Source organism: Poromitra crassiceps, assembly GCF_964638095.1.
Source record: "Poromitra crassiceps genome assembly, chromosome: 1".
NCBI lineage: Eukaryota > Metazoa > Chordata > Actinopteri > Beryciformes > Melamphaidae > Poromitra > Poromitra crassiceps.
Genome location: NC_139623.1, coordinates 18863868 through 19008046, shown reverse-complemented (window position 1 = coordinate 19008046; position 144179 = coordinate 18863868). Strand labels below are relative to the sequence as shown.

The 144179-nt window shown below is 44.8% G+C and overlaps 1 protein-coding gene across 1 annotated transcript; it reads left to right on the top strand.

Moving 5' to 3' along the window:
- Positions 1-26300: 26300 nt before the first annotated feature.
- arl10 (ADP-ribosylation factor-like 10) lies at positions 26301-120119 on the top strand (the record flags this gene model as incomplete). The annotated part of the gene is made up of 4 exons (XM_083635924.1): positions 26301-26438; positions 59342-59516; positions 109785-109960; positions 119913-120119. 4 exons carry the CDS (start codon positions 26301-26303, stop codon positions 120117-120119), a joined length of 696 nt encoding a protein of 231 aa, XP_083492050.1.
- Between the last annotated feature and the right edge of the window lie 24060 nt (positions 120120-144179).

Sequence of the window (144179 nt, the reverse complement as noted above, 5' to 3'; positions counted from 1 at the left end):
GTTCACAGCACAAGAATTTCACACGTGATACTAGGCTACTACGGAGTGACAATAAAAATCTTGAATCTTGAATCTTGAATCTTGAGATCATGTGCAACATAAATCAGCATTGTTTTTCGGTGAAGTTCTCCTGTGAGGTGGGATGCGTCTTGTTGCTGATTGGCCACAGCCAGGACTGCCTGCATCACTGGTGGCGGCGATCATGTTCCTTTATGTTTTGCCTCTCTTCTAGCCTACCTAAATGCCTTCAACTCAAGTTCTTTGTTCTTGCGGTTTTTATTTTTGTTACCTATTTCTCAGTCTGTGTGCTGTCACAAACATAAGCAAGATGCATGGACTGTTGCAAGATGGTTGCAATCGGCGTAGAAACTGCGTTTAAGGCCTAGCGCTAGGCCGCCTAGCGCAGTTAGTGGGTGTGGACCAGCGCACTCGCTATCTTGGTATCGGCGCTACACGCAGCCTCAACCATTATAACCACGCCTTTTAACACATTCACTGCCAGCCGTTTTTCAATACTGTAGTTAGCTTCTGCCAGAGGGTTTTTTTGAGGATTCTGGCTCATCTTTCAAGAGCCGAGGATTCGTTTCTGTTAGGATTTTGTGAACACACAATATCTCAAAAGAACTAATAGAATGTGTGCTTTCTCTGTCTAAAAGAGTTAGTTTGTAGAGTTAGTAGTTATGTAAGCATTAGCAGTTGAATACAGCATGGTTTCAGCGTCTGAAAATGTATTCAGAGATAAACGGCTTTTTGTGAAATTCGATAGAACAGTCACTTTAACCATTCATTTTTGGCATCAGTAAGACGTCAGACATCTAAACAATAGTTTTGAACAGTAATTTCCTCCATAACAGCAGGAAACACCCCTCTCCTTCAAACTCCTCCCTCCGTGTGTGTTCTTCTTGGCTGCAGCGGGCGTGTCACAAGCTCGTTTCTGTTGCTGCTGTAACCTCGCGTCACCAGGCTCACTGCTTTGCTGCTGCTGTGCCTGTCTGCTGGCGGCACAGCAGCTTCATCAAAGCTCTCAGAACCCCGTGGCGGGGTTCTGAGAGCTTTGATGAAGCTTTTGCGATTCTGGTCTTATTTATGCTGCGTGTTTCAAAGTGTGTTCCACCCGTAATCTATTATGCAAATTTGCAAAACCCCACCGCCAGCTCCCAAGCGCGAAAGCGTTTTCGCCAATCCATTTTCATGAGAATGGCTTCCTCACACTGCTTTTTGCTTGCCTTCCTCTAGAATGGAGAGCACTGTCGCCACTTAGTGGGTCAGTGGAATGGGTTGTACACGTTCGGTAGCTCCAATATTTTTATAGGAGACGTGGGGGGCATTGATCCACGTAGCACCGTCAAAAAAAAAAAAATTTTTTTTGACGTCTCAACTCGTCGTTGGCAGTGAACCGTTGGATTTTTTTTGACGAGTCAACTCGCCATTGGCAGTGAACGTGTTAAGCGTAAAATTATGCATAGTCCGCTCATTGGAGAATTGCAGTAAAGAGTCACACGCTTGCCTTTTAAGCTCCAATTCCTGGACAAATCCGGTAAAACCAGACAAAGCCAAGCGCTCTGCCCCCCCCCTCCCTTCATCCAGTCTGTCTGTCTCCATATATAGGCTATTATTCCATATTATTATGCTTCTCAAACCAATCTAACTGCAGTTTAAATACTGCAAGCATGTAAATACCCTACACTATAGCAAGATCAAAGTGAAAAGAATGTTCTAAATGCATCAGCTAGAAAAATATAGCCTATTAGATTGGTGAAAGTTTGTCCAGAAAGATATCATTTTCTCTCGCCTGCTGCAGGAAGGATGATGCACATAAATATACCCTACATCAGGGGTGCCCACACTTTTTCAGCTTGGGAGCTACTTTTAAAATGACCAAGTCAAAGTGATCTACCAAACATATTTATTTATATATATATACACTGAGTATACAGTGGAAAAACAGTGGAAAAACAGTGGAAACAGTGGAAAAACAGTGGAAAAACAGTGGAAACTGTGGGAAAACAGTGGAAAAACAGTGAAACAGTGGGAAAACAGTAAAAAAAAAAAAAAAAAAAAAAAATTGCCCTCAATGCCATGCGATCGACCACACTACCTTCGCGATCGACCGGTCGATCGCGATCGACGTATTGGGCACCCCTGCCCTACATTATGTAAAGTCATTGCATAAATGTGTTTTTATTGTAAAACTAAATGTGAAGTAGGGCCAAGTTATTGGAGCGGACATCACAGTATAGCAGATGACAGTAGAAGCGCGTTCCGCTGTCACTTATCTAAATCACGTTAAATCGACAAGAGATATATATAGGCCCAGGAGGACATATATGTTTCACATAGGGTGGTGTTTTCATTTCGATGTTTTATTTGGTCCAATATTGAAATGTTCTACAATTGCAGGTTGTGTTACCATTACACATTATTTAGATCCTCCCTTAATATAGGTTTTCGGCTCATTTGGTTGCTATTTAGTAGCGAAATGGAGTACCACAATGCATGCTGGGACATGCCAGGCAGTGAACTTACAACTTATTTTTCCTATGAGAAGTGTGTTGTGTCTGTCTGAGCGAGGGAGTCAGAGAGAGAGAGTCGTATTGTGCCTGTCAGACTGAGGAGAGAGGGAGAGAGTGACACAGAGAAGGGTGACAGAGGGGAGCCAGAGGGGAGCGCTCCACGCAACCAGCGCACTGAATAGGCCTGGTTTTCAAAAGCGCGAAGTGCTAAATTTACGCCAGGTGGGAAGATATCATTAGGCCGATATTTAACGCCGAAACGCCCATTCTCGCCCATTCAGGGAGTGCGCCACGCCCATTCGGCCTAAAGCGCATTTACCAGCCTAAAGCCATGTTGATATCTTCCCGAGGCAGGCGCAAGGCACGTTTTTTAGCGCCGAAGGCCCGTTTTTAGTGCCGAAGGCCTGTGGGAGAATAGGGGCCATAGCCTCCATGTCTGCTTTAAAGGGGCAGTGCTGCACCCCCAAATCAAAAACACAGCCTATTTTTCCTCTGATATATCCATAGGGTAGCTAGTTCGTAGTGTGAGATACCGAGTTTTCGAGACATCTCACAACAAAACGGAGATAACTCACACCAAAACAATCTAGAGGTAAGTTAACCTTGCAAGGGCAGCTGGATTCGTGTGAAATTATGAGATAGCCTAATAAAACCATCAGCATCAGGTTAGATATGCACAGGTAAGAGGAAAAATATATTTGATTTGGGGGGTGAATTATCCTGTTAAAAGTGTCTTGTTTTTCCTCCATGCAACCTTTTCAGAAAGATCCTCTCGATATGGCTGTCTGTTAAACCAGGCTCAGCATCTGTTTCAGAGCAACTCATAACTCAAGGTCTAATTTTGCAAAATAGAAACGTGCCGTTCATCTGTGTCAATTTAGGATGCGTTCGTTCGGAAACAGCACTCCCAGCGCCCAGAGCGCACTCTGCCCTGGCACAAACTGGACCGTTCGTAAATTGGGAGCGCTGTTGGAATACAGCGTTCGGTTATTAATTTCAGAGCCCTACACTCTCTGAGTGGCATAGCGCACTCTCGGCACTCCGTATATGGAGCGTCAGAGCGCCAAGCGATGGCGATGCGAGTGGATGCCCCCCTGGTGGCCTGGATTGTGGACTACCTGTCGGGCAGACCACAGTATGTGCGCCTGCAGAACTGTGTGTCAGACAGAGTGGTCAGCAATACGGGAGCACCACAGGGGACGGTCTTCTCTCCCTTCTTCTTCACCATCTACACCACGGACTTCACCTACCAGACAGAGTCTTGCCACCTTCAGAAGTTCTCTGACGACTCTGCGATAGTGGGATGTATCAAAGATGGCGATGACGATGAGTATCGGGATGTGGTGGCCAACTTTGTCACATGGTGTGAGCAGAACCACCTGCAGCTCAACGTGTCAAAGACAAAGGAGCTGGTGGTGGACCTGAGGAGGGTCAAGGCTCTGGTGACCCGTTTCAATCCACGGGGTCAATGTTGACATAGTGGAGGATTACAAGTACCTTGGAGTGTACATTGACAATAAACTAGACTGGGCTGGAACTCTGATGCACTCTACAAGAAGGGGCAAAGCCGTCTCTATTTTCTGAGACGGCTGAGGTCCTTCAACGTCTGCCGGACCATGCTGAGGATGTTCTATGAGTCGGTAGTGGCTAGTGCCTTCCTCTATGCTATTGTGTGCTGGGGCAGCAGGCTGAAGGCAGCGGATGCCAACAGACTTAACAAATTGATCCGTAAGGCCAGGGACATTGTGGGGCTGGACCTGGGCTCTCTGACTGCGGTGTCAGAGAAGAGAACGTTAGCCAGGCTACGCTCCATCATGAGCAATGACTCGCACCCACTCCACGGCGTGCTAGTCAAACACAGGAGTACATTCAGTGAGAGACTGATTCCACCGAGATGCAACACGGAGAGGCACAGGAAATCATTCCTGCCTGTGGCCATTGGTCTATTTAATGCCTCTCTTAAAAGAGCACCTCGGAGACGCTCAGTCTCCCTGAGACTGAGCCAGCCGATAGGCTAACTGGAAAAGTGCCTGGCTGAGCCACGTGTGTAACGTATAGGGCAAGCCGAATAATATAAGTTCAGTGTGCAATAAAGATAGGCTAACTGGAAAAAGTGCCTGGCTGAGCCACGTTTAACGTAGGGGGCAAGCCGAATAATAATATAAGTTCAGTGTGCAATAAAGACAATTGGCACGTAAGGTATACTTACTCTACGGATTCGCTTACTTAGACGTACTCCACTATTTTGCTCCTACCGCATTTAATACTGTTTACTATTTATACTGTTTATACTGTTTATTCCATGCTATGTTGTGTTCTTTCTTCTTATTCTGCTTATTTTACTATCGCATTACTGTATTTTATTTTATGCTATGTGTGTTATGTGAACGGGCAACTGTAACTTGTCCCAATTTCCCCCCGGGGATCATTAAAGTCTTTCTGATTCTGATTCTGATCTGAAGAGATGATGAACTGCTAAAATGGTTAAAAAACAAAACAAAAACACACACACACACACACACACACACAGGGGAAGAGAAGAGAATGGAGGAGAGGAGGGGGTCCACGCGTTAGTACGACACCCCATAGGTCAGACTACACATAACTCCGACCACCCGCTAATCCGACCATTGATGTCTACGGCGAGTTTTATCATTGTGGTCTCATAATGTCGACCCTCCATTAATCCGACCATTTTAACGCCATTATTCCGACTGTCGGATTTCATACCCAGTAGTTCGACCTCGCGTAAATCCGCCTATATACAGCACTTCCAACAGAAGCAGTCTATGCATTTCTCTGTGCGCTCTGACTCGGTTAGGGTAAGGGTTAGGGTTAGGGTTAGCAACTTTGGTCGGTGCTTTTTGGCTGGTGTGAAACCGAACCAAACAAGTTGGAATTTCTGGAAAACAAAACAAACTATAATTTTTGTGTCTGGTCTTACGAGGCACCGAAATAACCGTATGAACTGTGAAAACGCCGTAATTGTGCGTGGCGTGCACGACCCGCTGCGCATTTGCTTCGGAACGAGAGAGAGATGGAGGGGGTGTGTGTGTGTGTGTGTGTGTGTGTGTGTGTGTGTGTGTCTCTCTCTCTCTCTCTCTCTCTCTCTCTCTGGAGTCCTGCAACTGTCTAGTTTACTGCGGTCAGATTTTTGGGAGGTCGGATTTATGAGATTAAAATAATAGGGCGGATCTTTGGGTAGTCTAACTCATGAGTGGTCGAACTATTGAGAGGTCGGACGGAAGACTATGACCCGGAGAGGAGCTGAGAGCAGATAGGAGTGAGCTGTTTGTATGCGTAGCAGTTAGCTAACTGCTAGCCAGTAGCATGTGTTTCTAAAACTAGAAACATTAATTTCATTAATTCATACAGAAAGAGCAGGCTCTGCCTCTTTGAACAGCCGCACTCTCATTTTCGTGCAGATGGCATCAGATTGGATTTCCGAACGCACCCTTAATAAACCTACCTACCTACCTACCTACGCTAGGCTAACAGTGGGGGGGAACAGTCTGAGTTGGTCTGATGCAGGTGTTATGCCGAGTTTTGCACCCCCTTTGCCAAATGCATCTCCACCTCACGGGAGCATATTGTAGCCTAATGATTTATACGGAAACATAACTGTTTAAAAATTATATAATTGTCTGGGTAGACGTGACCTCCAGGCCAGGGGGTCTGTCCTGGTTCATGGAGACCAACTAATAAAATCCACGTCAAGGTGACTTCCATGCTAAAGATTGAATATCCCAAAAGAAAGAAGAGAGCCTCGACAATATGGAAAAAAAGTTTGATTCTACCTTCATCCGTTCTTTAATATCGACACCTGTGTGGCTTGATATAATTTTTCCGAAAACAAAACCTCTTTTAATCTGTGTCCTCTAGACCTCCAACTCAAAATTCATTTTATGAGTTACTGGAAGAGAGCTCAGCCGATTTATGTAAATCCGAGGTGATTCTAATAGATCTAAATACAAACACACTAAAAAAAGATGCGCCCATTTTTAAATCACTCAGAGATTACTGCAAACTCCATGGCCTAAATCAGTTAATCTCTCAATTTACAAGAGTCTCTGCTCTTCCACGCAAACCATCATTGATCTGATCCTCACATCAGACCAGAGCAAGATCTTTAGAAGCGGGGTGATAGAGTGTGGGCTAAGTCAGTGATTCCCAACCAGGGGTACGTGTACCCCTAGGGGTACTTGAGCAGCTTGCAGGGGGTACTTGGAATGATTGGGGAATACAATTTACTTCCAAAATGATAAATATATATATATTCCAAGTCATTTCATAAGCCCATTGTTAAAATGTGATGTGTGTGCCGCAACTAGTTCTGCTGGCAAGTGTCAACTGCTACACTGTTCTGCTACTGATAATGGCAAAAAAACAACTAAAAAGCCCAAACATCGGCAGTTCAGTGAAACATATATTTTGTATAGATTTACTTGTATGTAATCATCAACACGCATGAGTGAGGGGTACTATTGTCATGGAAAAACAGCTCAAGGGGTACATAAGACAAAAAAGGTTGGGAATCACTGGGCCAAGTGACCACCACATCATTTTCTGCACTCACAAAATTCACAGATCTGTAATAAACTGTCACAACAAAATCAGTTTCAGATCTCTGAAAAACTATTCCAGCGAAGTTTTAACAACAGCTCTGGGCAAATTGGATTGGTCCAATGTACTAAACTGCACGTCAACAGAGAAAGCTTGGTCATGTTTTAAAACCACCTTCCTGTCGGTTATAGATAGGCTTGCACCCTCAAAGGTGACCAGGGTAAAAGCTAGAACTGGGTCACCGCCGAGATTTTAAAAGCCATTAAAGTGAGAAATGACAGTTTCTCTAAATACAGAAAAACAAAAAATGAACAGCTCTTAGAGAACTGTAAAAAACTAAGAAATGGAGTAATCAATTTGATTAAAACGGCCAAACTGAACTATTTTAATGAAAATTTTTCAGAAAATAAAAACAACCCCCGAAAGCTGTGGAAGTCTTTAAAAACACTGGGTCATAATAATAGACTCAAGACTAAAGCCACAAATCTAAACCTGAAAATAAATAACACGATCATATCGGACAAACTGAGTGTGGCTAATTGTTTAAACAATTTATTTACTACCATTGCTACCACTCTGGTAAATAAACTGCCGATCCACTCCAGGCCTTTTACAAGAAAATGGGTGTGCGGGCAAATGATTTTAAATTGACTGAGGTAAAAACTGAAGAGGTTATGAAAAAGCTCAGTATGCTGCAGCCAAAAAAAGCCACAGGTCATGACAACATTCCCACGAGATTCCTTAGAGACTCTGCCTCCATCATAGCTCCCATTATAGCCCACATTACCAACCTCTCTATTAACCAGGGTCACATCCCACAAGAACTCAAACTTGCAAGGGTAACCCAACTATATAAAAAAGGAAGCAAGTTGGATCCGGGAAACTACCGCCCAGTCTCTATTTTGTGTTCCATTTCAAAGGTAATTGAGAGAATTTAGAAAATCTCACTCCACTGACACCTGTTTACTGTACCTGACTGACTACATCAAACGTGAGATAGACAAGGGGAAATACTGCGGGATGGTTATGTTAGACCTACAGAAAGCATTTGACATGGTAAACCACTCCATCCTGCTTGACAAACTGAGAGCGATAGGCTTTGATAGCACGTCAGTAAACTGGGTCAAGTCCTACCTGGAGGGAAGAGAACAGGTGGTAGACATCAACGGCACCCTGTCCTCGTCCCTTCCAGTGACGCGTGGGGTCCCCCAGGGAAGCATTTTGGGGCCTCAGTTATTTTTGATTTATATTGATGATATGAAATCAGCATGTGAATGTAATCTGTTCCTGTTTGCGACGACTCGGCACTCCTGGTCTCTGACAAGAACAAGTCAAGGGTTGAGAGTGTCCTGAGTAGTGAATTAGAAAATGTCTGTTCTTGGCTCAGTGATAATAAATTGTCTCTGCATCTCGGAAAAACAGAGGCCATACTCTTTGGGTCAAACGCCAACCTAAACAAATCCCCAGGTTTTAAAATCAGAGTGGGTGATAGCATTATTGCAGATAAAGAGGAGGTCACCTATTTGGGCTGTATTTTAAATAACAAACTTTCCAACAAAAAGATGGCACTAAAAGTGATTACTAAGGTTAATCAAAAAATCAAATTTTTATTTAGGATTTCTTCTTTTATTAATAAAAACGCTTTGAGGACCCTAGCTGGAGCCCTCATCCAGTGCCACTTTGACTACGCTTGCACTTCTTGGTACAGTAACATAACCAAACCAATCAAGACAAAGCTCCAGACCTCCTGCACAACCTTCACTCTAGGACTCATTTAACACCAGCACACTTCATCAGTCTGGGATGGCTCAGGGTGGAGGAAAGAGTACACCAGCTTAAAATGCTTCTGGTTTTTAAGGTGTTCAAGGAAACGGTCCCCAAGTATCTCGTAAATTATTTTAATAAGGTAAGTGATGTCCACAAATACAGGACAAGAGGGAGCCCCACGGACCTGGTCCCTCCAAAATTTAGGACATGCTTGGGGAAAAACTTGTTTTTTTACTCTGCTACGGTGATCACTGGCGCCGGAACAAGGGGGACATGGGGACATTTTGTCGCCCTTAAAATTTGGTCCCCCTAAAAATTTTTTTTTTTTTTTTTTTTTTTTTTTTTTTTTTAATCTGAGGGGGCAACTGCCCCTGACGCTTAGAGCCCACTTTACACTGTTTACACAGCCTGTGATGCTTGTTAAAGCTGTGATCGCTGTGGGATTACCTGAGACGGACAGACCCAGGGATCAAGTTACAGAGAGCCCACTTTACACTGTTTACACAGCCTGTGACACTTGTTAAAGCCGTGATCATTGTGGGATTATTACACCTGAGAGACAGACAGACCTGGACTCTGTACTGCACTCACTGTCATTGGCTGCTGCTATAATCGTATACGGTTATTGTTATTTTATTTTTGTGTTGAGATGACAAGTTTTGCACTGTGTTTCGAAGTGATAATAATAATAATAATAAGTTCAGTGTTTCTGCCTGTGTTGCTGTCTGTTGTAGTGTAATTATAAAATGACCTAAAGGGAGAGAGCAGGTCACCAAGTGAGTGAGAAAAGGAAAAATACTGAATAATTACATCACTACAGTATAATCCTAATGTTAATTTAAAATGAGATATTCATCTAAATATGGCTAAAAATCATCCAAACGTCCATAAAAACGTCAATTTTTCGTCGCCGCCCTTATGGGCGCCGAAAGAAAACATAAACAAACAAACAAAAAAATGTATTAAAAAAAAAAAAAAAAAAAAAAAAAATTGTCCCCCTTATTGCAAACTCATTCCGGCGCCACTGACGGTGATGTGGAATGCCCTACCAACATCACTGAAACTATTGAACTCCCCTCTCGGTTTTAAAACCGCCCTAAAATCATGGCTCAGCAGCAAATTAAATTGGTCTTAAGTTTTGGCTTTTATTTGTTTTATTATGAGTTGTTTTTAAATGTTTTTACAGTTTTAAGTTATTTTAATATTTGTTGGTTTTATGAGTTTTTAGGTGAGGTACATTTTGCACTTTATTTAGGATGTCCTGTCTTTGTGCCTAGGTCTAGGTGAGGTATATTTGCACTTTATTTAGGATGTCCTGTCTTTGTGCCCGACCATGTATGTTTTCTCGTGCCGTTTTATGTTTTATGTAAATGGACCACAATGGAAACAAGCCTATGGCTTTATTGTGTTTTTATCCATTTGACCAGCACTTTAGACATTGTTGTACTATGATGCTTCTTTACTTGTTGTTGTCAATAAAGTATTCAATCAATCAATCAAACCTGAATGTAGGTCATTTTCACCAAAAACAGCAGTCTCTGACCAGAAAGCGGAGGAAATGGCATTTTTGTAAATTAAGTCATCTTCATGGCTCCTGACCCTAATAAATGCCTTTGATGGCGGATACTGCGGTGTTACATTCAACTATGAACCCCATAATGATTTTGTTTTCCCTTGCGGTCAAACTTGCCCGTGGGCACAGCTTTTACCGTAACACCGGTGTGAGAAAGAGATTTACCCCGCTATGAGAGAGGGGAGCCCGGGTCGCGCATTCGTCTTGCGCGGGGGGACGACTGGTTGTCTGTGTAGCCTACTGTATGTCAGGAGCAATCTACCGGCTGAAATTTACACGGCCTCAAGAGTTTAGGAACTGGATTACTATTTCCTGAGGACAAGTGACTTGTAGACGTGTTGCGTTCAGGGCCGGCCCTAGCCATCTGGGGGCCATAAGCAGGATATAGATCAGGGGCCCCCTCCCAGGGGTGGGGGTTTGGGGGCATCCGTGCTGGAAGTACTTTTAAGTAGGGGGTGCTGTAAGGAGGGGACTCTTGGTGCTGCCCGCCAGGGCAGCGCCGAAGAAAATTTGACGTTTTTGGACTTTTAGCCATATTTAGAAGAATATTTAAAACAAACAAACATGACAATGACGCTCGTTTGTAGCCCTATCAGTGTCAAGCAAGCGTGTAGAACCCAGCAGCCATAGGGGTTGCCAGGTCAGTTAAACCAGGGGTTCCCAACCTTTTTTGTGCCAAGGACCGGTAGATACATGCAGGACCGGTTGTCAATTTTAATGGTTTTAGTTACATATATATTTACTCACCAGGTGGCGACAAAAGGTAAATAACAGCCTTTTGTGTTGTAGCTTGGTTCGCATATAGGGCGGGCCAAGAAAATAATGTGAGAGATGGTTGATAGCTCAGGCTGTGAACAACCAATTTCAAAAATTTAAACAGATTCGAAAACCTTAGGGGCGTGAGATTTAATATATCTTCATATTCCCCACGGGAAAGCCTTCCTTTAAGCTGTGTCACAATACTTTTAGCTTTCTAAATGTTAACGTGGTTAATATGGCTAATGTCAGTTCACTTTTCATTTCATATAGCCTAAGCCTAACCTTACAGGGTTTTTGCTATAGATAGCCTAGACTAGGCCTTAGATAGATAGTTAGCCTCCCTCTCAAAGCCCATGGGAGAAAGTGACATGGCATATCGTATCTTGCTATTGTTTAACATGTTTTTCTTCTCCTTTCCCCCTAGACCAGACCCCTATATGCACCCCAAACACCACCCAAGATGATGCCCCACTAGAAGACATTTTATGCCAGATTTATTTATATGTCCATATTTTATAAATTGGTTCACTTTTTCAGTATCCCCCTCCATTACATGTGATGCATTATTTATTTCTACATGTTTGAATAACTATTTAGAGGACAAAATAAATTATTACTACCACTGTTGTCATGCTCTGTCTAGTGAAGTCTCAGGGCTTAACAGTTTGTGTTGCCCAACTTCAGGTTATAATCATCAGATCAACTATTCATAAGGACATCAGGGAAGCATAGAGGGATCTGGACTCCTAGGACAGGATTGACAATTCTGTGAAAACAGTCTATAAAAACACTCTTATCTGCAAGACTCAAATAGAAAGAGAAAACTGTCCATACATATTCTGGAGCCAAAGCTTTTTCCAATGCACGTTTGCATTCATATGCAGTGAAGATCTAGTAACTATGACAGTATATTCAGATCTATATAAACTGTAAAACCTGCTTGACATACTTTTCCCACAGGCCTGCTATTGGAGACAGTAAATATGAATGTGTTTTCTGTTAAATGATCTCTTTGCACCATAACATTGTTGTGCCGTGTAAAAAGAAAGAAAAAAGATTTTCTTAAACAAAATATTTATTATATAACAAACTGTACATGTACGAAATAATCTATACATGGATAAAAAAACATTCATGAAAACAGAACAAAACCTGAATGTGCAAAACCAAGGTAAACAAGCAGACATTCATGTCGCTATGATGATTCAGCAGAATAATAACAAAAAGAACAATCGAACAATAATACTAACATAAATATATATATTATTTTACTTTTCAATTAGTCTTTCTAAGAGAGCAAAGAAGCGGCCGGCTCTCTCCTTCGGAGTCTCATGTCATCCATAGGCAGCTCCAGCATCTCGTCCTTCTTTGCTTTCTTTGGTGGCCCTGGCTCACACGCTCCTGTCTCTCCTTCCTCCTCCTCCTCTTCCTCCACTGCTGTACCTGGCCCTTTCTTTTTGGCCCAAGAAACAAACAAACAAAAGGCAGCAGATATCAGAGTTGTCAACAAAACAAAAGTTTGTATCCCATCTAGTGGCTATTTCAGTTATGTGCTTTGTATAGGTAAGTAATTAAAACTGAAAAATGTGTCAAACTCAAGGCCCGGGGGCCAAATCCAGCCCTTGTGTGTAGAAGCATCTACTGCAATTGCAAGTATCACTGCAATAAGCGATACCAATACAATACTCACATTTTAATTGCCCCTGGTCTGTTCTTTAATCTTGTTCTCTGCCATAATCCTTACTCTGGAGAGAGGAGAGAGGACTATTACTGTTAAGAACACAAAAGCTGACAGACTATTGATTATGATGTAATGTGCTATGAGAATGCAGCAATGCAGTATGAACATTTTGAATATAAGTGATAGTTCTATAATTCTTAGTATAAATATAAGATGTAGCCTATAAGATAATGGTACAGCAGCAGTACAGCCCTATACATTCAGCAGATTATTATTTACACAAGTTATTTATTTGTTTTATAAAACTTGCTTTCTTGTCTTTAAGTATTGTATCTATACAGTAGATAGTGCAGGTCTCCATGCACTGCGCATTCCACAACAAAAGAACATCGCCAGCTCAGATTGTTCATTTGTTTTGTTTTGTTTTCTCCAGATAGTCCCGTATTCTGCTTTAACACGCTTTCTCTAAATTGGCCCAGTTGGCGTTGTGGGCGCTGGTAGATGCGTTCCATAACACACAGTCAGAATGTAGGCTATTCTGTTGCACACTGAATGTATTCTGTTACACACTGTTAATGCGTTAATTGTAGCAATATAAGTTCATATCAGCTTGTAGCGTACGAATCGGGAGCTGTAACAGCGATCAAAGTGGCTGGATCAGGTGAGCTGGCGCTGCCCAATTACGCACAGGGGGGAGACCACGGCTTCAATGCGCAGATGAAATATCATCAAAGTTGCCAATTGATTTGTACTGCCGCCACCCACGGCTCAACGGGCGTTTCTGCACTCCTCCAGTTTGCCCATGACATTATTCAGGTGTTTGTTGTTTTTCTTCCTTGGGAAGAACCGTGGTGGGTCCCATAATAACGCATCGCAGTAGCACTCTTCTTCATGCTGTCGTAAATAATAACGCACAAAACACCCCTTGGAGAAGTGTGGGAACGCCGTTCCCCTGCGTTACATTAGCTACACCTATGCCCGCCTCCACACACACACACCCTGGAAAACTTTACACGAATTTGAATCACCAACATCGGCAAAGGCAGCATGACCGTGGTATGAAATTAAATGGGGCTTTACAGTCGCAGTGAGCAGACCCGGCGGCGCTGGATAGCCAGCTAGGGCTGTGTTACATGGACCAAGCAACCCGGGAGACAAGCCTCTTTGACGGCCGTCAGCAGCGGTTACTCCCGCTGCACGGAGAGTGACATGGCAGTCTAGTGGAATGCTCACGAGCCAAGCCCTGCAGCTCTTTACAACAGAAACACGTCACATTTTTTCACAATACTGACAAATATGAGATCTACAATAATCTAAGCGTCGGTTAATCACCTCTAAAGTTGACAGAAGTGCATTTCAATCATGAGAGACTAGAAGGAAAGTACGATAAACTTTAATGATAAAACAACACTTAGATTTGGCGAATGACTCCATGGAATGATGACGCTCCTCTGAGACAAGAGGAGGACGTCAGTGATTTATAGGATAGAGAACCCCCATAGGGAGTTCTACTGGAGTCATGACATTGGTGGTGTTCAGGGGAGGAGGAGGGGCGAAGCAGCAGCAACACAGGAACAGCAGCTATATGGGTGAACAAACAGGGTGAGTTACAACTTGCAAGAGTCTTAAATAGAACTTCATTTAGGCGATTGGCAACAGCCGAAGAGAGGGAAAGCGTGGGAGTCATTGATTGGACACGGATAAAGAGGGCGTGCATATTTATGAATGGCTGATGTAACCTGAGGGCGTTGCTGCAGGGGAGAGAGAGATGAATGGAAAGGAACCATGGATTAGTGAATGGGATGGATAAACAATCATTGACTAGTGAAGTAGTCTTCATTATTGAAAACAGTCTAAGACATTATTTAGTAAGGAATTTGCAAACGAGAATTGTAAGATCTTACCTGTTGCCTGTACGAAAATGGCGGCCAAAAAGGAGTTAGGTCAATCAGCGCTCGATTGCTCTTCCTCCTTCCTCCTCTTCCTCCTTGAGGACCCGGATGGCGCACACACATGTTGAAATTTTTGAACACAAGATTCTGAAAATTTTGAATTGAATTTTGAAATAGGAATGTGGAAACTGAATAATTTCAAAGCAAATAAATTCAGTTTAAAATTATGCTATTCAGTTTCAGTTTTTCAATTCACATTAAAAAATAAAAATTTCAAAATAAGAAACAGCAATTCAATTTCAAAATGAAAAAATTTGAATTCAAATAGAGCAATTCAATTTCAAAATGAAAAATTTCTAATTCAAATAGAGCAATTCAATTTCAAAATTAAAAATTTCGAATTCAAAAAGAGCAATTCAAATTCAAAATTCAAAATTTCGAATTCAAGTTGAGCAATTCGAATTCAATTTGAGGTGGCACATAAATCAGCCCATAGGCAGGCCAGGAGCAGGAGCGCTATTTCTTTGCAGCACCCGGGGACCTTCATTGGACCATCATTGGACCAACTTCAGATGTTGTCGTCACTGGTCGGATGACGATCTTCTGCATGTTTTTAGTGGGGGGTTATGTACGGAGGAACCCCCTGGGGGGTACGGGGAGAACATGCAAACTCCACACAGAAAGGCCCTTTCGACGAGATAGCCCACCTGGGCAGTAGGCACTGAAGATATGGGGGGGTCACAACTCCAGCGCCCACAGCGTCCCAGGTGAGAATCGAACCCAGGACCTTCGAGCTGTGAGGCGACAGCGCTTACCACTGCACCACCGTACCCCATCACATGCTAGCTGGTCCAAAATGCAGCTGCCCGTCTCCTAACCGGCAGCAAGAAGCGAGGCCACATCACGCCAATCCTGGCCTCACTCCACTCCTGCACCACCATACCCCATCTAGAGCCTTAAGGTCAGCTGACCAGCTGCTCCTGGTGGTGGCTAGAACCAGGCTTAAGACCCGAGGGGATAGAGCCTTTGCCATAGCATCCCCCAGGCTCTGGAACAGCCTCCCCCTCCGTATTAGATCAGCCCAGAGCCTCAAGGCGTTTAAATCCCTGCTCAAAACGCACCTTTTCCTCCCTGGCCTTCGACCTGAATTGAGCCTGCCTCTTGGCAACCTACCTCGTTACTTTGTTTTTATTACTTGTATTTGCTGCATTGTACTGCACCTTGCTCTGTAGCATTGTATTTTGTACTTTTCGTTTTCTTCCTTATGTAACCAGGGCACTAAGGCCCAGACATAAAGTGCATACCAGACAACGCCACTCTGGGAGTTTCACCCAGAGAATACCACATCAAACGTTTCAGAGAATACCCAACATCAGGTTTGATAAAAGAAAAAGGGAGCAGAGACGTGTGTTTCCAGTTCAAATTAAAAGTATTTTTATTTTGATTCAGGGCAATTTATTGACTTCAAATGATTGACCTGCAGGATAAGACTTGAAAGGTTAAAATATATTTCTTTATTATAACAATGGTTAAAAATTAATACAAAAATGTCTAGAAAAAGGTTAAAAGGCCATCAAATAGACCCTGTTACCAGGTACAGCAGGAGGGTGCCAGTGGAGTCCACAGGAGGAGGGATTGAGTGAGGGGAAGGGAGGGGGTCAGAGGGTTTCACCACCACCAGTAAACTGAGAGGCACACCAAACTGCTTGCTTTCACACTGCAAGGCAGAAGCACATGTCACACTGCAAGGCAGAAGCACACAAAATTAATCAGGAACCACACAAAGCATGCACTAACTATGGAACCCCAGGAACGAGGCCTGCATCCTGTGACCCAAACCACCTGCAGAACTATGGCCCTCCCAACTGTGCTGTAACTGGCAAGCAGGAATCTTTAAAATACTAAAGCCCTTGGGAATCACTAAAATCAGATTACAAAATGAAATAAACAAAATAACCAAATCAACAAAACGAAGGGACAAAAACAGCAGTGTACCGGAGCTCCTCCTCTTGTTAAAGGGCCCTGCTGTAGTCACTCCTTGTAGTCACTCCCCTATGTGGGGAGTCACAGGGAATAAACAAAACGTCGGCCCAAGTGTGATCAGCGGGATACTATTGCAGCTCTGTGTGCTGCTATACGAGGGCGGGCGGGAGAGCAGACTGTCCCACGCCAAAAATGCCTTGTTGGCGTGGATCTCCCTCACATGAGACAAGTACATGGCAAGCCTGACTAACAGCCATGCACTGCTCACTTTTAAAGGTCTGTCAATCTAGCAGAGGAGGGGGTACCCCACCTGTTCTAGATGCGAGATGATTAGGGGGCGTGGCACTACATGGGACAGCTCAACCTACCACACATATTTTAGTGTTTTATCTGTAAAGCACTTTGGTCGGCTTTGTCGTTGTAAATGTGCTCTATAAATAAAGTTGACTTGACTTGACTTGACATGACAGTGAAAACAATTATTGCCGTCCGATGACGTCAATGGCGGGGAAGCGTCGGGCTCTATCTTCCCAAAAGCGCTAATTTAGCGTTTGCGCTCGTTTAACGCCGTGCGCAATGCAAATTGGGGCGGACACAAGCGCATGCCTGTGATAATTGTACTGGGCATTGGCTGTCACAAGCCAAAGCAGGCGTTTCAGCACTAAAATGTGGTGATAGATGGCAGGCATTATGCTATCGTCAGCAGTGTGCAATTACTTTGCGCTAAGAGCTTTGAAAAGGACCTCTTACGTGCAAATACCTCTCTGCGCTGGGTTGTGCACCATAATCTCCGTGCAGCGCAGCGCAGTGCAAGTAATATCCCTTTTGGATATGTCATTACACACAGCCTTGCCATGCCAGGACATCAAATTATGCTGCTAAAATTGGGTATTAGCAGATAATTCAGTGAGGCAATCAACTATAACTCACTGAGAAACTTTTATCACATCGCAAAGAGGGAAATTAATCAGTAGCGGCTGGTGCATTTTTGTCCAGGGAGGGCTATACCAAATATAGGCCTGGACAATGGGGTTGAAATCAATATGATAATCATAAGGATTCTTCTCAATATCAGTATCATATGTTTCACGTATGCAAAATCAGTGTTCATCTAATTGAACTGAATGGTGATGTCAAACAAACCATACATTTTCAAATAATATTCCTGCCATTACTCATTTGATCAGTTTTTAAGTAACATTTGCTTGTCATCATCAATTTAGACAGCAGAAATGTCACTATTAAAATAACTTCATATCATCACGATGATTCCACTGAAAGACAACAAACAATAATAGGCTATTGAATTATCATACACTCCAGCCCTAAATCAAGCAAGTAGTAACGGACGTTACTAGTACCTTCTGAATCATATGGCCAGCAGATTAGTAGGCATATCAATCACGAAGCAGATTACAGAAATAGACACAGTAACCTGGTCAGCAGCCCTCTGATCTCTACATCAAACTTCCCTCATTAGCTTTAGCATCCATATTTACTTGAAAAGCACATGGCATAAACACTTTGGAAGAAGGACTTCCCACAGCATGTGAATGAGTTACATTACATTGCCTATGAGGAAAGCACGTTTGTGCATGCAAATATAGAGTCCATCAAGAATGCATTGCGGTCGCTCTACCTGACCCCACCTCCACCTGGTCGCTAGATACGAGCGCCCGGGGCCCTCCCGAATCCCTTTGTCTTGAGAGTGAAGAGCGCATGTGCAACTTACACAGATCCTGCTGCAGCACTGGTGGAAGCCGGAAGTCCCCGGATGGCGTCCGTGGCAGAAAATAGTTGACCCAAAACAGTACACATGTAGATCATTATGAATCTACATATTTATTGCAGATTATATACTCACTATCTAATATTCACCTCACTCATAAAAATATATATATATACCGTATGTACCGTATATGGTGTGCGCAGGCGTCGACCAGGACGGTCGCTTGTTGTAGTAGCTCGCTCGTTTTTCGTGCTCTTTGTACTTATATTATTATGATCGCTCTTTTTCTGACACTTAACGTGTGTATATATTGTGTAAATAGTGTATCCGCTGGTAACCATGTGGTTCAGTGGAATTTTTATCGTATTTCTGACCGGTTTACTCCTCTTGGAATGTATCTCATGGGCGCATCAGCTGGCGCCAACACATGGGGCCATTGTGTACAGCAGGGAACAGCTGTTGGAACTCCGCTCGCCGGCTGGCGAGGCGAACAATTTCGTGAGTGCAGCATAATGTGTTTCATGGAATCCTGGCTAAATAAAGATATCCCGGACCACAACGCATCAATTGATGGCTTCCAGACGATCCGAGCGGACCGGGACAGCACCTTGTGCGGTAAGAGGAAAGGAGGTGGCCTTGCCATTCTGGTAAACAATAGATGGTGTAATCTGGCTCATATCAGCATTAAGGAACGCTCGTGCTCCCCGGATACGGAGCTTTTAGCTGTGGGGCTATGGCCATATTATTTACCAAGGGAGTTCTCGCATGTGATTGTAGTGGCGATTTACATCCCACCTTCCGCTAATCCGATATCAACGTGTGACATTATCCACAACGCCATTGCTGGGCTCCAGACTAAGCATCCGAGTGCATTAGTACTGATATCGGGGGATTTTAATCACGTGACTATGACGAAGACACTGCCCAACTTTAAACAGTACGTGAGCTGTAGCACTAGGGGCGACAGAACAATATATTTGATGTACGCGAACGTGAAGGACGCCTACTCCTCGTCACCCCTCCCCCCGCTTGGCCGCTCTGATCACAATCTGGTCTACCTCAAATCCAGCTATACCCCGATGGTAAAAAAAACTGCCTGTGACCTCCAGGACAGTGAGGGTATGGTCAGATGAAGGAACTGAGGCTCTTAGAGCCTGTTTTGAGGTGACAGACTGGCAGGCACTCTGTGACCCACATGGCGAGGATATTGATGGGATCACAGAGTGCATTACTGACTACATTAACTTCTGTGTGGATTGCAACATACCCACAAAGGAAATAAAATGTTACCCTAACAACAAACCGTGGGTAACTAAAGACATAAAGGCCATCCTGAACGCCAGGAAAAGAGCATTTAGGTCGGGGGATACAGAGAGGATCAGAGCCATCCAGGGGGAGCTGAAAGTGAGCATCAGAGTGGCAAAGGAGGGCTACAGGTCGAAGCTAGAGGCGAAGCTCAGGAGAATAATATGAGAGAGGTGTGGAGGGGTGTAAAAGCGATCACGAGCTTCAATTGTGCTGGTGGCGGGGGGTTGAGGGGGGGGGTTGATCGGGCAAATGAATTGAATCTGTTCTTCAATAGATTTGATGCAGCTGGCCCGGGGGCCCCCTCCCCCGACTCTCCTGACTGCAGCATACAAACAGCAGCCCCCACCACATGGCTGTCCCCCCCCCACCTCCCTCTGGCTCTGGCTGATGGCCCTCCAGGCTTACCACCTTCCCCTCCCCCTCATCCCCCAGGCTATACCCCGTCACCCAGAGACGAGGCTACACCCCCCCCCAAAGGGCTTCAGAGCTGATGATGCCACCCCCCCACCCACCCACGCTGACCATCACAGCGGACCAGGTGAGGAATCAGCTTATGAGGCTACACACTAGGAAAGCAGCTGGCCCGGATGGCGTCAGCCCTATGGTGCTCAAAGCCTGTGCCCCCCAGCTGTGTGATGTGCTACAGCTGATCTTCAACAAGAGCCTGAGTCTCCAAAGGGTCCCCGTGATGTGGAAAATGTCCTGTATCGTCCCTGTACCTAAAAAGCCAAGACCCAGTGGCTCCAACGACTACAGGCCGGTAGCTTTGACGTCCCACATCATGAAGACCCTGGAGAAACTCGTCCTGGAGCAGCTCAGGCCTATGGTCAAACCATCCCTTGACCCCCTCCAGTTCGCCTACCAGCCCCGACTGGGAGTGGAGGACGCTGTCATCTACCTGACCAACCGCGCCTACGCCCACCTTGACAACCCGGCCAGCACTGTGAGAGTCATGTTCTTCGACTTCTCCAGTGCTTTCAACACCATCAGGCCGGCTCTACTGGGTGAGAAGCTGACGGCGATGCGGGTGGATGCCCCCCTGGTGGCCTGGATTGTGGACTACCTGTCTGGCAGACCACAGTATGTGCGCCTGCAGAACTGTGTGTCAGACAGAGTGGTCAGCAATACGGGAGCACCACAGGGGACGGTCTTCTCTCCCTTCTTCTTCACCATCTACACCACGGACTTCACCTACCAGACAGAGTCTTGCCACCTTCAGAAGTTCTCTGACGACTCTGCGATATTGGGATGTATCAAAGATGGCGACGACGATGAGTATCGGGATGTGGTGGCCAACTTTGTCACATGGTGTGAGCAGAACCACCTGCAGCTCAACGTGTCAAAGACAAAGGAGCTGGTGGTGGACCTGAGGAGGGTCAAGGCTCCGGTGACCCCTGTTTCAATCCACGGGGTCAGTGTCAACATAGTGGAGGATTACAAGTACCTTGGTGTGTACATTGACAATAAACTAGACTGGGCTAAGAACTCTGATGCACTCTACAAGAAGGGGCAAAGCCGTCTCTACTTTCTGAGATGGCTGAGGTCCTTCAACGTCTGCCGGACCATGCTGAGGATGTTCTATGAGTCGGTGGTGGCTAGTGCCTTCCTGTATGCTATTGTGTGCTGGGGCAGCAGGCTGAAGGCAGCGGATGCCAACAGACTCAACAAACTGATCCGTAAGGCCAGGGACATTGTAGGGCTGGATCTGGGCTCTCTGACTGCAGTGTCAGAGAAGAGAACGTTGTCCAGGCTACGCTCCATCATGAGCAATGAGTCGCACCCACTCCACGGCGTGCTAGTCAAACACAGGAGTACGTTCAGTGAGAGACTGATTCCACCTAGATGCAATACGGAGAGGCACAGGAAATCATTCCTGCCTGTGGCCATTGGTCTATTTAATGCCTCTCTTAAAAGAGCACCTCGGAGACGCTCAGTCTCCCTGAGACTGAGCCAGCCGATAGGTTCACTGTGCCTGGCTGAGCCACGTGTAACGTATAGGGCAAGCCGACTTAATATAAGTCCAGGGTGCAATAATGATAATTGGCACGGAATGTATACTTACTCTACGTATTTTGCTTACTAGACATATTCTACTTATTTTTGCTTCTATCGCATTTACTACTGTTATTCTATGCTATGTTGTGTTCCTATTCTGCTTATTTTGCTTAATATCGCATTTACTACTGTTTATTTTATGCTATGTGTGTTCTGTGAGCGAGCTACAGTAACTTGTCCCAATTTCCCCCCGGGGATCATTAACTCATTCAGTGCCAGCCACTTTTGGAGAACGGATGCTCCCAGTGCCAGAGTTTTCAGAGCGTTTTCAGTGATTTCTCGAGGCCCACAGAATATTGTGTGATATTACTATGTAAACACCGAACACGCACAAGAACGAGCTGGCTCTATTGTATCATCAGCAAAAAAAAGTTTATTGATACCATTTTCCGTTCTTTAGTTATGAGCCGGAGAAGATAGGTTGTTTTCAGCGTTTTCAGGCTTTTCAAATTATTAGCTGAGATAATCCGCCTTTTGTGAAATGCAGCATTTCAAGCACATTCACTGAGTCTGAAGATAATATTTTCTGATGTAGTGACGTAGTTGTTGTGTGATGCCCTGCGTGCACCACCCCCCTCCCCCCCTCCCCCCGTAAACTCCTCCCCACACTGCACACAGCCTCACGCAACCATTATATTTTCGGAGTGCTGCGTTTGTGTGCTGCTGTCGGCTCTCAGCGCCACAGCAGGGAAGAGCCAACCCGGATTGCTGAATGGTTTGGCGTCAGGGGCTGCTTTCCTGTCTGCTAATCGGGTGGAGAAACTATACAGACAGACAGACAGACAGACAGGGACAGAGGGGCTCAGTTGTGAGCGCGGATTGACTCCTGTTCGGAGCCAATGTCAGCTCCCGCGACAGAGCAAATGGCTCTGGGAGCATGCATCGGGTTGTCTTTGATCCACGGCTTTTAGGCTGTTTCTCGGACCTGTCTCTAATCTGGACTGCACCGAGCAAGCACTGTCGCCACCTAATGAGTCCGTAAAATAGGTTATACACCTCCAATAGCTACTATAGTTGTACAGGAGCTGCGGAAGGCTTTGATCGACGTCCCACCGTCAAAAAACGCATTGGACGTCGAAGGACGTCCGTGGCATTCTACGTCACTATTTAATTGGACGTCGAAGGACGTCCATGGCATTCAATGAGTTAAAGTCTTTCTGATTCTGATTCTGATTCTGATATATATATACAGTATAACATTTCATTTTCCCCTCCATGTGGGTAGGTAGGTTTATTTTTCCTGCTGGGCGGGGGAGCAAAACTCGGCAGAACACCTGGCGGATGGCACAAGGCGGAATGCTATCTTCCGTGCCTTAAGGCACGCGCAAACAGGTGCGCAAGCGCTATTAGGGGATAGCGCCTGTCGGAAGATAGGGCCAGTTGTCTCTTAAATGACGTTCCATGACGCCAATGTCGAAGAATGAGTTAAAATCCGCATACAGGTGACCTTGAGGCTTGGGGTCTCTCCTGGCTTTAAGGAGGGGGATGCAAGTCGGCGGTTTAAGTATCTGCCGAGATTTGCATCCCTGTTTTTAAGTTAAAACAGCCCCAAAATATGGTGGGGATGCATTTCTCGGTGGTGGCCGGGGATGCAGAACTCGACATAACACCTGCACCTGCTTGTTGTTTGCCCAAGAGGAACCGCAACGGGGTGCTACTGCTGCCTTCAAGTGCGGAACAATTATGACTTGGGCGTTATGCTTGGGCGCAAAAAAGCGAGACCATACTGAAACTAGAATGACCACAACGCGGACTTATGCCTCCGCCATTAGTTCATTCTTGAGTCCAAATCGCCATTTGAGGCAAATTAGAAGAAATTCCGTCAAGGCACTCCTGTGATGTTGCGTTACAGAGCTTGGAAATTGGGTGTGTGAGGTCACAGTGACCTTGAACTTTGACCACGAAAATGTAATCAGTTCATCCTTGAGTCCAAGTGGACGCTTTAAGCAAATTCAAAGAAATTCCATCAAGACATTCCTGAGATATCGCGTTAACAAGCTTGATAATGACATTCGAGGTCACAGTGACCTTGACCTTTGATAACCAAAATGGAATCAGTTCATCCTTGCGTCCAAGTTGATGTTTGAGCCAAATCAGAAGAAATTCTATCAAGCCGTTCTTGAGATATTGCGTTAACCAACTTGGTAATGGCGTTCGTGAGGTCACAGTGACCTTGAAGTTTGACCACCAAAATGTAATCAGTTCATCCTTGAGGCCAAGTTAATGTTTGAGGCAAATTTGATGAAATTCCATCAAGGCATTCCTGAGATATGGCGTTAACAAGCTTGAAAATGGCGTTGGAGAGGTCACAGTGACCTTGACCTTTGATCACCAAAATGTAATCCTTTCATCCTTGCGCCCAAGTCGACGTTTGAGCCAAATTGGCAGAAATTCCATCAAGCCGTTCTTCAGATATCGCTTTAACGAACTTGGGAATGGCATTCGTGAGGTCACAGTGACCTTGACCTTTGACCACGAAAATGTAATCAGTTCATCCTTGAGTCCAAGTCGATGTTTGAGACAAGTTTGATTAAATTCCATCAAGGCATTCCTGAGATATCGCGTTAACAAGCTTGAAAATGGCGTTTGAGAGGTCACAGTGACCTTTACCTTTGACCTTTAACCACCAAAATCTAATCAGTTCATCCTTGAGTCCAAGTCGATGTTTGAGACAAGTTTGATTAAATTCCGTCAAGGCATTCCTGAGATATTGCGTTAACAAACTTGAAAATGGCGTTCGAGAGGTCACAGTGACCTTGACCTTTGACCACCAAAATCTAATCAGATCATCCTTGAGTCTAAGTCGATGTTTGAGGCAAATTTCATGAAATTCCGTCAAGGCATTCCTCAAGTATATCGCGTTACCAAACATCGTACGGACGTACGTACGGACGGACAACCCGGATCCATAATGCCTCCGGCCTGGCTATCGCCAGCGGAGGCATAAAAAGTGGTAAACAGACATTTGCCGACATTCAACGTTTAGAGCGCACAGAGTAGGCTAGTAGCAGCTAATTATTCACTTAGCAGCTAAAAATGTAGGCTATGAATCATAGGCCTAGGCTTAGGCGGCTATAGCCTGTAGGACGAATCAGCGTGACGTCACTGCCACCCAGAAATGCGTAACCCGGTGGCAGTTAACTAGTATGTTGTGCCAAACAAATGTTAATATCTCAAAAAGTATACATCACATCGCTTATATTTTGACATTCTGAGTGAGAGCAGAATTAGCTCAAGAGTTTGATGTGTATATAGCCTAATATATGGATGTTGTGTTAAAGTTGTGTTGCAGTTTTTAAATTGTAAACACGGTCAGCCGGCTAGAGTCAGATGCTCAAACTCAGGCTCCATAGGGTTCCATTGCCGTTGTCACCCAGTGACACCCAGTGTTTACCAAAATGCTGCTCGGCTGATCCCTCATATATGTTATTGTCAGGCATACAGCCTGACGAAGACCAGAGAGGTTGAAACGCGTTGCGTTTTGTGCCCCTGTTCATTGAAGATGTACATTGTTTGTTTAACTATTGTAGTAGACATGTAGCCTACTTTACTTCGTAAATTAAAACCTATATACATATCCAAAAGCTCCTTTTTTCTCCTTTCTGATTCACTTTTGGCCTGCTAAGCTTCCTTGTGCCACATTTTTGCTTCTTCCTCATTGTCAGGCATTGCAAATGATTCAGTTTTTTGTGATTTTTTCTGTGATTCTATTGTTACTCTTTCTTTGACAGATTGGGTTTTAATAGTGCAGTCACTGCAGTGGTTCTCACCGTGGGGTCCGGCACCTGCGCACCACCGCAGGGGTCCTTCAGGGAGTTGCAGATGCCCCCCAGAAAATTGATATGTTACTTAACACAAGAGGATGTAGAAGAATGACTGTTTAAAGTTTCACTGTTGATTCTCTACAAGAGTGGTTCTCATAAGTGATGTCCGGAGACCCCATGGATCATTGAGGGGGTTCCAGCAGGAGTCCCCAGGAAAAAAGGTGAATAATGTATTTTCACTATCCATAGGCTATTTGACTATTTTGGGCATGGGTTTATACACTTTCTGTAGGCCTAATATAGGCTAAAACATAGCCTATAAAACTTAAGCAAAACTCTTATCACAGTCTTATGAAATGGGTCGTCCGTGGTCTAATTTGTGGGAGCTTAGCCTGCTTATAGGGTCCTTGACGTGAAAGGAAAGTCTGAAAATGACTGCCCTATCAGCACTCGGAGCTCGGAATTGACAGTTTACGAGCAGTACCTGAACGCAGCGTTTTTCCTCTTGCGCGTTTTATTAGACAAAAACAACCAGAGAGAGCTGGTCACATGCAGGCTGTCCAGCTTGGAGAGCGCAGACATAAACACACAAGAAGAAGGAAGCGGCAGTCCAGTCCCAGCGCGGTCTGGGTCCAGGCAGGCAGAAGTATTTCCATCCATCCCGGGGGCAGACAGACAGACGCCCCGGCCAGGCTCCGAGGCTGCTGATTCTCATGGTTCTCCTCCGGCACGTCTCCATCGCGCTGAGCGCCGCGGTGGCTGCGCTCGGCTCCGCGCTCTTCATCGCCCTCAATTACTTCTACAAGCGGCGGGCATGGTCCCCCCAGGCGGAATACTGCACCATTAAAGAGGTGAGACACACAGTGACAGCCAGGCGGCAATGTGCTTTCTGTTTCCCCTCAAGTGTTCAAGTTGGACGAGCAGCTCAGAAAGACTGTTTTTACAGCTGGTTGACTCAGCTGATTGACATTCTTTATTTGGCCAAGGTATGTTTGCAGTCAATGCAGTGCACATACAAGGAAATTGACTTGGTGTGGTTGGTTCCTCAGTGAGGTGTTATGTCTGGAGGGTCAGCAGGATAAGATTACTGATTAATCATGGTGGTGGTATGATAATGATGATGATGATGAAGAATAAGGTGATGATCAGAATAGCCTACTTGATCAGAATTGCCTACTTTATTGATCCCAGAGGGGAAAGTGGGTTATGTTGCAGTTGCTCACATTCTAATAATATAGGCCTACTAGCAGAATAGTCCCTGTGTGACTAGTCAGGCCTTGCTCACATAGTAGCCTCAGCCAGGAAGGATGACATCAGTGATGACCACTGATGACATCATCACTGTAAACAGAAAGATGACATCATCACTGATAACATCACTGAAGACATCACATCATTAGGTAATTAGGGCAATCACCTAATAAAAAAATCTGTCAGAATGAGAAGAGCGCGTGAGATGCCTAGTTAGCCTATATAAAAAGGAAGTAAGTGGGTTCTGTCTGTCTGTTTCTCTGTTTGAATTTTTGTCCCACATTGGATGATGTCATCACATCAGTGATGGTCACTCGAGCAATTGTGATGTCACTGATGATCTCAGTCTATGACATGTAAAGTTGGGCAAATGTGCGCTGATATGCTCTTATGACATCGCTGATGACATCATCAGTGGGACTCTTATGACATCACTGATTATGTCACAACCGCTTTTATGACATCACTGATGACATCACAACCTCTTATGACATCACTAATGAGGTCACAATGCCTCTGACATCGCTGATGATGTCACAATTTATGACATCACTGATGACATCATCACTGGGTCTTTGTGTGTATGTGTGTGTGCGTGCGTGCGTGCGTGCGTGCGTGTGTGTCTAGGCTCTTTCACACACAGATCGCGCAAAAATTGCCGTTTAGGAGTCCCGTAAAGCCAGCCGCCTCGCCACAGAAATTGCTTTCACACGAGCCAAGCAGCACGGCCACATTACCGTGCTGCTGTGTACTTTCAGGTGAAATCCCCTGCTCCCGGATTGAAAGGTGAGCGGAGGGATTTCCTGCTCCTCCTAGCCAAAATGTATATTTTCATAGGTTAGTGTAGCCTAGGCTACTGTATGATGAACGAATTCATTCAACAAGACTTCCCTCCTAGTCCGCTGAGCAGGGAGGATAGTGCACTCGCATGGTGGGCGGGCAGATCGATATGGTGTCCTACTAAAATTGGAACGATACACGACCGCCCGCATATCAAACAGCTGCAGTCTGCATAACGTTCGTCGGGGGAATAGTAGGGAATAACCTCAGACCGCACGGAGCATTCCTCCTGGCGTCTCTGCAGTCATGATTGTATAGGCTACTTTTTTTTACTTTCACTCGTGCACTCGTGTTTCTTGATACATGAGGTGATTTCCCCTGTAATTTTTTATGAATGAGCAGACCATTCGCACCTTTTCCGGCTCGCTGCGACGACCTTTCAAGTGGAGGCGGGTTGCCAGGTAACCCGGCGCTGTTACTACCTCCCGTCGCGGGACAAAAGGCGTAAAACAATTGTCCACCAAAGCGCGTTCACGACTTTCACATCGGAGGCGCTAATCCTATTTTCCGTGCATTTTTCGGCTTTCAAGGCCGGTGTGAAAGAGCCTTCTGTCTCTTGTGTGTGTGTGATGTCACAAGGCCTCTGACATCACTGATGATTTCACAATTTATGACATCACTGATGACATCAATAGCGTCTCTTGTGTGTGTGAGTGAGTGAGTGAGTGAGTGAGTGAGTGAATTTATGACATCACTGATATATACTGTGTATATATATCACAGATACACACAGACATGTATACTATGTATATACTGTGTATATACACTCACACTGCAGGGCAGCGCTAGGAATCGAGCGCGCAAGATTTATATACATATTTATATATATATATATACATACATACATCTATACCGTATATTATATATATACACATATATAGTATCAGTGTTTCCAATACATAAAGGAATTTGTGGCGGGCCGCCACAATAATATTTTGACCGCCACAATAAGATGTTGACCAATTTTTTTTTTTTTTTTTTTTTTTTTTTTTTACAGTGCACCTGAACGCAACATGCAAGATATCCGCTGAATAAGTGTCCAATAAATGTTCATGTCAGTCTGGAATATGGAATATCTTTCAATAATCTATGATTTAGCTGCTAAATTGTCAAATACCGCCATCTGCTCGCTACCCAGGCACTTATGTATGTACTTAACCCAACTAACTTAACCTAACTAACTATCCGGTGTGCACAACACTGTCAGCCTAAACTCCGGCTGACACCCCAAAAACCTACAATCCGCTACAGAAAAATGTATATTGTTTGTTTATTAACTGGCCCCTCGCCTTCTATCATTTCACGAAAGTGGCAAAGCAAGTTGAGTATCCCTGACCTATAGGGAGAAATTTAGTTTGTCATTGTAAACCCACAGCACAGTAATGATGACATGTTCTTCATAGATCTAGCCTTTTAATTTTGCTCTTAAGCTTTCTCAAAGTACACCAAATTCATGCATTTTACTTTAAAATGTTTCAAAAAATCTTGCGGGGGGGGTTGTCCCCGCACCCCCCTAGGGGGTCTGCGGTCACCCACCACAAATTCTCAAAATCCTGTGGGAAACACTGTTGTATTGTATGTACTGTATTTCATATGGTGTGCTGCTACACACGTTTTGTACTCTCCTATTGTGAGTACTTAGTCTGTAGTCTGTCTTTGTTGAATCTGTACTGTTTTGTTTTTTACATGCAACCATCTACTCCAGACGTGTAACTTCTCCACCTTCTTGGCCAGTTCTCCCTTGTAAAAGAAACTCGGGTCTCAATGTGATTTTAACTGGTTAAATAACACACACACACACACACACACACACACACACACACACCACACACACACACACACACACACGACGTATACAGTATATGTATAGGCTATATACACACAGTGTGTGTGTGTGTGTGTGTGTGTGTGTGTGTGTGTGTGTAACCTACATATAGGCACACACATGTATATACATATAATTAATTATTTTATACTTATAAGCATAGAGAAATTATAAGAAAGATAGAAATAAAATATAACCACCATGTAAAACGTGCCTTATACTACAATCTAACAACAACAATAGACATAAGAAAAAATAATTGCACAGTTGGGGCATTGCATATATGGTGGTGATGATGCTGATGATGAAGAAGATTGATTGATTGATTGATTGATTGATTGATTGATTGATTGATTGATTGATTTTATTCTGGATAAAGACAACAAAATCCAAGGGATAGACATGTAAAAGTGTAAACACTTATTTCCAACATGGTCCCTGGTCTTATAAAAACAAGACAAACATAGCATCATACAAACAGCAGAACAGAAGAGTCAAGGATAAAAAAGGAACAGGGGACACGAACCAACACAAGTTCAAAAACCATTTCAATGAAAGGCTCAGCCCATTACTCTAGCTTAGGGCTAATGTACACCACCTCCAGAACAGATGCAGTACGGCTCCGGTACGGCTGCGAACAGACCCACACTCATGTAATCTGTCAGAGGTATGTGGGATCCGACAAAAATAGAACAGGTGCGTAATTTTTCCATACCGCATGTATCGCCCATCAATTAACATGAGCCAGAGTCGATCCGTCAGTTTTGCCGGATCCGCAACGCAGCCGTAACGTATCTGGTGTACATTGCCTGTTACTCAGCAAGAATTTTTTCAGAGGGTTTTTTAAAACCATTCAGAGAATTCACAGACTTAATTTCATTAGGGATTTGTTCCACTCCTCCCCCCCAGTATAGAGGAATGTACTTCTCCCAACTTTGCTTTTCAGATAGGCTAGTTTCAAGTTTGCTACGTTAGTCCTTGTGTTCAGGCTATGAGTGTCCCGACCAGACTGAAAGTACTTAGTCAAAATAATTAATACAAAGGTCATATAAGTAAGGGTTAATTAATGTACAACGAGTTGTCCATTATCAGAAATTATTGGACGACGCGGAGGCAACCGTCCTCGGCGAGGTTCACGCCTCCGCGTCGTCCAATACTTTCTGATAATGGACACCTCGAAGTGCATTAACCCGCTTATACTATGGTCACTTGCCAAAGAAACAAAACAAGACCATTCATTTATATTTTCATGCATTTTGCAATCAAAATCTAGTTTTCATGAGAACCGGCGAGACAAAATAGTCCCCTCGGCTGCTCAAGATTATCATTGGAGAAAATGGCCGCTTAGTGCCTGCACCTGGCAGAATTTCTAGCCCATAATAAACGAACTAATAATTTGGCCAATTGTATGTAACATACAAAATAAAGCAAACGGCAATGTCTAAGAATGCAATGCCATGTAACTGTCTCGTTAAACTCGCATTCCAGGGAATTACGTTAACGTCTGCGGGTCTTATAAGACGTAAGTGGCGCGTGGCGCGCTCGGAGGAGAGTCAAAACCATCTGAAGCTTTCTATGCTGGAGTCCAGGTACAGTATGTTTTGTACAAAGAAGTCTCAGTGTGTTGCTGTTAACTGCCCATTTCGTTGTTTTCTTTTTGTTGATCTCATCTTTTTCCTCTTTGATTTGATTTGTCTCAGTAGTCGTGTTTCCATTACCCTCAGAAATGCGCAAAATCTAAATATCGCAATAGAAATTGGGTAATGGAAACACGTAAATTTCGAAAAACCTCCCAAATATCGCAAAAAGTTTTTACGCTCTCATGAGGTGGTTTTTCAGACATGTCGATATAGCAGTTTATCGCAAAAGTGTAATGGAAACACTTTTTCCGCATTTGCACGTCATGTGCCCATCTTCTCCTTTGGAAAAGGAGCGGAAAATGAGGGAGAACGGGTTCGATAAGCTGTGGCAAAACCTCCGCAGCAAGTGGAAAACTTTGAAGCAACGCTACCTAGCAGAAAGACGAGTGTTGTGCAAAAGCGGAGCCGGGGAAAATAGATAATGTGGCAGAAATCGGTCCATGGTGACAGGCTGCCTGTGTGCGCGCATTAAGCTCAGCGGTGAGATGATGGGATGAAAAGCACACACTGGTGCGGTGCTGCTGACTGAAGTGAATAGTGACTGTGAGTAATACATTACACACGTTTCAGGTGCAATGTTATAATTATAATACACGACATTCCGATTATTGCACCAAATCAGCCTTTTCCCCCCTCCATCTCAGTCTAAATCGGACCAGTTGTAGTAGGCTACCTTTTTTCCTCTGCCTGTCGCGCTCACTGCATTCCCCGCAGCCAGTAGCATGTTGCCACTCATTTTCTTTTGAATTGATAATCAGGCTCGTTTATATGCGTTGTAACTTCATGTTGTGATTTGCATTGACCATTGGTTGGATTTGAGCATGCAGGGGACGGGATATGGGGCAGATCCCCGTGCGTAATCACTGTGGCAGCTGCTGGTAACGGGAATTGCGTTCAGGTGTGCGCGCCGTCAGACCAAACTCAACTTCAATGGAAACGCCTACAAGTCGCAATTGTACATTGTCGAAGTTGTAGAAATATCGCAATTATTTTGCGAAAAACTGTAATGGAATGGAATGGTGGGACGTGGATCAAAGCCTGATACATCTCCTGTAAAAATTTGGGGCATGTTGAATGTGTATAACCTATTTTACGGACCCATTAGGTGGCGACAGTGCTCTCCAGATTAGAGAAAGGTGAGGAAAAACAGCAGAAGAAGCCCCGTGATGAAACGGAAACCGCATCGGTATGCATCGATATGCATGAAGCATAACGTTAGCTGTGCCTGCAGCAGCCAATCTGCTCCCACAATTGAGCCCCTCCGTGTCCGCTGCGATAGCCCCTCCACATGATTAGTTGTGGAGTTGTTATTATTCTCAGTTGGAAGCGCTGGGAGCCGGTGACAAATACACGCGGAATGCTGTGAAAAAGCTGGGTTTTCAGTGCAGAGCAAACGCAGCAGAGAGCCACCAGAGCCACCAGAGACACACCCACGGAGGAGGGGTTTGCAGTTGAGGGGGGTGGGGCACGCAGGGCAGCATACAACACTGACCCAGACAGCAGGCTCGATGGACAGATTGGCAAGCTAGAATATCTGATGCCCACCAGCAGTAAATCAAGACCAGCAAGAAAGTGTAGGGTCTGCGCACGCAGGGGCCAGCGCTGCTGGTTGCAGCTAAAAAATATTATTTTGCCAAACAAAATTCCTTTGTTTTCACTGTTCTATTGAAGGAAATTATTTTTGAGGTGTCACTACATCAGAAAATATTAGCTTCAGAGTCAGTGATGTGCTTGAAATGCTTAATTTCACAAAAGGCTGATTATCTCAGCTTCTAATTTGAAACGTCTGTTTTTGGTGAAAACAACCTATCTTCTCCGGCTGATAACTAAAGAACGGAAAATGATATCAATAAACTTTTTTTTGCTGATGATACAATAGAGTATCATCGTTCTTTGGGCGTGTTCGGTGTTTACATAGTAATATCACACAATATTCTGTGGGCCTCGAGAAATCACTGAAAACGCTCTGAAAGGGCTGGCACTGGGAGCATCCGTCTTCCAAAAGTGGCTGGCACTCAATGAATTAACCCTTAACGGTGGATAGAGCTCAAAAGGCTCTGTCGTGATTCTGGCACATTGATATGAACGATGAACAGACCTGACTGGAACTACTTAGCTAGTTGTATATTATCACTGTACATTATCACAAATTAATGGACACCCTGCAGCCAATCAGAATCGAGTATTCACCCAGACCATGGTATAATATTTTATAGACCATGATCAGTTTTAACTGTTCTACTCCATTTTCAACGGGGAGCCAATTCAACTCCTTAAAATGGTATGGGCCAATATGTGTTCTTGGATCGAGACCAAGGATGACCCTCATTAGCTTGTTTTAGGCTTTTTGGAGCCTGTCTATACCAGGATATACAGGTGTAGTTATAGTGACATTGAATTAAAGACATAGCTAAAGTCCTCATGGTCTTCTTGTCCAGGAACATAGATATTCCTGACAAATATTTTGTTCTTGAATGAATTTTCCCAATGACAGAGAGGGCCATAGGTTCACTTGTCATACACCGATCCAATTGACTTCCCAGATACGTTAGGGACCGTTCGTTATTTAGAAGGGGAGGGGTCACTGGAGGGATTTGGTGTGCTCTGAAATAAAAAGCTGTGCCCCTTCCCTGATCAAAATATATTTTTCCTTGACCCTCCTCAAGTGATTTGAAAAATATGATTGTATACCCCTCCCCTGGACTCAAATTAAAGAGAGTGTACCCTCCCTCAGACTAAATTTAAAACAAGATGACCCTCCCCCATTTTCCTCCAGTGAACCCTTCCCTAAATAACGAACGGTCCCTTACACAACACTTTTCTTGTAACTTAACACCATTACATTCTACCGAAAAACTGGGTTGGTTCCTTAATTTATGCTTTGATGAGATGGTAATGGCGATGGTTGTACTGATGATAATGATTGTGCTGATGACAAGGGGGAACCTGTGGCGCTGAAAAATGAAACCAATGCAGAAGTGCTTTAAACCTGCAATCTTTTGAATGGCCTGCAGGAGGTGACCCCACTGGTTGCAAAAAGAAGTCTGATTGGAAGTCAATGGGGAATTGACCCTAGGCTACTTCTCACTTGATTTATTACCTCAGTAAACACTTTCCTAATGAGTTTATGGTCTCAATCGCTAGTTTCATTTTGTAAATATGGTCCCATTTAGAGTAAAATAGATGATAAAGCAGACTATAGGCGTACTTTTGGGTGTGATTGACAGGTTGCCTGTCGTGATCGCGCATGCAGCTCGCCGATCATGGACCAATACAATATGGTCCTGTGGCTCTGTGGGAAAGCCCTGAGGCCCATACCACGAATGGAGGATAAACAGAGCCAGGATCTGTCTTTTGATCTGGTTTGGCTTAACCAGATCAAAGCAATCAAGCTATTTGGTACCACAACAGTGGTTGTCAGCTTGGTCTGTTAATTCAGGATTTCCTTATCAGCTCTGAGCTCGTGCACCTGAAAATGCTCTTGAACAGGAGCTCGTCCCCACGAAAGAGGCGTGGTCTGTAACAACTAGCCACTCGCAATGCAAAATGGACAGCTCTGGATGTTACAGCGTCAGACACGCCTATTTCCTCATTCATTGAAAGCCACATCAAAGTGTATTAATTAATGGAGCTTTACTGCATGTCAGAATCAAAGTGTGCGTTGGATATGAGTCTGTTACTGAAGGACTGTCTAAAGTTACCGCTTTTATTCACACCAGTCATTTGATCTCTGTTGCCGTTTCTGCCTACAGCAGATTAATATACTCAATAAAACCTGCATGTGTTTTTTGCGAGTAGAAGTGTAAACTCAGTCTAAATTTCCAAAATCCGTAGGCCTATTTTAGATCATAGATTTGTGTTGGTGGGAGGCCCCTCCTCCATGGTGTGTGCATGGCTGTAAGTCTTTCTGATCTGAGATTTAACGTTAGAAATATAGGCTCTGAATCAACACGGTGCGGGCGTAGTTTTCATTTAATAAAAAAATAGCCTATAAAAATAGCAGCTCGTTGCACACAGAGCACCTTAGTGCGCTTTGGAGACGTTTATGGTAACCTTTTTACACAGGTGATTTAGTGATATTTCTCCACGCAGCGTTCAGCTGCAATCGGCAGGGTCAAACGTGCTTGGGAACAAATAAAAATGAATACTTCATGCTGGAGGAACAAACCATAATCTTAAGGAAATATGAAGAATTCAAAGATGTAATAAAAACCAAAGGCAACACTGCTGCACATAATAATCACAGAAAGGCTGGCAAAAAAAATAATTGCAGATTGTTATTGTTATTCAGCTTGCCTTGCTTGATTTCGCCACCGAAGTTCAGTATGTCTGTTGCGCACACGGTGCGCTTTGGAGACGTATGATTAAATGGGTCTTGGCGGTCGCAAAAGACTCTTCTCTCCTTTTCCAGGAAGCTCATTGATTCTTGGGCGGTGCCTTTTAAGGTTTAATCTTATCCTTGCAACTTAACCTTCTCTGCACCAAGTTAAATCTGACGCATAAGTTGCTATGGAAATATATCTCAGTAAGAAGTTAACTAGCGTCGTTACACGGCAAACCCAGGGTTAAACCTAAAGTTACCTCGCTAAGCCACCAATCTTGCTTTGTCGTATAAGCCTCAGAGGCCCATACCGCGGCGCGAATGGAGGATAAACAGATCCAGGATCTGTCCCTTGATCTGGTTTGGCTTAACCAGATCAAAGCCAACGCGCTATTCTGTACCACGATGCCAGTTATCAGGGTAACACTTTACAATACTGGTGCAAACATGTGCATGAATGCATGCTTAACTCATGATGAATTAAGCCATTAATTGATGCTTACCGCATCATCAACTAATGAAAGGTATGTTTGATGAACACACCGAGTCATATATGAATTACTATTAATTAAGTAGGCTATGCCTATATCATCATAGTTAATTCCTCATCAACACATACATCAACACACTGTGTTCAATAATACCGTAATTCATGTGTTAATTACCACTATTAATGTCACTTTTCCCCAACCAATCTGCATTTTCCTTCCTTCTTAGCTATGTTTTATTCCTGCTGTAATTTGCCCTGTTTTTAATATGTAGCCTATATGTTCTTATTACGTGAAACTGTTTTTATATGCACTGTAAGGCGACCTTGGGTGTTCTGAAAGGCGCCTCCAAATAAAATGTATTATTATTATTATTACTATCGACATTCAGCTCCCTGCAACCGGAACTTTAGCGTTACCGGACCGCAATGCCGATAGCCCACATGATTTAGAACCAGCTGAGCGAGGCGGTGTGCTGTGTGCAGCGTGTCAGGGACCGGCTGGATCTAACCTCTCCCAGCCATTACCTCGACGTTCATCATGGGCATTCCTTCCTCTTCGAAGCTTGGTCCACTGCAGGGACACAGAACATGTGGCCGGTGTTTTGTGCCTATCTTACCGGGTGCAGCATCATTCCGATGTTGCTGCTCTGATATAGGCTATGCGTGTAGTAGCCCGCCTTGGTAGCCCCGAACCAGACCAACTCCAACACATTCTCTGACGTTGTATCCACTGTGCATCTCCAACAGACATCAAACACTGGATGTATGTCTTGCAGGCTCTATATGCCAAGAACCACATGTATGAGTCAAGTGTTGTGCCTCACAAGTGCCTACGGTATATCATTATGTATGAATTAATAGTTATGTGCCACATATAGTAAAGTCACGACATACTTATGTATTCATTAATTGTTATGTGCCACATATAGTAAAGTCACGACATACTTATGTATTAATTAATAGTTTTGTGCCACATATTGTAAAGTCACGACATAATGATATCCTCACAAATCATTAGCTAATGTAGATGGATGCTGATCATGAAATCACTTTTATACAGTATAGCAACACAATTGCATGCATTCCAGTCATGAGAACAATTCAAAATATATACTGTAGGTAATCAGTGAAGACCATCATTGGAGTTATAAAAGCACATTTATTTATCAAGTTTGTGAACATGTCCCATTCTGCCCTGGAGCAAGGACTCGCTCTCCAGTGCCCCTTGTCTGTATCAGCTGGGGGGAAACAGTCTGGCCTCTCCCCACGGCCCGCGTTGCTCGATCTCTCCAGTGGGTCCAACTCCAACTTCCAGCTCTCGTCCTTTTTCACTTGTGTTGCTCTTCACTTCCCGAACCAACGTGACTGTAGCGACAGGTCTCCACCATGCACGCACACAACAAACAAACAAGCTAGCTAAACCACAAGCTAGCTAAATTGCTACGGCTAGCTACCTGAAACTCTAACAAACCCGCTCGTTCCTCTTGCGATTGGTATCCATTCGACACTGCCACCACCACTGTGACCGACTCTTAGGCTTTGCAGTTTGTACTCTTCGTAGAATAAGAATACGGAGGCTGCTGTTGATATTTGCAAAACGACCACCACCTTGTGCAAACCAGCTAGCTAGTTGCTCTTGACGACGACCACGAGAATAAGTGTCAAGAAAGACATGGCACACAAACAATTACTTCCGTTGCCTCAGCCTGCCATCAAAAATAAAAGCATGCAGAGCTCAGTACTGCGTAGCTGGTTACAACATGAATTTCGACTTTTATTCTGAAAGTCTTGGCCGGAAACAATATGTTTTCTCGTGGCTACCTTGACAGTGGCCCAGTAAAATCCCAAAAATACATGCAGCGGATGCCAGATTGGGTAAACCCATGGGCAAGCCTCTTTTAGGCTATTGTCAATTTGAGTTTACCCGTGAGCACCAAGCATCAATCACTCGATCAGCCCGAGCCACGAGAGGAACCTCCATAAAATAGCGTAGCCTACACTACTACACTAGTAACAAGTAATCAGAATGATAGCCTACTGATAGTATTGTAATAAATGTGGGTGTAATATACCAGCAGGAGAAACTGCTAGTTAGCAGGAGAAACTGCTACTGTCAAAGCCCTAAAATAATCAAATGCACAGACTGGGGTATACAATACAACAATCTTTATTAATGAAATGAATGGAAATGAAATGTGAGTTCACGTGACGGGCTGGTTTACCAGGCTAGCTCGGACAAGGAGGAGCGTGGCTAGCGCATCCCGTCTTCGTTATGCAACGGGGGAAACTCAATCGATTTCCCGGTTGCAGGCGACTGGATGGGTGGTGGTAGTAGGGGGGCTGCCCTGGGTGTCGGGCCGGGAGAGAGGCTCTTAGCCTGGGTAGTGGTAGGGGGTGGCTGGCCTGCTGGGTCGTGCATGGCCCATTTCCACCGCTGGTATCAACGCGGTAGACACCCGGTAAGATAGGCACAAAACACCGGCCACATGTTCTGTGTCCCTGCAGTGGACCAAGCTTCGAAGAGGAAGGAATGCCCACGATGAACGAGCTAATGGCTGGGAGAGGTTAGATCCAGCCAGTCCCTGACACGCTGCACACCGCCTCGCTCAGCTGGTTCTGATGTGGGCTATCGGCATTGCGGTCCGGTAACGCTAAAGTTCCGGGTTGCAGGCAACCTGGATGTCGATAGTAATAATAATAATAATAATACATTTTATTTGGAGGCGCCTTTCAGAACACCCAAGGTCGCCTTACAGTGCATATAAAAACAGTTTCACGTAATAAGAACTATACATATTAAAAACAGGGCAAATTACAGCAGGAATAAAACATAGCTAAGAAGGAAGGAAAATGCAGATTGGTTGGGGAAAAGTGACATTAATAGTGGTAATTAACACATGAATTACGGTATTATTGAACACAGTGTGTTGATGTATGTGTTGATGAGGAATTAACTATGATGATATAGGCATAGCCTACTTACCGTAATTAATAGTAATTCATATATGACTCGGTGTGTTCATCAAACATACCTTTCATTAGTTGATGATGCGGTAAGCATCAATTAATGGTTTAATTCATCATGAGTTAAGCATGCATTCATGCACATGTTTGCACCAGTATTGTAAAGTGTTACCGTTATCAGCTGGGTCTGTCAATTTGGATTTTTTATCAGCTCTGAGCTCGTGCACCTGAAAATGCTCTTGAACAGGAGCTCGTCCCCACAAAAGAGGCGTGGTTTTGTAACAACTAGCCAATCACAATGCAATATGGACAGCTCTGGATTTTACAGCATCAGAATTTCCTCATTCATTGAAAGCCACATCAAAGTGGCAAATTAACGGAGCTTTACTGCATGTCACAATCAAAGTCTGCATTGGATATGAGTCTGTTACTGAAGGACTGTCTAAAGTTACCGCTTTTATTCACATCAGTCATTTAATTTCTGCTTGCGTTTCTGCCTAGTGCCTATACAGCAGATTAATATAGGTCTACTCAATAAAACCTGCATGTGTTTTTTGGGAGTAGGAGTCTAAATTCCAGTCCAAATTTCCTAAATCTGTAGGCCTATTTAGATCATAGATTTAACGTTAGAAATATAGGCTCTGAATCAACACGGTGCAGGCGTAGTTTTAATTAAATAAAAAAAATAGCCTATAAAAATAGCAGCTCCGTTGCACACAGCGCACCTTAGTGCGCTTTGGAGACGTTTATGGTAACCTTTTTACGCAGGTGATTTAGTGATATTTCTCCACGCAGTGTTCAGCTGCAATCGGCAGGGTCAAACGTGCTTGGGAGCAAATAAAAATGAATATTTCATGCTGGAGGAACAAACCATAATCTTAAGGAAATATGAAGAATTCAAAGATGTAGGCTAATAAAAACCAAAGGCAACACTCCTGCACATAATAATCACAGAAAGGAGGGCTGGCAAAAAATGCAGATTGTCTCAATGCATAAGTTATTCAGCTTGCTTGATTTCGCCACCGATGTTCAGCATCTCCATTGCGCACACGGTGCGCTTTGGAGACGTATATGAGTAAATGGGTCTTGGCGGTCGCAAGACTATTCTCTCCTTTTCCAGGAAGCTCATTGGTTCGTGAGCGGTGCCTTTTAAGGTTTAATCTTATCCTTGCAACTTAACCTGCTATCGACCAGGTTAAGTGTGAAGCATAAGTTTCTATGGAAATATATCTCGGTAAGAAGTTAAAGCTGCATTCAGCAATGTTTGTGTGTTAAAATAGGTCTAAAACAGCTATATATTCCCTTAGGAACCACTATTGTATGGTATCTGGTGTATGACATTATCACCACAGAGCCTCTCATTCTCTACAATCAGCTCTGAAAGATCTTGAGGTCGGCGACAAGTTTTATCCAATCAGAAGCAGTGTTGGGCAAGTTACTCTGGAAAAGTAATTAGTTACTGATTACTGATTACTCCTTAAAAAAGTAATAAAAGTTACTTTACTGATTACTTTTTGAAAAAGTAACTAGGTACGTTACTAGTTACGTTACTAGTTACTTTTTCTTTTCTTTTTTACCCCAAATACCTTACACTTAAGTTGTTACATGTCTAGCATGTCACTGTATTAATTATTTTCGCTTTGGTATTATGATAGATAGATAGATAGATAGATAGATAGACAGATAGATAGATAGATAGATAGATAGATAGATAGATAGATAGATAGATAGATAGATAGATATATAGATAGATAGATAGATAAAGTACTTTATTAATCCCCTGGTGGAAATTATTGTGTTACAGCAGAAGCCAATGTCAGTACATCTCAGTAAAAAACACACAAAAGAAGCTATGTTAAAAGAAACGCCAAAGGCATTTTACTTTGAAATTCGGTTAGAAAGAACAGGAAGTGGTGTGTTAAGACTGGCTAGGTTCACACTGGAAAAGACGTGAAATGATAGTCAGACAGATAACGTGAGTGGAAGAAAGATGCTGTTACTGTCGGAGTGGTAATAAAACATCACAGCCTCAATGCAAACGTTTCAAGCTTCGTTGCTGAAAGAAAAGTGATGATCTGTCAACATTCCCTGGGCCGTCTGACTAGGGTCAGAAGGCTTTGACGAGAAGGTTAGGAAGTAACAAAGTGTACAACACTTACCCAAAGTGTATCTGTTAATCCAGTGAACTGTTACACCACCCAAGTCTACCTCACGCGGCGTCACCTTCAATTTAGCCTCCATCCCTATGCTCTATCCCCCCATATTCTCTCTCGAGGTAGCCAGCAAACGTCTTTCTCTGTGTGTGGCTGCGGCAGCTTGATATTGTTCTTCGTGGCGATTTTCTCTATGATGCATCGATATGGGGGCGAGTCAACAGTGCAAATAGGTAGCATCTGCCAAGCTGCTCGCACATAGTTTACAAAGGACAATAATGTTCCAGCTTTTGAACGCATATTTCTCTTGCTCGTCTCCTTCTTCTGACTCGGTGTGTTATGAAAGCCGGCGTGCACGCTCTGACGCTGTCGCGCGCACATACACTATGAGTCCGTGAGGATAAAATGTTTTCTTTTCTTCTTTCACATAGAAAACACTGCATTCTGGCAGGCAATGATGTAACGCAGTAACGCATGCATTACTTGGATTAGTAACTGTAATCTAATTACTGTTTTGGAAATTGTAACACCTTATATTACTTGGTTACTAAAAAAGTAACTAATTACGTTACTGCCCAACACTGATCAGAAGGCAGAACTCCGCAAGAGGCAGCCCTGACTGTCTCATGAACGCGCATAGTAGCTCACAGAGCAGTAAACAACAATGGGGTTCCTGGCACAGGCACTGCCGTCTACACAACAAAAGCGGCCAGGAAAGCTGGCTTTCTTGCTTCTGGACAGGTAACACGCTATAATTTTACTCTGAAGTAATGTTAGTTGTACGGATAATTGTTAGCATTAGTAAGGACAGGTTGGTTGGTTGGTGTTTTTTTTAGCTGGTAGCGAACTGTCTCTGGCCTCAGGTCCAGGGCTAGCAACGTTAGCTTGGTATTACTTAGCTCGGTAGCATGCTACATTAGCAGAAAGCGAACTAAGTAATGCTAGTAGTCGCTACACGAGACTGAACCCTCATTATGAATGAACGCTGAGTCGGGAATGCTATGCTAGGTATGTTTACAGGCAAGTGGAGTGATTGAGAGATGAAATGTTAGATAATAACCATGTTCATCTACCCTTTCCCAGTTACTGTATGAGAGAGACCACACCGTTCCACAGAGGAAGAAAGCCCTCCCAATGAAACAGCTCTTGGATGTAAGGTTTGCGCCAAGTTATTCTTTTTACTAGGGATGTTCATTTTGAAAAATGTCCATAATCGAAAATCGGGAAAATTAACGATCAATTATCGATTATCGATCATATTAATATATATATATATATATTTATTTTTTTAACAAAATGAATGCCTATGGCAGAAAATACAAAAGACAACGTGTTCTCCTCAAATAACTCTTTATTTCAATGTGTCTCCTCTCCAACACTCTGCTGTCCCCGGCGCATGCCGGTGTGAATTCCCCATGTTTAAAACAGTTTTGTTGGCACAAAGGCCCGTGCCCAGCCAGAAAACTAGAGACTATATGAAGCTCCACTTCACGTTAGTCGGCTGTGCAATGGAGTGGGGCGAGGAGGAACGAATTCCACCCAAACCTAGTCCGCAAAACAAACATTAAAAAAAATAAAAATAACAATAATCGATAAAAATTCCACATGATCGATTCAATTCCTTAACGATCAATTATCGATTTTCGATAATTGATGAACATCCCTACTTTTTACATTGGCTAACATTAGCAAATCACCAGTAAACAATGCTCAAATATCCAGATGTATTATTTTGGCAATGTCTGTGTTTGATAGTGGTCTCACTGACAATTGTTTGTCATGTTGCTGGTAAGAAACTATATTGTATGTGAAACTTGTCAGCCCACTTGATTATAAGTACAGCCCGTGTTTCTGAGTGAATTGCCCACTTCTATAGAGATAACAATTTCGATCATCTTTCATCAGGCCATCATCAATAAATAAATACATTTTAAAAAGGGTAAAACCTTTGCTTATCAGCAAGGATAACACAGACCTTAGTGGCCTTTTGTTGTTGCTGCATGTGATGCACTTCAACTAATGAGTGGTCTCTCAATGTCTATCTTCCACAGCAGCAAGACTGACATCTGGACCCCAGGCCCCAGCAGAATGCATCTATATTGTACAGCCTTTTTCTAAATGTTTTTTTTAATTGGATCATTAAAATACAGCATTCCAATTATGACAACTGTGTTATTCCTGTATCATAAGAACCAAAATGAAAATGGGGTGAATGTAAAAATGTGTTTTGAATATGTAGAAATATTACAATTTACCAGGCAGGCAGTACAAAGTATTATACATGAATTTGATCATTCCCAGGTCTTGTTTTGGAGATTTGAAAGGTCTGGAAAAGTGTGTAAAATCTTGTGGTTCAGGTCCGGTATACACATTGTAGCTTTTACGTTGTAAACTCACATTGAGTCCAGTTTTTGTTTATCTTTACAGTGATATGAGCAAGTTATCAGGGCAAGATGTTAGTTAGCAGGGGTAGAAAATTTACTTTTTTATTGAAAATGTGTAGGAAGAATGATTTACATTACAGAGATTGAAAACAAATTTAAAACACAATAATTACAACAATAAAACAGTGTCAGTGTCTCTAAACCTTAGGAGAAAGCCTACATATTGTCCATATAGCTTTGCTGTCAAATAATAATAATAATAATTGATTGGATTTATATAGCGCCTTTCTAGACACTCAAAGCGCTTCACATATCAAGGGAGGGAGGGGAGAGAACTCAACTCATCCACCACCGATGTGTAGCACCCACCTGGGTGATGCACGGCAGCCAGTTTGCGCCAGAACGCTCACCACACATCAGCTGTCACGGTGGAGAGTTGAGGACACCATACTGTACAGATATATTTACAGATGATGACATATAAACTAGAAGTGCACAAATGGAAAATAAACAAAGAAAAAGGTAATTGTAAGTGTTCATTTATCTCAGCAACATGTACAATACATATGTTGAAATCATCCAAAGTCCACTCCACAGGCAGATCTTCAGACGGACATCCCTGTGTTTGTTTCCCCTGCCACCACAGCCAGCCTGATAGTCTGCCTGATAAAGAAAATTACGTTACAATGGTCATGGCAGATGGAGGAGACTACTGTCTCACTGTAGCAAGGCACACAAGCAAGCATATATTTCTGAAACAAAATATTTTCGCGGCCACGAGATTGAGCTACAAAAAGGTGCGTTTGCGTAAACTATTCAGATTTCTCTGAATGGTGAGGGATGCTAACTGCTGCTTGCTGCCATTTTAGCGAGTCCCATTCTAATAACTTGCTCGCAATAAAGAACTAATTGGCTTTGCTCTAGACATGTTTGCAATTTTTTTTGTAATACTAGCTTGGTTAGCCAGTGGTGTTTATCTACTTGTCTCCTAATGTTGGCTAGCTCGGCTAACGCTAACCTACTAGCTACGCTAGCCGTGGCCAGCTATCGATCTAAGTTAGCCATTAGGACACATTTTTATTAGCAAACACCATAATCATACTAAAGTTACCATGCGGGTGTAACGTATCGTCTCTGATTTAATTTCAGTAGGTGGATGGAAAGTGGCACGGTTGATATTGTACTTACATTGCTGCTGTGTTTACAGTTTGCAGACCACTGCCATGTTGGATCTGCGCTGCAGCCTGAGGCAGCTTGCCTGTGCGCGTTCGCGTGAACGATGTAGGGAGGGGAGGGGGGACTCCTCCGAACGAAACCTAACGAAAACAGCCGAATTAGGCACATCGCTGAATGCACCTTTAACTAGCGTCGTAGCACGGCAAACCCAGGGTTAAACCTGAAGTTACCTCGCTAATCCACTAATCTTGCTTCGTGGTATAGGCCTCTGGTTTCATGCTAGCTGCTTCTGGCTGTAAAAAAAACAAAACACAAACAAATCCACAAACCAATGGGTGAGGCTATGGCTACATCCATATTTCTATACAGTCTATGGGTGAGGATGATGATAAAATAGATGTAATATAACAATGAAGATGATGGAGTATGACCTTCCTTAGAACCATTGGTTCAATCATACAGTATGACCTTCCTTAGCACCATTGGCTCGGGGCCGACAGTCTTTTCTGCCTGGTTCAGACCAGGGGCGGTTCTAGGCCTTTTTTGGGTGGGCTTTAGCCCACCCAAAAATAGTCTCAGCCCACCCAAAAAAAAAAAAAATCTTTCTTTTTTTTCTTTTTCTCTCCAAATTAGAGAGCTGCAAACCCGAGGGTACCCTCGCGGGCCCCTTGGGCCTGCCTAAACGGGCCCGGGCCGGGCTCGTTTTTTATTTTATTTTTATTAATAGGTCCGGGCCGGGCCGGGGTCGGGCCGTTTTTCAATAATTAAATAAAATAACGTTGTATTACTCGCTTGATTTTACACAGCAGAGCAGTCACACAAAGAGGAGGAGCGCACACTGCACAGACACTCGCCTAGCCACAGCCACACACACACAGACACACACACCCTCACCGTGACGTTAGTCTGCCACTCCGTCAGCGTAAAAAACAACAACAAAACAAGCCGCGTGTGTCCGTGTCCGTGTCGTGAGAGAGAAATAAGATCGATGGACATAAAACAAAGTTTGCGAGGGGAGAGTTAAACAGTCCCCACTGCAGTAGGGAAAGCTCATTTCAACCTGTTCAAAATGAACCCATCTACCATACATTGTGAGGACACTAATGTGACGTTATTCAATGCAGCTATAAACGGTAAGTCTGCTGTTTTAATTTCGATATGCTTGAGTGACATAATGTTTCAGTTTGTGGGCATTGTTGCTGTTGGCAATTAAACGATCTAACGTTCTCTTTCTCGAGACGTGTGGATGTTGATAGGCCACGGTAGCGTGTGTGAGAGGGGGAGAGAGAGACAGAGAGAAAGCTGCAGTGTTTGTCTTCATAGGCAACACAGTCTAGCAACGTTTTGGACCAACGAGTTCAGCAGCGCGGCAGCATGCACAGAGAGGGAGAGAGAGATGTGTCGTCATATCGTGATATTGATGTCGGGCCTCGCAACGGGCTCGGGCCAATTAATTTCATGACCCATCCGGGCCGGGTCGGGCACGGGCCTGCATGTCACGGGCCGGGGAGGGCTCGGGCCGAGATTTCAGGCCCGCGCAGCTCTCTACTCCAAATCCATGGTGGTCATTAGTAGCAGTTTCTGTTAAAATGATCTTTATTTATTATTTATTTTTGCTTTAAAACTATTTTTTTATTTTCTGCTTAAAGTTCATGAAAAAAAGTGGCATTCTTGTTTTTCCCCACAATCATTTCATAATACCATTTGTAATGCCACCGTTGTAGTGCTGTTGTTCAAAATTAAAGTACATTTTCTCAGATTTATTGGTGTCTTTCTAGTCACACAATTTAATAGTCAGTGTTTCCCATACACTGATCTATTTGTGGTGGTACACCCACATAGATTTTGACCCCACAAATACTGCCACATATTAATTTCAACTAGTTGACTGCAAACTCCTGCTTTAGTGCTTACAGTATATTATTATCTTGTCAGAATATTATTCCAGCCAATAAGTTAGGAAGTTCCCTTTTTTATTTAATTTTACTTTTGTTTTGCCTACAAAGCAAAATGTTACTTTACTTGAAACTCCCCTGAAGTGATTTTGGTATTATTTATGCAAGCATAATTCTACCATATAGTAACCTGTATGCAGAATATATATAGTATATATAGGGAAACAATTATTTTTTCATCGCTGTAAAACCACAGAACGGTAAAAAAGATATTGATGTGTGTAGTTCTTCATAGATCTAGGGCCCTATTCTCCCACAAGCCTTCGGCGCTAAAACGGGCCTTAAACGCAAAAAAACGTGCCTTGCGCCTGTTTTGGGACGATATCAATATGGCTTTACGCTGCCAAATGCGCTTTAGGCCGAATGGGCGTGGCGCAGTCCCAGAATGGGCCAAAGTGGGCGTGTCGGCGCTAAATACCGGCGTACTGCTATCTTCCGACCTGGCGTTAATTTAGCGCCTTGCGCCTTTGAAAAGCAGGCCTATTCAGTGGGCCAGTTGCGCGGAGCGCTCCCCTCTGGCTCTCTCCCTCCCCTCTGGCTCTCTCCTCTTTCACCCTTCTCTGTGTCACCTCTCTCCCTCTCTCCTCAGTCTGACAGGCACAATACCGACTGTCTCTGACTCCCTCGCTCAGAGTCCCATAGAAAAAATAAGCTGTAACTTCACTGCAATGTGAATGTCCCAACATGCATTGTGCCTCTCCATTTCGCTACTAAATAGCAACTAAATGAGCCGAAAACCTATATTAAGGGAGGATCTAAATAATGTGTAATGGTAAGACAACCTCCAATTGTAGAACATTTCAATATTGGACCAAATAAAACATCGAAACGAAAACACCACCCCATGTGAAACATATATGTCCAACTGGGGCTATAAATATCCCTTGTCGATTTAACGTGATTTAGATAAGTGACAGCGGAACGCGCTTCGGAAGCTTCTACTGTCATCTGCTATACTGTGATGTCCGCTCCAATAACTTGGCCCTACTCCACATTTAGTTTTACAATAAAAACACATTTATGCAATGACTTTACATAATGTAGGCTATATTTATGTGCATCATCCTTCCTGCAGCAGGCGAGAGAAAATGATATCTTTCTGGACAAACTTTCACCAATCGAATAGGCTATATTTTTCTAGCTGATGCGTTTAGAACATTATTTTCACTTTGATCTTGCTATAGTGTAGCGTTTTTACATGCTTGCAGTGTTTCAACTGCAGTTATATTGGTTTGAGAGGCATCATAATATGGAATAATAGCCGATATATGGAGACAGACGGGATGAAGGGAGGTGGGGGGGGGGGATCAGAGGCTTGGGTTTCGTCTGGTTTTGCTGGACCACTGGAATGGAGCTTAAAAGGCAAGCATGCGATTCGTTTATTGCACTTATCCAATGAACTGACGGTGCATAATTTTTCGCTTAAAAGGCGTGGTTGTAATGGTTGAGGCTGCGTCTAGCGCCAAGACCAAGATATCAAGTGCGCTGGTCCACGCCCACTGATTTGCGCTGCGCCAGGCGCTCGGCCTAGAAACAGCGCCGATGCAACGATAGGGGCCCTAGTCTCTTCATTTTGATCTCAAAGTGCACCAGTTTGATCCATTTTTACTTGAAACTGTACAAAATGTTCTTGCCCCCGGACCCCCCTAGGGGTTCAGTGGTCCATGACCTTTGGGTGGGCTGAGCCCACCCAAAGCTCTGATGCTAAAACCGCCCCTGGTTCAGACTACACGAATTCAGCCCGATATTAGACCGATTTGGTCGTGCGCGACAGATTTTCAGCGTCGGGCCCGAATATGACCGTCGGGGACGACAATCGGCCGTCTTCACCTCTTGTAGTGTGACATAATCAAAGACCAGCGTCGGGACGCCTCACGACGCCCTGACGAAAAGACTGGCATGTCAGTCTTTTTGACATGGTTTCGCCTAGTGTGACACCCCGGAAGACAGGTATCAGGTCCTGGGGAGACCGCTCCCCACTCGGTACAGATTTCACCCGCTCGCACTCACCGCTCCGCTCCGCTCAAAAGAATAGAAGAGATAAAAAGGCCAGGGTGTTTTCATTTGCGTTTAAACGCCTGGGCAATGGGCATTGCTCACTACAAATAACATGAGCTCAGCAGAGTCGGCTGCATGCTCGTTTCTCTTCCTTCTCGTCGCAGCAGCTGGCGAGAAAATAGTGGGCGTGCACATGAAGTAAGCCAAGTCTTATTGGAGGCTGGAGCGGACATCACAGTGCATCACAGTAGAGGCTGTCACTCATCCAAATAACGTTAATTCTGCGAGGGATATATATAGCACCTGGATTACATACATGTTTCACATAGGGTTGTGTTTTGATTTCAATGTTTTATTTTGTCCAATATTGAAATGTTTGTTACAATTGCATGTTGTGCTAACATAAACATTATTTCTATACCACTTTAGCCTATTTAGGCTGATTTGGTTGCTATTTCTTGTCAATGTATTGGCCTCAATGCATGCTAGGAGATTTCGTTCACAGGTCCGCCTCCCCGACGACCTGTGAACTCGCTGACGACAGCAGACGACGTGATGACGGTGGCATACAATGCTCTGTCGGTGTTAAGCGAGAATACACTTGTAGTGTGGCCAGTCTCCCGACCAAGACATGTCACGAATTTATGGCAGTATGATGGCCTCGTCTGACATGGTGACATCGTGAACGACAAAAAATATCGTGTAGTCTGATCCTGGCATTACCCCAGACAGTATTTTAGATAGAAATGTGTCGTTGGGAACATAGGTGCCTCTTGGCTACACTGTAGCCTATCTAATGTCTGTATGAGCGTCTGTGCCCAAACACGTCTGGCTTCTGTGCTACTTCTGCATTTCCATGTGTGTGTGTTTGTGAGACTGTAGAATAGCTAGATTGGTTGTCTTCAAGATTCAAGATTCATTTTAACAGCCATAGTGAGTAATTAGATTACAAATGAGGAATTTGACTTAGTATGCAGCACAGCGGTCACAGCAGAAAATGGAGCAAAACCGAAAACAATCTCAAATTATAAAGTGCAAAGTAAAAGTCTTTTAAAATGACATATAATTGGGGTGGGGGGTGGGATAGTGTCCATGGGATAATGTCCATGTGGGGGAACCCAGCCCGTTGCAGAACCGTTCGTGCTCAGGGGGCATCGGAGGAGAGGGGGGGGGGGGGGGGAGTCTCAGATGGCAGTTGGGAAGAAGGTGTCCCCGTGTTGAGAGGTTCTGGTACTGCCAGACATCAGTCTTCTGCTATGGGAGAGGGCCCTGAAGAGTTTGTGACCTGGGTGGGTGGGGTCGGCCATGATTTTCCAAGACCGCTTTAGCATCCTGGCAGTATGTAGGTCCTGAAGGGATGGCAGGCTGCACCCGAGCACCTTTTCAGCTCGGCGAATGATGCGCTGCAGTTTGGTGATGTCCTTACAGGCAGCAGCAGCATACCAGACGGTGGAGGAGGTGAGGATGGACTCGACAGTGGAGGTGTAGAAGAGTGCCATTGCTGCCTTTGGCAGTTGCACCTTGAGATTCTTTAGCCGCCACAGAAAGTACATCCTCTGTTGTGCCTTCTTGGTGAGAGCTTTGATGTTCGACTCCCATTTCAAGTCCCGGCTGATTGTTGAAACCAGGAAGCGAAAGGACTCCACAGTGTTGAATAGACTGGGGAGTCACTCAGGGTGATGGGACTACAGAGGACTTCCTGTAGTCCACAACCATCTCCACTGTCTTTTGAGCATTGAGTTCCAGGTTGTTTTGACTGCACCAGGTCATCAGGTGGTCGATCTCCTGCCTGTACGCAGAGTCATCACCATTAGAGATGAGCCCTATGAGGGTGGTGTCATCTGTCTTGCTACAACCTGAACTTTTGTTAATTTTGTGATTTGATTTTCTTAAATTTTCTGTAATTTAGTGTTATGTTTATTGTCTCTCCTTGATTCTTTTAATATTGTTTTATTGTTGTAACTAATGAAATTAATGTTGTAATAAGATGTAATGAGACACCCTGGTGTGATATTCACTTTAAATAAACTTTGACTTGATTACTGGCTTAATTTTAGTATCCAGATCACAAACAAAACAAAACAGATGAATCAAGCTGCCTTAATGAACGATTAATGTAGCAGCCTTGATCGCTCAATGCTATCAGGATCACTTGATCCCCGAGAGGAAATTGGGCAATCCATCTGTATGTCTCTAATCTTGTTTCCTGTTTCAATCAGCAGCAATCTGTAATGGGCTTAGCCTGTGTTATCTTATCGTCTTTAGAGGATAACATCGTCTGTCTGCCGCTGGCTCGCTGCCGGCAACACCGACTGAAACACTTCACACAGCCTGGGAGACAAATCACAGCTGTTTTTCTTGTTGAAACTGTGAGGGGGGAAATTAGTCTTGACTCCTGTGGGTCAAAATGATTGCGCATAGGTTCTTTGTGGATTCTTTATTCCGTCATGTCTGGAGAGAAAACCTTACAGGAGAATTTCGGTTTTTTACACCACGGTCCTCATTTCCAGGTTAAAATATGATGTTTTACTCACCGAAATAGTTTGGCTTCATTCGGATGCCCACGGAAGATTTTGAGCTCCGAGTAGTCTCCTCAAACAGGCTATAACGAGAGCCTGCGGCCAGCGTGGGGCATGCTGGACGGGAGTGCACGCGCTCTCTAAATGACACTTTTTCTGTCAGATCATGGTTCATTATGGTTGTAAATATAATTATTTAGCTAATAGCTAGAAGCTAAGCTAACAACAACACAGCAGTCAGCGTTGATCTGCCCCGAATGGGGTTACAGTGCCCATCTTCCCCCTCTGTGAAACCTTCTTCAGAGAAACCCTCTGCTGAAGAAGCTTGAGGTTTAGTGTGTTGCTGAAGGGCACCTTGCAGGCAGATGCAACATCCAACAGCTGGTCTTAGTTCCCACATAGAATATCCCGCCAGGCTTTGATATGCAGAGCCGCAGACTAACTGGTTTTAGTGCTTCGGCTTGACGGTAGCAGCAGCGTGTCAGGTGACGCAGGTTCGAACCCCCTGTGTGTCGGTATGTCTTCCACCCCGCTGGAGTGTCCTTGAGCAAGATGTTAAATTCATGTGTGATCCCAGCAGTCCCTATCTGTGCAGAGTAGTGATGCGTGGGTCAGGGTTTTTTAAGGCCCGCACCAACCCAACCCGTCATCAGAGCCAGTCCGCACCGCCCGCCCCATTAAAATATGTGAAAATGCCCAACCCAACCCAGCAGCCCGCACACTGCCAATTTACAGAACAATCCATTCACATCCCTCTTTCAATAGAGCCGTTTTCCCACATGCGTACCGGAAAATTACCTGTAAGTCAATATCGGACATTTCCCTGAATTTCCCTTCACACCTTCACGCTCGCATATGGGAATCTAGCAGCGAAATTGCCTGTATGTTGGGGGGCGGGGGGAGGGGGGAGCTTATTTGGGGGGTCGGCAAAACTCGAAATAAGTTCGCTTGCAAGTTGTCACAGAATAAATCACACTCGTTTGACTTAAGAGCAGCGTCAAGCCGCCAGCGTAATAAACACAGCCGATTTCCCCTCTCCCCTCTCTGCTCGAGAGCAGCAGCCACACAGGACAGACACAGCGAGAATGGCAGAGGCTTGAGCTGCCCAACGCTTGTATGTATGTAGAGAAAGCAAATGCACGAAGCGAAATGTGGAAGTAGTTTGCTTTGATGTGCGCGAATGATTAGATGATGCACTTTGAAGAAGTTGGGATCCGTGTCTGAGAGAAATAGTTGCTGGTTCGATGTTTATCCGTTCACCTGCGTCGCGTTGAAGCACTTTTTACAGACTGGCTTCGTTTGATGTGTCCGGGCTTGCCTTCGCCTTCGGAAATCAGCACGCCCACACATGAAGCTGACATAGGCTACCGCTCTTATTATCACAAGATCATTTCGCCAGTTTGCTTTAATGTGCGCGAATGATTAGATTATGCCCGCTGGAACATTAAGCAACTGTGTAGGCTACACCTCGCCCATGAGAGAAGGACCAGTGTCGTGGAAAATGACTGGACCCGTTTCCCACTTGAGTCCACTTAAGAGCATACCGCTCTTCTGACTGGCTCGAAACTGGTGAAATGTCCGCGACGACGGGGTCGCGCTTATACCGGAAAACAACTTTCCCACATGCAGGCATTAGACCACGTTCCGGTCATTTAGCGGTACAAAGCGCATGTGGGAAAACGGCTTAGGTGAGTAAAACCTGATGCAACAGAACAATCCATTCACATCCCTCTCTGCCTGTCAAAGAGCTGATATGAATTGCTAATGAACCTCCAGAGGATGGCAGATGCACTCGTGCACATGGCGTGAATAAAGATTAACCTTGTGTGACTTTTAACTAGAGATGACTGGCATACGGATGATCTCAGAAGGGTTGCGGTGCCCCGGTGTTTCATGGAACTAAAGTGCTCAGTCTGAATATTAATGCCGCAGGTCTGAGTGTGGCTCGTGACCTTTGTGTGTGTCAGTCTCCTTCTCTCCAGTCTTCCCTGAGTCTCACCTGTGATGCCAGAGAAAAGGGATGAAGGCCGCTGCTCTGCGTTGTTTTTTGTAATACAAAATATCATGCAGCTGATGAGGTTTTTATCATTGGAGGATTTTTTTAAATCACTGATCAGTATTCCTGAACTACCCAACCCAACAGAAATAGTGCCTCGGCACAGGGTCTGATCTTTGAACTCCTTACCATTGATTAGGCCTACTTCAATAATGAGAGACTAGTAGAAAGTATGACAAGCTTTAATGATACAACAAATTAATTTTGGCGTATGACTCCATGATATGATGACGCTCTCCTGAGATGATGAGAGGGCGTCGTCAGTGAAGAATAGGATAGGAAATCCCCCATAGGGAATTCTTCAATCAGGAGTCATGATGATGGTGGTGGTCAGGGGAGGAGGTGGGGCGAAAACAACTGCTTTAGCAATGATGATCAGCAACTGAGAATGACACATGGCACATACACAGCACATAGCAAACAGAGTAAAACATGGACCCTGATATACTACGCTGATTAGGTGATTGGGATCAGCTGGAGAGGAATACCTTGGGCTGATTGGTTATTGCCACATGTGTGGTAAACTGTGAATGGGTGAGGAGACAGCATCAGAGAAAGGGGGCGAGCCTAACAATGAATGGGTTATACAACCTCAAAGAAAGGGGGCGTGCACTGTGATATGACGAGAACTGGGCGTTGGCTGTTAAGTAGTCTTCATTATTGAAAATAGTCCAAGACATCATTTGTTGTTTTAGGGATCTAGGCTTATCCTGCCATTAGCTAAATGTAAAATGTAAAAATATATATTGTGTATAGAAGCTTTGCAGTTGTGCTACAGGCTCCACCAACCACCATGGAGATCCAGTGGAGAATTGGCTGTGTGCAAATAATGTCTCAATATATAACAACTACAAGAGATACCTGAAAAAGATTGTCAGGGTGTGGCTGTAGGTTCTTTCAATAATGTTATCTGTCAGGGTCCTGACCTCTACTCCCTCCCTAGGCTGCTAGGCCAAAGGCTCCTGCCAAGGGGTTCCTGGTCAAGTCCCAGCTGTGGCTGGTTCAATCATCAACGGCTGCTACACATTGACTCTGATTAGGTTGCTTGGCATTTAAGCCTGTGTGCCACACTCAGTGGCTGTTCGATTATTGTGCCTTGTGTCTGTGGTGCTCTGTACTTGTGATACTTCTCAGTAAAACCTACTTTGTGGACTTTCAACTTGTTCTGCATTTGGGTCCTCGCAAAATCTGTGACAGTTATCAGTTAAAGTGAGTATCCTAGTCTGATAATATGGATTTGGATTGTGTTCCATTCCGTTCCACAGTGCAGATAAACGGTAGCCTATTCCCTGCTCCCTGTTCAGGGATTGTCGGTTAAAGGAACTTCCCTCAACAAAATTCCTCCATTCGGAACACCCTGCAATGTAACGTAAATGAAACCCAGCTGGAGATGATGCACCATGGGCGCAACATCTTATGGAAATGTTTTCTATGAGTACAGGATTACAGCAGCTCCTTATAGACAATGACTGCGTTTACATGGACTTGAGTATCCCGGTTATGAGGCTTATCCTGGTTTTGATCATATTCGGGATATGGCGTTTACATGGAAGAGAGAGAAAGCAGGTTACTCATATCCCTGTATACATGATAAGTAGTAGTATCCTGGTTACTGATCACTGCATGCTATTTGCGCAGGCGCCTGTGATCGTTACAATACAAACCGGGGTCATTATTATTATTATTATTTGCTTATATTGGGTGCGTGTGACGTGACGTCATTCACCTTTTTTGGGCAAAGACGTGGGATTCCCTTGGATTCCGTCTTCATGGTGGAGTGTCCCTGTTTGCACGCAGCGCGCGGCTTTGGCTTTAATTTGAGTCACAACACCTTCGTCCTGTAGTCTGTATACTACAGACTTGAATAGGGCAGCATTTTGATGCTTTCTCCTATCTAAGCTGCCAAGCATTTAATTCTTTCATCACCGAAATACAAAACTCGGCAAAACTCTTTCCTCATCGTTTCAGAAGTGAGACTTTTAAGTCGAATTGCACTGACATTTGCGCGTGAGTATTTCCAGGTAAAACGAGGTATGTGCGGGACCTACAGCAGCGAGGTTAGAGAGGAAAATGCCTGGAGTCTGACGGCGGTCTGATGAGGAAGTAGCCTAATCGTGCGGCACTTCTATACTTTATACTGGACGAAATTCTGATAGTGAAACGGGTCATTTTGCGCAAGCTGTGTTGTGTACGGTAGCCCCTCGCGTTGGAGGGTGTTCACGGTGTGTTTCGCGTTGTTTGGTCATGAAATGGAGGGGGGGGGGGGGGGGAAATGCCTGCAAGTCTGCTGCCTTTTGGAGATGAACTGAACTGAAGCCGCGCCTGCGCAGGAAGTCTGCTGCGGTCAGAAAGCAGGATAAGGTGTATACATGCAACAGTATCCCGGGTTCTTTCGGAGTACTCCACCTCGCATAACCGGCTTTCTCAAAACCGGGATAAGGGCTTATCCAGCTTTCTGAAACCGGGATATGATGTTTACATGCGCAAACACAAAAACGGGATACTCCAAAACCCCGACAGTAACCGGGATACTCAAGTCCATGTAAACGCAGTCAATGTTGTCTGTTATTCTCTCCCCATCACCTTCAATAAGTACTTTCATTCTGCTGGCCTTCCCCTGGAGAAAATGTGTAGAGCTGGCCATGAGCAAACACTGTCATTCTCTTGCACTTGCCCTTTGTTGATGCTGGCTTTACACGGTGAAACTTGCACGCAACTTTAGTTGCATGAAACTTAGGTGAAACCAAGTTGCAAATGAATTGCATGGTATAAATCCTTCTGCAACTCACTTGAAACTTCTGTGAAACTCAGCCGCGACAGTTGCAAAGCTCTCAACTTTGTGGAACTAGTTTCATGCAACAGCCAATCAAAATGCTGATAACCAGTCAGCTGATCACGTAGGCTCTGGCTGTCTGAATCAGTGCGCTGTCCCAGAAGACTTCTATATGTCAATATCCATTTATAGTCATAGGGCCCCCTACTGGCAACACAGAAAGTGGTTTGTAACTCGGCCGGACATGGTCCCACGCGCACCAAAATCCACATGTTTGATGACCATCCCAGCCTGAAGACATGTAGATGACCATTTGGAGTGATAGGCAGAGCGCCCCCTACTGGCCACACAGGAAGTTGGAGTAACTCCATTGTAGATTGTCCAATCTGCTCCAAACTTGTCATGCATGATAAGTGTCCATGCCTCAAGCCATCTATATGTCAATATCCATTTATAGTCATAGCGCCCCCTACTGGCAACACAGAAAGTGGTTTGTAACTTGGCCCTACATGCTCACACGTGCACCAAACTTAACATGTTTGATGAGCATCCCAGCCTGAAGACATCTAGATGACCATTTGGAACTATAGGCAGAGCGCCCCCTACTGGCCACACAGGAAGTTGGAGTAACTTTATTGTAGATTGTCCAATCTGCTCCAAACGTGTCATGCATAAGTGTCCATGCCTGTAGACATCTATATGTCAATGTCAATATCCATTTATAGTCATAGCGCCCCCTACTGGCAACACAGAAAGTGGTTTGTAACTCGCCCCTACATGCTCACACGCGCACCAAACTTCACATGTTTGATGACCATCCCAGCCTGAACACATCTACATGACAATTTGGTGTGATAGGCAGAGCGCCCCCTACTGGCCACACAGAAAGCAGTTTGTAACTCGGCCGTACATGGTCACACCCGCAACGAACTTCACATGTTTGATGAGCATCCCAGAGCATTGAATGTATTCTGATCCATGCGGAGCCAGGATCAACATGGGTTAAAAATAATAATATTAACATGTTGTGAAGTATGATCACATAACTTTTCAATGCTATGCTATATATGTTTTAATGATAATCAGTTATCTATATATCAAGCTACAATTTCATACTGTTGTCACAAGGTGGCAACAAGCTATTTATTTATTTATTTTCCTTGAATCAATCAATACATTTGAGAAAAATAACAATGCACTCACCGGAGGCTCATTGGATCAAGCTCCTTGAAAAGTGTGAAACGATCCACTGGTATGTCTTTTAAGTAGCGAGTCCTTCACCCACATACGTTTAACTTTTTTTTCATGTTGTGTTTTTTCCTCCTCCTCCTCCAACATATCCATGAGTATTAATGCACTAATAGCTCTCTTCCTATTCTCGGGGCCCGGGACAGCCATATTTTATCTAACAAAGTAGCTAGCTAGCTAGCCAACCAGCCAGCCGGTGCCAGAAGAAAAACCGATACAACACCTTCGAGTCCGAATTGATATTTTCCAGCGAGAAAACGATATGAAATACGATACAAAGATGCAGAATGACAATTCTCACTTGAAAAAAGAAGAAAACAATACAATAGATGAAAAATGACCAATCTAGCTAGCTAGTTTTGCTGGAAGAAACTGCCAAGTTGCACGAGACTTGATTATTTTGGAATTGCTTTGTGTAACTGTGAAGTTGCATGGAAATTGGGTTGCATGCAACTTGCAACCTGCAACTAGTTGCGTGAAAGTTTCACCATGTAAAGCCAGCCTAACTCAAATCAACTCTCAATAACTGTCAAACTAAATGAATGCCTGCAAAACTGTTTACAGTTTTTGGATATGTGCAAAATAAATCGGCATTGAAAATTGGTGGAGTGTCCCTTTAATTCATTCCCAGCCAAGTCACCAGCCATCACCAGGGTTTCTGATCATTTTCACTAATTTTCCAAGACCCACAGAAAATTTTCTTCCATGACTATGTAAACACCGAATATCTCAAAGGAAAGAAGAGAGCCTCTACTTTCATAGAAAAAAAGTTTGAGTCTACCTTCATCCGTTCTTTAGTTATTGATACTTGAATGTAGGTAGGGTTCACTGAAAACGTCCGTCTGTCCCCAAAAAGCTGAGAAAAATGCATTTTTATGCCTCCGCCAGCGATAGCCAGGCCAGAGGCATTATGGATCCGGGTTGTCCATACGTCCGTACGTATGTCCGTCCGTCCGTCCGTCCGATGTTCGTTAACGCGATATCTGAGGAACGCCTTGATGGAATTTCATCAAATTTGCTCACATCGACATGGACTCAAGGATGAACTGATTAGATTTTGGTGGTCAAAGGTCAAAGGCCAAGGTCACTGTGACCTTTCGAACGCCATTTTCAAGCTTGTTAATGCGATATCTCAGGAATGCCTTGATGGAATTTCATCAAATTTGCCTCAAACATCGACTTGGACTCAAGGATGAACTGATTTGATTTTCGTGGTCAAAGTTCAAGGTCACTGTGACCTCACGAACGCCATTCCCAAGTTCGTTAACGCGATATCTCAAGAACGGCTTAATGGAATTTCTTCTGATTTGGCTCAAACGTCGGCTTGGACGCAATGATGAACTGATTCCATTTTGGTTATCAAAGGTCAAAGGTCAAGTTCACTGTGACCTCTCGAATGCCATTTTCAAGCTGGTTATCAAGCAATATCTCAGGAATGTCTTGATGGAATTTCTTCCAATTTGCCTCAAATGGTGATTTGGACTCAAGAATGAACTAATGGCGGAGGCATAAATCCGCGGTGCGGTCGTTCTAGTTCTAAATAAAGTCATCTTCTACGGGTCCTGAACCAAATAAATGTCTCTGATGGTGGATACTGGCCGGAGTTACACTCAACAATGAAGCCCATAATGATTTGGTTTCCTCTCCTGGTCAAACACGCCCGTGGGGACCGCTTTTACCTTAACACCGATGCGAGAGAGCGACTTGTGGACGTGTTGTCAGCGCCTGCCGCCTCCTGGTAATAAGAAAATCCTTCAGGTTTGAGTGACTGGGTGCCCCGATATCATGTGGAGTCCGTGGCTCGCTAAAAGCTGCCGGACCAGCGTTTGAGCAGTGCCTGGAGCTGTTTTATGGAGCTTTTCTGATGGGAAATTGTTGCTTTTCTCTGCTTCCTGGTTTTGTTCGACAATCGTGGTCGCTTCTCTACAACTCTAGACGTGTAGTAGTATTTCACAAGGTGAGTAAGACAGCCATCTATCACATGATGGTGAAAACACCTATTAACGTTCCATTACGGAAATGGCGGGGAAGTGTTGTCTCTTAAATAACGTTAATGGATGCCAATGGCGGAGAATGAGTTAATAGATTGCATTTTTGCCCACACTGTACATTTCTGATGTTTCTGTAGATCTAACCGGTACTCTGTGCTGTGTGTCTGCAGGAGGTGGAGGAGCGGGGGAAGCGTCAGGTCCTGGTCCTGGGTCTGGATGGGGCGGGGAAGAGCAGCATGCTGCAGGGTCTGACCCCGGCCACTAGGCGGGGCTGCTGCCAACCCACCCGCGGCTTCAACTTCATCAGCGTCAATGCCCCCGCCTGCCAGCTCGACTTCCTGGAGAGTAAGACTCCTTTTGTCATTCCAAATCAGATTCCGCCAACTCTTGGTTGGAGTCCTGAAGCCAATTATGTTTTAGTGGAGACGGTCGGAAAGATGAGATGATAGTTGATTATCTGCCAACTGCAATTCAGTTTTATTTTTATTCATAGTGTAAATTTACCATGAGACATGGTCCCGAAACACTTTACAGTTAAAGAAAACGTCAAAAAACAGTACAATAATAGATGATACAGTGCATGATCAAGTTGAAAATAAGTCAAGTAAAAGCAGACAGTATGAGAGCTACAGTAAGAACAATAAATTAAAGTTAAAGGGAAGGGTGTTAAAACACAGGTAATAAATTAATCACAATGGGAGAAATACTAGCAAAATAAAATAAAGTGCACTATCAAATAATATCATATGCTTGTGAGAATAAATACGTTTTAAGTCTGGTTTTGAAAATATCGATGGAGCCAGCCTCCCTAACTGATCGGGGAAGCTGGTTCCAGAGATATGGAGCACGATAGGATAATCCCCTGCTCCCTCCCCACCTCCTCCATTTCCTGACCTCTCCTCCCCCACATTCCCTCCGCTCTCCCTCCCTTGCTCCCCCCCACCTCCTCCCTTTCCCTGTTCTCCCCTCCCCCACATTCCCATGTTCCGTCCCCATCTCCTCCCTTCCCTGTTCTCTCCTCCCCTACATTCCACCCCCCTTTTCTCCCCTTGTCTCTGCCTTTCTCTATCATATGATTGTTCAATCTTGTTATTATTACTACTACTGTAATTGCTACTGTTGTGTCAGCTAGATTTAGCTAGACATATTTTCTGTGAAGTCCTCTGAGACGTGCTTGTGAATTAGGGCTATACAAATAGACTTGACTTGACAACTGTTGCCAAAAAACGGATTCTGAAGGAATGGGAGTTATCCAGTTAGGTTTCTGAGGACCAATTCAATTAAAAAGTTTTCAATCATTTGGGACCCGTTTCTAGCCTATCTTGATGAAGTTAGGGGTGACGGGTGACTCGCCTGGCTGGTTTCTTGTGGACCCCTTGTGTGAGATCCCAGGAACAATATCTCCAACAAGCACTTTATGCAGCTGGTAATGTTTTCTTTTCTTTTCTTGTGCCTGAGCGTGTTCGTTTGTCTTGTTTGTGCATTGATTTGAAAAATGTAAAAGAAAATATTGAGAGAGAAAAAAAGAAAGAAAATCAGCTATGACACATAATTTGCCAGATTTTTAACTGAGCTTGGCGGAATAACCTCTCCATGCAAGAAAGTATCAGTATTAAATACACCTGTATGGAGAGCAAAACAAACGACCAACAGCTTTCAAATATATATATAAAAAAATAGGGGTGCAACTAACGATTATTTTCATAATCGATTAATCTGTCGATTATTTTCTCGATTAATCGATTAGTTGTTTGGTCTATAAAATGTCAGAAAATGGTGGCAAATGACGATCAGTGTTTCCCAAAGCCCAAGACATTACATTACATTACATTACGTCATTTGGCAGACGCTTTTATCCAAAGCGACTTACAATAACACATTTTTTGTCAGCAATAGAGCAATCAACTATGGAGCACAGTCTATGACAACTACAACTTCTGAAGGAACAGTGGTACAAGTTTAGGTTAGTGGTACAAGTTTAGGTTAGGTTTTTTTTTTTTTTTTTTTAATAAGGAAAGAGAGAGAACGAAGTTAGATCAAGAAGGGCACAGATGGAGCCTGAAAAGGTGTGTCTTTAGTCTTTTCCGAAAGATCGGCAGTGATTCAGCTGTCCTGACCGAAGGTGGAAGCTCATTCCACCATTGAGGTGCCAGGGACGAGAAGAGTCGAGATCGGGATGAGCGACTTTTGAGCCCCCGTAGCGAAGGAGGGGCGAGGCGACCTGCACTGGTGGAGGAGCGAAGGGAGCGCTGAGAGGTTTGGAACCTGACCATGGATTGCAGGTACAGGGGAGCTGACTGGTGTACTGCCCTGTAGGCCAGTACCAGTGTCTTGAATTTGATGCGGGCCGAGATGGGAAGCCAGTGGAGCTCCTGGAAGAGGGGAGTGACGTGAGAGAATTTGGGTTGGTTGAATACCAGACGGGTTGCAGCGTTCTGAATGAGCTGAAGCGGTCGGATGTAGAGAGCTGCAAACCCGAGGGTACCCTCGCGGGCCCCTCGGGCCTGCCAATACGGGCCAAGGCCGGGCTCGTTTTTTCTTTTTTTTTAATTAATAGGTCCGGGCCGGGCCGGGGTCGGGCCGTTTTTCAATAATTAAATAAAATAACGTTGTATTACTCGCTTGATTTTACACAGCAGAGCAGTCACACAAAGAGGAGGAGCGCACACTGCACAGACACTCGCCTAGCCACAGCCACACACACACAGACACACACACACCCTCACCGTGACGTTAGTCTGCCACTCCGTCAGCGTAAAAAACAACAACAAAACAAGCCGCGTGTGTCCGTGTCCGTGTCGTGAGAGAGAAATAAGATCGATGGACATAAAACAAAGTTTGCGAGGGGAGAGTTAAACAGTCCCCACTGCAGTAGGGAAAGCTCATTTCAACCTGTTCAAAATGAACCCATCTACCATACATTGTGAGGACACTAATGTGACGTTATTCAATGCAGCTATAAACGGTAAGTCTGCTGTTTTAATTTCGATATGCTTGAGTGACATAATGTTTCAGTTTGTGGGCATTGTTGCTGTTGGCAATTAAACGATCTAACGTTCTCTTTCTCAAGACGTGTGGATTTTGATAGGCCACGGTAGCATGTGTGAGAGGGGGAGAGAGAGACAGAGAGAAAGCTGCAGTGTTTGTCTTTATAGGCAACACAGTCTAGCAACGTTTTGGACTAACGAGTTCAGCGGCGCGGCAGCATGCACAGAGAGGGAGAGAGAGATGTGTCGTCATATCGTGATATTGATGTCGGGCCTCGCAACGGGCTCGGGCCAATTCATTTCATGACTCATCCGGGCCGGGTCGGGCACGGGCCTGCATGTCACGGGCCGGGGAGGGCTCGGGCCGAGATTTCAGGCCCGCGCAGCTCTCTAGTCGGATGTCGGTGGCAGGTAGGCCAGCCAGGAGCACGTTGCAGTAGTCCAGGCGGGAGGAGACAAGAGACTGGACCAGGAGTTGAGTCGCTTCTCTTGTGAGAAAGGGACGGATTTTGCGGATGTTGTAGAGAGAGAACCTACAGGAGCGAGCTGTAGCAGCTATGTTGGCAGAGCAAGACAGCTGGTTGTCAAGGATCACCCCAAGGTTCTTAGCTGTTTGGGAGGGAAGTACAGTGTGTTGTCAATGGAGATGGAGAGATCTGCGAGAGGGCAGTATTTTCCTGGGAGGAAGAGTAGCTCTGTCTTACCAAGGTTGAGCTTGAGGTGGTGGGCAGACATCCAGTCGCCAATGTCTTTGAGGCATGCAGAGATGCGAGCCTTGATTTGAGTGTCGGAGGGGGGGAAGGAAAGGAAAAGCTGGGTGTCATCAGCATAGCAGTGATAAGAAAAGCCATGAGAAGAGATCACATAGGCAAGAGATCTGATATAGAGAAGGAAAAGTAAGGGGCCCAGGACTGAGCCCTGGGGGACACCGGTGGTAAGAGGACAGGATCTGGAGAGGGACCCTCTCCATGAGACCTGGTATGAGCGGTTCGAGAGGTAGGAAGCAAACCAGGAGAGTGCAGAACCTGAAATGCCGCGGTCAGACAGAGGGGAAAGAAGGATTTGGTGGTTGACTGTATCGAAGGCAGCAGACAGGTCAAGGAGGACAAGAACAGAGGAGAGGGATGAGGCCTTAGCAGTGTTTAGGGCCTCTGTGACAGCAAGAAGAGCTGTCTCAGTGGAGTGAGAGGCCTTGAAACCGGACTGCAGAGGGTCCAGGAGGTCATTTTGGGAGAGATAGAGAGAAAGTTGTTCGGACGCTGCTCGTTCGAGGGTTTTGGAAAGGAATGAGAGAAGAGAGACAGGTCTGTAGTTGTGAATAGCAGTAGGGTCAAGGGAGGGTTTCTTAAGCAGAGGCTTGACTCTTGCAGTCTTTAGAGCAGGCGGAACAAGACCAGAGGACAGAGAGGAGTTAATGAAGGTAGTGAGGAAGGGAGATATGTTAGGTGAGATGGTTTGGAGGAGAGAGGAAGGGATAGGATCGAGGGGGCAGTAAGTGGCTCGGTTCGAGCTGATGAGTTTAAGCACTTCATCAGGAGAGAGGGGAGAGAAGGAAGGAAATCCAGGGACAGGGGGCCGAGGAGCAGGATTGGAGTCGGGAGTGTTAGTGAGGGTGCCTGGAGGATGGAAGGAGGAGCTGATGTCATCCACCTTTTTAGTAAAGAAGGTTACAAAATCATCAGCAGAGAGGGAGGAGGGAGGGGGAGGGAAGGGAGGGTTGAGGAGCGTGGAGAAGGTGGACAACAGTTTACTGGGATTGGATGCAGAGGACTGGATTTCAGAGATGAAGAAGGAGGTTTTTGCTTTGGAGACAGCATCAGTGAAGTTGGAGTGGATAAGGTGGTAGGAAGAGAGATCTTCAGGGAGATGTGATTTTCTCCATTTTCTCTCAGCTGCCCGAAGCTCAGTTCGATAAGTTCGCAGAGATTCAGTCAGCCAAGGAGAAGGGGGAGAAGATCGGGCAGGCTTAGTGGTGAGTGGGCAAAGAGAATCAAGAGCGGAGGAGAGAGAGGAGAGAAGAGTGGTGGAAGCCTCGTCAGTGGACAGGAGAGCAAATAGCTCGGCAGGGGGAAGCAGGGAGAGGACGGTAGAAGAGAGGGAGTCGGGTGAGAGAGTTTTTAGGTTGCGTCGGGTGGTGGTAGAGTGAGGGGGAGATGGGTGGGAGGAGGGGAGGGGGATGGGAAGGGAGAAGGTGATAAAGTGGTGGTCGGATACAGGAAGAGGAGTCACAGTGAGATTAGAGGTGGAGCAGGATCTGGTGAAGACCAGGTCAAGCACATTCCCGGCTTTGTGAGTAGGAGTTGATTGAGAGAGGTAAAGGTCAAAGGATGAGAAGAAGTTAAGGAAAGGCAGAGATTGTAAGGTTACTGGCTGGATGTTGAAGTCTCCCAGAAGGATGAGTGGAGTACCATCCTCAGGAAAGACGGAGAGGAGGGTGTCCAGCTTGTCCAGAAAGTCACCAAGCGGGCCAGGCGGGCGGTAGATTACCACAATGTTGAGCTTGATGGGTAGGGATACGGCAACTGCATGGGACTCAAAAGATGAGATAGACAGATGAGAGAGAGAGGTGACAGTGTAGGTCCATTTGGGAGAGATGAGGATACCAGTGCCTCCGCCACGGCCAGAGGCTCTGGGGGTGTGCGAGAAGGAATAGGCAGCAGAGAGAGCTGCTCAGAGAGCTGATCAGGAATGATCCAGGTCTCTGTGAGAGCTAGGAAGTGGAGGGTTTGAGATAGAGCATGAGCCGAGATGGTCTCAGTTTTCTTAACAGCCGACTGACAGTTCCAGAGACCTCCGGCAATAGTAAAAGGACTGTTTGCGCGGTTAGGGCAGGAGAGATTACCGGAGTTACTACACCTGAAGCTGCCGTGTCTACGGCGTCTGTGGGCTGAGGTTACAACAGGGATGGGAAGAAAACACATAGTTAGGTAGATGAGTAGGTAGAATAAGAGAGGTAGCAAAAAACCCTATTCTCTGGCCTCCCCTCGATGGACTCCCGCAGAAAGACTCCCTTGTCTTCGTGCCGCAAGGCTACGTGCCGCTTACCGCTGCCGCTGTAGACTGACAGTGTTCAGAAATACTGGTTCAACATGGCTACAAGCCACGCCTATCCAATCAGCCCCCCTCGTTCACAGGAGGGGTGAATTGATGTCACCTGAGAGCAATCCACCAGCTGCCCAGAGTTTCACTCAGAGACACAAACAAGCCTAAAAGCAACTACTTTTTAGAATAGAAGATAGCAGACAGAAGTAACACAGCTTAAAACACTTACCCACTGAAGCCAAAGTTAAAATCACAGACAGGTATCCAGAGAAGATCAGCTCTTATGTCAGACAACTAAAAGTGTACTGACTAGACCTTTCTCCAGCTAGACTATATGAGAGCTACAAGCCACGCCTATCCAATCAGCCCCCCTCGTTCACAGGAGGGGTGAATTGATGTCACCTGAGAGCAATCCACCAGCTGCCCAGAGTTTCACTCAGAGACACAAACAAGCCTAAAAGCAACTACTTTTTAGAATAGAAGATAGCAGACAGAAGTAACACAGCTTAAAACACTTACCCACTGAAGCCAAAGTTAAAATCACAGACAGGTATCCAGAGAAGATCAGCTCTTATGTCAGACAACTAAAAGTGTACTGACTAGACCTTTCTCCAGCTAGACTATATGAGAGCTACAAGCCACGCCTATCCAATCAGCCCCCCTCGTTCACAGGAGGGGTGAATTGATGTCACCTGAGAGCAATCCACCAGCTGCCCAGAGTTTCACTCAGAGACACAAACAAGCCTAGAAGCAACTACTTTTTAGAATAGAAGATAGCAGACAGAAGTAACACAGCTTAAAACACTTACCCACTGAAGCCAAAGTTAAAATCACAGACAGGTATCCGGAGAAGATCAGCTCTTATGTCAGACAACTAAAAGTGTACTGACTAGACCTTTCTCCAGCTAGACTATATGAGAGCTACAAGCCACGCCTATCCAAACAGCCCCCCTCGTTCACAGGAGGGGTGAATTGATGTCACCTGAGAGCAATCCACCAGCTGCCCAGAGTTTCACTCAGAGACACAAACAAGCCTAAAAGCAACTACTTTTTAGAATAGAAGATAGCAGACAGAAGTAACACAGCTTAAAACACTTACCCACTGAAGCCAAAGTTAAAATCACAGACAGGTATCCAGAGAAGATCAGCTCTTATGTCAGACAACTAAAAGTGTACTGACGACGCCCTCAAATGTCTTGTTTTGTCCACAACTCAAAGATAATATCAGTTTACTGTTTGTTTGTTTGTTTATTTGCACATTTTAAAAGCAAACGGGTTAAACAGAAAATAAAATGTATACAAAGAAATTAAAAAAACTTGTATCAATTCTACATATTAGTTCGTATTTGTGTAAAAATTATTACAACAAAAAACAAAGAAAAAAAATAGCACTATGTTGAGAGGTTCAAGATAGATTCAAGATTTCAGGAGTATGTAGAAACTGGATCATTCAATGCAATTTCTATTCAATATTAGAATACTTTTAAGTCTCTTTTTGTAAAGAGATAAAGACAGAGAATCAGACCGTAGGTGCAAGTTCTTATTCCATACTTTGGCTCCATGGTATTTTAACGAATCCTGTCCCCTAGATGTATGATACATTGGTAGGTGAAGGTTATTACTTTGTCTAGTTGAATAAGAGTGAACTTGAGAGTTACAAATGAAGAATTTTTTACAACTTTCTTACCCATGTAACCCATTTACCCATGTACTTCACTTTAAAAATAAAGATACACGGTTGAAAAATGTTAATATCAAAAATGGACAGTATATTACATTTTGAAAAGAGTGGTGCGGTTGGAGCACATGGCTTAGAGAAAGATGCCAATCTTACAAAACGTTTCTGCATCAGAATTTTTTTGTGAAGATAGGTGGGGAAAGTACTGGCCCATACAATATTACAGTAAGTAAGGTATGGAAATATTAAACTGTAGTACAGTGTTAAAAGACAAGAGAAATTCAGAAGACCACAAATCCTTCTAATAATCCCCAGGGATTTCGTAACTTTCATACAGACATGACTGATGTAGTTTTTCCAGGTGAGATTCTCATCGATCAAGATGATGAGACTATGATCATTTCCTCACCGTCAATGTACAATTTAAATAATTCAGATTTATAGTTCATTTTACCAGCAAAAATCATAACGTTTGATTTTTTTTACATTTAATTCCAGTTTATTTGTCAGGAACCATTTAGAATACATGAGCAGGCCATTATTTACCTCGTTCATGAGAACGGTCCAATTTTTATTGGAGATCAGTAAATTGGTGTGGTCTGCAAATAATATTGAAATATTGTTTTTGACACTGCTGCAAGGTCATTTATGAAGATAAGAAATAGTAGGGGCCTTGAGGCACCCCGCACTGAATCTTAGCTCTCCAAGACTCTATACCATTGATATTAACATATCGTCGCTGTCGTTCCAGGACCTCGAATGTGCCTTTTTTCACTTTTTTATTTTTTGTCATGAATCAATGCCATTGGTCACCCTTCACGTCTCTGTGTGGTTTTTAACAAATGCAACCAATGGAAAAGCATTAAAACGAGCTTATGAGTAAATCTCGTAACGCCATTCGCCCTCAATCTGTCAGTCAAACCTCGAAATTCGCCCCCTACCTCCGTGTGTACCCCCCCCACGCAGGACAATAAACCCGGAAAAGACACACGGCAGACGCGCTGTGTATTTCTCATATCGTTTTGACTAATCCTGGCTTCCTCTGACGTTAATATATCAATCAAATGTTTTCCAGTTATTCCTAGGCTGCAAACTTGTTTTAACATGCAAATCGGAGTGTTTTCTGACGAGAATAAAGTAACGTTAACGCTACGTTATGTCAGACTATTTCTCACCCCATGCCAAAGCCCCCTCTTCAGCCATGAGAGGCGAGGGGCAATGCTGCTGCTCCTGCGCGCGCCCCCGCGGCCTGGAGCTTGGGGGCTCGTGCATGAGCATGCGACTGCTTGACTGGCCGTGAGAAAGTGCTTCCAAGTCGGACTGATAATATAAACAACATCATTTGAGCTTATCCAGGTAAGATATTAATAAAGTAATGACACATTCAGCGGGAAACTAACTATAATTAAGACATGTGCCAACTTGGACGACATTTGGTTCAGTAGTTTAAGAGCAAACAGGTTTTTTTTACTTCCTGAAAAGTTTCTGTTTTGGAAATTCGAGGTCCTGGAACGACAGCGACGATATTGTTCTCTGTTATAGACATAATCACAAAACCACTTATTGACATTACCATGAAAACCATATTTATACAATTTAGCAACCAGGATGTCATGATTGACAGCATCAAATTCTTTAGAGAGGTCCAAGAAAATACCACATGCAAACTCTTTCTTTTTCAAAGCAGTATGAATTTTGTCTACTAGTTGTAAAAGGGCCATATAGGCTGAGTGATTTTTACGGAATCCGTACTGGTGTTCATACAGTATATTGTGGCGGAATGAGGCGCACACCGAGGCAGATCCTTTGGCTTATCAACTCTTTATTTAGCGAACGGACAGACACACATGAAGGCAGGCACGCCAACACCTCGCTAGCTTCTCCTAGCCTAGCCTAGCTCTCCCCAGCACCTCTGCTCTCTTCCCAGCTTCCCCCAGCTCTCTCGACCATTCCCACTTCCTCCCCTAGTCTCCACCCCCTGTCCCTATGCTCCCTTCACTTGCCACTCCAAAACCCCATACCCCACATGCACAGAACAACATAACAGACAGATACAGTTAGACATACACACTACTAGCTATCCCGTACTACTCCACCTTACCCCACGCTACACTGCCCCCCCTTTTTTAAACCATTTGCCCCCAAAAGACACCCCAAAACAACCGTTACATCAACCCTTATAAGCCATTCAACATTTTTCATTTTAAACAGAACATTTCCCCTTTCCCCACTCTACAGTTTTGTTCCCCCTCCCCGCACCGCAGTCAACACAGCGAAGGCAGTAGTCCTCTACGTCTCCCTTGTGTTGGCTCCAATAGAAAAGTGCACGAACATGGGGAAGCATCTTCTCAGCCCCCAGATGACCCTGACCGCGGCGGCTCCTGTGCGCCCATCCTAACACTAATCCCCGCAGGTAGCTGGGTACAACCGTCTGGAACCCCCTTTTCATTTGCCCCCCCCTCTTCTCCAAAATCCCATCTTCACACAGACGCAGGTCCGTAAACATATTCCACAGCCCCTTCGTGGCACCGGAACACAGGTGAATCTCCTCCACAGGGGGCCGGCGTCCGGCCGCCACCCACGCGAGCACCGGACCGATCTCCGTGTCCTCCGCCTGCCTGCGTTTCCACTCACCCACGTCGACATCCATGATGGTCATGTCGTCGTCCTCCAGGTCCACATCTGAACAGTCTGAACAGTCCCCCTCGTCTTCCTCCACCTCTTGCACTCGCTCGTCCTCCCGTCCCCCTCCCCCAGGGGGCGGCGTGCTCAGGTCCGCGGTGGGAACAAAATGGACGCCATCTCAGTCGCCACCCCGGGCCTCCGCACAGCAACAGCGGGGGGTGTGGAGCAGTTTGACTGGGCCGGCTCTTCCGACATTTGCACCGCTGGTACCTCAGGAAACACAATCGTCCCGACCTGAATAACCGGCTCTTCCCTCTGGTTGCTCACCTCCTCTCCAGGCTGTGTGTCTCCTCCGTTCCCCAAAGTATCAGTGCACTCTCTGGCCAAGTGCTCAGGCGAACGGCAAGTCCAGCAGAGCCTCACCCTTCCTCCAGGGGGACCTCCCTCCGTTCGCCCTGTCCTTTGATCTCAGGAAGCGTTGGGGCACACTCTGGCCAAGTGCCCATATGTCCCGCACGTCCAGCAGACACTCGGACGCCGCCAAAACCTCTGCTCCCTGGATCTGGTCCCTCTCCCGGAACCGTAGTGGCACCCTCTCGCTAAGTGACCCACTCTCCCACAAGTCCAACAAGCTCTCCGTGCTGGCTCCGGCCGCTGCTCACCGTGCAGAGTGGCCTCTTTTATTAGCTGTATCAACTTCTCTGCCCAGGCAGGCGTAGCCTCCAATAGCCGTCTGACCTCTTTCAACAACCGGGCTTCCATCTTCCCCAAGTTGGCAGACCACCAACTGTGCTCCGGAGTTATCGTCAACTCCCGGCGTGCTCCGTCACGTGCCATTCCTCCGTGGTCGTCCATGGCAGCTAGCTAGAAACCGCTAACCGCTAACACTAAGTCGAGCCTGATTTTTAAGCCAAAAAATCCCACTTCTGACACCAATGTGGCGGAATGAGGCGCACACCGAGGCAGATCCTTTGGCTTATCAACTCTTTATTTAGCGAACGGACAGACACACATGAAGGCAGGCACGCCAACACCTCGCTAGCTTCTCCTAGCCTAGCCTAGCTCTCCCCAGCACCTCTGCTCTCTTCCCAGCTTCCCCCAGCTCTCTCGACCATTCCCACTTCCTCCCCTAGTCTCCACCCCCTGTCCCTATGCTCCCTTCACTTGCCACTCCAAAACCCCATACCCCACATGCACAGAACAACATAACAGACAGATACAGTTAGACATACCAGCTATCCCGTACTACTACACCTTACCCCACGCTACAATATTATAATTATCTAAATGTTTAATAATGCGTTTGTATACAAGTTTTTCCAGAATTTTGGAAAAGCATGGGATAATTGATATAGGACGATAATTAGTAAAGGATCCAGGATCCCCTGATTTGAAAAGTGGGATGACTTTAGCAAGTTTGAGAGCAGATGGAACAACACCAGCTTCCATGGGCACCGTAAAAATGTGTAAAAGCGGTTTTATAATTGAGCTTTTTACTTCCTTCATAAGGGATGAACTAATTCCATCATGCCCCAGAGCAGAATTTTTTAAGTCCATTAGAATTTCATTTATTTTTTACATTGTCAGGAGGTTCAAAAGAGCAAACAGAGGGAAAGCAACCTCTTATATAATCGGTTGGATTAACATTGGTATTTCCAGATTTTTTAGATATGGAAGCTCCCACATTCACAAAGAACTCATTGAACTTGCAAGCAATATCAAATGGGTTGGTGATGGTTGTTTCCCCATCTAAAAAGCTAGGAGGAAATTTTGTGGATACCTTTTTCTTTTGCAGTAATTGATTTATAATTTTCCATGTGGCTTTGATATTACTTGCAGAGTTATTGAATTGATCACTGTACTGTCATACAGGAGTAAAGAAACCAGAAAATATTCACATTTAAGAAGCTGGATTCAGAGAATTTAGACCTTTTCTCTTAAAATTGTACTTAAAACGATTAATCGATTATCAAAATAGTTGTCGATTAATTTTTTTCTGTCGATCGACTAATCGATTAATCAATTAATCGTTGCAGCTCTAATTAAAATAAACGTGGTGATCTGTAACGTCACGTTGCATAATAGACCCCCAAGAGGCAATGGTGTTATGTTGTCCAGCCAAGGTGCTGTGAAATCAGCTAGGCATCAGCTGAGTGGTCGGCTAGCCGCGGATCCCTGGTGTTCAGGAAACCGTTTAAAAAATAGGCATTATTTTGATCAACTGACCTCATCACGGGAATCTACAGTGTTACGTTTGTCTACTAACATTGTTAAAAGTTCACAAAGTGCCATACTTAACGTTTATAGTGTGGCGGTACCACAATAGAGACTGAAGAGACATTCACCTTACTGCTGCGGGCCCTTTAAGAGGTGGAGTTAGCGGGCCTGGTGAACCTTCAGAGTTGCCGTAGTTTCTGGGGTAGCTCAGACCTGTGTGATGTAATGTGCAGCCGACCAGATGCAATGTAAATACTGTAGTTGTGTGTGTGCAGAATTGAATCCAGTTGGATTGGATTCCACAACCGTCTCCTCCTTCTTGTACACTCCACATCAGGGGTACTCAATTAAAATTCATAGAGGTCCAGTTAGAGAAAATGTCCTCAAGCAAAGGTCCGGAACATTGTAACATAGCTTGCATTATGATTCAGTGCCATTGAACTTAGGCAACTTCAATGATTGCAGTAGCCTAATGGTACAATGTCTGTATGTAGTCAACGACTGACTGAAATCCTAATAAACATCAACAATGTTTATTTACAGTTTTCATATTTAACTGGATTAATTATAAATAACTAGCTAATAATAAATACATGTTCTTTTCTCATTTCAAGTAAAATAATGGCTGCATTTAAAAATAGCATACAACAGAGTGCTTTTGAAAAATGTGCATCTTAAAAGTGCTTTAATTTTTGAAAAATGTTTCCCCTTTTCTTCCCTTTGTTAACTCCATTTCACATTTTAACACTCAGACAGTAAACCTCCACCTTTTCTCTCAAGAGAAGTGAGCTCCCGCCTCCCTATCTGTCTGTCTGTCTGTCTGCCCATCGATCGTTCGCAATGCAAACTTCACATGCCGTTGGGCAGTGAATATGTGAGTGTGCCGTCAGTCTGGATTTGAGTGTTTGCTCGTGTGGCGCTTTCATAGACTGGTCAGGATCACATTGCACTTCACATGAGACATACTGGTTTTGAACTGCCCGTGAGAACAATGAATGAACATGTAAGAGTCTGCCTATTCTGGATTAAAACGAGATCTTTGTTTTCGTGGTCTACTCGTTTCTTTTGAGCACACCATGTGAAATTACTTCTATCTCTCGCCTCTCCTCTGTCCGTGTGTCAGACTGACACGCTCTCGCCTGCAGCACTGGGAAGTAACCGGCAGAATCAATTCCGATATTTGATTGGCTGAGTAGCATCACGTGTGATGATTTACAGTGCATGCATTGGTCTGTGAGCTTCCTGGCAGAGAAACAGAGTAAATGCTAGAAAAGCATGTGCCGGTTCAAATAGAAAGCTCAGTGAAATGTAACAATTCTCAATGATTTGTAGGTTATAGGGCTCAGTCCGGATAGGACGAAGTCTGGGTCCGGATGCGGACCGGAGTCCGGACTTTGAGGATCGCTGCTCCACATTGACCCAGAACGTGGCTCCGAACCATGAGCTTTGTTATTGATATGAGCAGCGTTGAAGACGAGGAAGTCTCCTTGCTGGGCGGAGACGGCGTGGTCGGCCAGGGAGCTAATGCTAGCATGGTTAGCCCCGACGCTAATGTAAATGCAGTCTCTCTCATGCTGCCAGCGTTCTGGTCAAGCACCCCATGGCGCGGCCTTGGTGTCGCCACATCGAGGCCCTGTTTGAACTCAAGCGAGTTGCGGGAGACTCAGCGAGGTTTCCCCCCCCCCCCCCCCCCGCAGGCAAGTACTCCGCAATCAAGGCTTTGTTATTAAAGACATTTGAACTGTCAGAAATGGAGAAAGTTGATTTTGTCGCTTAATGGGCTCAGCCGATCCCGCTTTCCTCTTCATGCACATCTTCCTGCGGCATCTCCCGGCTCCTGTGCGTACTGCTCTGGCCAGTTCTACGCTTGCCTTTCTGCCACTAAGGACTACCGTGCGTTGGCAGGTGAAGTGGAGAGGATTGTCCTCGCTAATACACGCACTGCATCCCACCCCAGGCTGGTCGACACCACCGGAGGACGCGGCAGGCGCCGCAGCGACAACCAGCGCTTGCCTGCTAGCAGGACAGCGGACTGTTTTTTCCACAAGAGGTTTGGGGCTAAAGCCAAGTGGTGCCGGTTGACCTGCAACTTCTGCAGCCATGGAGAAAAGAAGGGCCAGCGCTCAGCAGCGTTGATAAGGCCGGTGGGCTGCTGTTCATTAGACACCATCTCCGGCTGGCGGCTGGTGGTCAACTGGGGCGCACAGCATAGCATCCTGCCTGCATCGGCGGCGGACAACGAGGCACGCTCATACGTACCTATGTTGATGTATGATGTTGGTTTACTTTGACGACATACTCGTGGCCAGTGCATCCATGGACCAACACATGGCGCACCTCCGGCAGCTCTTTGTGTGGCTCAGCGAGCACGGACTCATCATTAACCCGGCCAAGTGTCAGTTCGGCCGGTCGACCATTGATTTCCTTGGGCACAGAGTCACCGCGGAGGGCTCCGTCCCTCTTCCCGCCAAGGTCGACGCCATGGCCAAATTCCCGCGCCTCCAGACTGTAAAAGCCCTGCAGGAGTTCTTGGGGATGGTGAACTTTTACAACTGGTTCATCCCCCGGGCGGCACATCATATGAGGCCCCTTAATGACGCGCTGTGGGGTCAGGACCCCAAGGCCGCGGTGTACTGGTCCCCTGAGTGGGACAAAGCTTTCCTGGACGCTAAGGATGCATTGGCCAGTGCTGCCCTGCTGGCGCACCCGTCGCCTATGGCCCTGGTCGCTCCTCACTACCGACGCATCGGACTATGCGGTGGGGGCGGTGTGCGAGCAGTGGGTGGGCGGCGCTGGTCTTCTTCAGCAAAAAGCTACATGACAATGAGAAGAAATCCAGCACTTTTGATTGTGAGCTCCTGGGCTTGTTCCTGGCTGTCCGACACTTCAGGTTCCTGCTGGAGGGCCGTCGTTTCACCATGTACATGGATCATAAGCCACTGGCGTCGGCCATGTCGTAGGCTGAGCCACCCAAGACCGGGCGCAAGCAACGCCAGCTTGTGGAGTTCACCACGAACATTCAGCATGTTGCCGGGAAGCACAACTTTGTGGCAGACTGCCTCTCCCAGGTGGTGGCGGGCGCCGTGCACCTGGGGCTCACTACGCCAGCATGGCCGCGGATCAGGCCAGCGACGCTGGTTTGCAGGCTTGCGGTCGGCTGAGACCGGGCTACAACTACGAGTTTTCGACACCATCCATGGACTTAAGCACCCAGGGGTGAAGTCGTCCGCAAAGCTGGTGGCAGCCAAGTTCGTCTGGCCAAGGCTGACGTTCGGGACTGGGCTAGACAGTGTGTGGCCTGCCAGCGCGCTAAGGTTAATCACCACACCAAAGCCCCCTTGTCGCACCGTCGTTTTGATCATGTCAACGTGGACCTGGTGGGACCCCATCCCACGGGTTCACCTACCTCCTCACCATGGTGGCCGGAGTCTTTGCCATTGACCACGTCCGCGGAGGTGGCCAGGGCCTTCATCGGGTCCTGGGTCGCCTGTTTCGGCCATCAACATAAATAAATATGGACCGAGCGTGGCTATCTCCGCCCAGCAGGGTCGAGTGAAGCCGAAATCTTGCCAGATCAGTGAACCAGATTCTGCGCAGTAGGTCCGTTGAGTTAGAACCTCTGTGAGGTCCCCGCCCCTCTGAACTGTCTTATGTAGAGCTGCTGTTTCTAGATTTGCACACAGTGCGTTGTGTATTTATATACAGTCTAGCTCTGTAAATATGGCACTTTAAGTTGTAATATTTTTTGTCTCGCCAAAAGTAACCAGGAAGATTCGCACTATGAGATCAGTTTATCAAAATGACACCTGTACGGAAATCTGATTTTCGTTGTCGGAGATTGAGCTGTATCAGCCAGTCAGACCTCCCGGCGGCTCTCAGCCCGGCTGCTCTGAGAGCAGCCCGGAAGAGGAGCCAGGGCTGCTCTCAGCCTCTCACTGGGGGAAATTATCGGATGAACTGATGTTTGCAGCTCTGTGTTGATGATTAGCCTAATGTTTCCGTGATTAACTTTATGATTGAATTCCTTTTGGAGCAAATGTTGGTTTAACAAATCTAACCTTGACGCTTTACGCTACGTTGTTTACTGGTATAGTGTGAGTAGGGCAGCCAAGTAACGTTCTATTTAATATAGCTCAGTGGTAATGTTAGCACAGTGCGTTAGCTAGGCTGCCTGGTCTCTTCTCTGTATATCCTTACAACAGCTAAGAGAGGAGCTTGTGAAGAACGAACATCCCCACAGTCAAAGCACTTCCCTGAGATATCTATATAAAAACGTTTATTGCTTTACTACCAAAAATAAAACCTCCAGTGTCTGTATAAGCTAATGCTAACCCATTAGCAATTAGCTAATGGCTGGTGGTTGTGTACACTTGTGTAGGCCGCATGTTTCCGTGATTAACTTTATGATTTAATTCCTTTTGGAGCAAATGTTGGTTTAACAAATCTAACCTTGATGCTTTACGCTACGTTGTTTACTGGTATAGTGAGTAGGGCAGCCAAGTAACGTTCTATTTAATATAGCTCAGTGGTAATGAGCTATAAACTGCACGGCCTTGGATTTATCCAGGCCATTGATTTCCCTACTCATAACCGCGGCCATATTTTAGATCTGGTATGTACAAACGGCCTATCATTGACTAACCTCACCAGCACTGACCTCCATATCTCTGATCACAAACTAATTTGCATGGACTTTAATTTAACTCTGCCTTCTGTCAAACAGCGCACCATGTCCTTCCGCAACCTGAGGTCTCTTGATCCAGCTTTGATAAGTATTGTTCTCAACACTTTTCTCGCTAAGCTACCTGACACCCTTGATGCCTCATTACTAATGTATAACTCCTCCCTTTCTGACATTATCAACAACCTGGCCCCTCTCAAGACTAGGGTAGTCTCATTTAAACGCACCGCCCCCTGGTACACTGACAATCTGCGGTATCTTAAAAAGGCTGGTTGCAGATTGGAAAGACAATTTCATAAAACAGGACTGACAGTCCATGGTGACATGTACACACAGCACCTCACCCATTACAGAGAAGCACTTAAAGCCGCACGGACAGTCTTTTACTCTTCCATGTTTGAAAACAACAAAAATAACCTAGTCCTGTTCTCCACTATCTCCTCCCTCCTCCAACCGCCCACCTCCTCTATTAACTCCATCTCTCCTGATGACTTCATGTCATTCTTTCTGCAAAAAATTAACAGTATAACCGCTCAGATACAGGCGTCTCCTTGCCCTGGCCCCGTTCCCCTCCCTCAGCCTGTGCCTCCTCCCCGCTCTCTGTCCAACTTCAATCCGGTTAGTTTAGCTGAGGTCAGTAAGACCATCAGTCTTATGCGTTCCACCACCTGCCACCTTGACCCCATTCCTACTTCCCTGGTCAAATCCTGCTTACCTCAGATCTGTCCACTCATCACCCAGATCGTAAACTCCTCACTGCTCGCTGGCTCCGTTCCCCAGGCTCTCAAAACAGGGTCTATCACCCCGGTCCTAAAAAAAACTGGCCTGGACGCTGACTCTCCTGCCAACTACAGGCCTATCACCAACCTCCCCTTCTTGAGCAAAGTCCTGGAAAACGTTGTCTCTACTCAGCTGCAGAATCACCTCACCTCCCACCAACTCCTTGACCCCTTCCAATCCGGCTTCAGGAAAAAACACAGCACTGAAACAGCCTTAGTCAGAGTCACCAATGACCTCCTTATTGCCGCTGACTCAGGTCACTCCTCTATCCTCATCCTGTTGGATCTAAGCGCCGCTTTTGACACTGTTCACCACCCCATACTACTTGACCGCCTGGAAAGCCTCATTGGTGTCTCTGGCTCTGCCCTATCCTGGTTCACGTCCTACCTCCACAACTGACTACAGTTTGTTACAGTAAATGGCACACGATCACAACCAACCACAGTTCAATATGAAGTCCCGCAGGGCTCCATTCTTGGCCCCATCCTCTTCAACGTCTACATGCTACCTCTCGGACAAATCATTCTCAGCCACGGCCTTAACTACCACATGTACGCAGACGACACACAGATCTATCTATATTCACACCTTGCCTACTTCCCTGGTCAAATCCTGCTTACCTCAGATCTGTCCACTCATCACCCAGATCGTAAACTCCTCCCTTGTACAAGGAATTTATAAAACACAGAACTAGAGAAAAAGAAACTAAATATAAATTATATAAAAACAAATTAACTGATATCCTTAGAAAATGTAAGAAGGATTATTATAATAGAGTGTTAGAAAATAACAAAGATAATATTAGGGGTACATGGAATATATTAAACTCAATTATTAGAAATAAAAAAACTAGCTCCTACTTCCCAGACCATTTTATAGAAAATGGTAAAACAATCACTAATAAAAAGGATTTGGTGGACGGCTTCAATAACTTCTTTGTAAATGTGGGGCCCCGACTGGCGATGGAAATAAACCCTCCACAAGGGGGAGGTGTTGAAAAGTTCCATGGAGAGAGGAATCCAGCCACCATCTTTTTGAGAGAGACAAATAGAAATGAAATTATTGATGTGGTCAATAAATTTAAGAATAAAACGTCTACGGACTGGAATGGTCTCGACATGACCTTAATAAAGCAAGTAATTGATACTATCGTTGACCCCTTATCATACATCAGTAATCTGTCATTCAACTTGGGCTGCTTTCCTAGCAAAATGAAAACTGCCAAAGTGACACCAGTATATAAAGCAGGAGAAAAAAATATTTTTACTAACTATAGGCCAATCTCATTACTCTCCCAGTTTTCTAAAATTCTGGAGAAACTCTTTGTTGCACGGTTGGACAGCTTCATTGAAAAATATGAATTGCTTACAGACAGTCAGTATGGCTTTAGAACAAACAGGTCAACTGCCATGGCTCTAACGGATTTAGTGGAAGAGTTAACAAGTACAATTGACAATAAGAAATATGCAGTGGGTGTTTTCATTGATCTGAAGAAAGCGTTTGACACAATAAATCATGATATTCTAATACAAAAACTAGAGAGGTATGGGATCAGAGGGGTGGGGCTAAATTGGCTAAAAAGTTACATTGAAAATAGAAAACAGTTTGTACAGGTGGGCATTACAACATCTTCTCCCTTAGACATTACTTGCGGTGTACCACAAGGGTCGATTTTAGGACCAAAACTGTTCATACTGTACATTAATGATATATGCAATGTTTCAAAAATATTGAAATATGTCATTTTTGCTGATGACACAAATATATTCTGTGTAGGTGAAAATCTTCAGCAGCTGTTAGAGGCTGTCACAGTAGAATTGGGGAAGCTAAAGTTGTGGTTTGATGCAAATAAACTATCATTAAACACAAAAAAAACTAAATTTATGATCTTTGGCAAAACTAATAAACATCTGAATACTCCCGTAGAATTAATGATTGACAGTGTTAAACTAGAAAGAGTACATGAGAACACATTTTTAGGAGTAATAATCGACCACAACTTTAGCTGGAAACCACATATCAGATACATCAGGTCCAAGTTAGCAAGCACTGTGGGGATTCTATGTAAAACAAGGCACTTTTTGAACACCAAATCATTGCAAACACTGTACTGTACACTCTTCTTACCATACTTGACTTATTGTGTTGAAGTATGGGGAAACACCTATAGAAGCAACTTACAGACAATATGCAACATGCAAAAGAGAGCAATAAGGATAGTGAATAAGGTAGGTTATCATGAACACACAAATGTACTGTTTCATAAATCAAAGATGCTGAAGTTTTGGGATCTGGTGGAGTTCAAAACCGCCCAAACTCTGTATAAAGCGCGACATAATTTACTTCCTGGTAATATACAAAAACAGTTCAGTGATAGAGAAGGTGGTTATGAGCTGAGAGGGAGATTAAATTTCAAACAACCAATTGTTCATAGCACTCTGAAGAGCATGTGCGTATCTGTCTGTGGTGTGAAACTGTGGAATAAATTACCTGACGAGATCAAAGAAAGTAAAAATCTTGTGCAATTCAAAAAAAAGTATAGAAACATTATTCTGGAGAAGTATAGACGTGATGGTTCATAATCAGGACTTATGGGTCACTTGTATTTCCTGAAGTACGTTTGGTATTAGCTATGTATGGGTAATTATATGTATATGTGGTAGGTAGCCTATGTGTGTATAGGCATGTATGATTAATTATGAGCATGTGCTATTTGTGTGTGTAAATCAATGCATGTATGTATCCATGTGTATGCATATGTACTGCATATGTTTACATATAACGTAAAGGAATAAGGGTAAGGGCATTTAATAAGCTAGCTAGCTTCAGCCCTAAAACCCTTTCGGTCAGCCTTATGTATCTTTTGTTTTTTTCTGTTTTTTTTTCTATTCTGTGAATATTCTTTCCTTTCTGATCGAAATAAACTAACTAACTAAACTAACTAACACCTCATCTGACATTGCAACTTCACTGGTGTCACTTAACAACTGCCTGCTGGACATTAAATCCTGGATGCACAGTAGTTTTTTGAAACTCAACACGGACAAAACCGAAGTCATCATCATCTCCTCAACATCTACAACCAACACAGTTCATAACCTCACCCTCCCCATTGCTGATCTGACCGTCTCCCCCTCCCTGCAAGTCAAGAACCTTGGTGTCACCCTGGACTCAAAACCAGACAGTCTGCCTTTTTCCACCTGCGAAACATAGCACGGATCCGCCCATACCTCAACCCAGCCGATGCACAACGCCTTATCCATGCCTTTGTTACCTCACGTTTGGACTATTGCAATGCACTCCTCACTGGCCTCCCCTCACGTCTCCTCAATAAACTGCAACTGGTGCAGAACTCTGCTGCTTGTCTCCTGTGCTCCACCCCTTTCCGTCAACATATCACCCCAGTCCTCAGGGATCTTCACTGGCTTCCCATACCATACAGGATAACCTATAAATTGATGCTTATCACCTTCAAATCCCTGCACGACTCTGCTCCAAACTACCTTTATGAACTCCTCCCCTTTCACTGTCCTACTCGTTCCCTCCGTTCCTCCAGCCTTGGTCTTCTGGCTCTCCCCAAGACAAGGCTACGCACTGTGGGAGACAGGGCCTTCTCCTCCACTGCTCCTCGTATCTGGAACACTCTTCCTCCCACAATCAGGGCAGCGGATAGTGTAGACTCCTTTAAGTCCCTTCTCAAAACCCACCTTTTTAGAGAAGCTTATCATTTATAAATGTTTTATTGTTTTGCCCTCATTGCTCTTTTATATATATCCTAATTCCTTCGTCTTAATGGTTTTTAAATCTACTGTTTATTATGTTGTAAAGTGGTTTGAGTTCTTGAAAAGCACTATATAAATTGTATGTATTATTATTATTATTATTATTATGTTATAGCCGGGAGTTAACATTATAAAACACATTTCCTGGCATATGCAGGCAGTTGGAAAACCTGGTAAGTTCTGAAAATACGTCTCTATTATTGTGTTATTCCAGCTATCGTTATCGGTTGTTCGGTTATAGTAATATTAAGCCGACAAATAATGCAAAACAGCCGGTTAACACAAGCAGCTAATGGTAGCCTGTGTACATTAAAACCATTGTGTATTAAAATAACCGATAACGTAGCTGGAGTAACTAATAAAACACATATTTTCTGAACTTACTACTTCAGTCCCCAACCAATGTTACTTCCTCGCGCACCTTTCTCAAAACAATGTCCTTTTTATTGCGGTCCATCGATATGTCTGGTACAACAGATCAAAGCAGCACTGTGTCTTGTCTATGTAAAACTAACGCTAGCTCTATAATATGAAGAGCCTGTCCAGCCAATGCCGGCTTGAGACTGGCTGCCACAGCTGTCAATCATCCCTTTTCATATGTCAAATAACTACTTAAAAACAAACTGATCAGAAAAATGACCACTTGCACAGGCATTAGCATGATAATAACTATCTAAAATTATACAAACCACCTTTGGAAAACAATTATCTGACGTGTACTGTCATTATTTCGGTTGTCCATTTCCCCATCCACTAACATGGGGAGGCGGGCCTTGTGACCTATACTGGCACCTGCCGCCAGAGCGGCGATCTAACATGCAACGGCTTCACTAAAGGGGACCCGGCCTACACCCCTGGTTTCGGCACGCCGGCTGACCTCACCTCCAGCCGGGGCCCGTCTTTGAAGCTCTGGAACGCCATGGCGGAGGGGCTGGGCACGAAGCTCCATCGTACCATGGCATACCACCCGCCGGCTAATGGACTGTGCGAGCGGTTTTGTCTTTCCATGAAAGCCACCCTTCAAGCCAGCCTCACGGTCAGTGGCTGGGTCGACCAGCTTCCGTGGGTAATGCTCGGCCTGTGGACCGCCCCCAAGGAGGATCTTCAATCTTCGTCTACTGAGTTGGTCTACAGCCAGCCGTGGCGGGTTCCGGGAGACTTCATTCCTAATGCTGAGACTCCCTCGTCCGCCACTCAGGAGCGGGTTGCGCTTCTGGAGGTGGCCAGGGATTTTGTCCCTGTCCCTACTTCGAGGCACGATTTGCCAGAGGTCCACATGCCTCTGGACCTGCTTATGTCTTCGTTTGGCACAACGTGCACCGGCCGCCCCTGCAACCCCCCTTCCGCGTTCTGGAAGCCAAGTACTGTGCTGGACATAGGGAGGAAATTGGAGCGCATTTCTGTGGACCGCCGCAAGCCGGCCCATTTGGACTTGGACAAGTCGGTGGAGGTGGCGCTGCCCCCTCTGCGTGGACGGCCTCCCAACCTGCCCTTGGTTCCCCTTTCAGCCACGTCCCCTGCTCCCCCAGCCAGGCCCCCTGCCCCCTCTCGGCCCTGGGGGTCCACTGTTCAGGACTCTGGGACTGTTTCTTTACACACACACACACACACACACACACACACACACACACACACACACACACACACACACACACACACACACACATATATATACTGTATATATATATATATATATAAAGTAAAACAAATATTATATATTTTTACTTTGATTCAATTTAGAATGGTGATCTTAGAGTCTAAGTTTATGTTTGGATGTCCAGAAATGAATCTCTTGCCATAACTAAGTCATGCAGCATTTCATCATGAGCATAATCTCTAGATCCATCCATCCATCCATCTTCAACCGCTTCACCGGAATCGGGTCCCAGAGGTAGTAGATCCAGCAGGGGACCTCATACTTCTCTTTCCCTGGCCACATTAAGCAGCTCTGACTGGGGGATCCCAAGGCGTTCCCAGGCCAGCGAGGAGATATAATCTCTCCACCTAGCCCTCGGTCTGCCCCGTGGCCTTTTCCCAGCTGGACGTGCCTGGCAAACCTCCCTGGGGAGGCGACCAGTAGGCATCCTTACTAGATGCCCCAACCACCTCAACTGGCTCCTTTCTATGCAAAGGAGCAGCAGCTCTACTCTGAGTCTCTCACAGGTGACCGAGCTTCTATCCCCAATAAAGATGCTAGCCACCCTCCTGAGGAAACCAATTTCATCCGCTTGCATCTGCGATCTTGTTCTTTTGGTGTCATGACCCATAGGAATACATCATTGTACTTCATATTCTATACATATACTGTACAGTATATATATATATATATATATATATATATATATATATATATAGGCTGTCAATCGATTAAACATATTTAATAGTGTTCGTTGTCTATAGTTAATCACAATTAATGGCAAATTAATCACACATTTTTTATCTGTTCTAAGTCTACCTTAAACGGATATTTTTCGACTCTCTCTCCATGAGCCAACTGTTTGCGGAAACAGACGCAACAAAAGACAAGCCTGGTGATTCTCTCTCCATGAGTCAACTGGTTGCGGAACTAGATAAACAATGCACCAACCTTAAGGACGACATGGCTGTATTAATCCAATAATCAGTCAAGCCATTGCAAGCTTCAGTAGATGGTCTACGTCAGGGGTCGGCAACCTTTTTTATATGAAGTGGCATTTTCAAATTTGCTTGTCAATCAGTGTGCCACACCAAGATTAATGACTCGCACATCACTACCGTAAATATGCTAAATAACAGGCTGTGCAACTGCAAATGGCTGTGGAATAGGTAATTTGGCAGGGCATTTCAACATAAAAAAAAAAAATCTCAGTTGCGCACTTATTGCTACTGTGTGCGCCATGCCACTGGTTACCTCTTCGCGTGCCAGAGGTGGCACCCGTGTCATAGGTTGCTGACCCCTGGTCTACGTGATATTGTCGATTCCTTTCAAGGCCGTCTCATTAAAACAGAAGTCGTAACGGGTGAAAACTTTGAGCGGCTTTGTACGGCTGAAATCACTATCAAATCCCTTCAAGCCCAGAACACGTCCTTGCTGGACCGGCTTGAAAATCTGGAGAATAGGTCTCACAGAGCTAACCTGCGGATCTTAAACATACCTGAAGGCAGCGAGGATGGTCAGGATCCAACTACATTTTTATCCAAACTGCTGAAAGAAGCCATGGGAGCCGACACATTCCCGACCGCTCCAGAACTGGAAAGAGCGCACCGCTCACTAGGCCCGAAACCTGCAGATGGACGACCACCAAGGCCTTTTATCGTGTGTTTTCATCGATACCGGGAGAAGGAGCTTGCTTTGAAACGGGCCAGGCAACACGAAGTGAGATACAAGGGAACTACACTGAGAATATATCCAGATTTCAGTATTACACTTGCAAAAAAACGAGCTGCCTTCAATGGTGTCAAACAGGCTTTATACCAAAAAGGAGTGCAATTTCGTCTGCTTTTCCCAGCCCGTCTCAGAGTCACATTTGGGGGAGAAAGCCACCTCTTTGAGACACCAGAAGAGGCACAAACTTTCTATGATCAGCACGTTACAAAGTAAGCTGTTGCTCACTGTTCTCATCGGAAACCCGGAGGTGTATGTATAGCGTTTTGTGCTTTTTTGTTTTTGTTTTTTTCATTATATAAACTTGGTATGTACACTATGTGTCCATATGGGAGAGTAATCTGTTTATAGCCTTGCCACGGTTTTAAGCCCAAACTATACACCACAGACGTGAGTGTGTACTCGCGTTTTTTTTTTTTTTTAATGCTCTCCCTCCCCTCTGACTAACGCTAGACTTCACGCAACGCTACCACCTAGAATCTCAACGTTCATTTACAGCTGACAGCCTCAATAAGAGACCATTATTATAATATGGTTGTTGTCAAGTAATTGGGGGTAACGATATTTTTCATGCTTATAAACTGTTGGACAGACAACTGAGCGATTTTTCCTTTGGACTCTTTTTTCGTTTTCCCCATCATTATTATTTTATTTATTGTTATCACTACCCCCCCTCCTATATATAAGAAAAGTGCACTCATTCAACTCTGGACATAATGGATGACCGATTTTGATTTTCAATTCTGTACACAACGGGTGAGTCATTGGACTAATTAGCCTAATATGGATAAGATACTGTATATATATAGCCTATATTTTTCCCCTTTTTTGATGGTCATGAATGTCTAAGTAGCGAAAGTGCAGAGAAATACACAAAAATTTGTTATGGTAAAAAAAGAGAAAAATATTAGTTTTTTTAGTTTAGCTCTGACATGATGGAAATAATTTCTCATCAGCCTAACATGGGTAGAATGACTACCTTTTGTTGTTGTTGACCATGAACATCTAAGTAATGAAACTGCTCCATATCGTCGCTGTCGTTCCAGGACCTCGAATCTCCAAAACAGAAACTTTTCAGGAAGTTAAAAAAAACCTGTTTGCTCTTAAAATACTGAACCAAACGTCGTCAAAGTTGGCACATGTCTTAATTATAGTTAGTTTCCCGCTGAATGTGTCATTACTTTATTAATATCTTACCTGGATAAGCTCAAATGATGTTGTTTATATTATCAGTCCGACTTGGAAGCACTCTCTCCCGGCCAGTCAGGCGCTGATGGCCGCCTCCCCTCTGCTATGCACATGCACGAGCCGCAAGCTCCGGGCCGCGGGGGGCGCGCAGCCGTGCAGCAGTGTTCTGAGCCTCTCATCGCCGAGGCGGGGGCTTTGGCATGGGGATGAGAACAGTCTGACATAACATAGCATTAACGTTACTTTATTCTCGTCAGAAACCACTCCGATTTGCATGTTAAAACAAGTTTGCAGCCTAGGAATAACTGGAAAACATTTTATTGATCTATTAACGTCAGATGAAGCCAGGATTAGTCAAAACGATATGAGAAATGCACAGCACGTCTGCCGTGTGACTTTTCCGGGTTTATTGTCCTGCGTGGGGGGGTACAGACGGAGGTAGGGGACGAATTTCGAGGTTTGACTATCAGATTGAGGGCGAATGGCGTTACGAGATTTACTCACAAGCTCGTTTTAATGCTTTTCCATTGGTTGCATTTGGTAAAAACCACACAGAGACGTGAAGGGTGACCAATGGCACTGATTTATGGCAAAAAGTAAAAAAGTGAAAAAGGGACATTCGAGCACAACAGCGACGATATACTGAAATAGACTAAATATGTCTTCTTTTTTTCTTCTTTTTTCCCCCATTTGATTCAATGCTCAGAAACGTTGACACTAAGTTTCCAGTATAAAGGGGGGCACATCCTAAAATGTAAGTGTTGTATATTGACTTAGATTGGGCTGGGACCTGTGGTGACATCACCTTTATTACCTACTTTACTATTGGGTGAGGATAATAATGTTATTATTGTTGTTGTGTTGTTGTTGGTTTTCCTCATCACAATATATACAAATATCATTTGTTTACAGGCATTCAATGACAAATCTTATTTTTTTTTATGCTAAGGTGAAATTTCCATAGAAAAACGAATTGGGAGTCCCCCGTGGTTAATTAGAGAGAATGGTCAATCGGGAGACCTACGAGTTAAATAGGAAACCGCACCAGTTTGCCTCATTTGGGGAGGCCAACGGATGGAAAGGGTGGGTTCCAATGGGATTTAGGATAACTACTGCCAGGGGAGATTACATGGTTTATTTGTCTTTATTTTTTATTTTTTATTTAATAGTATTGAAACGTTAGGGTTGTGCTACAACCCAGGTTTTACGAGTGAGAACGAGAGTTCTCACTAGTGCCTACAACGCTGCGTACGCAGCCCTATGGAAGACTGTCATTTTGCTCCAAAATTACTTTTCATTAAAACCGACCACCCACCCGTAGGTGGCGTGGTGCCCCCCTGGGGCTGACACGGATCCACGTGACTACATCACGTCCTGTCAACCCAGGGATAACCACTCTACATTTCTTCCACCCATCTGAGATCCGACGCACCCCGTGACGCATCGACGCAGCAAGGCTGGGTAGTGAGAGCTCTCGTTCTCACTCATAAAACCTGGGTTGTAGCACAACCCTAACGTTTTACTTCGTTTCGAACTCAAGCTCTCACTAGTGCCTTAATTCAATAATAATAAATAAATAATAATGATTGGATTTATATAGCGCCTTTCCAAGTGCTCAAAGCGCTTCACAGAATCATTATTCGTTCACACCATTCGTACCGGTGGTTCGAAAGCGTGGCAGCCACACATCGGCGCTCAACGGCCCCTCCGACCACCATCATTCATGTCTACATTCATACCAATCATACGAGGCAAGGAGGGTTAAGTGTCTTGCCCAAGGACACAATGACAGCAGCTGGGAGGGAGCGGGGATCGAACCGCCAACCCTTGCGTCATTGGCCGACCCGCTCTACCTCCTGAGCTAAAGCCGCCCCATTCAATTCAACCGACCTTGCTGCCGGGAGCACCCCACAGGGCGTCCCGAAAGGCACCGGTGAACCACGGCCGTATGGCAACGTTCATGCCTGACCGTCTGACATATTAGAGTGGCAACGATAATACTTTCTTGCCACCGACAGCACCGCGTGCGCGAATTGCGAACCGGACACGTCGAGACTGTAGTACCTAACAAAAGTGTGATGAGAGGACCATGAGGCCGCGGCACACATGTCCTCCCCTGAACACCGCGCAACAACGCAGAGGATGTCGCAACACCCAGCGTAGAATGCGCCTTGATACCCTCCGGGGGTATCTTACCCACGGCAGAGTATGCCAAAGCGATCGCCTCCACTATCCAGTGTGATCAGCGATCCTTGGAAAGGAGGCCACCCTGGGCCTTCTGCCAAAGCAGACCAACAACTGGTTTGGAGTGCGTAATGAACGCGTCCTGGCCACATAGGCCGAGAGCGCCCTTACTGGGCACAGCATGTGCAAGCGTCACTCCTCACCCGAACTGAACAGCGGGGGACAGAATGCTGATAAGTCTATGACCATAGACCTAAAGCTGACATTAATATTCTTAGGTTGGTAAGCCGGGTTAGGTCGCAACGTAACCCTGCGCCCATCATTCCCAAAACCATACAGGCCTGCTGCACGGAGAGGGCAATCAGGTCACCAACTCTCTTTCCTGACGACAAGGCCAGCAGCAGCGCGGTCTTTAACGGATGACGGATGACCCGTTAGCCCATCCAGCACCGTAACCAGGTCCGATTTGGGAAAAAACGCACCGCGACGGCGGGCGCAGTTTACGCGCCCCCTTCATGAAGCGCGAGACCAAAGGGTACGCCCCCACGGGGCTCCCTTCAATTCCCATGTGGCAAGCAGAAATCGCGGCTAAGTACACCTTAAGCGACTGCGGGGACTGACCCGCGTCAAGCAGGCTCTGAAGGAAACAGAGAACTGGTCGCACACTGCAGTTCACTGGATCCACACCCTTACTTGCTGCATAGTGCATACCACATTATCAGGCAAGCCCTGGGCTAGCAACTGGCCCCGTTCAGGAGCCAGACTGCTAGCTTCCACCTGCCTGGGGAGGGGTGTGGAACACCTCCCCCTCCGCCTGGGATAGGAGATCGGCCCGTACCGGCAACGCCCAGGGCAGATCTTGCGCCAGGGAGACCAGGTCCGCAAACCATGTCTGCCTGGGCCAAAACGGACTAAAACGAGCCGGAGGCGCTGTTCCCTCACCCTGTCCAACACCTGACGGATCAGGGGGGTCTGGGGAAACGCATAGAGCCCCTCCCTCGGCCACACGTGCGCTAGCGCGTCATGACCTAACGGGGGCTGTCCTCCTGGATCGAGCACCACAGTGGGCAGTGTGTCGCGCGCCGCGATGCAAGAGATCGACGCGGGCGCGACCAAACCTGGCCCAAACCTGTTCCATCACCCGAGGGTGGAGGCACCACTCCGTATAACGGGGATTGCCTCGAGACAGCAGGTCGGTCGTAACTCAGCCGTCCCGGCAGATAGACCGCTGACACTGAAAGGAGATGGGGATACACCCACAGGTGAATCCCCGCTATGATTCAGCGCCCCCGACCGCACACCGCCCTGTTTGTTCAGGTGGGCGATCGCTGCCATATTGTCCGAGCGAATCAGAACATGGTGCCCATGTGTGAGCCGCTGGAAGTGTTACCTCCGCAGGCTGGGGGGATTGCGGAGGCAACGTTCTCTTTCGAGTCTGGCCGCACGCGGACTTGTCCGGCAGTGCGGTCCCCAGGAGAGCTCCCAACCGACAATGGGCCCACGGCGCCATTGATGGTGGGCTTGTCCTGAAGCAGAGCCAGGCGAATCGCCTTCCGCTCTAGCACGTTTATGTGGCGAAGCTCCTGAGCCTCCCACCGGCCGTTCGCCGAAAAGTGCCCGCAAATCGCACCCCCTCCCCAGAGGGAGGCGTCTGTGCGAATCACCATCCTGAGCGGGACAGGGCCCAACCGAGTACCTCTCGAGAGGTAACGGGGGTCCGCCCATATGGCCAGCGCCTGCCAGGCCTGACCTGTCAGAGGAACCTTGCGATGACGGTCCCCGGCCGAGTCCAGGCGAAGCCTGAGAAACCAGATTTGGACCACGGGAGCATGTGTAGCCTCCCCAGCGGGAGCACATGCAGTGCTGAGGCCATCAGGCCCAACATCACTGTGCACTGATGCACTGACACCGAGGGCACAGACCTAACGTCCTTGGCTTGCTGTCCGCACCGTGCGAGCCTGTCGCTCTGGCGAAAGGTTCGCAGGAAGTCTAGCTCGAGCCCCAGGAAGGTCGCCGCCTGCGCTGGGACGAGGCAACTCTTCTGCCAGTTCACCAAAAACCCTAAGGTTTGCCGGTGATCGTCACCACCTTGGTATGTTCCGTGGCACGGACCCTCGAGTCGGCCGCTAAGAGAACGTCGTCGAGATATAGGAAGACGCGGATCCCCCTCGCGCGGAGGGGAGCCAAGGCTGTCTCCACGCACACCATGAGGGTTCGCGGGCTCAAAGACATGCCGAATGGCAAGACACAGAACTTGTAAGCCTTCCCCAGGAAGGAGAACCTCAGGTATTTCCTGTGTCTCCTGACCACGTGGACATGGAAGAACGCATCTTTCAGATCCCCGGAAGTAAGAAATCCCCCTGTCTCAACTCGAACAGGCGGGGAAGAGAGCATTCGGAACGGGACTTCCTCAGCGTCTTGTTGAGACGCCGAAGGTCCAATTTTGGACGCATGGAGCCGTCCTTCTTGGGCACGACAAAGTACCTGTGGTAGAAAACCCAAGCGCACATCTGCCTTGGGAACCGAGCGAATCGCCCCTTTGGCGAGGAACGAATAACCTCCTTGTGGAGTATGTCCAGACGTGTGAGGCTACGCCCCCATGCCGCATGGTCAGTTCCGTAGAAGCTGTGCATGCTGGGGGAGAACTTCTTACGCAAGCTCCACCCACTGACGCGCCCCGTGGGTGTGTTGTATCGAAGTAACCCCCCCCCCCCCCCCCCCTGCCGTGCGACTTTCGCAGGCTGGGGGGACTGCGGAGGTAACGTTCTCTATCGAGACCGACCGCACGTGGACTTGTCCGACAGTGCGGCCCCCAGGCGAGCTCCTGACCAGCAATGGGCCCTCGGTGCCATTGATGGTGGGCTGTCCTAGGAGCCTCTAGCTGAGGCCAGGCCGTAGCCATGGACCAAGGCGAGCCTTGATGATGGGTATGAGACCCTGGGCGAGCTCCCGACCGAACTCGGGTCTTGGGCACCGAGGACGGTGGGTCTAAAGCTACAAGCCGCAGGCTGGAACTGAGCCCAGCCTTGGTGAGCCAACCGGAGGGCTTGACCTGAGCGCTGCCAACCGAGGCCAGGCCGTGGCCATGGACCAAGGTGCGCTGTGCCCCCTGCCAGGCTCCCTGCGCTTGCAGGGGGCGCTCCAACAAGGGAGTGCGACCCATGGAGAGCTCCCAACCACCCCGGGCCTTGGGCACCAAGGGCGGTGGGCTTGTCCTTAGAGCTACAAGCCAAAGGCTGGCACTGGTCTGGCTGGCACCTTGGTCCGCTCTCAATCGCCCCACGAACTGCTCCCTTGGAGGGCTCGCTCGTGAAGATAGCCCAGCAGCTGCAAGACCGAGGGTTCAAGGCGCCTGTGCAGCGTGCTCATGCCCAAGGCAGAACACGCACTTATCGTGCCGGTTCATACTCGGCCAATGTAGTAATACACACGGCCCATCCCCTCGCTGACTTTCCCTGCTAGTAGCAAGAGAAAGCCGGAAGCTAATCACTAATGGCAAGCTCCCGCGGGCCGCACCCTGTTAGCGGGAGTACCGTTTAAGCAAGCTAGCAGGCTAGCAAGAAGCACAGGCTAGACAGTAAGCAACCCGGAGGCTAGCGAACATGCGCGTGCAACGGTAACGTAAGCGGCAATAGCCCAGCCCGAAGGGGAGGCAACAATACCCACAACCTGTTAACCCGAGAGAACAGGCGTGAACAAGCCACTAGCTAAGCTAGCGTAAGCACTGAGAGACAAGCGTGCGCTAACACAAGCCTGCGCACAAGCCGGTGCAGCGAGTCTCTACCCTGAGTAACACGGGGAAGCAAGCGTGACCGCAGGCAGAGGCCAGCGGCCCGCGAAGCTAGTCAATCTCAGAAGAAACTCCTCAACGGGAGTTACAATCTAGTAGATGCTATTTGCACGAGGCAAGCAACACTTAGCAGACAAGCAAGCTGGCTAAGATGGCGTAAGAACTGAGAGAAGCGGCCAACACAACTTTTAGCTAGCGTACTCGCTCAGCTAAATCTCAGAGTGCCCCCTTTGGGGCCGACGCCAGTAATAGCTACACTACAAGCAGTATGTAGGTCCCAGCAACGCCTGTGCAGCGTGCTCATGCCCTTAGGCAGTGCACTGCACACATTCATTTCATTGTGCCGGTCGTAACCGGCCAGCGTAGCCTCACAGCTAACACAGCACCTAGCTGTTCCCCCCTCTCTCTGCTAACAGGAAAACGGGGTTACCGTGTAAGCATAGCCTGCAACGGTAAGAAGCGGGAGTGCTACACAACACTAGATACTGGCTGCACGGGAGCAAGCTAGCTATCTAGCTAACTGAAGAGCATGGCTTCTAGCTACTACTCTCGCTTAACGCGCGCCCTACACAGAGGTAGCTGGTGCCTAAAGTACTTAGCACACAGACACTAACTGCACGTGTGCACGCTAGCTATCTGCCTCAAAACTGGGTGCGTTACCCTGTCTGGGGACGCAGCCAGATAGCTGGAGTGCTACAAGCTAGTCCAAGCTAGCTGCACTGAGCAACTAGCTAACTATCTATCTAACGTTACTCCTGGAGTAACGTGCGCGCTCTGACACTATAGCCGGCGCCTAAAACAAGCACACGGACGCTAACCACACGGGTGCACGCTAGCTTATCCGCAAGAACTGGGCTACTAGCCTATTGTTCTAGTGCTACACTGTAAGCTAATCGCACGTATGCAACCTAGCCTAACAGTTTTGAGCGCAGACCTTAGTCAGCCCTCAATCCGATAACGCTGCCCCAGGCGGGGAACGTTAAACACAGCTACACGGCGGTAGCAATAAACAGCTACACGGCGGTAGCAAGAAACAGCTACACGGCGGTAGCAAGAGAACAGTTAACTAAGGAAGATACTCTTAGCTTTCAGATGACTTGTTCCGATGCCGCCGGTGGAGAGAACAGGATCGGCTCCCCGAAGCCTGCTTTTACCTCGTTCCACGCAAACCTCTTAAGGTGGGCAATAAGACGGAACGAGCCTAGTATCTAAAGCTATGTTAAGAGCGCTAACTCAGAGTTAACCGCGGAGCTTTTGAAAACACGTCTTCTCAGTGGCTGCAAGAAACGTAAAGTGATTATCCCTGGGTTGACAGGACGTGACGTAGTCACGTGGATCCGTGTCAGCCCCAGGGGGGCACCACGCCACCTACGGGTGGGTGGTCGGTTTTAATGAAAAGTAATTTTGGAGCAAAATGACAGTCTTCCATAGGGCTGCGTACGCAGCGTTGTAGGCACTAGTGAGAGCTTGAGTTCGAGTAAAACTTGTGGATACAGTAATATTCTGTCATTGCCTTTTAGGTGTAAGGTTGGAAAGTTCGCACTATATATTTACCACAACCCTGAATGATAATGCCTGATGCATCAAAAAGCAATACCATAGGGGGCTCTGCAGTCTGTTTTACAAGCTGGAATGTGAAAGGTTTAAGGGGACCAGTGAAACGAGCTAAAATCTTTGCCCACCTCAAAAAATTAAAAACGGGAATAGCATTCTTACAAGAGACACATCTGATGAGGACAGATCATATGAAATTAAAAAAGCCATGGGTGGGACAGGTTTATCACTCACACTTCAACACTAAGGCACGAGGAACAGCAATACTAATCCACAAAAACATACAATTTACCCTTAATGAGTCAATATCGGATCCAGAAGGCAGATTTATCATAGTAACTGGTTCCCTCTTTAATACCCAAGTTATTCTTGCCTGTATATATGGTCCCAATTGGGATGATGCCAGTTTCATAAACAAGCTCTTCTCTGTTCTACCCAACATGAACTCGCACCATCTCATCCTTGGGGGCGACCTGAACTGTGTTATAGACTCGACCTTGGATCGTTCAAGTTCCAAATGAGTTTCTCCATCTAAGATGTCCCGTGCTTTATCTACATTTATGAATGAAGCAGGATGCATCGACCGTTGGCGCTTTCATTTCCCACATAACAAAGAATTTTCATATTTTTCACACGTACATCATTCATATTCGAGAATTGATTATTTTTTTATAGATAAAGCACTGTTACCCTCTGTTAAGAAAACTGAATATTCAACCATTGTAGAATCGGACCATTCACCAGTATTGCTTGACCTGTGTTTCTCTCTCAATTGTACAACACGTCCTAATTGGAGATTAGATTCAACTTTACTGGCAGATCAAGATTTTTGTAAATCAATAGCCATTGCTATAGATAACTTCTTACTAACAAATAAATCAGACTCAGTATCACCATCTATCTTATGGGAGACTCTCAAGGTCATGATTAGGGGAGAAATAATATTGTACACTGCAACTTGCAACAAAATCAGGAAGTTAAGGCAGGAACAACTCATAGATTCAATATTCAAATTAGACCATTTATATTCTGTATGACCTTCCCCTGAATTATATAAAGAAAGACTGGGGTTACAAACACAATATAACCTTTTATCAACAGACAGAACTGAACAACAATTACTTCGATCCCGAGGCCTTGTATATGAGCATGGTGAAAAGGCGGGCAGACTTTTGGCTCATCAGCTGAAATGTAGATCTGCCGCTCAGCTTATACCACAAATCCAGAAGACCCCTGGTGAGCTAACAGTTGATCCTATTGAAATTAACAACACTTTCAAAACCTTTTATTCAAATTTGTATACATCTGAATTTCCAGAGGATGATTCAGATATGCGCGAGTTCTTGGATAACTTAGATGTCCCCTCCATAGATTCTGATAAAAAGAAAGATTTGGATGAACCTTTTACATTGGCTGAGGTTATCAATTCAATTGCAGCAATGCAAAGTGGTAAGGCCCCCGCGCCAGACGGCTACCCGATTGAATTCTTCAAGAAATTTTCATCTAGATTAGCTCCACTTTTGCTTGAAATGTTTAAGTATTCCCTCGACCAGGGGACCTTACCACAAACACTCACAGAAGCCACTATTACACTTTTATTAAAACCTGGTAAGGATGCAAGGGTATGTGGCTCATATCGTCCGATATCCCTTTTGAACAGTGATGTGAAGATTTTGTCCAAGTTTCTTGCCATTAGATTAGATACTGTTATGACAGATTTGATTTCCGAGGATCAGACGGGCTTTATCAGGGGTCGCCACTCTTTTGCCAATATACGCAAGCTCCTTAGTGTCGTCCACTCCTCCGCATCCTCGGAGACCCCCGAGGTGGTGGTCTCCTTGGATGCGGAGAAGGCGTTTGACTGTGTTGAGTGGCCCTACTTGTTTGCGGTATTGGAAAAATTTGGATTTGGACAAAAACTTATATCATGGATTCGCTTGCTGTATACCTCACCAAAGGCATCAGTAATGACCAATAAATTATGCTCCAAACCCTTTACTCTGTCAAGGGCTACACGGCAGGGCTGTCCCCTTAGTCCTCTCCTCTTCGATTTGGCCATTGAGCCACTGACTATTATGCTTAAAACCTCACAAAACTTTAATGGAATTTATAGAGGAACTATAGAACATAGTGTCCTTATATGCGGACGACCTATTATTATATATTTCGGACCCTGTGCCATATGCCCTTGACATTGTAAATATACTTTATCGATTCGGCCGTTTTTCAGGATATAAATTAAACTTCTTAAAGAGCGAGTGTTTTCCAATCAATGACTCAGCCCGAGGCATTGCAGAAACAGACTTACCCTTTCCTCTTTCCAAATCAGGATTTAAATATCTGGGAATCAATATTACTAATACTTTATCCGGTCTATATGATAAAAACTTTATTCCTCTGATTAATAAGCTTAAGCTTGACCTTGGAAAATGGAGTATACTAAAATTGTCCCTTGCAGGCAAAATTGCATGTGTTAAAATGAACATATTACCCAGATTTTTTTATTTATTTCAGTGTCCCTGTTTTTCTTTCGAAATCTTTCTTCAGATCTGTTGATAAATTGATATCGTCATTCCTGTGGGATAATAAACATCCCAGGGTTTGTAAGATGCTTCTTCAGAGACATAGGGCAGAGGGAGGACTGGCTTTGCCGAATTTGATGTATTATTATTGGGCGGCACACCTACAAAAAATTGTTTGTTGGACTCAGGCCCCGAATTTAGATTGGTGTAAAGCAGAGGCTAATGCCTGTGTAACATCATCACTTGCTGCTTTAGCCACTGCCAAACTGCCTATATCCCCCACACAGCACTCCCTATGTCCAATTGTAATTTCTACTCTTAGGATTTGGTCTCAGTTTAGACATCACTTCAAGCTGAAAGACCTTTCTATTTATGGTCCCATATGTAATAACCACGCCTTTCTGCCAGCCCATTCGGATCCTGTCTTTGCCCAATGGCAAAGAGCAGGGCTCAGTAAATTCAGTGATCTCTATATAGATGGAACATTTGCCACTTTCAATGCTCTTGCCAGCAAATTTAATTTAGAAAATTCTAGCCTTTTTTGTTAATTTCAAGCCCGCCACTTTGTTTGGTCCACTAGCCCATCTTTTCCCAGCCTACCATCAAGAACAGGATTAGATGATATCCGCAAACGCCTGCACACCTTAAGGGTCTTATCTCAAATATTTACACTACTATCATGTCACTCAATAACGCGATAATGTAACGCTTGATAAGACTCGAGTAGACTGGATAGACGAACTTGGAATTGATATACCTGATGAAGTATGGGAAAGTGCATTGTATAGGGTAAATGGGTCAACCTCATGTGCTCGCCTTGGTTTAATTCAATTCAAGGTTCTTCACCGAATTCATTATAGTAAGGTTAAATTGTCTAAAATGTATCCTAATGTAAATGAAATGTGTGATCGCTGTCACACAGAAAAGGCAGACCCACCTGACCCATATGTTCTGGTCTTGTAACGGGCTGATTAACTTCTGGGTTTCTGTATTCCAGACTCTATCTGAAGCATTTGGCATAAATATTCAACCCAATGCTGAAATGGCCATTTTTGGAGCTCCAGGGGAGGGCATATCAATGACAAATAAAATAAAGGATGTATTTGCCTTTGCAACTCTTCTTGCTCGAAGAAGAATTCTCTTGGAGTGGAAATCGGAACATCCACCCAAAGCTTCAGCTTGGATGAATGACCCGATGCTATTCCTTAAGCTAGAAAAAATAAAATACTCCATCAGGGGGTCAACCCAAAAATTCCATACAACATGGGACCCTTTAGTGTCTTATTTTGAAAGTCTCAAGACACTTCCCCCAAATTAAAGAGGAATTATAACTATCTTTTATTATCTATTTGTGATTGAGTCTAGCCCTCCCCAGGGACTGCTTGCTCATAGTGATAAGAAATGGCAACCCAGTTTATGAACATTTACTTGATTTTCTATGTACCCACTTCTTTTTTCTATGTATCTTTTTCGTTAATGTTTTTTTTAAGGCATATCTATGTGAACTGCTAATTTGTCAGGGTTCCCACAGGCCCTTTAACCTGTGGTTATAGTATGTGCTGTATGTGTGGGTGTGCGCGTGGTTGTGAATGTGTGTAGTATATGTATACACGAGTATATGCTGAATATATATATGACCTGCTGTGTAGAGATCCACCTGACAGGTGTTCATTATTTATATATTCAGGCCTCTTTATTATTTTTTTTTATTAATTTTTCTCCTCTTGTTGTTTATGGGCTTCCTAGGGTCTGAGAGAATTGGGCTTGAGGGGTCCATGAGAGATCTTTGAGTTTTGTGATTGTGGGGGAACCCAGATCTATGTATCTGTATGTATATGTATGGTATGTGTGTGTATATGTCTCTGATTATCTTGACAGTTGTATAAGACAAGTATTTTGGAAACTATTTTTGTGCTGGCAGTATAGGGGTGGGGGGAGGGTGAGGGGGGGGGGACAAAAAAAACAACAACAAAATGCTTGTCAATGTTTGTGAGAAACAATATCTTTTGTTGAATAAAAAAAATAAAAAAAGAAGATATTTTTCAACTTTTTGACATGAGAAAACATGAGAGTAGACAAATATGTAGTGCCCAAGTACAATTTCTATATCCTGACATTCATTCTAGTGTTGACAAGATTGGAGCAATATCAGATTCCTTGGTCTTTGCCAAATGTAATTCCAAAAAGGCTTCTTGACACCATTTAGAGCAGGGGTGGGCAATTATTTTTCATGGGGGGCCACATGAGAAACCCAGATTGTTCCCGGGGGCCGAACAAATATTGTCATGCCGTAACCCAGGAACTTTGATGATAGAGAGGGCCACAAAAAAATGTCCTCACTACCAGAGGGCCAGATTTTGCTGAGCGTTGGGGGCCGAATGGCGCCGGCGCAAATTTTTTGGGGGCATTTGAAGTCAGGTTTAGAGGAATACCTCATTTTAAATTAACAGTTGTGATGTCATTATTCAGTCTTAAACACCGATATTTGATCCTTTTCTCACTCACTCCTATGTCATTAACTTTTTTGACCACCTGCTATATTTTAAAGTTACCAGCCAATTAGAATTTCCACTAGCCAAAATGTTTTTCTTTAAATAAACCAGAATATGAGTGTTAATTTAAGCATAAGTATCAGTAAGTGGCCCGGGATTCTCAAAGCCTGTGTTGAGGGTCACATGAACAAAAATGCACTCTTGAAGCTAAATAAATCCAAAACCAACAAGTTAATTATTTCCATTTTTACTTCAATGTAGAACAGTCATTTCTTACACATTAGATTACTTTTAGCCTTTTAGTCATAAAGATTACTGAAAGATATTCCATACCAGACTGAAATGTTATAACAGAAGTGGAGTATTGCCCAGAATAACATGAACATTTGGACACTTATTCAGCGGGTACCTTGCATGTTGCATTCAGGTGCACTGTAAAAAAAAAAAAAAAAAAAATTTTTTTTTTTTTTTTTTTTTTTTTTGCAATTCCAGCGCGGGCCACACAGGGGGCGCTCGCGGGCCGCATGTGGCCCGCGGGCCGCCTTTTGCCCAGGTCTGATTTAGAGTAATAATGTATGGCAGGACCATATTTCATAGCAGGATTTCAGTTTGTGCGGCTAGTGGGGAACTGGAAAGGTAATTGTTCTGTTGAAACTTATCACAGCACTGAATAGAATAACTGAATGATTTTGTCCTGTGACTCTGTAGTTTATGGGCTCTATTCTCCCCCTGGCCTTAGGCGCTGGTCTTAAACGCAAAAAAAAACGCTTTACGCCTGCTTCACTAGCTCTTTTGGGTTGAAACCTCAGTCTGAGCCCCCCCCCCCCCCCCCCTCTATACTTTCTTATGTAGAGCTGCTGTTTCTAGAATGCGCACAGTGCATTGTGTATTTATATACAGTCTAGCTCTGTAAATATGGCACTTAGGTCCTTACACATCAAGAGCGATGCGAATATACGGCACGAAATTGCGATGCGAGTTTTGACTCACCTGTCAATCACAGCCACAGATGTGTACACGTCGGAAGCGAATTTCTGAAAAATCGAACGTGGTTCGAAAAAATAAACACCGCAATAACGCTCAGCGAAACTTCGCCGTCGGTATGCACGGTTGCATTGACTGATATAGGTTCGGAAAATATTATTGACGTGCGAATTAATCGCACGAAAAAAACGTGCTCGGTGTGTAAGGACCTTTATGCACTGCTGTGTTGATTAAGCTAGCCTAATGTTTCCGTGGGATTTTGATTAACTTTATGATTTAATACCTTTTGGAGCAAATGTTGGTTTTACAAATCTAACCTTGACGCTTTACGCTACATTGTTTACTGGTATAGTGTGGGTAGGGCAGCCTGTAACGTTCCATTTAATATAGCTCAGTGGTAACGTTAGCCCAACTGCCTAGTCTCGTCTCTGTTAACTATATCCTTACAACAGCTAAGAAAGGAGCTTGTGAAGAACGAACATCCCCACAGTCATAGCATTTCTCTGAGATATCCATATAAAAACGTTTGTTGCTTTAATACCAAAAATAAAACCTCTGTTTGTATGTGACGCTAACGGCTAACCCGTTAGCGATTAGCTCATGGCTGGTGGTTGCGTACTAGGCCCCATCTTACCCGGGATGGGAGTTAACGTTATAAAACACATTTCCTGGCAGTTGGACAACCTGGTAAGTTCTGAAAATATGTGTATATTATTGTGTTATTCCAGCTATCATTATCGGTTGTTAAGTTATAGTAATATTAAGCCGATAAATAATGAAAAACAGCTGACTAGCGAAAGCGGCTAATGCTATTGCTATGTTAAAAATGCTGGAGTAACTAATAAAACACACCTTTCTCAAAACAATGTTCTTTTCATTGCGGTCCATTTATATGTCTGGTAGCCAGCACAGCCACCCCATGAGCCACCCCGACCTCCAGGGAGCCACTACCCATGCTAAGAGCCTCTGTCCCGGCCCCACCCACCCAGCACAGCCACCCAGACCTCCAGGCAGCGTTACATGATGAAAGCAGCACTGTGTCCTGTCTATGTCAAACTAACGCTAGCTCTATAATGTGAAGAGCCTGTCCAGCCAATGACGGCTTGAGACTGGCTGCCACAGCTGTCAATCATCCATTTTTATCCATTTTTATATGTCAAATAACTACTTAAAAACAAACTGATCAGAAAAATGACCACTTGCACAGGCATTAGCATGATAATGTAATCTAAAATGATACAAGCCACCTTTGGAAAAAAATTATCTGACGTATACTGTGATTATTTCTGTTGTGATTTTCCCATCCACTAACATGGGGGAGGCGGGCCTTGTGACCTATACTGGCTACAGCCGCCAGAGCGGCGATCTAACATGCAGCGGCTTCACTGAACGGGACCTCATGCGGCGTCCATCTTTATTATATGTCGATGACTGACACACACACACACTGTCTGCCCACGGGGGGGTTGCGTGCTTGCGATGACATCGTGCATTGGCGATGTCAAAGGGTGGCGATTGGACGATCTGACTGAGGTCAAGATCGTGCAAATCTAGCTCAGAGCGCTTTGGTCGCGGGGGCTTTAGGGCTTTTCTGACCAGACTGGAGTCGCTCCATTCATGGATCGGAGCTTGGAATGGAAGAATGTGATTGGTTTACTGGAGATCACCAATCCAACACTTGTGAATAATTATATGCTTAAAAAGGCGTGGTTAAATGGTTAGCGCCACGCATTCTGGCATTTAGCGTCAAGGAAAAATTAGGGAATGCGCGTGACCACGCCCACTAATAGCGCTGCGCCCAGCCATAAACGCAAATTTAAGGCCAGGGGGAAAATAGAGCCCTATATCTGTTGTTGATATTTGGTTTGACTCTGTAGGTCAGGGCTCTTCAATTGGCGGTCCGCATCCGGCCCGCGAGCGCCCCCCTGTGTGGCCCGTGCTGGAATTGAAAAAAAAAAAAAAACCCTGCTGATTAAGGGGCCCTTTACACGAGGACAGTTTCTGGAAGGAACGACACAATAGCATTTCCTTCACACCTTTTCCTTCACACCTTCTCCCTGTTTATGAGCGCTGTTGAATTTTTAAAACGCTGTAATGTACATGCCAGTGGCAGTGTGATCACCTTATTCTTTGCCCATACAAGGACGCTTCTGCATGACGTCATTTCGTAATCGTCTTTCCGGTTTTAAACACGGAAGTAGAGTACGCCTACCGCAGTCATTTAGACTTGCCAAAAAGCTGTTTTCAAGCTAAAAAAAACCCAAACTGTTTTAAAGTTTTAATATTTGTCGGGTGAGAACGTAACATATTGTCGCTGTTGTGCCAGGACCTCGAATGTCCCTTTTTTCACTTTTTGACTTTTTGTCATAAATCAGTGCCATTGGTACGGCAACCATTTTAGGGCATCCTCGTCCGTCAGAGTATAGGCTATCATTCCTCAGTCTAAGCGTTGTCAGTTGTCATGTCTCCTATAGTAAACCGTCGAGTGTGCTCTGAAACACCTTCAGTCCTCACACGAAAACGCTGTCATTCCTCCTGCCTCACTTATCACTCAAACTAGCTGTTAGGCATCACTCCTCACGTCTCACACAAAAACGTTGTGATCCTCCTGCAGACTAGTTGTCAGACATGACTCAAACTAGCTGTCAGGCATCACTCCTCACGTCTCACACAAAAATGTTGTCGATGCTCCTGCAGACTAGCTGTCAGACATCACTCAAACTAGCTGTCAGGCATCACTCCTCACGTCTCACACAAAAACGTTGTCGATCCTCCTGCAGACTAGTTGTCAGACATCACTCAAACTAGCTGTCAGGCATCACGCCTCACGTCTCACACAAAAACGTTGTCGATCCTCGACAACATAATTTGAGCTTATCCAGGTAAGATATTAATAAAGTAATGACACATTCAGTGGGAAACTAACTATAATTAAGACATGTGCCAACTTTGACGACGTTTAGTTCAGTATTTTAAGAGCAAACGTTTTTTTTTTACTTCCTGAAAAGTTGCTGTTTTGGAGATTCGAGGTCCTGGAAGGACAGCGACGATATATGTGACCAGTTTATCAGAATAACGCCTATTGGAAATCTTTAACGAGCAGCGGGGACCGGGAGCGCTGACTGTGCTGTCACCGGTCGGACTAGCTATCTGTCAAACCCTACTGTGTAGTTAGGCTACTGGCAGTGAGAAACAAGACCAGGAGACCTGGTTCTGCCAGACCCAGAAGGAACAAATTCCTAGTAGGCAACACACCTACAAACCACTTTATAAGTTAAAAGTATAAATCATTTTAGGCATTTTGTGTGTGTGTAACATTTTGTGTATAGGGGTATTTGGTTGTAGATAGGCTAGACCAGCAAAACTTCCAGTCTGATTACATTCACCTGTCCCTTGTCAGTTAGTGCACAGAATATGGGCAGAAGGGCTTTTCCAGCATTTCATAAGTTTAGGTAATTTACTATGCTGCTTGTGTAGTAATAAACCTCTGAAATAAATTATGTAGAACAACAAAATTGCCTAAAAGTAATCCAGTGGACAACAGCAATAAGTTTAAAAAAAAATGTATTGCAATAGAATAAAAACTCTCCTGGCTGCTGTAGAGGCCTAAATTAAACTAAAAAAATAAGATGGCGCCGGGGCTACAAAAAAAAAAAAAAAAAAAATCAGCAACCTCCTGGGTACCTTCCAGTCTGATTACATTCACCTGTCCCTTGTTGATTAGACCCTCAATGATTTTACTTGCTCAACTGACCTGCCCAACGCAGCTTCCCAATGCAATTTGAGTGGCTAAAAACATTTTCAACTCATGAATGTTACAAGTGTGTGGTGGGCCTTCTATTGCCCTCTAATGTAGTTAATGAGTTAATGTAAGTTAATGTAATTCTTTTAACTATTCCATAAATAAATAAGTATGATCTAATATGATCTAATGGCCAATAATGAACCAAACTAGGCACCACAATTACAACAAGTACAGATCCTGTACAGTTACACGGCACATGTTTAAACCAGTTGAATTAAAGGTAATTCAATGTTTGTCAGTGTCCACATTCACTGCTGGTTCAAATGGTAGCAAGTCCAGACCTGCTCTGTTGCCCCTGGTGGTTGAAATCTGAAGCGTTCCTGAATGGGTGGGGAGGAAAAGAGGGACAGACCGACAGACCGACAGACCGACAAAGCCTCCTGTAGGCCGACCCCCTGGGTCTGGCAAAAAACAAATTTCAGTTATTGCACACTGGAATTAAATGAAATCAACTTGCACATTACGTGTGACGTAACTAACGCACAGCTATCCTATCGGCTGACTCAGTCTCAGAGAGACTGAGTGTCTCCGAGGTGCTCTTCTTAGTGAGGCGTTAAAGAGTCCAATGGCCACAGGCAGGAATGATTTCCTGTGCCTCTCTGTGGTGCATCTGGGTGGTATCAGCCTCTCACTGAACGTGCTCCTGTGTTTGACCAGCACGCCGTGGAGTGGGTGAGAGTCATTGTTCATGATGGAGCGTAGCCTGGTCAGCGTTCTCTTCTCCGACACCGCTGTCAAAGAGCCCAGCTCCAGCCCCACAATGTCCCTGGCCTTACGGATCAGTTTGTTGAGTCTGTTGGCATCTGCTGCCTTCAGCCTGCTGCCCCAGCACACTATAGCATACAGGAAGGCACTGGCCACCACCAACTCATAGAACATCCTCAGCATGGTCCGGCAGACGTTGAAAGACCTCAGCCGTCTCAGGAAGTAGAGACGGCTTTGCCCCTTCTTGTAGAGTGCTTCAGTGTTCTTAGCCCAGTCCAGTTTATTGTCAATGTACACTCCAAGGTACTTGTAGTCCTCCACGATGTCCACACTGACTCCGTGGATTGAAACAGGGGTCACCGGTGACCGAAGGGCCTTTCAATACTGCGGTGTAGCACTAACTCTATTGCAGCAGATTGGGCGTGATCAACCCTTCCGCGGGCAACGTTGCAGACAGAGTAGGAGGGCTGATCCGTGAGCGGCTGCTTCTGGGACGCGGGTCGGGGTCTTAATCGGCCTTGGGCGAGGGTGTATGATGATCGACAGACCCGAAACACCTTACGACCCCAGTTAACATCACTGAGGACCCAGCGCATGCTGTAGTATGTATTTTAAACATGGCCAATACTCCACTTCTGTTATAACATTTCAGTCTGGAATATGGAATATCTTTCAATAATCTTTATGACTAAAAGGCTAAAAGTAATCTCATGTGTAAGAAATTACTGTTCTACATTGAAGTAAAAATTTTAATAATTAACTCGTTGGTTTTGGTTGGTTTTGTTTTATTTAGCTTCAAGAGTGCATTTTTGTTCTTGTGTGACCCTCAACAGGCTTTGAGAATCCCCGGCCACTTACTGATACTTATGCTTAAATTAACCCACTCATATTCTCGTTTATTTCAAGAAAAACATTTTGGCTAGTGGAAATTCTAATTGGCTGTTAACTTTGATTTCTAGCAGCCATATTGCAGGTGGTCAAAAAAGTTAATTTCAAGCCCTGCAGGGAGAGTGACATGGGAGTGAGAAAAGGATCAAATTTTGGTGGTTAAGACTGAATAATGACATCACAACTGTTAATTTAAAATGAGTTATTCCTCTAAATCTGCCTTCAAATGCTCCAAATTTTTCGCGCCGGCCGTTCGGCCCCCAGCCCTCGGCCCTCCTCAAAATGTGGCCCTTGGTGAAAAGTAATTGGGGACCCCTGCTGTAAGTTATATCTTTTGATATTTGGTGTGAAGAGAATAACTGAATGATTCTGTCCTGTGACTCTGTAGTTTATATATTTTATTGATATTTGGTGTGAAGAGAATAACTGAATGATTTTGTCTTGTGACTCTGTAGTTTATATCTTTTTATGATCTTTGGTGTGACTCTGTAGTTTATATCTTTTGATGATATTTGGTGTGAAGAGAATAACTGAATGATTATGTCCTGTGACTCTGTTGTAGTTTATATTTTGTTGATAGTTGATGTGAAGAGAATAACTGAATGATTCTGTCCTGTGACTGTATTTTTATATATTTTGGTGATATTTGGTGTGAAGAGAATAACTGAATGATTATGTCCTGTGACTCTGTAGTTTATATGTTTTGTTGATAACATATAAACTGTTCTAGCCTTCAGAGAGAGCAGACGTGTGTACGGCGTGCTCCGCTACTGCCTGCCTGCCTTCTGCTTGCTTGCTGTCTGTCTGCCTGCCTCCCGTCTGCCTGCTGCCTGTCTATCTACCTGCCTGTCTGTTGTGGATTTACGACAATTTCAGGATTTTAAGGTGCTGTTAGGATCCATATACCTTTTTGGGACCCTGGGTCACTATCAAGGGCATGTCGCCCTGTAATGGATGCACTGACCACTTGCAAAAAATTGCAATACTGGAAACTACTCTCTTCCATCTGAAAGAAGCTGGGAATATCTCTACACTGCCTACACTGCCTCAGAGAGCAGCCTCTTTCAATGGACACACAGAAACTATGAATGCTAGTGCATTAGCCTCCCCATCCTCGGGTAAGCCTCCCACGCATGTTCCCGAAAACATTCCCTCCGAAGTTGCGATAGCCTGTGCTATCTCGGGGAAACAAACGGACACTGTCCATTGGAATGTTCAGGGGGTGAAGCAAAAAAGGAGATCTATCTCCCACAGATTAGTGATCCCTGGAGCCTCAGAGAGTGCCTCTTATCGCCCGGAAATTAGCTCAGCTACGGGCTGGCCTGCGTTAGGTAGTATAGCCCCTGTCGCTAGCTCTGAACAGCCATGGATTTCTGTGACAGGAGGAAAGAAAGATGCCAAGAGATTTTCCCCTCAACCACTGATGTCTCTACAGCTGGTAATCAGATTTCAACCACTATTGGGTGGGCCTGTATCGACTGCCGACATGGATATTGGACCGGCCCATCGGCTTTCCGACAACCTAGGTAGGCCCAAAGCTAGGAGGCTATCGAGCTAGCAGGCCGCAGCCTCAAATAACATCCTTGCTTATTGGAGACTCTGGTCTAAAACACATCGGTAATAAAAAAAAAACACCACTACTCTCTGTTTCCCCGATGAGATGATCCATGACATAACAGGGAAAATTCCTGAAATCCTGTCTACTCACAGCTCCGTAAACAAGATTACTTTACATGTCGGAGAAAATGACATTCTGAAAGAGCAATCAGAAATATTAAAACGTGACTTCCTGGATCTACTGGTGCTTCTGGGCTCATTGGATATTGAAGCATTTATCGGTGGCCCTCTGCCCCCAATTGGATATAGAATCAACAAGTTTAGTAGGTCTCTGGGCTTAAGTACATGGCTTTCAACCGTCTGTCCACTGCATAATGTGAACTATATTGATCATTTCAACCTGTTTTGGAACCGCAAATACCTTTTCAGTGATAATGGACAGCTCAACAGAGATGGCACGAGGTTGTTTATTGTGTCACGAAGCAGAATTGTGTCACGAAATCCCCAAATCCCCGATACAATTCCACTGACAAAAGATAAACTACAGTATAGAGACACTGCGGAGCGCGTCATCATTCAGAAACCACGCCCAAAACGGGGGAAAACACAAACTCCCGTCCAATCCTGGCGTTCTCCTATGTCGCGTGCATGGTCAGGTGTTGCACAAAAAGATCATATATACGGAAGATGAACACTCCAACTTACTTCATTGACGGCAACATCCACATTTTTCTTCTCGCCAATTCTCAATGGCTTCCTTATTTTCCTCGGGAGTACAAAAAAACTTTAACTGGCGATTTTTTACATTTGTTGTCTGCGCAGCCCACCACACAACAGCTTTTAGCTATGTTTAATTCAAGGAAAATGACGCTGGTGTGTGGAAATGAACGGAGCTTTTCCCCCGTGATGGGCGTGGCCTATTTCATGCAGTGTCTCTATATTGTATCATATCAACAAAATGATATAAAATATAATTTTTGCCCAGCCCTAAGTGTTGCAGAATGCTTTGGACATGCTGTTAGACGCATTTTATGATGCTTCTTGTCCTTTTAAACCAAAATTAGTCACTCCATGGAACGATCAATCAACTAATCAATCATTCTCTCCACAACATAAGGCAGATGCATGTCACAAGCTGTGTTAACAAGGTGGATGTATCCCGTTCCCCCTCCCTCAGCAGCACAGACTGCTGATGATTAAAACATGAGGGCCGGGTTATTTATTTGCTGCTCAGAGCCTTGCTGACATATCATGTCTTGAGGTAACAAGACATAAAAAATGAATGGCACCAATTTTCCTGCAGGAGGAAACGGAGTGGATATACAGTAAATAACGTCTCACACTTTCATCCCGCAGTGCAAACCAGACTGCTGGTTTAATTCACTGAAATTCATTCCAAATTCATGTGCCAAGATTTGCTGCAAAGGAGGATGGTGAAAATGCCAAAAGCATATTTCATTTAATTGTATCTATGAATTTCAAATCATCAATCATTATCAATCAAATAATTTGTTCATTTATTTATCCCTTTTTTTCCATGTTCACTTGAGTACATCCTTCACTTTCGTCTAGCATCCAGGTGGGGGTTATGGTTGGTTTGGTACAGTTTGTGGTCACATTACGTTACATCCCGTGCATCGCGAATGCACTATGTAGGCCTATTCCTAGTTCCCATGTACTGTATGTGGTAAAAGTGAGGTTTGGGTTAACGGAGCAGCTTCAGGCCATTAGATTTACTCTGAAGTCTATAATTATGTGTTAAATAATTTGCCTTCATTTGACATGGCACCTTTAGTTAAATATGGAAGCCACAATGAGGACAATGTTCTCTTTAAGAAGAAGCCTCTGGCTAGAATATTTAAAACAATGTTCCATGTCACAAGATAGACCTAATCAATTATCAGATTATTTGGATATTGGATACAGTAATGTCAGCAAACAAAGCTTACAGAATATTACATACATACATACACAGACACTGCTTATACAAGAATGTGATACAATGCCTGAATATGTGTTGTCTGTATATCAATCAATCAATCAATCAATCAATCAGTTTAATACATGTCCCAGAAGGGCACTTTGGTTCACATCAGACAGTAGTGGATAATTACAACATCATTACTAGTTTGAGATTAGTAATAAAGTATGTATATGTGTTGATCATAAAAAAGACTATGGCCCCTATCGTTGCATCGGCCTAGTTTCTACGCCGAGCGCCTGGCGCAGTGGGCGTGGACCAGCGCACTTGATATCTTGGTCTTGGCGCTAGACGCAGCCTAAAGCATTACAACCACGCCTTTTAAGCGTAAAATTATGCACCGTCATGCTCATTGGATAAGTGCAATAAACGAATCGCACGCTTGCCTTTTAAGCTCCAATTCCAGTGGTCCCGCAAAACCAGACAGAAGCCAAGCGCTCTGCCCCCCCCCCCCCCCCCCCCCCTCCCTTCATCCAGTCTGTCTGTCTCCATATAGGCTATTATTCCATATTATTATGCTTCTCAAACCAATCTAACTGCAGTTTAAATACTGCAAGCATGTAAATACGCTACACTATAGCAAGATCAAAGTGAAAAGAATGTTCTAAAGGCATCAGCTAGAAAAATATAGCCTATCCCTATATGATGAGATTCATTTTATATTGGTGAAAGTTTGTCCAGAACGATATCGTTTTCTCTCCCCTGCTGCAGGTAGAATGATGCACATAAATATACCCTACATTATGTAAAGTCATTGCATAAATGTGTTTTTATTGTAAAACTAAATGTGAAGTAGGGCCAAGTTATTGGAGTGGACATCACAGTATAGCACATGACAGTAGAAGCGCGTTCCGAAGCGCGTTCCGCTAACACTTATCTAAATCACGTTAAATCGACAAGAGATATATATAGGCCCAGGAGGACATATATGTTTCACTTAGGGTGGTGTTTTAATTTCGATGTTTTATTTGGTCCAATATTGAAATGTTCTACAATTGCAGGCTGTGTTACCATTACACATTATTTTAGATCGACCTTTTATATCTATTTCGCCTCATTTGGTTGCTATTTAGTAGCGAAATGGAGTACCCAATTGCATGCTGGGACATTCACAGGCAGTGAACTTACTGCTATTTCCTATAGGACGTGTGTTGTGTCTGTCTGAGCGAGGGAGTCAGAGAGAGACAGTCGTATTGTGCCTGTCAGACTGAGGAGAGAGGGAGAGAGTGACACAGAGAAGGGTGACTGAGGAGAGAGCCAGAGGGGAGGGAGAGAGCCAGAGGGGAGCGCGCAACTGGCGCACACTGAATAGGCCTGGTTTTCAAAAGCGCAAAGCGCTAAATTTACGCCAGGTGGGAAGATAGCAGTACGCCGAGATTTAAGGCCGACACGCCCACTCTGGCCCATTCTGGGACTGCGCCACGCCCATTCGGCCTAAAGCGCATTTGGCAGCGTAAAGCCATATTGATATCTTCCCGAAACAGGCGCAAGGCACGTTTTTTTGCGTTTAAGGCCCGTTTTAGCGCCGAAGGCCTGTGGGAGAATAGGGCCAAATATCTCCATACATCTCTGTATGGCAGCGGTCCATGCAAACTTGTAGAAACATGTCAATTTGTATAAGAATGCAGCTAAAGATGTTAAGATTTGTTCTTAGGTTGAATTTTCACAATAATACGTGAACATTTACTTCCTTTAATTTAATTAACCAAAATGTATCACCAGAGAAATGGAGACCATTTTGAGGAAACAATAATATAATATGATCAGATGTAATGCTGACTGAATGCTTGTGGTTTGTGTTTGGCAGTTGGGGGCGGGGAGGACTTGCGGGGCTACTGGTCAGACTACCTGAGGAAGACTCATGTGCTGGTGTATGTGGTGGACTCCTCCGACAGGCACCGCCTCCCATTGGCTAAGGCTGAGCTGCACCGCCTGCTGAGGGCAGAGCCACAGCTGCCTGTGGTAGTGCTGGGCAACAAGCAGGTAAAGCAGCTGGCATGCTCGTCTTGCCTGATTCTAAATAGCTGAATTGCTTGGTGTGACCATGTAAAACTATTCTTGTAAGGATTTTACTAAATGTGTGGAAAAATGAATGGGAGAACATTCCTTTGTTCATACGCCTAACCCTGAAGAGGTTGTGACTTTTGCACTATTCCCCCTGCCAAGCTGTCCTGGTCGTTGCTCCACCCCCTCTACCGATCTTGGGAGAGTTGTAGACTAGCACATGTTTCCTCTGATACATGTGCAGTCGCCAGCAGCTTATTTTCACCTGACAGTGAGGAGTTTCACCGGCAGGACGTAGCACAAGGGAGGATCTGGGTGGAAGCCCATACAATTGAATCACCGACTAAACAGCTTTGCGCCACTGACTGAACCATTGTTTTCCATTTGAGAGAGGCAGCGCTCTCTGCTCAAAGTTCAACTAATTTGAACCCAGGTTACCCCTGACCAAAGGTGCGACCGAGTCAACTCCCTAGTCCCCACCTGCAACAGAGTCAACTCCCGAGGCCCGAGTCCCCACCTCTGGCTCTCACCTTTGAAAGCACCTCCAGTGAGATGACAGCGTTTGTCTCAGCAACTGTACAAAGGATGCAGGAGAAACTTGTCTTGTTAAAAAGCAGAAAAGAGAAACTCCTGTTGAGTGTATCAGAGTTTCAGTATAAACTCTGAGAATCCACATCAATATTTTACATTTTTACATTTCTACATTTCCTCCTCAGCTCTTCCTTCACCTACTGAAGCACTTCTGTATTATACATGATCAGGAATATTTCTTACTCCTACTCTCGGCGTGCTATAGCTTTCATCCTTTCATTTCTTACTGTGGTTTGCTTGTGATTAGCAATCAAGGAGTTTTAAAGACGAAATGAACCCAATGGAACCCAAGTGGCGCGTGGGTCGGAGTCACGTTTCAGACTGAAAACATAACTTGTCTGAAATGACAGGTTGAGAGGTGGGCCATAGTAGCATGTCGATGATTTTATTTGACAATTCTGGGGACTGGATTTGGCTTTGGCCAATCCTGGCATGTTCCGCCCCCAAACCGAGAGGGATTCAGCGTGTTGTGGCGCTACGCGAGTTAGCCGAGGGTGCAGCATGCCGGCCTGGAATCTCCGACGGGCCGGGGTCTGAATTCGGCCTTAACTGCTATGTTAACTAACGTTATCCTGGAATGCTATTTTAACGAGCCAGTTACATTTCTTTCCGTTCTTAGACATTACCGTTTGCTTTATTTTGTATGTTACATACAATTGGACAAGTTATTAGTTAGTTTATGGGCTAGAAATTCTGACATTTTCTCCTTCATTTGGAGGAGAAAATTCTCCTGAAATGAAGATTGATTGGCAGCTGCCATGTCGTGATCTCATTGTTTGAAATGGGGTAGAAATTTGATAGTACTATCATGTAACGTCAGCAAACTGTAGATTACTGTTATGAATGAAATCTTGAAAAATGAACTTTTGATGTGGAAAAAGTGTGAAAGAAATGTTTTTTTTTTTTTTTTTTTTTGCATACATTATTAAATAGGTGCACATGTATTTGAACTAAAAGAAAAGAAAAAAAATGTTTGGGTTCAGCTCGTCTTTAACTCATTGAGTGCCAAGGACGTCGATCGACATCAAAGTAAATAGTGACGTAGAGTGCCAAGGACGTCGATCGACGTCAAATGCGTTTTTTGACGGTGGGACGTGGATCAAAGCCTTCTGCATCTCCTGTACAAATATTGTAGCTATTGGATGTGTATAACCTATTTTACAGACCCATTAGGTGGCGACAGTGCTCTCCAGATTATAGAAAGGTCCGGAAAACAGCAGGAAAAACCCCTGTGATCAAAAAGAAACCGCTAGTACGCTAGTCATGCTGCATGCTCATGCTGCAGCCAGAGCCGATGGCTCTGGCTGCAATCTGACGTTGGCTGCGAACAGCAGTCAACCCGCGCCCACAACTCAGCCCCTCTGTCTCTGCTGTATAGTTTCTCCACACGATTAGCCGCCAGAAAGGCAGCACCCGACGCCGAAGGGCCAAATGTTTCCCTGCAGTCCGGTTTGGCATTTCCGTGTCGCGCTGGGAACCGCCGCACAAAAACGGAGGGCTCCGAAAATAGACTGGGTGCGTGAGGCTGTGTGTTAGTGTGGGGAGGAGTTTGCAGCTGAGGGGGGGAGAGGGGGGTGGGGCACGCAGTGCACCACACAACTACACCACGTCACTACATCAGAAAATATTATCTTCAGACTCAGTGAATGTGCTTGAAATGCTGCATTTCACAAAAGGCGGAATAACTCAGCTTCTAATTTGAAATGTGTCTTTTTGCTCAAAACAGCCTATCTTCTCCGGCTCATAACTAAAGAACGGAAAATGGTATCAATAAACCTTTTTTTGCAGATGATAGAAGAGAGTCTTATCGTTCTTTGCGCGTGTTCGGTGTTTACATAGTAATATCACACAATATTCTGTGGGCCTCGAGAAATCACTGAAAAACGCTCTGAAACTCTGGCACTGGGAGCATCCGTTCTCCAAAAGTGGCTGGCACTCAATGAGTTAAGCTAAATGTTGCAGTCATTGTGAGTTACTTTGGTTAAGATCATGTCAATGTAATATCATGTAAATGTAATATTTAGGGCTGGGGGCCCTATCTTCCCAAAAGCGCTAATTTAGCATTTGCGCTCGTTTAACGCCGTGCGCAATGCAAATTGAAGCGCATGCCTGTTATAATTGTACTGGGCATAGGCTGCCACATGCCAAAGCAGGCATTTAAGCGCTAAAATGTGGGGATAGATGGCATTATCCTATCGTCAGCAGCGCGCAATTACTTTGCGCTAAGAGCTTTGAAAAGGACCTCTTACGCGCAAATACCTCGCTGTGCCGGGAGCGCACCATAATCTCCGTGCAGCGCAGTGCAAAGTAAAATTCCTTTGGATATGTCATTACGCCTGCCAGGACATCAAATTTCGCTGCTAAAATTGGTATTAGCAAATAATTCAGTGAGGCAATCAAGTATAACTCACTGAGATACTTTTATCACATCGCAAAGAGGGAAATTAATTGAGAAAACTTGTTGGACAATGGACATAGGCTATAACCCGGAGGGTCGTTGGCACCACAGACGATCTGTCAATACGCTCTCTCTGTCCTCGCACGAGTGAGTACACTCTATTACGCATGGAGAGAATTACAGCATATTGCATGCCTCGCGCAAACAGCCATTGCGAGACGGGATTGGTTTTGTTTGACGTAATGCCCAGCATTGCCTGGCCACACCCGTGAATAATTCTGGTACTTAAGACCGCCCAAATCCCGTTTGTGCAGGCATTTTGGCTGTTTTAACTTAGAAATCAGGGAGGTCACGTCTACCAGACAATTATATCACTTTTAAACAGTTACATTTCTGTATAAATCATTACAAGTATGCTCCCATGAGGTGGGGATGCTTTTTTTTGCTGCTGGGCGGGGGTGCAAAACTCGGCAGAACACCTGGACAAATGCGCAAGGCCAGGGGCGGAGCGACCCTATCAGCCCACGGGGGGCGAAGCTCTTAGGGCATCCCCCCCCCCCCCCCCCCCATCCATTTTTTTTCCCAATTAAGGCCGGCCGCGAAGAAAAATTTGCCTTTTTTGCATGTTTGAATCTGTTTTAGCCATATTTAGTGGAATATCTCATTTTAAACACACCAATGTTATTGTCTATTGATTGAATTGCTCTCACACTCAGGCCTGGCCTGGCCTGGCATGCAATTTTTTTTTTTTTTGCATGGGAGTGGGCCCGGGGCGGGCGCACCCTCTGCCCCGGTGTACGCTCCGCTACTGCGCAAGGCGGACTGTTATCTTGCCTGCGTTAAGGCACGCACAAACAGGTGCACAAGCGCTAATAGGGGATATCGCCTGTCGGAAGATAGGGCCCTGGGACTTTAAAGCGTTAATTTCGATTAATTAATGACAGAAAGAATAACGCATAAAAAAAACAAGACATTTTAATCACACTTTATTTTTGCACTACAGAGACCATGGAACGTTTCTCAGTGGACGAATTCCAGGCATACCAATCATACTGATGCACAACATGCATTGAGTGACATCAGACAACAAAGCCCCACATGTGGGAAGTGCGCTGTAATGACAACATTTGCATGAGCACTTCAAGCCTCCATTATCACCTCAATGCTAAACATGTTGCAGCTAGCGTGGAAGCCAGAGCTACATGTAACGTTAACCAAAGACGATGGGATTCAAGCAGTTCAAGTTCTGCTCTCAGTTCAAATTCTGAATTGGTGGAGCCTGCGGTGACCCATCTACAGTAATATAATATCTATGCGTTAACTTATCATCATGCTAACGTCAGTCTTAGTACGAGCAGAGTCGCCAACCCACACCAGATGATGGGGTTCAGAGCCAAGATGAGTAAGTCCACGTCTGACAAGTACAAATACAGCAATATGTATTCCCTGTTCTGAACAATCCCCTCACAAAAACATGTCACCATTAGAACTCTCCCATACCATACCTTACTAGTTACTGAACCTCCTCCATACCCCATAACATTTTGTTGGTCTGGTCTCCTTTTGTTTATGACTGAAAGTTATATTTGAGTGAAGCTATGTAGGCTACTGATTGAACTGTTTTTGACTATTTTTAACCTGTGCCGATTATGCATTTTAACCTGTGCTCATGTTTGCTTTTTAACCTGTAAATTGGTTCAGTCTACTGACTACTATGTGCCAAATAAAGTACTAATACTACCTATTCACTCATATACCAAAATCCATTTGAATTGTAGGCCTACTGTAGGCTACTGTAAAATGTTGCTTCTTGTGTCAAATATTGATATGCGATTAATTTTGATTAATTAATTACAAAGCCTCTAATTAATTAGATTATTTTTTTAATTGAGTCCCACCACTAGTAATATTGCTTAAAAAAATGCAGCTTGAAAAATGTAAGGACAAGGACAAATCATCTGTTCTTATTGCTCTCCCAAAAATATACACACTGTATAGATACAGTACAGTTCAGTCCAGTCAGTTTAGACTGTATATCATGAGTAAAGATAACTACACACTGTATACAGATACAGTACAGTTCAGTACAGTCAGTTTATACTGTATATCATGAGTAAAGATAACTAAATATACACACTGTATACAGATACAGTACAGTTCAGTACAGTACAGTTAGTTTATACTGTATATCATGAGTAAAGATAACTAAATAGTAAATATAAACACTGTATACAGATACAGTAGAGTTCAGTACAGTCAGTTTATACTGTATATCATGAGTAAAGATAACTAAATATACACACTGTATACAGACACAGTGCAGTTCAGTCCAGTCAGTTTATACTGTATATCACGAGTAAAGATAACTAAATATACGCTGTGTCTGTATACAGTACAGTTCAGTACAGTCAGTTTATACTGTATATCATGAGTAAAGATAACTAAATATACACACTGTATACAGATACAGTTCAGTACAGTCAGTTTATACTATATATCATGATGAGTAAAGATAACTAAATATACACTGTATACAGACACAGTGCAGTTCAGTCCAGTCAGTTTATACTGTATATCACGAGTAAAGATAACTAAATATACGCTGTGTCTGTATACAGTGTGTATATTTAGTTATCTTTACTCATGATAATTATACAGTACTGTACAGTATAAACTGACTGGACTTAACTGCACTGCAGTAACAAGCCTTGAAACCTTTTCCTTGTGGCTGAGTGTTGCTGTAATAGCTATAGACAGGTTAAGACCATTTCTACTACGTTTCTAGCATTTCTACAAAGGAGCTGCTGAGTGCTACTGTCGGCTGAGCCCAGGGCCGTTCTGCTCCAGTGCGCAGCTCTGGTGTGCAGCTCCTACAACAACGTCACATGGACAAATGTGTTGCTCTTAAAGAGACAGGCATTCAAATCATTTATTTAAAAAATAAATGATTTTCAACTTTAAATAATAAAAGTCGATCTTGATAATAAAAACGATTATTCGAAAATTCGAAATTCATTGCGCATCCCTAGTGCCAATTCAGTGTTGAGCCTTCTGGAGGTGTTGTGGGTCCAATTCAATAAAGCTGCCTCCCCTACCAGAACTCGACACCATTAGATTACTCTTGTTAACTACATCATGGCTAGTCTCAACGCCAGACGCAGACCCCTTAGACCAGGGATACTCAACTTGCTATGCCCGGGGGCCACTTTCGTGAAATGATAGGAGGCCAGGGACCAGTTAATAAACAAACGATATACATTTTTCTGTAGCGGATTGTAGGTTTTTTGGGGTGTCAGCCGGAGTTTAGTCTGACAATGTTGATAGTTAGTTAGGTTAAGGTATTTGACAATTTAGCTGGAGCTCAGTCAAACTTTATTTCCCGTTAGTTTTTATTGTGAATTAGATTCTAATTCACAATGAAAACTAACGTGAAATTATTAGAAAATGGTCAGGGGCCACTCTGCACCCTGTCGCGGGCCGTATCTGGCCCCCGGGCCGCAAGTTGAGTATCACTGCCTTAGCCTACATTCACACAGGACGCCGAACGTAAGCAGAACTGAAGCTTGATGCAGGCACAAGCTGAAGGTACGCCTTGTTGTTCACACAAGACGCCTTCTCTTTTCCTCTCAGCTCCTCTCAGCGCCTACTCTCGCGCCTTGAACCCGCCCACAACTCCCATTGACTTCATGCCTCGTGGCTTCACGGCGTCAGCGTCAAGCTTGGAAATTCGGCGTCAGGCCTGAGTGATCGCTTCGGCGTGGCGTGAGCGTGGCTTCGGCACGGTGTCAGCGTGGCACGCGCGCGGGTGGTGTGAACGACTTTGCCTGTTAACAAGGATGCCGAAATGAAACTTGTGGGTACAGCGTAGGTACAGCTTCGGTTGAGCGTTGCTTCACGGTCCTGTGTGAATGAGGGCTTAGACTGTAACTCATATTTATTCCCTGTTTAACTTGGACTGTAAGTGCATGTAAGTTCACTGCCTATGTAACGCCTATTTAACTCAGAATGTAAATTTCATGTAAATTCAATGTAAACTCATATTTAACTTGGACTGTGAATTCATGTAAATTCACTGCCTATTAAACTGGACCACCTGGACCTTCCCATGACCTTCCCCGTTTCATAACACACTGCCATACAAATTTCCAGGCCAATCCGACCTGGGGAGGTAGTTTCCAAGACTTTCTAGGACTTTCCAGGAAACTACCTGGAAAGTCCTGGAAACCAACTGGACCTTCCCATGACCTTCGCCAGATCATAACACACTGCCATACAAATTTTCAGCCCATTCAGACCTGGGGGAGGTGGTTTCAAAGACTTTCAAGGTGGTTTCCAGGATCTTCCAGGAAACCACCTGGAATGTCCTGGAAACCAACTGGACCTTCCCATGACCTTCGCCGGATCATAACACACGGTCATAAAAAATTTCAGCCCAATCCTACCTGAGGTGTGGGCGTAGTAGTAGTAGCAGTAGAACTGATGACATCACTCACCGATCACAATTGCTTGAGGTACATCACTGATGACATCATCATTGAGTGCTTGAGTGACATCACTGGTGACATCATCAATCACCAGCAGTAGTAGTAGTAGCAGCAGTAGTTGTAATAGTAGGAGTAGTAGTGGTGGTAGTGACAACTCAGATTTCTTTTTTATGTTTGAATGATTTCTCTAATAAATGTTTCAGAATTGATGTCAAACTTTGAGGCCGTTTTTCTCAAAAACATAGTTTGGAAACAGTCAAGACATAAATGGGTGTATCTCACTCAATCTTTGGAGTACAAAGATCATTTTTATATCCCCAGAAAGCTTCCATTCTCCTCTTTCCAATGGTGTATTAAACTCAAAATGTGTTTTGGGGTCAATGTGACTCAAAATGATGGAGCAGGTCACATATTGGAGTGTATGTGTGTGTGTTCTTTTCTTTTCCTGTGTCTGAGTTTGTTATTTTTTGTGTGTTATAAAAAAGGGAGAAAAGATAACTGTACATTCTAAGCTGCATATTATTGTTGTTCTTGTCAAAGAAAAGAAAAATATGATTGCTTGATTACGTACCAATGCGGACTGCACTCTGCCTTGCAATAAAAATACTATAGAGTACAGTAGTACATGCTTCCTCGGATACATGTGCCAGTCGCCAGCCGCTTCTTTTCACCATGGAGGGGTTTCATCAGCAGGAAGTAGCGTAAAGAGAGCCAACGTGGACGTCACTTTCTGCCTCACCATGCATACCATGGTCTTAAAAAAATATCAGTGGTGGTGAACGGCGATAGACAATACTTTTTTTGATCCCGTTTGAATTGTGCCATGAAATCCACATGTAAATTTTGTCAATTTGAAAGATAACTATGCATGTCAAGAAAGATGCAGTTTGTCCTGAAACAGAAACGTAACGTTTAGTTTTGTCTGAAACCGCTCAATCGAGTACAGGCTCTATTCTCCCCCTGGCCTTAGGTGCTAAACTGGCGTTAAACGCACAAAAACACGCTTTGCGCCTGCCTACCCGTGACTCCGGAAGGTAGCTTCATGTTTTTACGCCCCGAAATGCGCTTTACGCTGAAGAGGCGTGGCGCAGTGCCAGAATAGGCCAGAATGGGCATTTCGGCCTTAAATACCAGCCTAAAGCGATCTTCCCAAAGGGTGTTAATTTTGCAGTTAATGCTTTTCAAAACCAGGCCTTATTCAGTGCGCCGGCCCCGGGGATGCACCCACAGCGTTATTCAATCACTCTCTCTGTCGCTATCTCACTCTCTCTCCCCCATCTCTCTCTCACTCCCTCTCTCCTTCTCTCTCGCGCATCAATTTCTGCCCCTATAGCGCACTGCAAGCATCAGATCTGAAATGTAGGCTACACCACAGAATGACAGAACCATCACTATTTTGGGGGAAAGGCCACTAATTTATATGTAGAGGGGGAGAAGAAAAGACAGCGAGAGAAAACGATGCAATCATGCTGTCCAAACGTTCACCAATCTAATCTCATCATGACGTTTGCTCTTGCTATAGTGTAGCGTATTTACATGCTTGCTGTATTTAAACTGCCGTGAGATTTGTTTGAGGAGCATATGGAGACAGACGGGGATGAAAGAGGGAGGGGGGGAGCTCACATCGCTTTGGTCGGGCTCTTCTGACCGGACTGGATCGCTCCGTGAAATCGGAGCTTGAAAGGGACGAATGTGATTGGTTTACTGCAGATCACCACAGTTGTGAATAATTATACGCTTAAAAAGGCGTGGTTAAATGGTTAGCTGCGCGCAATCTGGCAGGAAAAATTAGGGAATGCGCGTGACCACGCCCACTAATAGCGCCGCGCCGACCATATCGGTCGACCCCTAATTATTATTATTATTATTATTATTATTATTATTATTATTATTATTATTATTATTATTACCACAAACTGTGACTTTTTGTGTACCCCGTGGCACAATTCAAACGGGATCCAAAAAAGTAACATCTCCCTCTGTGCACCACCATTCATATTTTTTTTTAAGACTGGTCCGCATAGGGTCTGACCAGAAGGGGAGGGACTTTGGCATTCTAGGATCACGCTTTTTCCCTCCCCCGAACAAGTGCCCTGATCCAACCAAAGGAGGCGCTAGTGCAGCGACCAGGACACATACCCCACTGGCTTCCCACCCACAGACAACCAATTGTGTCTGTAGGAACGTCTGACAAAGCCGGAAGTACCGCTGCTGAGAATTGAACCTGGGTCTCCACGGTGGTAGGCGAGTGCAGTTACCTCTACACTACCCAGATGCAACATATTTGTTATTTTCATATATTTTTTAATTTGTCAGTTTGACTTTAGTTTTAGTTAGTTTTTAGTGTGGGTTTGGACACCCTGAACAAACAGTGGAAGAAGTCATCACTCTCTTTAAAACGATCGAACCAAACTGAATTTAACCGGCAATTGATTTTGTTTTCTGCTCTTCCCGGCAGGACAAACAGAACGCGGTGAGCGTGGCGGAGCTGCACGAGGCGCTGTCCCTGGGCTCTGTGGCTGAGGAGCGCAGGCTGTTCTTGCTGGCCGCCCAGCTAGGCTCCGCCTCCGAGGTCGCCCAGCTAGGCCCCGCCTCCGAGGCCGCCCTGAGGAACACCACACACAGCCTGCAGGCCTTCCACGACCTGCTGCTGCAGCTCGTCTAAACTGCCCGCTATAGATGAAACAACACCCATTTCTGTATGACGAAAGCCTCAGATTTCAATCTGGAAAAACATGACGGCTCATTTAGAAACTTTCTCTCATATTAGGAAAATGGTTCCATTTCAAGGATTTGACAGGATGCTTTTAACTTTTTTAACTTTTGAAGTCATCAATGTAAAATGAAGACAGGTTCAGCAACTGCATGGCTGATTAGGCTCGCCTCAAATGTTTTCAGAAACACTTTTCTATTAACCATTTTCGTAATATAAGAGGAAGTTTCCAAACGAGCAGCCGCCATGTTTTTCCAGTTTGATACCTGAAGATTTTGTCATACGGAAGTGGGTGTGGGTTAATCTAAACTGGATTGGGGAAAACATTTGGATGGACAAAGAGGCAATGGGTAGAGGGATGGAGATGGAGGACTTCTTCCTCCCTCCTTCCTCGTCCAGCTCCTCTTTGAGGAAGAGGAGGAGGAATAACTTTATAGAGCTGCTCTCTCTCCACCAGCGCATCTGTCCACCCTTACCAGAGATGAGGCGGAGGGGAAAGAGCACAAGAGAGAGTAGAGGAGGAAGGGGGAAAAGCCTTCTAGAATCTTCTGCTCACGGTTCCTACGCAGTTCTGAAAAGTCTGGAAATGTATTAATAATGAAATTGATCATTTCCATTAGTTTGGAAATTTGGGGGAAAAAAGAGTCTGGAAACATTTGGAAAAAGCTGTGGTCTAGATCAGATACACGGAATTATAGCTTTGATGTTGTAGACCCAGTTTGAGTCCACAGTTTTTTATTGATGTGAAGAATAATGTTCAGATAGAGGGATGCTCTTATTACCCAGCTGCTGTCAGCATGCATTATATCAAATACCCTGCACCAAAATCATATCCAGTCAAGAACACAGTCTGCCTGGAAAAAGATGGAATTTCTAAATGGAAAGAATGTAAGAACCCTGTCGATCATCTCACATATTCTGATTTGTCGCTGTGAAGAACAATCTTAATCTAAACAGTGATATGACCGCAGCAGAGGCAATGGGCCCTATTCTCCCACAGGCCTTCGGCACTAATACGGGCCTTAAACGCAAAAAAACGTGCCTTGCGCCTGTTTTGGGACGATATCAATATGGCTTTACGCTGCCAAATGCGCTTTAGGCCGAATGGGCGTGGCGCAGTCCCAGAATGGGCCAGAGTGGGCGTGTCGGCGCTAAATACCGGCGTACTGCTATCTTCCGACCTGGCGTACATTTAGCGCTTTGCGCTTTTGAAAACCAGGCCTATTCAGAGTGCGCCAGTTGCGCGGAGCGCTCCCCTCTGGCTCTCTCCCTCCCCTCTGGCTCTCTCCTCTGTCACCCTTCTCTGTGTCACTCTCCCTCTCTCCTCAGTCTGACAGGCACAATACCGACTGTCTCTGACTCCCTCGCTCAGAGTCCCATAGAAAAAATAAGCTGTAAGTTCACTGCAATGTGAATGTCCCAACATGCATTGTGCTTCTCCATTTCGCTACTAAATAGCAACCAAATGAGCCGAAAACCTATATTAAGGGAGGATCTAAATAATGTGTAATGGTAAGACAACCTCCAATTGTAGAACATTTCAATATTGGACCAAATAAAACATCGAAATGAAAACACCACCCTATGTGAAACATATATGTCCTACTGGGGCTATAAATATCCCTTGTCGATTTAACGTGATTTAGATAAGTGACAGCGGAACGCGCTTCGGAAGCTTCTACTGTCATCTGCTATACTGTGATGTCCGCTCCAATAACTTGGCCCTACTCCACATTTAGTTTTACAATAAAAACACATTTATGCAATGACTTTACATAATGTAGGCTATATTTATGTGCATCATCCTTCCTGCAGCAGGCGAGAGAAAATTATATCTTTCTGGACAAACTTTCACCAATCTAATAGGCTATATTTTTCTAGCTGATGCATTTAGAACATTATTTTCACTTTGATCTTGCTATAGTGTAGCGTATTTACATGCTTGCAGTATTTAAACTGCAGTTACATTGGTTTGAGAAGCATAATAATATGGAATAATAGCCTATAATGGAGACAGACAAGACTGGATGAAGGGGGGGGGGGGGGGGGGGGGGGGCAGAGCGCTTGGCTTTCGTCTGGTTTTGCGGGACCAGTGGAATTGGAGCTAAAAAGGCAAGCGTGCGATTCGTTTATTGCACTTATCCAATGAACTGAAGGTGCATAATTTTACGCTTAAAAGGCGTGGTTGTAATGGTTGAGGCTGCGTCTAGCGCCAAGACCAAGATATCAAGTGCGCTGGTCCACGCCCACTGCGCCAGGCACTCGGCGTAGAAACTAGGCCGATGCAACGATAGGGGGCAATATGTCTATCTGTGTAAAATTAAATCATATTGAACATCAGGCAAAATATTCAAAACAAATCGTCTGGAAAAATTGGGGATTTTTTTTTAATTGAAAATGTGTAGGAACCCTGGAAGAAGTTGAGAAGGGGAGTTAGCTCGTCTCATCTTCCTCCCTGGAGAATAAGAAGGAGGAGGATGAAGGAGTCCGTGACTCGAAGCCTCCTGCCAGAGAGATCTCAGACCGCTCTCCTGCACAGCAATTACCGTCAGCCAGTGACAGGTTTATTTGAATACGGATCACATAGGCCATGTATAAAACATTTCTTAGATGCGTGTGGAGATCCTTCATTCAATGCAGGTTTTGCCGTTTCCGGGAAGCCTTCTGTACGTGTTACATAAGAGAAGTGTGTGGAGCTGAGGTTGAAGCCCGAGGGAGCGACACTGTACCAAGTCACAGACCGCTGAATCCATCGACACACGCCAAGGCTTTTCTCACATCTGTAAAGGGAGGGTATTTAAAAGGCCCCCGTGACATTTTGAAATGCTATTCTTTTATAGAGACATTTGTCAAACTGGGGGGGGGGGGGGGGGGTTTCCTTTTTTTTTTAATGCTATTCTTTTATAGAGACGTTTGTCAAACTGGGGGGGGGGGGGGTCCATCCGTTTTTTAATGGCTTGTGAGCATTTTTTTTGCATCCTATATTGAAATCAAGGGGCAGCTACTGGCATCAAACTGAAACACATTGCATGTTGTATTATGTACGCTATTGGAGAGCTCACATACTTACCAAAAAGTAAAACATTGTGAAGTTTTTCTTGCTTTACATATTTAGCATTGTTGTAGGGTTTACAACAAGAAATGTTAAAAAGCTGAGGAGACTTTTAGCTAAAAAAAGAAAAAAACGAACAATAATAAATAAAATAATAAATAATTTCCCCAACAAAGATGGAAACCCCCCCCCCCAGTTTTTTTTATCCCATTTTATCCCCAATTAGTGTTTTTTTTTTTTTATATCCTGGTTGCTGCTCCACCCTCTGCCGATCTGGGGAGAGCAGAAACTGGCTCCATGCTTCCTCCGAGACATGGGCAGTAGCCACCGTGGCGCCACCGTGCCACTCTGGTACTTAACTCATTGAGTGCCAGCCACTTTTGGAAAACGGATGCTCCCAGTGCCAGAGTTTCAGAGCGTTTTCAGTGATTTCTCGAGGCCCACAGAATATTGTGTGATATTACTATGTAAACACCGAACACGCCCAAAGAACGATGAGACTCTCTTCTATCATCAGCAAAAAAAAGTTTATTGATATCATTTTCCGTTCTTTAGTTATGAGCCGGAGAAGATAGGTTGATTTCAGCAAAAAGAGACGTTTCAAATTAGAAGCTGAGATAATTAGCCTTTTGTGAAATGAAGCATTTCAAGCACATGACTGACTCTGAAGCTAATATTTTCTGATGTAGTCACACCTCAAAAATAATTTCCTTCAATAAAACAGTGAAAACAAAGGAATTTTGTTTGGCAAAATAATATTTTTTAGCTGCAACCAGCAGCGCTGGCCCCTGCGTGCGCTGCTGGTTGCAGCTTCTTGCTGGTCTTGATTTACTGCTGGTGGGCATCAGATATTCTAGCTTGCGTTTGCCAATCCTGTCCTGCTGTCTGGGTCTGTCTGGGTCAGTGTTGTATGCTGCCCTGCATGCCCCACCCCACTCAACTGCAAACCCCACCTCCATGGGAGTGTCTCTGGTGGCTCTCTGCTGCGTTTGCTCTGTACTGAAAAGTGCGCTACATCCAGCTTTTTTACAGCGTTCCGCGTGTATTTGTCACCGGCTCCCATGCTTCCAGTTGAGAATAATAACAACTCCACAACTAATCATGCGGATGGGCTATCGCAGCGGACACGGAGGGGCTCAATTGTGGCAGCAGATTGGCTGCTGCAGGCACAGCTAACGTTATGCTTCATGCAAATCGATGCATACGGATGCGATTTCCGTTTCCCCATGACTTCTCTGTTTTTTCCTCGCCTTTCTGTAATCTGGAGAGCACTGCCACCTAATGGGTGCGTAAAATAGCTTTTACACATTCAACATCCACCATACTTTCACAGGAGATGGATCAGGCTTTAATCCACGTCCCACCGTCAAAAAACGCAATTGACGACTTTAGTCGTCATTGGCACTGAAAGTTACTATTTGAATTGACGACTATAGTCGTCATTGGCACTCAATGAGTTAATAGGAAATTGTCCTATAGGGTCTAAAATGTGTGTGGGACTCAATAGTAAGTTTATATAACTTTATCCTGTATGCTGCAGGGATTTGTAGTTTTCTTGTAATATTTTGGTATAGTATCCTTCTAAAATGTACAATCAGATTGCTACAGTTCATTTTCAAAAGATCAGAGCAAATGTTGAGCCTTCAATCCTGTTTCGTGTTAAAAGTATTGAACGTGTCTACAGCAGCCAGCAGCAGAAAACACTGAAGTGAACAGTGCTAAACTGCACCTTTGGTAGTTTAACACTGAAGCCACTGAAGCGAACAAACCTTCCAGCTGCCAGCTGGATTTGCCCCTTGGTTTCAAATCACTGGTTTACATCAATTTTATGGACAAACGCCCCCCCCCCCCCCCCCCTTGTGTTTTGGTTTTTACTTTACAAGTGGCTAGAAGTTGCATCTTTGGTAAAGGAGTCTGCTGGCTTGTTGATTTGACTTTAGGGAGCTAAAACTTACCACAATTTTAGGGAACAAACAAAAATAACCCAAATACATTTCAAAATACCAAGGCATTCCATTTGTAAATATGCTTCTTCTTGTTGCATTTTAGCATCAATAAACCACAGACAATATTGGCAGCCCCTACCAGCTGCTATAGGCTACTGCATACAGTTACATTGTTTTCTCCACCTGGCGGATTTGGAGGGAAATCTGCTGGATCACTTTACGGCACAAAACAGGAAGAGGTTCTGTTCTTCCAGAGGAAACTGAGCGAAGCTGAAAGAGTTTCTGGCAGTAGATGGTGGAAGGAGGGGAAGAATGATGGACATAATTGTAACAATTATTAACAGTAACAAAACCTCTGGTGTATTATAGAGGCTACCAGTCATCTTCAACCTACTTCATTTATTTATGATGCAACAAGGTATCACTATTAAATTGACATTGATATATTGATGATTTAAAATATGACTCAATGCACCTTTAAAGAAAGTGGGTTAAGTGGGCTCTTATGTTTTTATTGTCTATGTAAGGTAAGAAGGGATACGGTAGGGAAGACACAGGAAAGACTGTTCTGGCACCAATCCCTGTCTGCCATCGAAGGTTCCTTTAAGGATTTGAGCACAAGGCGTGCAGTGCCATTTGGCTCCCCACTCCCAATTCCATTCCCTCCCAATGCAGTTTCCCCTACAGTAGATCATTCTAATGCAGTTTCTCCCTACAGCGGATCATTCTATGATTCCCCTACAGTGGATCATTCTACGATCGCCTGGACAGTTTCCCCCTACAGTGGACAGAAACCGACTAGACATGGGCTAGTATCCAGTAAAATATTCATTCATGGTTGTTTCAATGCACATTTGTGCAGTATTTGGCTTCAAAGCCCTTTGTTGTAATGACAAAACTGGAATTAGCTAGATTCATCAAGTGTGTGACAAGGTCTGCTTACGACGCACAGTGAATAGCCGAATGTGAAGTTTTATTCGTTTGGACTTAGTGCAGAAATGTAATTTCCTCAGTAACCAGTTTTATGAATTATAGTGTACTGTACTGTTTCTGTGACCAAGTCATTACCTTCCTTTCTGTCCTCTCAGATGAAACACCTGGCTCTAGTCTGACATGTTCAGAAGAGCCCGTTCACAAGCAGAGAGCTGGAAAACAAGAACGTGTTTTGCAGCTGCTGGCTGAGCACGTCACTGCAAACAGATAAATCTATAGGCCTCTATAGTGCTGTGACCTTTCCACCTGGGCAAAGTTCTGAACCTGGTGGAACAGGACGTTTTTGCTGAGATGCCACTTTGACATGAGTTATTTTCTCACCACACTGTCAATAATGCCGGTTATTGTGAGCAGCAGGCATGGCAACTCGCTCAGCCTGGAAGCATGATCCTTGGGTTTATGAATACTTTTAAACTGATCAATGTAATAAATACATGGCCCTCAGTTTAATTTCTAGGCTGTTTTTCTAAAGCTGATGAAACAGGCACATTTTAAGGGCAAACTTAGCCAACAGTGAGTGGAAATAACAAACTGCTTCCATCACTGTCGTCTCCTCCTCTAACCTACTAAATATGTAATAATTTAATCATTTTATTGAGGTTATCCAGTGGAATTTCATAACCCGTATTACAGGTTTATGTTTGTCTCTGGCATCCGGTAGCTAGCTAGCTAGCTTGATAGATGTTATATAAGAAGAACAGCTGTTTTTTCCTGCTTGTGTTTTATTTAGTAGCAATTGGTCCATTAAAATATGCACAGACCCCGGATGAGGAAACCGAAGCTGCCCGAGGCAGCCCAGAGGAGACTAGACAGATTCACGTTCATTTATGGACGAGATATGAGGATGTGAACCGCTACATTGCAGAAAATACGTTATTTGCAGTGTGTATTACGTATGCCCCGTTCGCCCGTTTTGGCCAGTTCCAGGACTCTAGTCGGACCTGAATATCTTCTATGGCGATCAGAATGAAACCAAAGTTCTCTGGGTGACTAAAACATATTTTAAGCTGGAAATAAGGTCTGGGGTGTAAAAAACAGGAATTCCCCTTTAACAGCGTAATGAAACATCACTGATGTCTCATGTCTGCAGTGTAATGAAACACATCACTGATGTCTCATGTCTGCTCTGCATCAGTGTGATGGTTAACAGTGTAATGAAACACATCACTGATGGCTCATGTCTGCATCAGTGTGATGGTTAACAGTGTAATGAAACACATCACTGATGTATCATGTCTGCTCTGCATCAGTGTGATGGTTAACAGTGTAATGAAACACATCACTGATGTCTCATGTCTGCATCAGTGTGATGGTTAACAGTGTAATGAAACACATCACTGATGGCTCATGTCTGCATCAGTGTGATGGTTAACAGTGTAATGAAACACATCACTGATGGCTCATGTCTGCTCTGCATCAGTGTGATGGTTAACAGTGTAATGAAACACATCACTGATGTCTCATGTCTGCATCAGTGTGATGGTTAACAGTGTAATGAAACACATCACTGATGGCTCATGTCTGCTCTGCATCAGTGTGATGGTTAACAGTGTAATGAAACACATCACTGATGTATCATGTCTGCTCTGCATCAGTGTGATGGTTAACAGTGTAATGAAACACATCACTGATGGCTCATGTCTGCTCTGCATCAGTGTGATGGTTAACAGTGTAATGAAACACATCACTGATGTCTCATGTCTGCATCAGTGTGATGGTTAACAGTGTAATGAAACACATCACTGATGGCTCATGTCTGCTCTGCATCAGTGTGATGGTTAACAGTGTAATGAAACACATCACTGATGTCTCATGTCTGCAGTGTGCTGGTGGGGCTGTTTGGATGTTTTCATGCGACTCCGCAGCCACTTCAAGTGGCTCAGCGTTACGAGGCTGTGAATGATTGATGAGAGCAGATAGGGTCAGAGGAGAACTAGGTCAACTATTGTTTTGTTGTTGACCTGTGTAGCATAGTCTCTGACGAGGGGGAAAAACAGTAGAGGTTGACTTTGCCTACCAAACTGTGATGTAGGATAGGAACCTTTTGAGGGGGTCCCAGGGGGTTCCCCAGCAAGAAAAGAATAATTTATTTTCACTATAATTCCATCCATAAGTAACACAATGACAGAATGTATGACTATTTTGGCCATGGGCTTCACACACTTTCTGTAATAAAACATCTAAAATCTTATCAAACGGGGGCTCGTGGTCTAATTTGTGTCAGAGGCGTCCTTGATGTGAATAACTTTGAAAACAAAGCAGCCAAATATGGGTAAATGTTAGCATGTGGCTGGTTTCCTTCTTCAAAGCATTTTGGGTGGTAAAATATTGAAAGTGAAAGTTTTTGGGATCCGGCTGGCCACTGCAGCCGATAGATTCAAGTCTGACTTTCCTGCCCTGGCCAGTTCAGTCAGTGCCAAACCAGTGCCATGTTTGATTTCATATTCTCTGAGCAGTGAGCAGGCTGTTGTTAGATGAATTTGATAAAATTATTCACAATGCTTGTGGAATATGTACATGTCTTGGTCATATTGCACACTACCTCTTATTACAACGTCACACAATTCCCAGTTTTCTGATCACTCTGTAATCTCATGCAGAATTGGTGCTTGGTTTCGGTGCTAAAGATGTCTTTCTGTGAATATTTAATCCTACCAAAACACCCTATCCATTAGGACTACAGTTACTTCACATTTAATCTAGCAACGGTGGCTATTTTTTTTGCTGGAACACAGCATATCGACCATTTTCTCTGTACAGTGTTTTAGAAACTGCATTCACTCCAGTTACAGCACTTGATGTTGCAAACGATACATTTTCACAATGCCCCCCATTCCTTGCTTTATAGAGTACCGCAGGGATGACGTATTTTGGTAGGCTACCAGAAATCGCCCCCATGTTGGTTCGTCAGGGGAAATGTCTATGGGTTTAATGGGGATTTCACTTAAATCATCAATGCATCAATTAAGGTCTGTGGCTAAGTTTATAGGAGGGCAAATTTGGGTTCAGCAGGATAATCTTCATGAATGTTAAATTATGTCTCAGACAATTTTCAATAATGAAGGCTACCTTAGTCAATACCTGATTAAACTATCTTATTCATTCATTCATTGATTCTTTCCATTCATCTTTATCTCCCCTGCAGCCAACGCCCTGTTCAGGTTATGTCACTCAGTTATAAATAGACACGCCCCTTCAATCCTGTCCAATCACTGTCTCCCACGCTTTCCCTCTCTCTGGCCTGTTGGCCAATCACTTTAATGGAGTATCACATGAATGGAGTAGTAGTTTATATCAGGCCCCTGGTATTTGTCTGTGTGTAACTCACCTTGTGTGTCACCTGCAGTCGCTGATTCTACGCCGTTGTAGTTGTTTCGACCCACCTCCTCCCCTGAACACCACCAATGTCATGACTCCTGTAGAACTCCCTATGGGGGGTTCTCTATCCTATACATCACTGACGTCCTCCTCTCGCTTAGGAGGCGCGACATCACATCATGGAGTCATACGCCAAATCTAAATGTTGTTTGTCCATTCATTAAAGTTTGTTATACCTTCCTTCTAGTCTCTCATTATTGAATTACTGTTATGCCTTTTGAAGCGTTTTCTAAGAATCACAAAAAAACTCAGTTACGTTTCAAAAGCCATAAAAGTTATTCACGTTTGTGAAGATGATCCTGCTGAACCCAAATTCGTGCTCCCATAAACCTTCGTTAACCACAGACCTTATTTTATGCATTTAAGTGAAATCCCCATTCTAAATCCCCATTCACTTTTCCGTGCTAGGCTTCTTCCGGACTCATTCTTGCGATGCTGTTTTGTACAGTGATAGCCTACTCTGAAGCCATGGGATCAAACCTGAGAAGTGTTAAAAGAGAAACTAGATGGATGCAGACCCATGGCCCAGTGTGTACAGTGTTCATTAATGTTCCGTAGGCTGCATGGTGTTGAATGTATTGTAGCGTTCCAGGTAATCCAGGTATTACCTGTAATGTGATGTGCAATATAAGTGTCTAGATTGCAGCTAGGAACTAATGTGTGTGGGTGTGTTCCTAGGGGAAACGGGGTATATAGGACCAGCGGCCGGGGTGCCGGATGTCAGTCAAGCTATGGAGCGAGCTGAGACGGTTGCTATGTGTAAAGCTAGCTGTGTGAAGCTAGCTGCTAGGAGCTAAAGGAGCCTGTGAATAAAGACCCTGTACCAACTACAACTCTCCGTTCCTTGGCGTATCAGCGATACGTTACATTGGTGTCAGCAAGTGAAGCGGTAGCGCCTCTGATTCGGTCGAGAGGGGAGAGAGTGAGGAGGAACGGCGGAGGAAAAGTTGGAGATCAAAGGCTCGAGCGACCTAGCGGTAGCAGAGCTAGCTGTGTGAGCTAGCTGCTACGAGCGCCACGTGTGATGGTGCGCTTAGAAGAATGCCTGTCGGCGAACGGGAGAAAAGAAGAGCTGACGACGGGGATCAGCTCGGTGCTGGCGGGCATGGAAGCCCGCTTGATGCAGGAGATCAGATGGCTGTTGGAGGCGACACCAGCCTGGGCAGAGGGGCTTATGGAGCTGCTACGAGAGGTCGCGCAGCACGGAGAGAAGCGGACGGAGGAGCCGCAAAGACTGTGTTGGAGTTGTGGAGAACCGGGCCACGAGACGAGGTGGTGCCGAGACGGTTCCGGGAGACGGACCGGGCATGCGGAGCAAAGGTACTGGGGACAGCAGGGAGCCTGCTGGGCATGCGGTGGATCGGGACACATAGCTAGAGAGTGTCGAGAAGCTGTCGGGGACTGGAAGACAGCGAGAGAGGAGAGACGGGCAGGCGGCGGACAGGTGAGGCTTTGTTGGACTTGCCAGTCGCCTGAACATTTAGCTAGAGACTGCACTAAGAGTGCGAACGCTGGAAGAGACACACAGCCGGGGGAGCAGCCGGAGCAACAGCCAGAGGAGCAGCGGAGTAGCGGAGCAGGGGAGCAGCCTGAGCTACAAGCAGCGGAGCAACGGGGCAGTACAGAGCCGATTGTTCTGGGCAGGAGAGTGACTGTTGAGCCGGCCCAGGCTAGCTGCTCTGCATACCAGCCGGTAGAGGGGGACATCATCATCAGCGACGAGACCATCAGGAGAGCGGGGATCGTTTTGAACAGCCAGAGGGAAGTGAGCGACATCACCTGCAATGCTGTTACAGTCGGGGGAGCAGCGCTCGTGTCCCCGGGGGAGCGAGAGGGGTCAACGCTGGAGGAGCCGGCCCAACCAAGCCGCTACACAACCCCCACGGCTGCACTGCAGAAAGTCGAGGTGGAGATCGACGCCGATGGTGTCCGCCCTGCTGTCCTCAACACGCCGCCCCCTGGGGGAGCGGGACGGGAGGACGAGCGAGTGCAAGACCGGGAGGATGAGAATGTGACTATGGAGGATGTCGATCTGGAGGAGTGGATACGCAGACAGGCGGAGGACGCTAGCGTTGGACCGGTGCGCAGGTGGGTGGCGGCCGGATGCCGGCCTCGCCTGGAGGAGATGTGCATGTGTTCAAGTACCACGAAGGAACTGTGGGAGTTGTTTCCGGACCTGAGGGTGAGGGAGTCGGGGATTCTGGGGTTGGATGGGCGCGGGAAGAGTGGCAGCGTCGTGGTGGTGCCCAGTTGCCTGCGGGGACTGGCGCTACGAGGGGCGCACAGGGGCCGCAGGGGTCAGGGGCATCGAGGGCCTGAAGAGACACTCAGCCGCCTTTGTCGAGTTTTCTACTGGGTACAGATGAAGGGAGACGTAGAGGACTACTGCCTTAGCTGTGTCGACTGTAATGTGCTTCAGGTGGGACAGAAGCTGTAAAAGGGGGGATGGAAATGATGGTGGTTTAAATGAATGGGAAGAAAAAAAGAAAATAAGGTAAATGATAGGGTTGAGTTAAATTGAAGATGAGTGTAAAGAAAAGAGGGAAAACGAAACAAGGTAAATGTGGGAGTTATTGGTGAATTGAAATGTGTGTAATGGGAAAAGAGGGAAGAAATGAAAAGAAATGCAAATGGTGGTGGTGGAACGAAAATTAAGAAGTTGCTGAAAAATAAGAGCCTATTTGGGGAAATGCGAAAAATGTAGTGTTGGTGTGTTTTGGTACAGGGGGATATGTGTGGGTTGTGGGTGTCAATGTGGGCATTGACTAATGTTGGGTGAGGAGTATGTAGCGTTCCAGGTAATCCAGGTATTACCTGTAATGTGATGTGCAATATAAGTGTCTAGATTGCAGCTAGGAACTAATGTGTGTGGGTGTGTTCCTAGGGGAAACGGGGTATATAGGACCAGCGGCCGGGGTGCCGGATGTCAGTCAAGCTATGGAGCGAGCTGAGACGGTTGCTATGTGTAAAGCTAGCTGTGTGAAGCTAGCTGCTAGGAGCTAAAGGAGCCTGTGAATAAAGACCCTGTACCAACTACAACTCTCCGTTCCTTGGCGTATCACCGATACGTTACAGTATTTTCAGACTACAAGCGGAGAAAAATAGCAATAAAGACAGCATGTTGAAGAAACTGTAAGCAGTGTTGTCAGTTATTTTAAGACTGAGCATGTTGAAGAAACTGTAAGCAGTGTTGTCAGTTATTTTAAGACTGAGCATGTAGAAGAAACTGTAAGCAGTGTTGTCAGTTATTTTAAGACTGAGCATGCAGAACTGTAAGCAGTGTTGTCAGTTATTTTAAGAATGAGCATGTAGAAGAAACGGTAAGCCGTGTTGTCAGTTATTTTAAGACCCTGAGCATAAGAAACTGTAAGCAGTGTTGTCAGTTATTTTAAGACTGTGAGCATGTAGTTTAAACTGGTAACAGTTGTCAGTTATTTTAAAACTCTTAGCATGTAGAAGAAACTGTAAGCACTGCAGTGTTAGTTATTTTAAGACTGAGCATGTAGAAGAACTGTAAGCAGTGTTGTCAGTTATTTTAAGACCCTGAGCATAAGAAACTGTAAGCAGTGTTGTCAGTTATTTTAAGACTCTGAGCATGTAGTTTAAACTGGTAACAGTTGTCAGTTATTTTAAAACTCTTAGCATATAGAAACTGTAAGCACTGCAGTGTTAGTTATTAAGACTGAGCATGTAGAAGAACTGTAAGCAGTGTTGTCAGTTATTTTAAGACTGAGCATGTAGAAGAAACTGTAAGCAGCATTGTCAGTTATTTTAAGAATGAGCATGTAGAAGAAACCACCTGAAGAAACTGTAAGCCGTGTTGTCAGTTATTTTAAGAATGAGCATGTAGAAGAAACTGTAAGCTGTGTTGTCAGTTATTTTAAGACTCTGAGCATGTAGTTTAAACTGTAAGCAGTGTTGTCAGTTATTTTAAGACTAAGCATGTAGAAGAAACCGTAAGCAGCGTTGTCAGTTATTTTAAGAATGAGCATGTAGAAGAAACTGTAAGCTGTGTTGTCAGTTATTTTAAGACCCTGCAGACATAAGAAACTGTAAGCAGTGTTGTCAGTTATTTTAAGACTCTGGGCATGTAGTTTAAACTGGTTAACAGTTGTCAGTTATTTTAAAACTCTTAGCATGTAGAAGAAACTGTAAGCAGTGTTATCAGTTATTTTAAGACTGTGCATGCAGAGGAAAAGCAGTGTTGTCAGTTATTTTAAGCACCCCCATCAGTGACCTCATGGCTGCCATTTGAATGGTCAACGCAGGGTCCGGGGACCACCTTGAGGGGGTTCCAGGGGGTGCCCAGCAAATTGATGAATTGTAAACTTAAGCATTATTTAATTTACAAGAAGTTAACACAATTAGATAATGTATAAGAATAACAAAACAATTTTGATCATATATGATCAAAATTGTTTTGTTATTCTACTAGATAACTTTACTTCAATCATGAGAGACTCGTAATATAATTTTAACAAACTTTATTGAATCAGAATAGACAGTTTGAGTATGGCGTATGACTCCATGATGTGATGCTCCTCTTGCTTATGAGAGAGGGGCGTCAGTGCTGTATGAGATAGGACATCCCCCCTAAGGGGATCTGTTTCCAACAGGAGTCATGACATTGGTGGTGATCTGGGGAGGTGGTGGGATGAAGCTTCTTGCTCTGGAGATGCTGGATGAATGCGTGATGCTGACACAAGGTGAGTGATGACTGCACAAGTGTGATTTAAGCTGTGGTGATGGGGGCTTTATATAGTACCAGGAGAAGGGCATTTATGATGTCATAACTGACGTCATTTGGGCAACTGATGTCACACTGCAAAGGTGACGTCATGGAGAAGGTGACGTCGGAGATGATGACGTCATTTAGTGACGTCATTTGGGCTGAGGGGTATGACAGCATGGGGTGCTCTAGTAATGCCTTATTTGGTCTTCCATGATTGAAATTCAGTCTAAGACTACACTTTATATCAGGAATTTCATTCATTACTAGATACTTTACTTTTCTATATACTGTATTCATTACTTTATACCTACTAGATAACTTTACTTTTCTACTAGATAACTTTGAAACTATAGTTTCAAAGTTATCGATCTATACAATAGTTCTATAGGAATTCTGGACAAAATCTTATCCAACAATAAAAAATATTCTCAGATTTGGGTCTGAGAGACAATGTGGACTTCATTAGGGATCCTTGATATGAAGGGTTGAGAATCACTGCTCCAACAATCTTAACCTCCTGAGTCCCCCGGGGTTCCTGCGAGGACATCACATTTTGCCGTTTATATAAATCATACATATTTTTACGTGTTCTTTGGGTGTTTCCAGGGCATGTTGATCTGACAGCAGCTGAAAAATTGCTGTATCGGATAACAGGCAACCTCTCTGAGTCCATATTGTCCTGGAGCGGGCAGTGAAGGCGGGGGTTACCCTCAACATGTCAAAATGTGAGTTTGGGAAGAGAGAGATGAAGTTTCTCGGTCATATCATCTCTGATGATGGCGTGAGCCCAGACCCAGACAAAACAAGAGCTGTGCAGGACATAACAGAGCCAACAAACGTAAGAGAGCTCAGGTGCTTCCTTGGTATGGTGCAACAGTTAAGGAAATTCATACCAAACTTGTCTGAAAAAGACAAGCCCTTAAGAGACTTGCTGTCCACAAAGAATCAGTGGTACTGGGGCCACGAGCAGCAGCGGACATTCTGCAGCCTCAAGCAGGAGCTCTCCTCTTCACCAGTCCTCCAGCTTTACGACCCCAAAAAGCCACTGAAAATACCTGCTGATGCCTCATCCTACGGACTAGGGGAGGTGATGCTGCAAAAAGAGGGAGAGACATGGTCACCAGTTGCTTATGCCTCCAGGTCACTGACAGAGACAGAGCAACGATATGCTCAAGTGGAGAAGGAGGCGCTGGCGCTGACTTGGGCCTGCGAGACGTTCGAGGATTTCATCCTAGGATTACGTTTCGAAATGGAAACGGACCACAAACCTCTTGTGAGTCTGTTAGGGGGGTGAGCTCTGGACTCGCTGCCACCTCGAATACAGAAGTTCAGGATGCACTTAATGAGGTACTCATATACAATCACTCACACGCCAGGGAAAAGCCTCATAACAGCCGACACACTCTCTCGCTCACCACTCAAAGGTGGAGCTACACAGGCTGACAGTGACCTCATGGAGGATACTAATATCTATGTCGACGCTGTGCTGGACAATCTGCCGACAAGTGACGGATACCTGACAGAGCTTCGCGAGCAGCTGTGTGCAGATAGTGTTTGTGCACAAGTCATGAGATACTGTGTGGAGGGTGGCCGGACAGGAACCGGTTACAAGGACCGGTCAAACACTACTGGCATGAGAGAGCTGTTCTAAGTGTGCATAAGGGACTACTCCTGCGGCGTGATTTCGAATCGCACATAGGTTACGCAAAAACCACGCCCTGTGCCCGCCTATGCAGCAGTCAAGCGCCGGGATTGGCCAGGAGCAATTCTTTTGTCTTCTTTTGATAGCTGGGATCTCCCACACCACAACCACTGCACGGTACGCGGCCCAGCGATTTCATGAACCAACTGAATTGCTCTTGATAGCGGACATTGAAATTAATTATTAGTGTATTAACGCTAATGAAAACGTAACACACAAGCTTTTCAAACAAACATTTCCCACACACCACAAACACTGTGCCCAGCGATTTTATTAACCAAATTGCTCTTGATAGCGGACATTGAAAATAAATTACTGTAATAATGCCAATGAAAACACATGCTTTTAACACACAATCGATTTTTAAACATTTATTTCAAAACATCATTGTAAAATTCAGGCCTTTAGCCAAAGCTTCAATAACAGAGCTCAGCTGACAGTTTAACCTGCAAATGAAAAATATAAAAAATATAAAGTTAAAAATACAATAGGCTACAGCACATAGGCCTAATATAAAATCATAGATACAAAGTTGAATCATACACAATAAATAAAACCAAAAGTAAAGGGTTAGCCTTCCCAATGGCCAAGGGCAGTATCTGTTATTCTGGCTGAGGCGGGTGGTCAGAAAGTCAAATAACATTAAAATACATTGTATGCTTTGGTGCGATGTAGGATTTTGTCTTTCAATATCCTCATTGCAGCCTCGCTGCAGCCTCGCTTGGTGTTGTTGCTTCTCACAGGAATGTGTCCCTGTAACGGAGCCCAACATGAGCATGAGCGCCTGGCCAATCCCGGCGCTTGACTGCTGCGTAGGCGGGCACAGGACATGTTTTTTGCGTAACCTATGTGCGATTCGAAATCACGCCTCATGCGCAGCACCAGGCTGGTTATACCGGCTAACATGAGAAACGATGTGCTGGATAAAATCCACGAGGGCCACCAGGGAGTGGTAAAGTGCAGAGAATGTGCTAGTCAGACAGTGTGGTGACCTGGACTAAGCAATCAGATAAGTGAGCTAGTCCTAAAATGCAGAGAATGCATCAAAGAAAGAGTAAATGCAAAAGAGCCTCTGATGCCAACCCAACTTCCAGATAGGCCTTGGCAAAAATTAGGTGCAGACCTGTTCTCCCTAAAGCCGTTTTCACACATGCGCTTTTTACCGTGACCGGAAAGCGGTCTAATGCCTTGGAGTGTGAAAGTTGTTTTCCGGTATAAGCGCCACCCCGTCATCGCGGACTTTTCACCAGTTTCGAGCCAGTCAGAAGAGCGGTATGCCGCGATAAGGGACACAACTAATCATTCGCACACATCAAAGCAAACTACTTCCACATTTCGCTTCGTGCATTTGCTTTCTCTACATACATACAAGCGTTGGGCGGCTTGCAAGCCGCTGCCATTCTCGCTGTGTCTGTCCTGTGTCGGGCTGCTGCGAAGTGCGGAGGACTGAAGGACTGGCTTCTCTCGAGCAGAGAGGGGAGGGGGGAAATCGGCTGTGTTTATTACGCTGGCTTGACGCTGCCTGGATACTACTCTACTCCCATGAGCGAATGTGAAGGATACAACATACTCTTAAGTCAAACGAGTGTGATTTATTGTGTGACAAGCAAACTTATTTCACCATCAGAGTTTTGCCGACCCCCAAAATAAGCCCCCCCCCCCCGCCCCCCAACATACAGGCTATTTGACGACATATTCACACATGCGAGCGCTCAGGTGTGAAGGGAAATTCCGGGAAATGGCCGATATTGATTTACAGGTAATTTTCCTGTAAGCATGTGTGAAAACGGCTTAAGAGACCATACCTATTTGCTAGTGGTAGATTATTTCTCTAGATATGTAGAAATAGCCCAGCTAAGCCCAACGAGGTCCAGCGACATAATAGTTAATCTAAAATCAATGTTTGCGCGACACGGCATTCCCGAGACATTTGTAAGTGATAATGGCCGCAGTTCTCTAGTTATGTAATGAAGGATTTTGCGGTTGACTACGGCTTTGAACACGTAACCAGCAGCGCTAAATACCCCCAGAGTAATGGTGAGGTAGAGCGTGCCGTCCAAACAGTTAAAAACCTGCTTAAAAAAGCCAGGGACCCCTACCGTGCCTTATTGGCTTACAGAGCCACACGTCTGAGGAACGGCTACAGCCCTGCCCAGCTGCTCATGGGGCGTCGCCTTCACACCACGGTGCCTGCCCTTCCAGAGACATTGCAGCCAGCTCTCCCATACCTGCAAACGCTCCAGCACAAGGAGAGGGAGAAAAGATGGATTGATGCCAAATGTTTTATTAAGAGGCACAGGGCAAGGGATCTTGCAAAGCTGTCACCTGGAGACCATGTTTGGATTTCTGATGCAAAAGCACAAGGCACAGTAATATCCACACACCCCAGCCCACGCTCATACCTGGTCAGCGGACCACAAGGGACTCTGAGAACTTAGGAATCGCCATCATCTTGTGCCTATACCAGTGCCAGGATCTCAGAGTGAGAACCAGCACGAGCATCCACCAGATGGGGACTCTCCCACAAGAGAGGGTTCAGAGACTCTGTCACCACCAACCAAATCTCAGAGCATGCGAACAAGGTCAGGCAGAGAAGTTATCAAACCACAGAGACTTAACCTGTGAGACTGGAATAAACACATAAAAACGAACAAAAAAATAGTAAATAAGAAAAAAAGAAATGTATGTTGTGTGTAAACTGTAAACTGGTTATATGGTTTATAGAGCGGGTTACACATGGGTTAAGTTTAAATGGGAAACTGTAATGCTAAGGGGTGCAGTGTAATGTGATTTGTGACAGGAAAGAAATAAGCTATTGCATGTGATCAGATGGTTATTTGAACTGAATAGCTAATAACATTAAGTGTAATGTTATTGTTTGGCATGTGACCTGTGGATGATGTCACAGGCGCGGGGCAGTATCAGTTCCGGGGTTAAGATGTTAGCTGTCATCAGGGCTGGACTGGGACCAAAAAAGCTACCTGCCATGTGGCTCAGACAGGCCCACAATTTCGAATCGGCCCAATTTTTCGAGCTCGCGCTCGCATGGGTTGAGAATTTACTTATAAAGCCACATGTTGACCCGGTCTAGGGGTTTTAGGTGTAATGTTGCAGCATTGAATAAATGTGCCCAGTGAGAACTCAACGTTTACTTATTAAATAGACATAAGTAGGCTACAGTACTAAACATAACACTGATTTTTTTTTAAAGGCACTATGTGTGATTTTTTTGTCCACTAGATGTCGCCATTTCAAACCATAACAAAACTTGTTTACCCAAACAATCTCGATCCCACCCACCAGCGCAGAGCACTTCCTGGTTCCCCCGCCTCCCTCCCTCCCTCCCAAGCAACGGAGATATAAACAACTATTTTGTGCCTAGCCTTCCTACTGCAGACGTAAGTACATAAAACAAGCACGAATGCATCTCAGCTATGTATTTGGCTTGAGTAATGACAAATTTCACATAGTCAAATAGATAGTCATAAACCTTTAGGATATTGACAATAGTCCGCTTGGTAAGACTTATTTGTATAATCTGCTATAACCGATCAAAATCCATGTAACGGTTACATGGATTTTGAAAAGGTTACATTGTAACCTAACCTTTTGCATAGCCTGCCCTATTGCTAAGTACGGTTAGGCAAAACGTTGTCTAAAACCAGGTTGACATAGCTAAATTAGGATGATTTCAATTCAATGTTGGGGACATCGCTAGCTAACCACAGCTGTCTGTCAACAGTGAGTAGCTTAACCTGTGTTTTTGTTCATCTGCTAATACCAAGACATGGCCAAAATGTATTCATAGTGCAACGCTAGTATTTTCTCATTGTTAGAGTTGTTCAAACTAATTTCAAACGCTTGAATCACTGCTGTTTTTTATAGGCAGGCAAACCAAGCTGTATGCCTGAAGCCCAGGCTAGCACCAGTGGGACAAAGAGGAGGCAGGGTCGCAGGACGATAGCAGATCTTGTCGACATCCTGAAGAACCGCATAGCTGATGGAACTGGTCACGTCATTCTGGTGTAGCCCATATTTTATTTATGCAAATAAAGTATTTTTTCTGATAAACGAAGTTGTGAAATCAATGTACTGAGAAACATCACATACACTGTCTATTATATAAAGTAGGCTATATATACACAGAAACACAAATACTGGTCGGCTACTGTAGCTAGACACACTCAGCTTTAGGCAAATCTAATGTTACAATGGAGAATAGTGGCCAAGAGACATGGATGAAGTCATATCAACTTTATTGGTGTACAGAAGATTGCAGACAGCAAACATCTAAACATCAAAGATGATAGAACATGTATTATACAGGTTTGCTATAAAAGCACAATTTCTCCATCTCAAATATCATAATCGTGGGTCCAGTTGTTTTCTATCTTGTCAGCTCTTCTGGATGACTGGAACCTTGAAAATCAGACAAATGGAAATGTGTTTAGTATTAATTTGAATCATCTCTTTTGTAGGTGGTAGATATCAAGGCAGGGTTCCTCCACATTGTCATGAATTAGATACTTTTACCAAACCTTGATTTGTTTGAACGGTGTTACAGCTATTTTCTAATGTAACGTTGCTTAGTGAGACAGAATAGAAAAACAAACTGCTAACATTAGCAAAGCTAGCTTTTCTCCATGGCCTTTCTAAGTGTTTACACATTACTATACCGTTCTGCGTCATAGTGACAGCAACTGGACGTAATTATAACAGAAAACGCATGCGAAATTTGTAATGGGAAGTAACGTTATGTCATGCATGTCAACTTGTCACCAGAATGTCTGTGTATAAGTTATACACGAACGACAAGCTAATCAAATCCTGCAGCAGGCTACACTAGCAGCGTAAAGTCATTTGAATAGCCGTGAAAAGCAACAGTTAGCCAAGTGATTACAACATTCCCAGAACAAATTCACAATATCGATAACAACTTGTACATTTCGCTATCATGCGTAACGTTACTGAAATGGGACATGCAAACGCTATAACGTTACTTACCGTGTGTATACAGGAGAACACGCCAGCTCCGAGTCACTTTGCAGGCAAGATATAGCTGCTCGTAGGGCTCTCCATCTAGTGAAAGCCAGACCGGCAAGGTTGACTCTGGTCTGAGATATTTCTTTTCGGCGGCGATTTGGCTAAAGTATGAAACCGCAGACATAAGCTGGATCAGGGAATGGAATGTCTGGAACATAGATATCTATGGTCTGGAATGCCCGCATCAGGGATCCGCCATCTTTGTCTACAAAATTCTGTTTTGGGCTGTGGGCTGGGAGGGGCTCACTAGGTCGGCCTCTCGGGGGAGGGGTTTCTATGTAAACAGGTTCGGGATGTTAGGGGAAGAACAGAGAGGGCCATCACAACACAGGGAGGGGGCGTGGCTTAGTTGTAAACACAGAAAAGAATCACTGTAAGTCCTCATTATATACAAGGTAATGGTTTGGTGATATTTAATAGTGCAGAATCTTACACATAGTGCCTTTAACGCAAATACAAGTGTATTGATTGTTGTCATGTTGGCGTCCCTACCACTAGGAATCAGTATTGTTATAGGTGAAACTATAAAACTAAACTTAACTAAAACTTAGATACTCAAAACCAAGTACATTACGTTGGACATAATATAGCCACACAAACATTTCCCATATGTCTGATGTATCTTTCCCCATAGTCTGTTACAACTCAACTCATTCCATGCCTGTGTTTGATGGAGCAAGCAAGCAAGTCATTGGAAATGAAATATTGTTTATAAGTTACTCTAATAAGCACAGTTTAGATATTAATCTAAACGTTATAAAAACGTGAAAATCATAACGTCGTTGTTGCCGTTCAACCCACCTGGCTACCACCATGAATAACGTTACGTTAGCTAGCTCACTCATCGATTACCTAGCAGTGTGCAGACTGTGCACCAATCCTAAAAGTTGTCATTTTGTTGAAATTAAGTAGTGCTTGGTCGATCATATGTATGCCGAATTTACCAGCAAGCTCTACGAATTTGTGAAGGGCTTTAGGTAGTTTTCTACCAGGTAGGTGCGATTGCCGATATCAAGGAAGGCAGTGTGTTAAATTGCCACATTTTCTAATAGAGTTTGGCGTGTACCGCGTCAAGGCTAAAGCCAGAATCCTATCGCTTGGTCAAATTCAAATAGCTGCCACACTTACCTCAAACAAGTGAGACGCAGACGACGACGTCGATGTGAAGTCACTGATTTTAATCCGTTTAGGTGGACGGTGGTGCCATGATGCAGCGCCACTTTTCAAACACTGTGATTGAAGTGACAGACAGTTGCTATGGGCTGGCCCAATTGTACGTGGACCAACGTTGATTGGTTAGAGGGTCTCACTCCAGAGACCAGAGTCATTCATGATTGACGCCTGAATGGGCCGCTGACGGCCGGCCCAGACCCACATGGACCAACGTTGATTGGTTAGAGGGCTGGTCTCACTCCAGAATCATTCATTATTGACGCCTGAATGGGCCACTACCGGCCCAATCAAATACATAATACATACTTTTTCACCAACCTGACCGGCCCACTAGCCAGCGGCCCACCGGCCATTGCACCGGTAGAATTACATTGCAGTCCAGCCCTGGCTGTCATGTAACAAGCTGTCACGGACTATGTTGTACAAGCCTGCCGGTTACAAGGTAAAGAATGTTCAAGTCTAACTCAAAGTGGTCATCATTGTATGTAAGAGAACCTAGTCTCGCTGGCCAGCCTCCTCTCCCTTCCATCCGAGGAGTCTGGCGCCGCAGGTCTCCATAACTGGGATAAACCCTCTCCTGCTCTACTCTGCTCTCCCATTGGAGGCGTCGGTTTCAGTGGCAGCCGGATGTCCGCTCCCCGCTTAAAGGAGAATTTCGTTTTTTTTTAACCTGGAGCCATTTCCTGGCATTAATTATGATTTGGCCACTCACCTAGCGATGTCTGCAGCGTTTCTGGGCGTCCTAGCGTTGTTTTGAGATCAATATCGTCCAAGTCAGTTGTAAAATGGAGTTGATTTGGGGCCAAGTGGTAGCCTGTATTTCCTGCATCTAAATAGCTATTTTTCTTCCCGTTTTCGCCACATATCGCCGTAATCTGATCCGTCAACATCCAGCCGAGTGTTATTTCACCCCAGGCTGTTTCCTGGAGTGCACAGGGATCAAATTACCTCAAACGTGATCTAGGTCACCAAGTCTCGTGAAGTCCCGCGATACTTTCCTGTCGACTGGCCAAATACAGGCAGGACGCTTTGCGGTCGTGGTTTTAGCGTAACCTATGTGGGGTTTGGCGTAACCTATGTGGGATTCGAAATAACGAAGGTTATGCCAAACCCCACATAGGTTACGCTAAAACCACGACCGCAAAGCGTCCTGCCTGTATTTGGCCAGTCGACAGGAAAGTATCGCGGGACTTCACGAGACTTGGTGACCTAGATCACGTTTGAGGTAATTTGATCCCTGTGCACTCCAGGAAACAGCCTGGGGTGAAATAACACTCGGCTGGATGTTGACGGATCAGATTACGGCGATATTTGGCGAAAAAGGGAAGAAAAATAGCTATTTAGATGCAGGAAATACAGGCTCACACTTGGCCCCAAATCAACTCCACTTTACGACTGACTTGGACGCTATTGATATCAAAACAACGCTAGGACGCCCAGATACGCCGCAGGGATCGCCTGGTGAGTGGACAAATCATAATTAATGGCAGGAGATGGCTCCAGGTTCGAAAAAACCGAAATTCTCCTTTAAGAAGCTCTGTCATTGGCTCCGACCATGTCAATCAGAGTGTCTTCCGCTTCCTCTTCCCTGTGTGTTGCTGTAAATAGTCCCCTGCCGCCTCAGGGAAAACAACAACGCTAACTAGCTAGCAAGCTAACGGCAGAAACCTACACGCTAGCTCGTTGCTACACGCTGAAAACGGCAAGTTGGATTGTTTGAAACTATTTTCCAAGGGCACTGCCGCTAAGCACCGCCCATCGCAATCCCACTATGGAGACCTGCGGCGCCAGACTCCTCGGACGGAAGGGAAAGGAGGCTGGCCAACAAGACTAAAGAGAACCCAACTCAACAGGAACTGTCTCAGTAAGTGATGTAGGATGTTCACCACTAGCAGTCAAAACTCGCTCGGAGTCGCTTCTGTTATTGCGTTTGGACTTCTAGGCAGGGGCGGTTCTAGGCCTTTTTTTAAATAGTCTCAGCCCACCCAAAAAA